We start from the raw sequence: 144,179 nt of genomic DNA on the forward strand, positions 1-144,179 counted from the left end.
TACCTTAGATAAAAAGTACATGCCTTTGATTAAATAAAGAATTAAGAATAAAAAATAAAAATACCAGATACAATGAACTGATAATAATAATAATAATAATAATAATAATAATAATAATAATAATAATACTTTCCTCAATATAACCATTTCTCATATACAGTTGTGCTCAAGAGTTTGCATACCCTTGGAGAATTGGTGATATATGCAGAATTTTTAAAGAGTAGATTTTAACAGAATGGCACAATCATAACACAAAACATGGAAACAAAGAATTTATACATATACACCATTTGGTGTGCTCCACTCTAAATATTGGCAGTGGTCTGTTCATCCAAAAATCTGTTCTTTGAATGTAAGGAGTCAGAAAGCTCTGAACTGAGCTAAACCTAGCAAAATAGAAAGGCTCTCAGCTGATGCTCTCAGCCAATGAGAAGGATCTCTATAGAAGGGCTTAGTGGTTATGCTACTTGGAGTGTAACTTTACAGACAGTGCCTTGTAGAGCGCCTGGTTAATGTATAATTATGTTTTGAATACAAAGTATATATTTGAGGATCAGTAAGACAATAAATACGACTGTCCATATAAAGCACACGATTATGAAAAATGTCATTTTACTCATTTCAGGCATGACAACAAGGTGTATATATAAGCATATACGATCAATTAACACCTAAATGTAATAGGAAAGTGAAAAACAACACTTATCTCAATGGATAGCGATGACAGCTTCCTCCAGGGATATCCCAGCAATAATCCCTTTAAATACCATATGCATACAAACAAAGGATGATACAGCTGCAGATCTACAACATAAATACAAAAAACAATAATAGTGTAACACTGTTAAATAAGTGTAAATGCACTGTGTAGAATATCACTCACAAGAAGGATGACAGAGTCAGACTCAGGATAGTAGAATAAAAAAATCTGCGTTATTTTAAAATAAGTATAAAAAATAAAAGCATAAGCTCCAATAGTACCAGGTCCTACGTGTTTCACCCTTAAAGGACTTCATCAGTGACCTCCTGGTATTAAAAATTTCAAATAGCAACAGCAGTAACAATAACAGAAGAAAGCAGTTTGAGGACGAAACGCGTAGGACCTGGAGCTTATGCTTTTATTGGAGCTATGCTTTTATTTTTTATACTTATTTTAAAATAAAGCTGAAATTTTCTATTCTACTATCCTGAGTCTGACTCCGTCACCTTCGGAAATAGGAGAAGTGTTTTTTACCCCCCCCCCATCTACATCAGGGGAGGCACCCTTGGGCGATATTCTTTCATCCTTCTTGTGAGTGATATTCTACACAGCGCATTTACACTTATTTAACAGTGTTACACTACTATTTGTTTTTTTATTCATGTTGTAAATCTGCAGCTGTATCCTCCTTTGTTTGTATGCATATGACAACAAGGTGGCTTTTTGGCTTGTGTGCTCCACCCAATAATATGTTATTATGTCAATTCATAGACACAGGCTCTTAGATGGGAAAGGCTAGGAACATGTTTTCATTTCCAGGTAGTGTCTAAACATGAGAATTAAAACAAAACAAAAAAGACTATTAGTCCGAACCAAGAGACATACGAGTAATACCACAAATATCTAAAACTACTACTTTAAAACAAACTGAGAAATGTAAAGCATTTTGCCATACAATTAAATAACATATGCATAGAAAAAACAATAATATATAAATATATTTTATAATGAAAAGACAAAGAAACAAAGTCACTTACGGTTAAAATTCATTAAGTTTATCAAAATGCACTCTAAAGCATACGGTAACCTAAATTATCACCAAAAAGAAATAAAAACAGATGTTAAAGTGTGTAACAGCTTCATTCCTCGCTCCAGTGCTTTTTTTTTCTGGTGACAGATCTACTCATCACAGCATGGTATAGATTTCAAAGATCATGCTCCCATTAGGGAATTGATCAGAAGCACTGACACAATGACAGCTATGCTACCAGTTTTTGTGCATCAGCACTGATTTGGATGAGACAGACAGTAAGTGACCCCAAGGTTAACCTTTTTTCACTGCTGCAAGGACATGCAAGGCATGAACCAACATAATCTTTTGCTGAAGAGTTCAATAAAGCTGAAATCTGGGGAAGGAATAGAAAAAAATGATTAGAAGACATACAGACATGTGAGAAAACTCAGTAAGTCATTTTAAAAGAGCATCATGCAGTAAATTATGACTGCTGGAAATGTCACAGAGAAACAGGTTAAAATAGATATATTTTGTTTGCAGACAGTATGAAAAGGGATTAATGTTTCATCACAATCTCATTTAGTGATGGGTTTGGTAGGTTATCATGTAAATACATGAAGCTATTATACTATTTTTAAATGACTTGGACTAAAAGATTTAGAATTTTATTACATAAGCTCCAATAATATTTATCTCCTTTATTACATTCCTAAGCAGCAAAGTATAGTTATTCCTGAAAAAGGATTAAGAAAAATGCGTGGGAACGGCATCAAACCCTTTTCATCCAATCCAGACCCATCAAATTCTATATATGTGGTTTTCATTATTCCACCCTTTTCTTTCTTTGCTGCTTCCTCAGATGAGTATTAGCTGTGCTTTAGTTTTTACAATCTGAACATTTTAAAACTGCCTTTCTTATGACTGCTGTGTTTGCTCTTTATTTTACGTTATTGCTTGGTAACATTTTCTAATTTGTCTTATTATTTTCTTAATATTTACTACTATGTATTGCTGCTGTGGTATTTTAATTTAAGTCACATTTGCTTTACGATTTATCTATTTTATTTATTCATTTCAGTGACATGATGTCTTAGGCGGTTATAGTTTAGCACTTTGTTTCCATTTAATTTTCCAATTATTTCAAATTGCTATATTCCTTGGCAGCTGTCAGCCATCTTTGTTGTTGGCAAGCTCCATACTCCTGCAGATTTTACAAGAGTCAGTGGCACTTTTATGATGTTACCAATAACAAATATATATATATATATAATGGATTAAATAAAAGATACATTTTACTTGAAAACTACTACAAAGACCTTGGAGTGCGGTCCTTTCTGCTATATCTATGTGATTTTGCCAGACCAGCACCGGGCATTAAGAATATTTCCAGGAGTGCAAGCCCTTATTACTTAAATAAATATCTTTGTTGTCACTGCCTTGCGGTGTTCTCCCTGCAGGCTCAGGCACCCCCTCGCAGCTAGAGCCGGATCTCCAGATCCAGACAGAGGCCCTCTGGGTTTTGGAAAAAAACTAATACTGGAATTATGGAAAGAACTGCAGTTTGACTTTACTGCAACTCACTGTAGTACTCGCATACCACAGTTTTACTACGAGACTAATTTCAAACTCGGCAGCCACGGATGCATTTCTTCCAGCTGGTCATGGCAAAGAAATAAGGTAAAAAGCATTTCCCCCTTTTGCATTGATAGCATTGTTTTTATGTTGAGCAATTGGTTCCTCGTTTTTATTTTTCAGCAACTAATATGACTGATTTTGTGGGACCCTGGTTTATCAAAGGAGCTTCTCATAAAATGCTAGAACTAAAAAAAGCTTGTAAACCTGGGACTATAGAGTTTTACATAAATGCTTTGAAACTGTGTGCAAACCAGTGCTTGGAATGGAAGTAGTAATACTCTACTGCAATTCATGAATGCCTTGTTCAAAAAAGAGATCTGAATCTTTATAGATTTCCTATTTCTGCTGGCCATAATCGATATGGTATCAACCCAGTAGGTAAACATCTTATCATATGCCATTTTACCAAGAACTAGGATTTCCAAACCCTTAAACACAGAATTCTATTTATTTAGGTTAATTATGTTTTTAGCTTGATTTCTTCCATATCAGGGTTTTCCGTTATAGCACACAATTTTCTAGGGACACTCCACAGCTTGCTGAAAAGCTTTGTGTGAATAGTGTGCCCTATTTTTCTTTTCTTTTTCATTTTAAAAAAAGAGCAGAGTTCAAGAGAAATTAACACTTTTATAAATTAATCTGGTCACACCTCATAACTATCTAATTAAAGGTCTATTTACTTCCTGGTTTGTTTAGCTCAGTGTAGCTAAACTCAAGAGACAGGCACTTACTCAGAGCACCTGCCTTGCAAAGATGTCTCATTGAGCTGCACTGGAAAGTCTGTGATTGGAAAGATACGGATTGTCTAGGCTGGGTCAGACAGGAGAACTGCAGCTTTTGCAAGCTGTTTTTAGATATACTCCTAATTTAAATAAAATAAATGCAAATTTCTATTTGAGGTATATCCATTAAACAGTGATTTTAAGGTTTTTAATATATGGGCAGTAGTTGATCTCACACTCCTGAAGGAGTAGAAGTTGATATTTCAAAAACTTCCATTAAATAGTTTTCTGCCCAGCATTTGAAACCAGATTTTCTACTAGCTTTATGCTTAATGAAATATGAAAATAGAACAATGAATTTGAAATTGAAGATTATGCTAGCTTTAGTGTACTAATAATCTTAATTTTAATAAGGACAGGAGGCGAATATTTTGCATTAACTCTCTTTACTAAACCACATAGCAGTAAAGAAAAACGTAAAGAGTAACAATAAATCAATGAGCAGCATAGGGTATATAAGGGTCATGCTGCTTGTACACTTCCTCTTTCTTTAAGCAACATCCAAAGTCTTGACCGAACTTGAAAGAACCAGAAACCAAAACGAAAGTAACGGAGATGTCTTCCAAGAAACGCTGAACTTGAGGAAACTCCGAACAGTGGAATCAGGACCAAGAATCAAACAAAATCCTCAGCAAATCAAACGGAGTCGGGAGAAACTTCCCAAACGGTATCCAGTGGAGGTCCTGAAGAGGGTTACACTGAAAGGAGAGTATAAAATAGGTTAGGTACTGAACCGTAACTTGGTAAAGCAGGTGAGCCTTTATCTGCATGCTTTCCAATAAGAAATCAATACAGAGATATGGCAAAAATTAGTACACAATAAAAAACGTTCCCCTGAAACTATGATGTCAGGACCTTATGATGAAAAGCAAGTGTTTACCAGACTAGACCACTACCTAATAAAGTTGGAAACATAGTGACATAAACAGAAATAGCAACCTCCGTCACCTCGAGATACACTCCCCCGAGGTGTCAGGGGAGGGAACAAAAGGGAGGGAAAATACTCGCCTCCTGTCCTTATTAAAATTAAGATTATTAGTACACTAAAGCTAGCATAATCTTCAATTTTATAACATGACAGGAGGCTTCCTATTTTGCACTTTTAACGCTGAATGAGAGAAATCCCAGCAGAAGGAGGAGAGCGGAAGTAGAAGGTGCGAAAGGTAGATTCTCTAGACCAATCCGCCGCCCGAAGGATATCCGACAAAGAAGCCCCCGCTAGGAAGGCGGAGGAGGCTGCCGCCCCGCGTACGGAATGAGCGATGAAGGAGGGGTCTATACCGGCTAGCATGGTGGTTGAGACCGGAGCGTGGGGGCGAACGTAGGACACCAGGAGTTGACCCGACGCCGAGTTACGCAGAGGGGAGGTAACCGTGACATATCTGTGAAGAGTAGATACCACGCAGAGCTGCGGGTCGTCTGGAAAAAAGGGGTAAAAAAACGAAGACGAATCGGATTTGGTACGACGGGAGATACGGAATGTGACCCCATCGGGGGCAACATTGAAGGCGTCGACGTCAAAGGCCCGTACGTCCGACACACGACGGAAGGACACCAGGCAAAGCAGGAATGCAAATTTAGCTGATAATTGTCGAAGAGACAATTGTTCGTTAGGGTGCCAATCTCGGAAAAAACTGAGAACTAGCCCGACGTCCCAGAGGTGGGTGTACTTGGGGGCCGGAGGACGGCGCACCCGCATACCGCAGAGAAGGCGACAGACCAGAGGGTCTTTGCCAACCGGTAGGAGGGACCCGACGAAAACAAAGACGAAAGAAAGTTGAGAATCATGGGAATAGGTGCTGTAAAGGGATCGGAGTCCGGTTCCACGCACGAAGTAGACCAGGAGGCCCAAGCTGAAAGGTAGCAGCGTCTAGTTCCAGGAGCCCAGGAGTCCCATAAGAGGTCCCTAGTAGCCTGCGATAGTCCGCTGACTTGCCAGGAACCCCTGAAAGAGTCCAAGCCACAAGGGGTAGACGGTCTTCCAAGAGTAGAGGGTGAAGATTCCCTTTGGGATCCGTGAGCAGGTCCGGGAAGGAGTGCAATGTTGCGGGGGAGACAAAAGTCGAAGATGTCCTTCGTGATGTCCGACAGGAGGCGGGAGCGTGCACCCCCCAGGCGATTTATATATCGGACTGCGGAGACGTTGTCCATGCGGAGGAGGATGCAGCAGTTGGATTTCTCCCGAGCCAGGCTGCGGATCGCGAAGGATCCCGCCAGGAGTTCTAGGCAGTTTATGTGCATGGAGAGCTCCTGCGATGTCCATGTTCCCCCTGTGGAAGAGGCCTCGCTGGTAGCACCCCAGCCCCACAAGCTGGCGTCGGACTCCAGTATAAAATCCGGGGAATCTCCGAATATGGCCCTGCCGTTCCAGGCCTGCATGCTGTCCAGCCACCATGACAGTTCTTTGCGAACCTCCGCCGTCACTGGGACGGGTTGATCGTATGAGGGCCTGCGGCGCAGGAATCTTGTTTTGAGGCGTTGCATGGCCCTGTAATGGAGGGGGCCCGGGAATATGGCCTGGATGGAGGCGGAGAGGAGTCACACAATTCTGGCCAACTTGCGTAACGGGATGGAGTCGCAACAAAGTACTCTGCGGATTTCCTTGCGAATAGACGAGATCTTTGAGGATGGCAGTCTCAGAGTGCATGATGTGGAGTCGATCTCAAAGCCCAGGAATTGCATCGTCTGAGAGGGAATCAATTCCGACTTTTGTCGATTCACTACGAACCCCAGAGATTCCAGCAGTGTCACTGCGAGATGAGTGTGTTGACGTAGCCTGGTCTTCTCGGAGCAGAAGAGAAGGATGACGTCCAAGTAAATGATGCACCGGATGCCCCTGGACCGCAGATGGGCAACCACTGGTTTCAGGAGTTTGGTGAAACACCATGGGGCCGAGCTGAGCCCGAAAGGGAGGCAGGTGAATTGCCAGGGACAGCCGTGCCAAAGGAATCGAAGAAGAGGTCGGCAGTGTGGATGTACTGGGACTGATAGGTATGCGTCCTTTAGGTCGAGCCTGGTAAACCAATCGTTGCTCTGTAGGAGATCTTGTAGAAGATGGATGCCCTCCATCTTGAAGTAGCGGTACACCACGTAGGCGTTGAGGTCGTGCAGGTTGATGACAGGGCGGAATTCTCCTGTCTTTTTGCGGACCAGAAAGATATTGCTGAAAAAACCTCCAAAGCCGTGGCCGGCTGTATGGCTCCCTTGTCCCGCAGATCGCTCAGTTCCATATCGATGAGCTCGTGGTCGTGAGATGACAGATAGATTGGGCGCGGGGGTTGCGCCTGAATGGGGTTTCCCACCAGGTCTATGATGTAGCCCTGTACTGTTTGTAGAATCCACCTGTCTCACGACAGGGCGGCCCAGTAGGGCCCGCAGAGCGGGTGCATGGTAAGAGAGGAGGAATAAGATTGCCTACCTGTAGCAAATCGGGAACGTCCTCGACCACGTTGTCCACGGCCTCTGTCCGAGCCTCTGGAGTAGGCGGGTGGTTGCCTGTAATCCCTGGTAGGGTAGAATGGTGTCGGTTGGGTGCGGGGGCCTGAAGGCCAGAACCGGCTGGTGGCACGGCCCCGTTGCCGACCAGCCCTTCCAAAAAACCCTCTCACGGGGTTGCCTTGGAAAATTCGGCGCATAGAGGATTGCGCTTTATTAATTGAGGTAAACACATTTACGTGTTTGTTGAGTTCTTTGAGGAAAGGTTCGCCAAACAGTTTCCCTTGTGCCTGGGGCCCAATCTCCTTTGTGCCAAGCTCTGCCAATTTACCGTTAATACGGTATAGCGCTGCTTTTCGTCTCTCAGAAGAGAGCGTAACATTTGTGTTTCCAATGAAACAAAAGCATCATTGTGCCCACTCACGAATGTCATGTGCCCATTCTCTGATATTGTCGGCAGAAAAAGAGTCGGCCTTGGCATAGTCCGCCAGGTACATGATGCAGGCAAGAGGGCCAACGGAATCCAGCAGGTTGTCTTGAGCACCCCATAGTCCTTTTTCCATCCCTCTGCGAGGGTCTCGTCCGCTCCGCATCATGAAGGTCGTCATGACCTTATCAAACTCAGGGGTTTGAGCCACCTTGTCCGGAAGGGAAGGACGTGGGCATTCCGACCTAAGCCGACTGCGTACCTCTTTGTCTAGAGGCTTGCAGAGCCACAGGTGCATGAACCTGGAGAGGTGCTCCGGTGGTGCCCAGTCTCCTGATCTGGGATGGCGTATGTTGCGAGGGTCAAACATAGCCTGACCCGAAGGGTCTAATATGGTGTCTGAGTCCAGTGGGGGATCTGGGTCCGCAGGATCCTCGCCCCTCTCTGTCTGAGTCGCACCCAGGAGGGTCTCTCGCATGAAGGCGGAGATAGACTTCTCGTCCGAACCCCAAGCGTCATAGTCCGAGTTGGAGAGGTCTGCTTGCACTCATCTAGAACTGACATGGAGTGTGACAGTTCTTGGTCTTCGTCTGAAGAGTGATCCTGACGCGGGGCCGGGGTACTGATTTTGGAGGGCTTGTTATGTTTGGCAGGCGCCTTACCCTTAGTTGGCTTGGGAGTAGTGCCCTCGCTTCACCCGTGGCGTTTGCTGGGACGGGAGTCCTCTCTGGCATGGTAGTCCAAGACCTCAGAGTCTGAGTCGTCACGTGGGCGTCTGCGGGAGGACTTGGGCAAGTCAGGAGCCGTAGCTCGCACTTTGGAAAGTGCTTTCTCCACAGAAGCAGCGACAGCTGCATTGATCATAGCCTGGAAGTCCACAGGGGTATTCTGGGAGTCTTCCATGGTATAGGGTAGGCTTGTGAAACACGTCACTGATAGGCACTTATAGTAATGGCACCCAGGTCTTATGTATAAGGTGTAAGGCTGAGGGTCAGTAGATGTAGTGGTTATGGTGGATGACCACTCCTTCCAGATAAAACCCCAGCAGTTAGAGAGAACTGCAAAGGCTAGTCTCCCAATAAGCAGCGCGGTACTTAGGTACTTATAATGGGGGCTCACCCCGGTTGCACAGGGTTGGTACCCTTAAGTGCAGGTCACAAATATACAGGCAGCAGCACTGACCTTACTGACCTAGCCAATTGAATGCAGTAATCTTCTGGTGGAGTAGCAGGTACAGAAGCACAGTATATCCAGGTAAGTAGACATAATTCTAACAGGAACTGAAGGAGCCTTCAATGGCAGGAGCAGGTGCAGGTAGTATAATAGGAAATAGGTATTCTGCACACTGAGGGAGGTAGTTACCACTAACCCACAGGGTATAGGAGGGAATGCAGTCCGATAGAGGCACACACGCGGTAAAACCAAGATGGCCGTATGGATCTCGCGAGATTCGCGATCCAAAATGGCCGCCGCGCGTGTAGGCCGCAAGCCGGGGACTAAATTTAGCCCGGTCACGGGAGAATAAGGCCGGCGCGAGCGGTGCCGCGAGCGGTCGAGGCCGCCCAGGAGGGGCTAAAAGGTACTAGGGCAGGAGGGGGAAGCTGGGGGGGACCACTAGAGGGGAAGTGAGAGTCCCAGGGCCGGTCAGGGGTTGAGTGAGGGGAAGGGAACCCCTCTACAGACCCAGATAAAGCCCCACTGCCCAAAGGAGGAGAAACTAAACAAAGCTACTATCTATAAAGTATATATAAAAAATATAAAGGTATATAACAGAAAAAGTATATAATAGCATAATACAATAAATGTAAAAAAGGGCTCTGGGAGAGCCAAAAGTCTGACCTGACTGCGATGGAGCAGTAAAGAAAGAGGAAGTGTACAAGCAGCATGACCCTTATATACCCTATGCTGCTCATTGATTTATTGTTACTCTTTACGTTTTTCTTTACTGCTATGGAGTTTAGTAAAGAGAGTTAATGCAAAATAGGAAGCCTCCTGTCATGTTATAAAATTAGATTCTTCTGACCATCCATTTATTTCCTTTTGTAAATAATTTAAACCAGAATGTATGACCACTTAGCAAAGGTTAAATTACAGATTAATCAGGCAGGAGTTATTCTTTTTGCTGCTCGTCCTCATGAGGGTGCCTGGTATACTAAACCTTTAGACCAGGCTTCACCAAACTCCGGCCCTCCAGATGTTGCTGAACTACAGCTCCCATGATTCTCAGCCTATCTATTTTATTCATAGAATAAGTTGTAGTTCAGCAACATCTGGAGATCCAGAGTTTGGGGAAGGATGCTTTAGACCTTAAGAACCCATAGAAAGAGTTAAAATGTACCTTATTTCCAGCTCTTTACTGGTCTGCCTGTGCTGGCCCCAGCCTCGATCCACCTTTTTGGCGACATCATCACAGGGAAAGAATTGGATTGGCTGAGATCGCCAAGGATTAAATCAATGCATCGCCAAAGACTGGATCAATGCATCTCTATGAGGAAAGTTCAGGGTCTCCATGCAGAGCATGGAGACGCTGAATGAGTGTGCAGCACTGCCCCAAGAAACACCTCCAGTGGACACTAAAGATGTCCCTAGGCTTTAATGTAAACACTGACTTTTCTCTGAAAAGACAGTGTTTACAACAAAAAGCCTGCAAAGACTGACTATACTGAGAAGAACAACTACATTACGTTGTAGTTGTTCTGGTGACTATAGTGTCCCTCTTAACCGTTTTTGAAGGGTTTAAACCTGCGTAGTGATTTTTGCCAGCCTACACCCTGCCCACCCGTGGAGGTATGGCTTAAGCAGAGATAACTTACTTTACTTAAAGCGACACTGTCATGGCTGCATCAGTTGTTTTTTGAACCCCCCCTCCCAATTCCACTACATTTTATTGTCCTCCTAGTCACCCCTCAAATGCCCATATTCCTTGCAATTTACCTTTATTTAAGGCTTTATTTCATGCCCAGGCCTAGGTCTTAGGTGCCGCCATCTTTGTGTGGGCAAATGAAGGCCCCGAGGGACACGTCATCTGCCCACACTAGATTGAACAGTGAAATTCCTGCGCATTCCCAGTTGAACACTTGGGCATTCTCTATTGTCTGAAATTCGGACACAAATTTTGGCTATTAGTTCATTTGTCAGAAAGACCAATTGATGAATAGAAATTTCAAATAAACAAAGACCGAATTTCGATCTTCGTTCGTTTAGTTTATTACAAGGAGGGAGCAACCGGCTTGCGTCTCCCTCCGGCATCTATTAAAATAATTAACTGAGGGTGACATAGTGTCTTCCCCTAGCCCCCACCCGTGCCCCGCGAGTGGGGGTTATTCAACTAACTGTGGGACCTAGGGTCCTCCCCGGCTCCCAACCCCTGAGCTACGGGTGGGGGCTTTAAATAAAAAAAAGGGGGGACCTACTGCATCCTCCCCATGCTCATACCCCTGAGTAGAGGGTGGGAGCCCTAAGTGACAAAAAGAGGGGGACCTACTGCCTCCCCCCCATGAGCTGCAAGTGGGGTCCCTACGTTCAAGCAGTGAACAAAGCAAAATGAGAACATGAAGGAAAGATGAGTACTGTGGGAAAATGTCTTTGACCACAGAAAATTGAGCTAATTTAAGCTCCTCCATTGGTCAAAGAACGTCATGCATAGCACAAATACATAGGACAAAGTAGTTCCTACTTTGTCTTATGTTTTAAAGAAAACCAGATCAGATAGGAATAAAAGAAGAACAGATTCTGAGAGTGCAAGAGAAGAGGAAACAATAGAAGAAAGGTAAGTTCGGCATGAAAGTTCTGCTTTAATCACACCAATTCATACCAGCAATTAACCTACCAAAACTGCCCATTGCTGATTGGGCTTTTGCTTCCTCCTAATGCTTGAGTGAAGGTTAGCCTGAGCAGCACAGAGAAGCCAGGCTGCCAGCTGCTGAGGTTCTTCATTCATTATTAAACCATTCAGAATTGGCTTAACACTAAACGATAGGACAGCACCAGTAATTTCCAGGCATAGACTGCAGGACTGATGTTGTTTGTCTCCAAACTCTGCATGAAAACACTGAATAATTTGGTTTAGAGAGCTTACCCATGACAAGAAAGACAGAAATGGCCAAGTTAAAGCTAGAAATGTTAATGATTATTCCAACATTCCCAACTGAGCTTGTTCATATGCTGCCATCGCTCTTCTCTGTGTGTATGCTGTCCATCAGCTAGAGAAAACTGCTCCGTCACGACAGGGGTCATGCCCCTGACACCCAGGAAAGCTTGCTGGGATGCATACAGTACAATACTGGGTGTTCAATCATCAATCCTCAGTATCGAGCGAGAGCTCAATCCATTATTGTTCAATGAAAAGTATAAAATGCTAACTGCAATCCTGACTCGAATGAAAGTGAGTTTGATGTGCTTGGAAAGTTACTTAAAGGTTTTCGCCCAACATTGTTGAGTAATTTGGTAGATGAAAATCACAATTATGTATTTGGGTAACTAAAGCTTTTTTTTTTTACAGTAATAGTTTTTGCAATCTGGAATATGACTGAGAAAAAAAAATAGATATAAACTAATAAATATCTTGGGAAACTGGAGCGATGTTGTTGGAAATAATACACATAGTTCGGTTGGAAAAAAATGTTCAGTAGGGGAATCTGTAGAATTTACTTGGTGAAACCACTAATTAGAGTTGGTTACATTTTTTTTAATGCGCTACCCTGAGGCTGCCCACTGTTTATAAGATATACTGTAGTGAGTAAATTCCTAGTTAAAAATAAAACAAAGAAAAAAAAATCAACTTTCCCATAAAGTAGTACTATTCAAGCACTTAGTCACATGACTTGTTCTGAATGTGAGTATAAGTGTTCCAATTTTTGTCTGTTGTAACTTTTGTGTCTTGTTTGTGTTTAGTTTTTGAATGCAATCCATTTCAATCCCCAGTTTAAATTTTTTTAAATTCTTTTTTTTAACTCTATTTTATTTAGGTTTTAGAGTGATATTGTTTTTTATTAGCCATTTTACTTTTAGGAAGCATGGTTACTCTTCTGTTATTCCGATTTCCTTGATCCAACCCCCATATTTCTCCTGCATACGTTTCATTAAACTTAATGTAAGTTGACTATACCTTTTGATAGCAATAGCTCCCATATCTGACGGCATTTTTGTACAGTTCAAGTACAGAAGTACAGTAAAGGAGGAGACTATATTTAAAAGAAGAAAAACTATGACAACAAGAGTCTTAAATTAGAGGGGCAAAGGTTTAAAAATAATATCAAGACGAATTACTTTACTGAGAGGGTAGTGGATGCATTGAATAGCCTTCCAGCTGAACGGGTAGAAGTTAACACAGTGAGGGAGTTTAAGTATGCGTGGGATAGGCATTAACCTATCCTAGATTTAAGACAAGGCCTAGGACTAATTAAAGTATTTAGAAAATTGGGCAGAGTAGATGGGCTGAATGTTTTTTTATCTGTCGTCACATTCTATGTTTCTAAGAATAAGCAGTGGTAATATATAACTTTAAATAATGTATACTGAATTTTTATGCATTGATTGAAAAGTTACACAGCATCAAAACAATCAAAATGAATCTGACCTGCTAAGTTTACATTTACAAAATACACATATTTAATACTTTACATATTCATTGAGTTTAACAGCTTCACTTCTTGAAATCATGACATAACCAGCATTATCTAAAGGACTTTCAAAATTAGAATTTCACATATGTTTTTAAGAAAACACAAGAGATTATTAAACATAAAAGGCTAAACAACAACATATTTACATGGTAATAAGCAAAACATGAAAGCTGTATACATTTAAAATAATATTCAATTTATAGAATACTAATACAATTTAATTAATTGTATTTATACTTGATTTCCATTAAAGTGCTAACAGCAAAATATATAATATATGTGTTGACTAAAACATCAGCATGGTAATGCATTTGCAAAAATCTGGAATTTACCATTTGTTTAAGCTAGTTTGTAGGATTACCTCTACATGTATAGGCAAGTGAGGTGGTGACAATAGTAAATCATAAATATAATAAAAAAAAATATGAGTGGGTGGTAGAATTGAAAACCATTTCTGACTCATGGGCCGATTTAACAAAATTAAAAGTATTTAGAGCAAGATGAAGCTAGGTATGCATTTCACTGACTGTCAATAAAACAAATGTATTTTTGGAGTACATAATTAAAATTGATGGTGTGTACATATACTATATTATCAAGTAATGACCTGTTTCAACCTTATATATAGGATTGCGCTCAATTTTTATATGTTATTAAAACATACAATATAGAATTTGCCATAACAATGTTAGCAATTTGTCTATATTTCTAATGCCCCTATTTTGTTTGTCCCTAACATAGACAATTACCTACGTAGGGCCAAATTGAAAAATGTTTTTTTTAGGAAAGCATATTATTCTATAGTCTTAATCAATAAGACAATACCAATGACTTTACACCTGCTTGAGTGATAAAATCCACATTATATATATAAATATAATATTCCTCACTAAACCTCTCGGATCATACTTTTTAAATATTAACGTACTTAACATGAAGATACACTTCAGCTACGAGGCCAAAGTAGTATTCATACATAGAAGTTCTACTATTGGTTATTAATACCACTCAGTTTCACGGAAAATGAGAAAGAAAAAGCATTCTTTATCCACACTTGTAGGATGAGAATGCATGAAATTAAGGATATGTTGTTTATCATTTGAAGCATGGCTTAACAGAGTCATGCTGCACTTTATGCATGTGTTGAGATTTCACTACTGATACAATTGCCAACCTCACATGGAGTTGATTATTTCTCTATAATTAGATCATTGCTAGTTATGTGATTAGACTGTTACTTTTGCAATATCAAGTAGCCTTTAAAAGATCTTTTCTATAAGTCTAAGTATTCAAATTTCTCGTGTGCGCATATTTACAACTATCTCTTATACTTGAAAGTAATTCAATACGACATGATGTTTGCACTCCCCTTAGCAGAAAAACACAAAATATACATCAATGCAGCTTTGTTTTCATAAATCTGACATGTATATTCCACCGTGTACTTACGGACAATAAAACATTTGCCCAACATAGTTAAATTATGAAAAGAGACTATAGTTTTATAAGAGTGCTAATAATGGAATTATCTAATAAAATATATACCATTGGCCACTATATTTTGAATATGGTAATTATTAATATACAGGACATTTCTAAATACTATTTTTTGATTAAACCTACGTATAAGGAAAATTGTCCATTACATGAACCCAAAATGAAATTAGGGTAGAAGTAAACTGCATATCTGTACATAGGCCATGCAATAGGTGACCTGAATGTTTTCCATAATATATTTTTATACCAGTGATATATTCCACAAAAACTTCTGAATTGTCCTCATGAAATTGTCTTATATTTTCAGCTTGCCATCCACAGAGTGAAAGTGATAAAAAAACTTGGAAGAGTTGTAGAAGGTCCTACGCCCATGTATAGTATTGATGCCATTCCTATAGCAGCGGAAAGCAAAACACTTCTTTGGTCTCGGATAATGTTCTTAATCATCTCGCAGAACTGGAAAAAATAATTATTGTGAATTAATATGAGATTCAGTGTAGACCATGATTACTCAGACTTCCATATTAACTCACAACCAATACAAGCATTTATTTCCAAACATTTTGTAAACGTTTTGTTCAGTGTACATTGTTACAGATTTGGTGATGAACATATTTGAAGTGCAATGTGTTTTTAAACTTTTTAGCTTTCCAAATTGGTGGATGGATCAAGATTACTAATTCTCCAATGCATCAAGCAATACTTAAACACAGATGCTGCCACATTTATGCTATATTTAAAAAAAAAATACAAAAATTCTGCAATGAATCAAGCCTTAAACATACAATACATGAAACTGTACTGTAACTTGTGTTGTCTTTTAAAATAAAGCTAATTGTATCAGTAGCAGACAAGTAATACTTTCAACAATTGCAATGTGAATTAATGTGTTGTATTATTATAGCATTGCATCACATATTATTTTTGCTAATTACTTACTCTTCTATAGAATTTACTCCGAAAGATAATTATGATAGTGATACCAAATTGAAAAACAAAACAAAACAAGAACATTAACATCAATTAACAAGATTTCTGTTGTAAGCAAACGTATTATAACGGAAAATATATAGCTACAAAGCATGTTGAGATGTCTCCACAAAATATTAAGTTAGCACATATTTAAAACTAAAGTGCAAAATGCTGGCCAAAATAGGCGAGTTACAAATATTTACAGATTAAGCTGAGCTGCAAATGTACTACTAGCATTTATTTGTAATTGTGATATCTTAGTCAATATATTTAAAGATTTATTTTTTTTGTCAACACACTCATTCAATTCGTCTGAGTAGGATTTTTTTTTTTTTTTTTAACAAGAACCTTCCTGCCCCTAAACTGTGGTTTTTAACTACATTCCTTTAATAAATCTAATTAAAAAAGACTGGATATGTTTACTCCTGTACCATGTGAAATTGTTTTCTTTTATAAACAAGTTTTGAATAAATTTAGCTATCTAGCCATTTAAGATCATGTGGATTTGTGCAGATTATTAAGCATTTATTAGTCACAAACTATATTTAATTATTAAAAGATGTTTGCACTTTTCTAAATTTTAAAGCAGCATGTCAGCATAAAAAAATATACACAACAGTCCAGGTGAAAAAAATGCATTCTAGATAATTTGGGGAGTGGGGGAGAAGCACAACTCATTCTAAATCAGGGTACTGACTTTATTTTGTAGAAAAAAATAAAGAAAATAAAAATAAATACATTTAAAATAAAGACAATAGAAATGATAGTGCACTTTAGACTCACGCTGCTTCGGCGTTGGTATTCTAAGGGTTAATCGTTTTATGGTATAATTGTGGGGAAGTAACACCTTCGTGGACTTTTAGCAGATATAGCTCAACTCAGACAGAATGTTATGTCTACAGTAACTAGAGGAACTTTAACTGCTAGGGAGGTAAAAGACTCTAGGTTATTTACAATAACATGCATTGTTGAAAGGGAAGTGGTAATATCTGATAGGCTCCACACAAAGCAATAAAGACAAGAAGGGCTGTCTTTGGCTCATAAAAAAAAGCTTTAAAATAACTTAGTTACTTTGAAGATTTTTTGCTATAGAAAACTTTGTGAATGTAATGTTTTATAAAAATCCCGGTATGCACACTTACAGACAGTTTCTATAGCACTTCATTTTCCATGTGTATTATTATTATTATTATTTATATATTATAATCTAATAACCAAAAATACAGTCATGCTCAGCAGACAAATGTCATATTTAAACTAGAAGATATATTCATTTTCTTTTAACATGCACCATTATTATAGGGTTGCGATGGTATTTATGACATGTTAGAATACATTTATGAAAAAAGGAAGAAAAAAAACACAATTTGTGTCAGGTGGAATTATATAGTATTTGCTATAGAAAGGGTAAATGAAAACAGAGAAGGGTAAAAAGTAGAAAAAAACGTCTATACAACATTATTATAGTTCAGCTAGTATAGATTGGTTGGACATTTGTAAATTGCTATTACAAACCCTGGTCTTAAAACACGTTGTTGCTAATGCTGTGCCATACAAAATTATTTAAATTTAAAATAATTAATAAAGCAATTTTGGCTTTGAGACACAATTTACCTTCTCAGTCTGAAAGCTCATAGGGATTCCATATCTGCAGTAAGTTACAAAATGTTCACAGTTGTCCCAAAGCAAGCTGTACGATGTGGCCCCCACCAGTTTTTCAGCTCTCAGGGCCACGTCTTCATTAGAATATGGTTTTGTGTTGTAGCTGTTGTCCATGTGGTTTACTATTATCCTTCTACCATATGCGAAATCCTGCACAGTGTCCACTCTAACACTGGCTACCTTTGCAAGAACTCCCAGAATCAGCCTTTTGTTGGTCACTACTTTCCCAATCAAGCACACATTGTCTGACAGTGCTGGGAGGATATCTGGCATCAAATGAGCTACCTTGTTATTTCCCAAATAGATCCCATAGTGAATAAACAAAGTCCTAGGAACCTCCAACAAGTCTCCTCTCTTGAGATTACAACTGTCATAACAATGAAGAACTCTATTTTTTTTTCTTGTCAAATTAAACATTTTAAAATTTGCAAAAATAAAAAGCTTTTCAAAAAGGAAGACCATCACTCCAAGTAGTAGGCTTTTCATGTTGCACACCTTTAGGGTGGTAATAAAAGCTTTTACAGCAGTGACTTGTCTCATGCTAATCTGTGGTTTTTGTTAGCTTCATAGGGGGGGAATGATGTGACATCATAGAGTAAAGTGAGTAAAGATTGGACAATGCCAGTGTGGGCGGCACACAACTTTCATAGTAAAATAAATTGGAAGTATAAACCAAAGATTTAGTGCTGGAAAAAAGTTAATAATCGGAATAAGATTTTATTTCCACATGCCAAGCTTGCATTTTTGCTAAAAGGATAAACAAGATATTTGTGTGTATTTAATAACTGTGTTTTTAGCTGAATTATTTTTAATTTTTTTCATGCAAGGATTCAACATGGGTATTGTCAAAATAAGATATTCATCAGTAAATATTGTGATATCATTAAAACAACAATGTATGATACCCTGCACAGTTTTAGATAATAAAATAAATATGAAAGGTATACAATGCTTGTGGATTGTATCTGAAGAAAATAACATACACAACTATGTTCCAATTGCAGATTAATGCTTAGAAAGATTAAAAGAGCACAACACTTATGAATTAAGACTGTAGATAAGAAAAAGCTAGAGCAATGTGCACTGGTAGTAGATTTAACAGGTTTAAGGCAGGAACAGAGTAAGTTAGAATGATTAAAGACTGGAGTCTCCTGTATACAATGGCAAGGAATATTAAGTGTACAATGTTCCCAACATGGCCTGGGACTGTTGAAAAAGGGTATTCAGCACTAAACAATAACTGGAACAGTTATGGCCTGGGACTAACCTATACCCAATCTGCAGGGCTGTTGCAACTACACAGCAAAGTCCACCAGGGCCTAAAGTATTCAGGTGCTCAAATAGGTATTAGCTGGTGCCACATAACTTCCAACCCATTATCAGCAACAGGTTGTCGCCTTCTTGTGTAAGAAGCTGTGATTATATCGTAGATCTACAGGCCATTGTCCAGTCCTGCTTTTCTATAGCCACCAACTCAGGAGCATTATATAATCGAATAACTTGTCCGCAGGTGAGTAGTAGCTTGGAGGTGCTGGTAGACCCTTCTGCCTCTTTGCTATGTGGGATAGGAATTCTGCAAAGATGCTTTTCAGCTTATGTAGATTTCAGGGTGGGTGTCTCAGAGGGCCTGCACGCCTTCATCTTGTTGGGGGTAGAGTGCTTCTGCTGGGAAATGTACTGAAGATTATGGAGTTGTTCTCCTTGGACCAGGATAACCTCCATCGGTAGAGTGCTGCTGTTGGGACATGTGTCAAAGATTATGGAGTTGTTCTCTTTGGACCGGGATAAACTCCGTCGGTCCAGGGGGGAACCTGGATCTGAAACCCCATTTTTTAATGACAATGAGAAATCAGATGCCTCTCTGGTCCCAGCCATGCTTGTAGGCTGCGAGATATGCCTAAGCAATTCTGTTTGAATGGTCAGCTTAAGTGGCATAATCATGACCACCAAAAAGTACCCTCTCATATGGTGACAAATATAAGTTGAAAAACAGTATACGTTTACAGTCATTTTAAAATTCCAAGCTTTGCTCATCACATACTTCAGCAGGGTGTCACGACTAGTAATGTGGTCCAGCACGCAGAAACTATGTAAACATATACATAAGTCAGAAAAGGAAAAATAACAGGACAGAGCGTAAACCGGACCTTAGAATGGCCGGACTAATACGCTAGAGACAGAGAATGGTCAAAGGGAAAGCCGAGGTCAAGGAAGCCAGAAAATACTCAATACCGATAAAACAAGCCAAGTCAGGGAAACCAGAGATCAGAATAACCAGGGAAACGCCAAGGATCAGGATACCAGGAAATCAGAAACACGAAAATAGCACTTTCAGGAAACCAGGAAACTGAAACCACGACATGGCAAAGTACTGGGGTAAATTAGGGGTTTAAATACCCCTCTCTAAGCTATGATTGGTCAGAGGGCGACCTCTGACCCCAGAACGTGCGTGTGCGTTGACGTCGTGACGTCACGCACACGTTAGTATAATTCTCGGGGGCGGGGCTATCCATAGACGCGACCACGTGGTCGGCGCCATATTGGATTCGGGCGTGATGCCCGGAAGAACTACGTGCGCGGTTCCTGGCTCGCCGACGAGCAGGTAAGCTCGTGTCGTCGGTGCGGTCGTGCCGGTTGGGCACGACCGTGAGGCTCGGCGGGCCGGTGACCGCAACACAGGGGTGAAAGAGCAGTCTAGCTATTCAAAGACGACAAAAGAACATAAAAAAATACAGACAAACTTGGGAATATATAGCTATATATTTTGTGGTAATATGTTTTTTCTGCATTTTGTACGCATGTATTACATATAATATTTAAGGTGAATCCCAGCTTTCTAAATTTATTCACTAAAGTGAGAATTCCAAATGAATTTAAAATTTAAGATCATAATAGTTAAACTGGAAACATCTCTGGCAGCTATGCCTGCAATTCAGTTACTTTGGCCTTTAATTTTAAATTCTTTTAAAATTCACTTGAAATTCTCATTTTAGTGAAAACCCCTTTCAATGTTTGCATATGTGTGTGTGTGTGTGCGCACATTTTTAGCTGTATACTGTGCATACCCTAATGCCTCACATACTTACAGGGTTATTCACTAAACATCAGCTTTTAGTGAATTAAATCTGAATGACCCAATGAAAGTTAAAATAGCTGAATCGTGACTAGTGGTGAGCTGGATAATTTTTCAAAATCATATATCTCAATTTTACAATTCTGATTTAATTTACTAAAATTCAGTGCTTAGTGAATAAACCTGTAGGGTTTCAATCCTTCTTTGAAAACACATCTGAGTACTTCTCTAGGGAAATTTCAGCATAAAGCTATTTACAATTAATCTCTGCAACTGTTCTTCAAGGGCTACTCTAACCATCAAGCCATGATAGCCAATGCTGTAGTTTTACAATGGTTAGCCCTCTTAACTGGGTGTCTGCCGGGTGCTGATGTCCTTTGTAGCAGGCTTATGACAGCAGGAGCAGGATGCCAATCGTACCTCTCGTTAATTGGAGAGCATTAACTAATCACTCTTACTTCCAATATATGGCCCTCTAAGCATAGAAATATGCACAGAATTGAACTTAGTCAAACCAAAATGATAGAAAGATAGATACTCATTTGTAATAAGCATTCTAAGATATTTAGATTAGTAACGTGACAATTTTTCTGTGCAATAAAAGTTTGTTTTGGTGGGTTTGATACCATTTTGATTACGGCATACCTTTAATTTTTATATTGATGGGGTCGTGGCTGTCTGAGTAGTGGCAAGGTCATGTCTAAATGGAGCCCCGACCGACTTTCGCCACTTTGGCCTAAAAATAAACCCAAAAGCTCAACGGACACCCAGATTTTACCTACCGCCGCCAACTCTTCCCCAGCAACAAACAGGGATATAAAGAGTGCCCTACAAGATGTGAGAAAAGTGTGGAAGGCCGACCTCCTTGAGGCACAAACCAAGATGGGGATTCTCAGTGGAGACAAAGGAGCAAGTCAGAAAGTGCAAGCTTCAGAGTACCCAGAAACAAGTGGACAACCTTAACCAACAAGTTCAGATACTCACCAGGTCGGATTGCTGGAAATCAGACATAGGAGACGCAAAATATGTCTCAGAGGTATCCCAGAACAGATTGGAGGGGAGATATTGCTGCCTTTTGCCCAGAGATTAAGGGCGGCATATACCACACGATGCTCACATCTGCTTTCAGAGGCGGCCGCTCCACCTGGAGCACCCAGAGACACTATAGCGGTGACAGCCGATGTTGTGGTTCCCACCGCCATCATTAACCGATTTAAATAGCTGTGGTGATCTATCATTCAATGTACTAACTGATAGCCGCACAACTGCAGAACGCTGCAATCAAATACCGCTAGGGAGCTGATGGTTCCCTAATTTTGAAAAGGGACACAGCAGTCACCCTGACCTCCCAAGGAGACTCTAATGTATTCTTACAGAGACTACACCTGGCAGAGGGATGATCTGAAGGAGCCCATACATCGGAAGCCCCGACCTGAAAAGTGATACATAAATATGGACTCTAAGACGTAGTCCCAATATCCAGTATATCTTGAATAATGATTTCACTTACCTTCATTTTTATATTGTGCAAATTTCTTGTATACACATACAGTATATTTATGCAATTTTAAGTATATTAAATATATTCATGTTTGTGACTCCTGAGCAAAATGTTGGTGCTGATTTACTCAAGTTTACTTTCAAAATCTAGGAAGAAAACGTAATGCTTACCAGTGACAAATACCTGCAACGTAGCGTATAAACCATTAATAAACTCAATTTTAAGTATGTATTTATTTTCAAAAAATGTTTTATTGAACCCCTTCCCTGTGGAATTCACATAAAAAGCGGGCAAGTGGAAATCTCCAGATATGGCTCTGAATGTGCAAATTTGTAGTCAGCACTGTGATAAGTCACCAACTTATATGAACTTGAAGCTGATTTTTATAAGATACCTTATTGCGCTGAATCGAATAATTAAAATAAACAGAAATCTCTTCCAGATTGCAACTTGGAGCTCAAGTATGTTGAAACTTTTACAATATCAAATTGGATCATAAATACATGCTCATTGTTTAAAAGTACATTTTAAAGTATCTATTTAATCGTTATATTTCCCAGGAGTGCTGAGATATTATTTGCCTAGAATTTACCTAAATCATTATCTTAAATATCCTGAAAAGGTTAAAACTATAAACAAGATGTAATATTATGATTACAATTATTGGCATTGTATAGCACCAACGTATTATGATGTGGTGATTTAATACTTTATTTGAACTTTATCTACATCAATATATCTGTAATAAAATCTGGATCCTAAAATGGTATCTCTGACATATTATAATATGGTAGGATGCATATTAGTTTTCCATTCATTTTATATTATATGTAAAGAAATGTATAGCATGAACGTTTGATGATGGAACAAAATAGCGTGGTTATAGTTAATGTCTACACGCAACTGAGGCTTTTGCTTCATCCAGTTCTAAAATATTTTGTCTATATTTTGCTCAATAAAACAAGCTTAATAAAGCAAAAATAATGTATTTCAATTATAAATCTGCATCTGCAAGGCTGCTTATCTGAAAAGGTATTATATAAGTATAATATGCTAGTTTGCTAGTGTGATGTTATCAAATACTTTTTAATTATTTGTATTTTTTTTTATTAAAACCTTGCTAATGATTCAATTTGGACAAATTTATTTTGAAAATCTTAGAACAGGTTAATACTTACCAGTGACAAATGCCTATGAGAATATTTTAACAGAGTAGTGTAAGGATGACATACTGTAAAGGCTACAAGGATAATGCATCTCTGCAGAATGGTGTCATTAAGTGATAATTGATCTTATATCTTCAGTTTTAGTTTTATATTAAACACGCTTTAATGAGACAAAACCATGATGTAAGCATGTTATTATATTGAAATATATCAAAAGTAGCCAGGATTGACTTTGTGGACAGATCATGTACTTGTTTAAGTCCTTCAACCTGCAAGACAATTAGACAGAGCAATCCATTAATGAGGATTTTGATAAATGCTAATCCATTATGTAAATGAATAAACCCCAGGAACAAAGCTTACAAAAGAGAAGCTCTGTCATGTCAACAAAGCTTCGTATTCGGTAGCTAAAAAAGTCTGCAGCCAAAGAAAATCCACCACTAACCCACAGGGCTTCAACTTCCCAGAGAGTCTTCAAGTAATGACAGATGGAAAGACACATTCATCTTACCTGAAAAATGACTGAGCTATTGAGATGTGGGGAAAAAAAAGAAAACTTGATCCTTTATCTACTAGTACACAGACTGCCTTTCCCTCAGACCCTGCCAGCACAATGTCATCAGCCATTACTGGAAGCTTTTCTCTCTTTTCTTTTAAATTAGCACACTGTTACAAACATTCACCTTATATTGCTCTCTGATAAGGACAGATCCTTTCTCCCAATAAAGAGTAAGTGCAGAAGAGATTATACACCTTTTATTCCACCCTGTGGCTTGTAAAGTGATATATTTAGGATCCAATTTCCTGCATTTCCTTTGACTCCTTGCACTATTACTACACATACTTAAGAAAGATAAAAGATCTTCAGCTGTGGTCCTTCCTTTCATCCAGCATAATGTGCGCACACAATTAACAAACATAGTGCACAATCTTATGCTTTCCTTCACTAAAAAAGCTAAACGAATTGCAATTCCTGCACTGACTAATATAAACATGAACAACACAAATTTGCATCATGTATGAACATGACTAACTCAGGATTCCAGGAATTTAACAAGAGATATAATATAGTAATCTAGAGAAATAATTTAGACGGAATCAACAATAACCCCCTTTTTACATGTATAGCTATAGCAGCTACAATAATGCAAAACAAATTAATAAAATGAAACAAAAATTTTTACTTTTATAAATTTCTAGTGCTATTGACACTTCAACAGCAAATGTCAACAGCACGCAGACTATTCCCACCCCTGATCAAGAACCCCTGTTTAATGGGGCTGTTCTTATTCCAAATATCCTTGTACTTAAAAATTACATCATGTCCCTTATGAAAACATTTTTATTTTATTTATTTTTCTTTTGCTCCATTATACAGATCAAATGTTATCCCATATGAATACCCACGTTGTCTACTGAATAAACCCTAAAACTAAATTGTTATATTAAAGAAACACTCCAGGCACCATAGCCACTACAAAGGAAGGATGGTTCAGGTCAGTGATGGCGAACCTATGGCACGCGTGCCACAGGTGGCTAGCCGGGCCCTTTCTGTTGGCACGCGGCCATAGGTCCGCCATTAATGCAGAGTAGGCACCTGCCTGCCCGAAACGGCAGGCGCCTACTCTGCTTCCGGGTTGGGAGGCAGGGAGAGGGATCTGTGATGCAGCTTCCCTGTCCTCCCGCGCGATGCTGTGTGGAGCGTTGCCGAGCGTTACCATGGCAATGCTCCACACAGCATCGCGCGGGACGACAGGGGAGCTGTCCTCCCCCTGCAGTGCTTACCACCATCGGACCACCAGGGATGGCTGTGCCGCCCGCCCCCCCTACTTCATTAAAGGTAAGAAGGAGGGAAGGGGGGGATACTGACACACAGCACCCCTACCCCCCCAGCAGTACCCCTACCCCCCCAAGCACCCTATCCCCCCAGCAGTACCCCTACTACCTCCAGCAGTACCCCTTCCCCCCCCAAAGCAGTACCCCTACCCCCAAATCCCCCAGCAATAACCCTACCACCACCAGCAGTACCCCTTCCCCCCCAGCAGTACCCCAACCCCTCCACACACAGCACCCCTACCCCCCCACACAGTACCCCTACCCCCAGCAGTACCCCTACCCCCCACTCACAGCACCCCTACCCCCCCCACACAGTACCCCTATCCCCCCAGCAGTACCCCTACCCCACAGCAGTACCCCTACCCCACCACAGCACCCCTACCTTCCCACAGCACCCCCTACCTCCCCCTTACCCCGGCACAGCATCCCTACCCCCCATACAGCACACCTACCCCCCACACAGCACCCCTCTCACACACACATTACCCCTCATACACACACACATACAGCACCCCTCTCAAACACACACACAGCACCCCCCCCACACACAGCACCCCCACACACTTACACAGCACCCCCACACACTTTCACAGCACCCCTCATACACGCACACACAGCACCTCTCATACACACACACACACACACCACACCCCCACACACGCACCCCCCCCACACACGCACCCCCCCCCCACACACGCATTTGCCGTGTTGGCACTTTAAGGAAAAAAAAGTTGGCATGTATTGCGGTTTGGGCACTTGGGCTCAAAAAGGTTCGCCATCACTGGTTTAGGTGCTCACTATCCTGAAAATACATGATCAGAAGAAATTCACCATACAAGGATCCCCACGAGCTTGTAACAATATAAACATGCAAAAAGGAACAACAAAGGGAAAACACATCTTTAACCCCTTAAGGACACATGACATGTGTGAAATGTCATGTTTCCCTTTTATTCCAGAAGTTTGGTCCTTAGGGGTTAAAAAAACACTGTGACTGGGGCGGAGCCTAGCGTCTGAACGAAATGGCCACAACACTTTGAAGCTCCTGAAAAGGGGAATACAATCCAACATATATCTGACTCCAAACGACATCATCGAAGGTGCAAAACTACCCACCTCGATACCTTCGGGGATGAGACACATACCGATGCATTTCCTATTCCCGCAAACTAGCAGAAAAACCCGACAGAGATCTGGGGCCTACCACGAGTTCCGCACCGCATGGACGGACGGAGGCATACACATACTCACTTCCGTTCCAGCCCACGCAACCCCTGCGAGACACGGACACCATGGGCAGACGATCCCAAAAGCCACCACCAGGTGCAAACAAAGACACCCAGGACGTAGGCTCCCTGTTACAGCGCCCAGCCACCACAAAGATGGCGGCTGAGCCAAACCACAATGGAGGTTCAAGCGGCTCTGAGGGACCCACAGGGATGCACCTAGAACCCTCACACACCCGACCACACCAAACAGACTCAGTAAAGGAAAATTACTTGACCCCAGCTACAAAACAAGACATCTCAGATTTACTGCACAAAATGAGGCAGCTGCATGCAGCAGACTTAGGCCTACTCAAAACCAGCATCATGGCAGTCACAGCACGCACACAGGCCTCTGAGGAGGACATCTTTGACTTGAGGCAAGAGGTTCAAGGTCTAAAAGAATCTATTCACCAACTGCAGTCTTCCCAGGCTACTCTAACAACCAGGGTAGACCTGGCAGAGGACTGCCACAGGCATGTGAACTTAAGATCCGGGGCATACCCGACTCCGTCGACATCACAGAACTACCTCACTACCTCAGACGACTCACCTCCTCCCTCATGCCGCACGTCCAAGCAAAAAAACTCACCTTTGTGGGCTTCTTTCGCATATCAAAACTGAGGCAAGCACCGCCGACAGCCTCGCACGATGTCATCATCATATGCCACTCGACCACTGACAAGGCTCGACTAATGGCTGCGGTTCATTTCGAAGCCTCTCAACTCAACTTCTTTCAAGACCTAACGCGCAACACTACTGTGGCGCCGTTCAATGGGGCCTGTGACCAGCCAGCTGCACAACGCAGGCATTGAGTACAGATGGGCTTTGCCACGCACCCTGATAGTAACCAGAGAGGGCATCCCAAAGAGACTATCCACACTAAAGGAAGCAGACTCTTTCCTCCGAGCCCTGGGAATCCCCACCAGAGAGGCGATGACAGCAACTTCATCCAAGTCACATACCTGGGACCCAGAGAGAACTGTGCCCTTTACCCCTGGAGGGAGCAAACATCCAGCAGCTCCGACCTGAAGGGACTGTGCAAGCTTGCAACATAATATACCACACTGTCAAGTCATGTTTTTAAGTTTTTAAGTTTTAGTTATCATGCTTATGTTTTATTCTCTTAATGTCCTAAAGTTCTTTTCAATTGTTATGCATACACCTGGCACGGGATAACCACCCATCACTAACTTCCCCAGTAACCATCTGACAGTAGGTACCCAACCGGCACACCTACCTCTTCCTAGAGAAAAACAACTTCCGCACCCAACAGGGAGCTCCCCTCACTTACTAGGCAGCCACCAAGACTTGTGGCAACACCTCCCCCCCATCCCCCCTTATTCCCCCAAGGATAGGGGACTTACACACAACTTGACACATCACAATACGTTTCCTAGAACCCTTTAGTTACCCGCATCACGGTAGCCCGTAAAACTTGACAACACCTTCACGCCCTACAGACGAGGGTAACGTACTAACTCCCAAGGCACGCCTTTACTCCTTTCAATTAGACTCGGCTTGAGATAGGGCCTTAGCTCTGGCACTCTATACACTCGACACTTAATGGCACAGGCCATATACATGAACTTAACATAACCCAGCTGAAGTCCCGAACAGCCGCACGAGAAGCAATTCACCTGGGCCAAGCAAACTGAACATACCTCTCTAATGTAGGGTCATACGGCTGACTAATAGTACTTACCCTGGCGACCGGCCAAATTTGTCCCAAAACAAATCTCTGTCTTTTCAGTACAGATACTGCTAGGATGCACAATTTATTGGAGGAGGAAACATTGTTTATGTTTATCCTCAACTCTCTATACTCAATACTCTATGTTTAACAACACATACAAAAGAAAAGCTTATACATACCTTCCAACTGTTGCTATTTAGGATGGACAGCCCCTATTTTGGACCCAAAATCTGTCCCCCTTTTCTGTCCCAATACCTCTCTTTATAAATATATTAATAGCAAAATATACTTAAAAAATCACTATAGGGTCAGGAACAAAAACATGTATTCCTGACCCTATAGTGCTAAACCCACCATATAGGTGGCTTGCCCTCCCTTAGCCCCCCTATAAAAGTTTAAAACCTTATTTCCAGCGCCGCGTGGGTCCGCCGGCACTCGCTTTGCCCCCTTTGTGACATCATCAAAAGGGACGATTTTTTTCCATTGGAAAAGCATTGGATTGGCTAAAATCGTCACGGGTGGGAAATGCCATTTTGACCAATCAGGACTTCCTCATAGAGATGCATTAAATCAATGCATCTCTGTGAGGAAAATTCAGAGTCTCCATGGAGAGCATGGGGGCGCTAATGGCAGGGCTGCTTACTGTGCTTACCGAGCCAGGAAGCCCCTCAAGTGACCATCTAAGGAGTGGCCACTTGGAGGTGTCCCTAGAGGCAATGTAAACACGGTAGTGTTTACATGAAAATGCCTGAAGGGAGCTATTATACTCACCAGAACAACTACATTAAGCTGTAGTTGTTCTGGTGACTATAGTGTCCCTTTAAAAAAAGAAATAAAAAAGGAAATATATATTTAAATAAAATTATATTCTTCGTGTTTAGTTAAGTATTATTTTTACATACTTATGTGACTTAGTTAATTATATATTGAGGGACCTCATTATTTTTGAGGAATACCCAATCAGAAAGTCCAGAGAATATAATTCTATTCGGCCCTGTAACTTTCCAAAACCCGATAACAGTTGCACATGGGGGGTACTGTTGTACTCGTGAGCCATTGCTAAACACAAACATGAGTGTTTTAAAGCAGTAAAACATGTAATGATTATGATATCATCATAGAAAAGGCAGTTTTTGTGTGAAAAAAAAAAAAACATTTAAAAACACTAACTTTGCTCAGAGTTTGTGACTAAGTGACTACTAAAAAAACATACCCCATTTTTTTTTTCAATTTGACAATTTTTATTTTGTCAGCGAATGCGGTTTAAGGGGTACAGAAAAAAAAGAGGGAGGGGTAAACAGTACTTCTGTACACAGGTAGGGCGTACGTCCTCCAACAAATTTGCAATATACAATATACAATATATAACGTAGGTGTACAAGTATAGGAGAGACACAATGCACGATAGCTCATTCTTTAACCTGTGTCCACCTGTGCTTGTGTTGGCAGGTATGGTCATGCCTCTATTGTCTACCTGTCAGGGAGGGTATCTAAAAAAAGGGGGAGGGGGAATAACTGTGATAACAAGTTAACTCGTATGTCTTCGTTGGTTTGGTTGTTTTGTCTGTTCGGATCTATTTTGTCCTGTTCGTTGGCCCCTCGTTGCTGGGGTCTCAGCCTTCTGTGTATGTGGCCCAGAGTGCTTTCGCTGTGGCGTTTCCCCTACCCATTTTCATTTGGCTCCACATTATCCCTTCGTATTCTAGTGTAGTCGTAACCATCGTTAATACCTCTGCTGGGGATGGGATCCCTGGAGTTTTCCAGTGTTTCGCTAGTAATGTGGAGGCTGCCGTTAAAACTAGGAATATTAGTTTGGTGATGCATTGTGGCGTGCCTGTGGGTAGGAGTTGGAATAGAAATGTTTCTGCATTAGGGTCTAGTATGCACCCTGTGACCCCCTGAATAAGTCCTGCTATTTTTTTCCAGTATGGCTGGACTAGAGCACATGTCCACCAGATGTGGAGCATAGTCCCTTCCTGTGTCAGACATCTCCAGCATCTGTCACTTGTGTCTGGGTATATGATCCTGAGTCGTGAAGGCACCATGTACCATCTGTATATTAATTTGCGCGAGGCCTCTATGTGAGAGGCACATGTTGTGAGTCCCTTGTGGTTTGTGTGGATGCAGCGCCATTCGTCTTGTGTGAGCGTTCTACCTATGTCCCTGTGCTATTCGGTCTTGTATCTCCACTCCGGCTCTATTTCATTCTCAGTGATTGACTTGTAGCACACAGATAGTGTCTTTTTAGTTGGGATTTGGTGTATACAAATCTTTTCGAAAGGAGTTAGGGTGGTGGGGGATGTGAGCGGGGGGCCTTGTCTTGTAGCTTTGCCTATCATTGCTTTCAGCTGCGTGAGAACGTGAGCTGTGGTGGTGTGTTGTATGTGGCTTGGATAACTGGCAACTGGTGTAGTCCTTGCGGGGAACATATCTGGTGCAGGTGTGTGATGTTGGAGGCCTTCCATGTTCTTTATGGGAATGTGTTGTTGCATAGAGTTATTGAGTGTAGTGGCGTCGCCATAGACCATGGCTCTGCGGAGCATAGCTTGGATCTTTGACTGTCCCATATGCGGTACAGAAGTTTAGTGGTGGGTAGGGTGTTTGGTGGTGTGCGGCATAGTTGTTTGGGTATCCACAGGGCCGCAGGGAGATCTGTGATCTCGCTGCAGCTAGCCTCCATCGCAATCCTTTGGGGGTGTAAGTGGCGGATTGCATGGCGAGGATGTTCGCCGTTTGTGCTGCGTGGTGGTACGCCTTGAGGTTCGGGAAGCCCAGGACTCCTTTGTCTATTGACTTCATGAGCAACGCTCTTGAGACCCTGGTGTGTCTCTCCCCCCCCCCCCCAGCTAAATGTAATCAAGCTAGATTGGAGTCTGTGCAGGAACGGCTGCGGTAAGGGTATTTGTAAAGAGCGGAACAAATAGAGGATTTTCGCAAGATTGTCATTTTGATGGCCGCTATTCGGCCTAGCCAGCATAGAAACTTGTTTTGCCACGAATGCAGTATGTGTTCCACTTCCTTGTTTAGTTTAATGTAATTGGCTACAAAGAGGTCGGTGTGTCTTTTGGTAAGTTTGATGCCTAAGAAAGTCAAGAAGTCGTTCCTCCAGTCATATTGGAATTTGAGTCGGTACCTCTCTTCGTCTGTGTTTGGGGTGTTTATGCATATGGCTTGGGTTTTAGTTAGGTTTAGCTGGTAGTATGATTGTTTACTGTAATCTTGAATTTATCTATGGAGGTTTGGGAGGGAGATTGCTGGATTAGATAGTGTGAGAAGGATATCATCCACAAATAGGTTTAGTTTTATATTCCTTGCCCCCTATGGAGATCCCCTTAATATCTTGATTGTTTCGGATCGCTATGGCTAGTGGTTCTAGGGCCAGCACATAGAGTAGCGGGGAAAGAGGGCAACCCTGCCGGCTGCCATTGGTGATTGTTAGTGGGGTGGAGCTAAACCCTGAATTTAGCACTGTCACTGAAGGGGTGCTGTATAGGGCCTTCACCACGATAAGGAAGGTAGGGGGGAAGCTGTAGCGGCACCCCGGTGTAGTAGGGGTTTACGCCGCTGAGAAGGTGTCCTTTCCCCCAAGAATGAAGTCAGCTAAAGCATAACAGATTCCCAATAATTACGAATCCAAGTAATAGCCATCCCCTCCAAGCACGAGACGAGACTCTGTGTTGAGGGTCAAAGTAGGACTAATGTTTATTCTGCAACTCGGGCTTTTATGCCGTACAACAACTCCTCCCCGTATCCGGAGGAGATAATACATTTACAGTGGGAGTCACTCCCACTGTACCGGGCAGAATATTTCATAAATATTACAGGTTTAATAACACACACAATATATAACGAAAATGCAATGTGCTACGTGTATTAGGGAACGGAGATCTAAGGGAACAATATACGTGAAAATCCCCTAGATCGGTTGGGCCGTTCGCTAGATACACGTTTGCACCATTTACTCAGGAACCATATAACATAAACAAAAACTCTCTCTTGGATCCGGTGTCTCTATTTCGGTACTTTGGATCTGTCGACCAGTATGGGCGTACGTTACCGGTAAGGTTGAAATTCGTCGTGTGGAAAGTTCGGGAGTGTTCGGTCATTAGTTCATGCGGTCAAAATGGCCGCGACCCATTGTTCTTTCCACGTGGCGGTGTGTACCGTACGGATCCACAAGTACCCGAAATCCACAATAATCCAAATACAACGGCAATTCTCCGAGATGGTATCTGTCACTCCAAAAGGGGTCTGTCACACGGCTCCCTCCTAGTGGTACACTCCGGCAGACCTGGCTTGATCCTTTCGGATTAACTTAGGGATGACCGGAATTCACTTGTCCGGAGAATTGTCAAGTTGTCGAGACAGCCCATCGGCGTTGCCATTTAGCTTACCGGGTCGATAGCTGATGGTGAAATTGTACGTTTGCAGGGCCAAGCTCCATCTTAGCAATCGGCCATTGTCTCCTGCGACCCGGTTAAGCCATAATAATGGATTGTGGTCGGTTACCAAGGAAAATTCTTGTCCATACAGATAAGGAGTTAGTTTTTTCAATGCCCATACCAGGGCCAGGCACTCTTTCTCTACGGCCGCATAACTCACTTCCCTCGGTAACAACTTTCGGCTGAGGTATGCGACCGGATGCTCTTTTCCATCTTCCCCGATTTGGCTCAGCACAGCCCCCAGTCCATACATGGAAGCGTCTGTATGTACAAGGAAACGTTTGTTAGGTACTGGGGCAGCCAAGACAGGAGCATTAACAAGAGCATGTTTGAGAGATTGGAATGCGGCTTCGCAAGCGGGAGACCACAGGACCTGTCTAGGTAAATTCTTCTTGGTCAAGTCAGTCAAGGGCTTGGCTACCGTACTATAATCAGGGACAAAGCGCCTATAATACCCGGCGGTCCCTAAGAAGGCCAATACTTGGGTCTTGGTATTAGGTGTGGGCCAGTTCGCTACTGCTTCAACCTTGGCAGGCTCCGGCCTCTGGTTTCCACACCCTACTCGGTGACCCAGGTATTGGACCTCGGCTATTCCTAAATGGCACTTCTCGGGTTTTAGTGTCAGGCCCGCGGCCCGAATCTTATCTAGTACTACTCCTACGTGGACTAAATGTTCTTCCCAAGACTCACTGTAGATCGCAATGTCATCCAGGTATGCACACGCAAACGCCTGGAATCCATCGAGGAGCCGATCCACCATTCGCTGGAACGTAGCCGGGGCATTTTTCATCCCGAATGGCATGACCTTAAATTGGTATAAGCCAAACGGGGTGACAAATGCCGACTTGGGGACGGCATCCTCGGCCAGGGGAATCTGCCAATAACCCTTGCAGAGGTCTATGGTAGAGAGATAGTTACCCCTGGCTATGCGATCTAATAATTTGTCTACCCGGGGCATGGGGTAAGCGTCAGTGGTAGTCTTTTCATTCAGTCGTCTGTAGTCGACGCAGAACCGAGTGGTTCCGTCTTTCTTGGGGACTAGGACTACGGGAGAGGCCCAGGGACTGTCTGATGGCTCAATGACCCCCAGCTGGGTCATTTCCCGTATTTCCTTTAGCATCCCGTCCCGGACGGCTTCTGGAATACGGTAAGGGGGTTGTCGGAGGGGGGTCTGCCCTGGGGTTTCTACCTTGTGCACGGCCAGGGTGGTGTATCCTGGCTCCTGGGAGAAGGTGCTCTGTTTTTCCCATAGGAGCTGTCTAGCTTGCTCCAGCTCAGTAGGGTTCAGTCGCTCTCCCAGCTTCACTAGGCTAACTGGGTCGGGGTGAGTCTCTCTTTCTAGCAGGTCAGGTAGGGGTACATTTTCGGGGTCATCCGTAGCTGGGGCACAAACAGCGTGAATATCTTCCTGCCGTTCTTGGTATTCCTTCAACATGTTCACATGAAAGGATCGTTGGATCCTTTCATCTGCACAGCTGGCAATAAGGTAGGTGGTATCACAGAGTTGGGCTAGAACCTTGTAAGGACCCTGCCACGCAGCTTGCAGTTTGTTGTCCTTCACCGGTTTTAGCACCAATACCTTCTGCCCTATGTGGAATAGTCGTTGCCGGGCACCCCTATCGTACCATCGTTTCTGTCGCCCCTGGGCCGCCTGGAGGTTCTCCCTTACCAATAGGGAGAGTTGCTCCATGCGGTCCCGGAGTTCCAGGACATATGGCACAATAGGCGTCCCTGCCTGTTCGGTTTCCCCTTCCCAGTGGTCCCGAATGAGATCGAGGGGTCCTCGCACCCTCCTCCCATACAATAACTCAAATGGAGAAAAACCCGTAGATTCTTGGGGGACCTCCCTATACGCAAATAACAGGTGGGGTAAGAATCTCTCCCAGTCTCTGCAACCGTCCGTAAAGGTCCTCAACATTTGTTTGAGAGTCCCATTAAAGCGCTCACAGAGACCGTTAGTTTGGGGGTGGTACGGGGAACTGAGCAGGGGTTTAATGTGGCACACTTTCCATAACTGCTGTGTGAGTAAGGCAGTGAACTGGGTTCCCTGGTCGGATAGGATTTCTTTAGGGAACCCCACCCGAGTGAATATCTTAACCAATGCATCGACTACCGTCTCAGCTTCAATATTTGACAGGGGTACTGCCTCGGGGTACCGGGTCCCATAGTCCACCACAGTAAGAATGTACTTCTTACCGGATGGGCTAGGTCGCGCTAGGGGGCCTACAATGTCGACGGCGACCCTATAGAAAGGTTCCCCAATGATCGGCATCGACATTAATTTAGCCTTTGGGCGATCTCCCCTCTTACCCACCCGTTGGCAAGTGTCACAGGTTCTGCAGTATTGTCGCACGTCCCGGTTAAACCCTGGCCAGAAGAAATTCTGGGTAATCCTATGGCCCGTGCGACGTACTCCTAAATGGCCAGCTAAGGGTATATCGTGAGCGATCCTCATGATCTCTTGTCGGTATTTTTTCGGTAGCACTAGTTGCTTCTGCGGGACGGGGTTTTTACCTGTTGCTGGCTCCTGGGGGATCCTATACAGTCTATCCCCCACCCACTCGTAGCTTTCCCCATCTGTCCCCGGTTCCCCTTTATCTGCCTTATCCCTATACTTTCGTAGAGTGACGTCTTCCCGCGTCTCCCTCCCAAAAGTCTCAGGGGTATCCCAGTCTAAGGGGGTCTGTCCTAAGGTCACAGTCGGAGGGTTAGATCTTACCTGGGTCTCCGCGACCGGCGGGCTGATTCCAATAGCACGAGCCTGAGCCCGGGTGGTGACATGGCAGGCTCCAGCAGGGCCTTGAGGGGCAAAAGCGGACAACAGCGGGGCTAAATCATTTCCCAAGAGTACTTCCGCTGGTAGCCCTTTCATCAGGCCCACATTCACTTGGCCAGCTCCCACCCCCCAATCCAAATGCACTCGGGCCGTGGGGAGACGATGCACCGCACCCCCGGCCACTCTAACGGCCACCGTTTGGCCAGTATGTTCTTTTTCTGGGACCAGGTCGTGTTGGATCAATGTTAGGGTGGCCCCAGTGTCTCGTAATCCACTGACAACTTGTCCATTTACTCGGACTGTTTGTCGGTGATGTTGACGGTTGTCTACGGCAGCCGCATATAGGGGGTTGGCCTCGTGCAAAATTTCCCATTGCTCTTCCCCCAGGGGCTGGGCTTCAATGCAATGGGCCCCTGAGGTAAAGGGCCGGGTGTTCCCTTCAGCGGGCTTCCTCCAAGAAGCTTGTCGAGCTGGATCTAGTGGGCATTTGTCTCTCAGGTGGCCCACCTGTTGGCACCTATGGCACCGCCGGCGGTCCGGGACACTGGACTGGGCGAAGCGGGAGGGAGTGTTGTAGCTAGGTTGATTAGCAGGGGTGGTTGGAGTAGGGCCGACGGGGCGGCTTTCTACTCGGGGAGCTGTCTTTTGGACCGAGGGGTCGGGTTTGTGGGCGTCTGCATACTCGTCGGCCAGCCGGGCGGCTTCGGGTAGGGTAAGTGGTCTCCTATCCCGAATCCACTCTCTGAGCTCCTTGTCCACCTTTTAAAAAAAATGCTCCAACAAAAACAATTGTAATACCTCCTCCGCGGTGGTAGCTTGGCACCCATCCATCCAGTGGCCAGCCGTGCGTTGTAGTCGGCAGGCCCATTCGGTGTAGGAGTCACCGGTTTGCTTTCGGGATTCCCGGAAGCGTCTCCGATATGCTTCGGGGGTTACCGCATATCGGGACAATAGAGCTTCCTTGACCAATCGATAATTTCCCACCTCATGGTCCGGGATCGCCCGGAAAGCATCACTGGCTCGTCCGGATAATTTGCCAGACAAAATTTTAACCCACTCCTCGGAGGGTACTTTATGTAAGGCACATTGACGCTCAAAATCCGCTAAGTATTGGTCAATCTCCCCCTCTGTTTCTACAAAATTTTTAAAAGCGGCAAAGTGTACTTTCCTCTTTTCCTCGGGAGTTTGAAAAGTCCCAGCAATTGGACTGGCGCTGGTTGAAGTCTGGCGCCGGTTGGCATCGACCGCCGCAATTACTTGAGTCACGATCCTAGGTGAGGGGTTTGGTCCGTAGTGAGCCAGCCTTACCCTCACCTCGTGGTCGAATCGTTCGTCTTCCGGGGTTCGGACCAATGCGATCTCCGGTTCTGGGTTTGGTTCGACACCCAGTTCGCCATTCTGTGCAGCTAAGTCCAATGCGACCAATTCTGCCAAAATGTCTCTTTTCTTTTTGTTGCTAGCCGAACGACCACGGCTCTCCAACAAGTCTTTTAGGGTAGATCGTTTCAACCTTCCGTAGTAGGCCTCCATCCTGATTGATCTCGGTAGCTGTCCCTCTGGGGTGAAAGAACGATCCCGCCGCTGCCACCAATTGTAGCGGCACCCCGGTGTAGTAGGGGTTTACGCCGCTGAGAAGGTGTCCTTTCCCCCAAGAATGAAGTCAGCTAAAGCATAACAGATTCCCAATAATTACGAATCCAAGTAATAGCCATCCCCTCCAAGCACGAGACGAGACTCTGTGTTGAGGGTCAAAGTAGGACTAATGTTTATTCTGCAACTCGGGCTTTTATGCCGTACAACAACTCCTCCCCGTATCCGGAGGAGACAATACATTTACAGTGGGAGTCACTCCCACTGTACCGGGCAGAATATTTCATAAATATTACAGGTTTAATAACACACAATATATAACGAAAATGCAATGTGCTACGTGTATTAGGGAACGGAGATCTAAGGGAACAATATACGTGAAAATCCCCTAGATCGGTTGGGCCGTTCGCTAGATACACGTTTGCACCATTTACTCAGGAACCATATAACATAAACAAAAACTCTCTCTTGGAAAGTTCGGGAGTGTTCGGTCATTAGTTCATGCGGTCAAAATGGCCGCGACCCATTGTTCTTTCCACGTGGCGGTGTGTACCGTACGGATCCACAAGTACCCGAAATCCACAATAATCCAAATACAACAGCAATTCTCCGAGATGGTATCTGTCACTCCAAAAGGGGTCTGTCACAGAAGCCATACCCATTGAGCACTTCCTGCAAGAATTGCCAGTTAAGCCTGTCGAACGCTTTTTCAGCGTCTAGGGATAGAAGTGTACCTTGTATTTTGGAGCTATTGAGGTAGTGGAGGATGTTTAACACCTTCCTCGAGTTGTCTGGGCCCTGTCTGCCGGACACAAATCCCACTTGGTCCGTTGAGATCAGGTCGGGCAGAATTGTTTTGAGTCTCTCCGCGTATATTTTGGCGTATTGTTTGGCATCTGCACTCAACAGGGAAATGGGTCTGAAATTTGGGCAGGTCGTGGGCGGTTTACCTGGTTTGGGTAGGGTGATGATGTGGGCTGTGAGGAATTCGTTCGGCAAGCTACTCTGTTTCGTAGCCAAGTTAAAGGCTTGTGTTATGTATGGGCTCAGAATGTGTTTGAATGTGTTGTAGTAGAGGTTAGTGAATCCGTCTGGGCCTGGTGCCTTTCCTTTCGGCATTAGTTTTATTGATTGTAAAACTTCTTGGGTTGTGATGGGGTTCGTTAGACGCGCTATTTGTTGTTCATGAAGCTTGGGCAAGTCAAATCTACGTAAATATTCTGTGATCGATTTTTGGGTGGGTTGGTGTACTTGAGGATTGTCTTTCAGGTTGTAGAGGGAACTGTAGTAGGACGCAAATGCATTGCAGATTTGTGTGGGTTGGGTCAATTTTTGTCCTTGTGATGAGAGCAGGTAGGGAATTCTTGTTTGGGCCTGTTTGTCTCTGAGTCTCTGGGCCAAAGCTTTGCTCGCCTGGTTTCCTAGGACAAATGTGTTAGCTTTCAATTTTTTCAGTGCGTAGCTCACTTTTCGAAAGTTTGTTACATTAATTTGATTTTACATGTCTTTTATCTGTTTTTGTGTGATCGTGGAGGGGGTGAGTATGTTATCTCTGTGAAGGTCTTACAGTTTTTTGAGATTTTGGATGTGTGTGTGATTCTGCTGTTTTTTGAGGTAAGAGGCTCGTTTGATAAGAATGCCTCTGATGACCGGTTTATGGGCCATCCATAGTGTGAGGGCGTTTATGTCCTGTGTATCATTAGATTGAAAGTACGTGTGTAGGTCCTGTTCCAGTGTTTGAACAAAGTGGGGGTCATTGAGGAGTTGTTCATTTAACCTCCAGGGTCCTCTGTTCTTGTAGTTGTAGTGGTCTGCTAAGTGGAGTGTAACTGGGTTGTGGTCCGACCAGGAGGATGATCCTATCTCGCACTCTATCATTCTATTCAGGTGTGCGCTCTGTAGCAAAAACCTGTCTATTCTTGAGTACGTGTTATGTACCTGGGAATAGTGTGTATACTCCTTCCCCTGTGGATGCAGTGTTCGCCATGTGTCATATAGTCCATATGTGTTTAACAGTTTGGATAAGGCTTTGCACTGTCTGTGCAGTACCTTTGCTCTACTGGTTGTGTGAGTTGCTGAGGAGTCCAGGGTGGGGTCTTGGAACTGATTGTAGTCCCCACATACGATTGTGGTACCTGTTTGGAGCTGTGTTACGTGTTTTAACAATTTACGGAGGTATGTTCCCTGGTTTACGTTTGGTAGGTATGTGTTGACTATGGTATAGGTGGAGCTATTGATGCAAATCAGTATAATGTACCTGCCTAGCGGGTCCTTCTTCACCAGAATTTCTTCAAAGGCTAAGTGTCGGCTGAGGAGGATAGAGACTTTCGTTTTGTGGGTGCAGTGGGATAGTATTGATGGGGGTACATTGACTTCCCCAGGGTGGGAGTTATATCTGCCAAAAAGGGGGTCTCTTGCAGGCATATCACGTCGGCTTGGGTGCATTTGAGCTCTTTAAGGAGCATGTGCCTTTTTTGTGGGGTATTTAACCCTCTGACATTATGGGTGTATATTTTCATATTGTTAACGGTTTAGATGCGTAGTTTGGATTGTGGCTCCTTGGGTGTTTATGTAGGTTCGGTTGTCCGTGTGTATGGTGGCTGGTGCCGTGTGCAAGGGAGTGTCGGCTAGTCTGCAGGTGAATCGAATATGGCACTGGGGCTTAGGGCCGTGGTTCGTTTGGGGATACCAAGTGGTAGTGGAATGCTGTTATTTGGACATTTTCTTGTGGTATCGGTGCATTGCAATAGTGTAAGTGGTTTGAGGACATACAACAATTAATCAAAACATAGACATTGTAAACCATAAACTGTAGTTGAACACCACTATTGAGGTGTCCAGGGTTTTCTGTTGAAGGTCGTGACTTAGACCTACTTGGTTTGGGGGTAGGTGGTCGGGTCTAACCATATTTGCTCCAGAGTCGGGATCCAATAATACGACTGGGCTCTTTATCTGTAAGCACTTAGTAGCGGTTTAACTCTCATATCCATGGGGGCTGCTTCCCAGGTTGTTGTTTTTTTTTTTTTGTGTTTCCACAAACCGGTTAAGGCTTGGCTTGTTCTATTAATTCTTTGGACCAGTCATCGTCTATAAGGGGGGGGGGGGGGGGGGAAGAGGGGAGGCCGTGTCAGTCTGTGGGTTGTTTCAGGTGGATGCTGCCCCTGCTGTCGGGGCTCCTAGAGCAGGGGTTTAGTGGGATGTCAGGTGTCCCAGGTTGTGCTATTTACCTCTCTATGTTCCCCTTTCACCGTCAGACTCAGATTCGGCGCCATCTTGGAACGTCTGGCCCGCGGGTTTTTGCTTGCGGTGTGCGGGCTGAAAAGAATGCCGATTTGGCTTTGGGTTCCGCCGCTTTTTTCCCCGGTGCTGGGACATCTCTGGGGTAATTTTCTTGCGTTTTAGTGCCTTTTTCTGCTGCTTATTACGCCGTTATTGAGCCCTGTCGACGGAGCTCCCTCAGTCCACGACCATACGGCTCGAGTTCTGGCCACGCCCCCCCATACCCCATTTTTAATACCCCAGGTTGTCTACTTTTGCAAAAGGTATGCCATATTTTCATTCCTGGGCTGCCATACTGTCTCAAATTCAACATTGGCCCAGCAAACCAATCTGAAATGGGCAAGCCCAATATTTGACCCTATAACTTTCCAAAACACCATGAAACCCGTACACGAGGGGCATTGTTGTACTCGTGGGACATCATGGCATGAAAAATATGCATGCTTTATTGCAGTAAACGCTAACAGTATTTTGACATTCACAGTTAAAATGCCATGCAGAAGTTGGAAAATAACCTTTTTTAATTTCTTAAACTTTTTTTTGTTTTTATTTAGATTAAATTATGTTCCATATATAAATATTTGATGTGAAATGAAAGCCATATTTCTCCTGAACAAAATAATATATAAGTGTGGGTGCGGGGAGATAAATTATGGCTAAACAAACATATTGTTCAAATTCTAGGTTTTGTTTTGGTTAGAAATTGTACAATTGCATACCATCCTTGAGGGGTTAAAAACTATAATAAAATGTATTTCGAAATCAGTCTGTGTAAATAAGGTACAATGTTCTTGTTCTAAATTACATTTTAATTGCATAAATTGTTATTAGTACATTATCTAAAATTTCTCAGAACAGACCCACCACTGGCCACACCCCCCTAAAATTAAGGTGTCCTTCTTTGTCCATTTGTAATGTTGGGACGTATAGCTTATAGCAATGATTGACAGGGTGCCTAGTTGAATGATAAAGATGTGTTAATTTCTATATTTAACATTATTTTTCACACTTCACAAATGTGTATTTATTATAGATAAAGGATAAACAAACCTAATGTTGACAATCTTAGGAAGATTCTTCCCTTTAATACATCACTAATGTAAGGGCCTGCTATATTTCCACTCAGTGGCGTACTAAGGGGGGGGGCGGTCCGCCCCGGGTGCCATCCAGTAGGGGGGTGCCACACTCTGTCCCTCCTGCTGGTCGTCCTCTCCCTCGCGGCTCCGGCGCTCAGTGAGTGAGTCAGAGCACAGGGAGGGGATTCCCAGCCTGTGTTCTGAGTCATCACTGAGCACCAGGGATGCTGTTATGGAGTGTGCCAGCAGGGGGCGCAGAGTGTGTATTCGGACAGGTTTCTCCCCTGCGGCCACTCTGCCTGCACCTCCTGCACTGCCTGACCCTGGGCTGGGATGAAGAGAGACAGACCCTGAATCACGGTAAAATAATATTTTTTTTGTAAATTCACCCTCACCCCCTCCCTCAGCCACCCTGTCACCCCCATCAGTCAGCCTGTCACCCCCACCCTCAGTCACCCCCCATCAGTCAGCCTCTTACCCCCTCCCTCAGACACCCTCTCACCCCCTCCCTCAGTCACATTGTCACCCCCTCCCTCAGTCACCCTCTCACCCCCTTCCTCAGCCACCCTCTCACCCCCTTCCCTCAGCCACCTTCTCACCCCCTCCCTCAGCCACCCTCTCACCCCCTTCCCTCAGCCACCTTCTCACCCCCTCCCTCAATCACCCTTTCACCCCCTCCCTCAGTCACCCTGTCACCCCCATCAGTCAGCCTCTCACCCCCTCCCTCAGTCACCCTCTCACCCCTCCCTCAGTCACCCTCTCACCCCCTCCCTCAGTCACCCTCTCATCCCCCCCCTCAGTCACCCTCTCACCCCCCTTCAGTCACCCTCTCACCCCCTCCCTCAGTCACCCTGTCACCCCCTCCCTCAGTCACCCTCTCATCCCCCCCTCAGTCACCCTCTCACCCCCCTTCAGTCACCCTCTCACCCCCTCCCTCAGTCACCCTCTCACCCCCTCCCTCAGTCACCCTCTCACCCCCTCCCTCAGTCACCCTGTCACCCATCCTTAGCCACCCTCTCACCCAACCCTCAGTCACCCTCTCACCCCCCAGTCACCCTCTCACCCCCTCCCTCAGTCACCCTCTCACCCCCTCCCTCAGTCACCCTCTCACCCCCTCCCTCAGTCACCCTGTCACCCACCCTTAGCCACCCTCTCACCCCCACCCTCAGTAACCCTGTCACCCCTTCCCTCAGTCACCCCTTCCCTCAGTCACCCCCTCCCTCAGTCACCCCCCGACACCCCTCCTCAGCCACCCTCTCACCCCCCCACTCAGTCACCCTCTCATCCTTCCTCAGTCACTCTGTCACCAGTCAGCCCCTCCCTCAGTTACTCTGTCAACCCCCTCAGTCACCCTGTCACCCCCCCTCAGTCACTCTGTCACCAGTCACCCCCCTCAGTCACCCTGTCACCTCCCCTTAGTCACTCTGTCACCAGTCACCCCCCTCAGTCACTCTGCCACCAGTCACCCCCTCCCTCAGTCACCCTGTCACCAGTCACACCCTCCCTCAGTCACCCCTCTGTCACCAGTCACCCCCTCCCTTAGTCACTCTGTCACCAGTCAGCCCCTCCCTCAGTCACTCTGTCAACCCCCTCAGTCACCTTGTCACCCCCCCTCAGTCACTCTGTCACCAGTCACCCCCCTCAGTCACTCTGTCATCAGTCACTCTGTCATCAGTCACCCTGTCACCAGTCACACCCTCCCTCAGTCACCCTGTCACCCCATCACTCTGTCATCCCCCCAGTCACCCCCCTCTGTCACCAGTCACCCCCTCCCTCAGTCACCCTCTCACCCTGTCGCCCCCTCCCTCAGTCACTCTGTCACCCCCTCCCTCAGTCACCAGTCACCCCCTCCCTCAGTCACCAGTCACCCCCTCCCTCAGTCACTGTCACCCCCTCCCTCAGTCACCTCCTCCCTAAGTCACCAGTCACCCCCTCCCTCTGTCACCTTCTCTCTCAGTCACCAGTCAGCCCCCTCAGTCAATCTGTCAGTCACCCCCTCCCTCAGTCACCCTGTCACCCCCTCCCTCAGTCACTCTGTCACTAACCACCCCCCTCACTCTGCGACCTGTCATCCCCTCACTCTGCCACCTGTCATCCCCTCACTCTGCCACCTGTCATCCCCTCACTCTGCCACCTGTCATCCCCTCACTCTGCCACCTGTTATCAACTCACTCACTCTGCCACCTGTCATCCCCTCACTCACTCTGCCACCTGTCACTCCCTCCTTCCCTCACTCTGCCACCTGTCACTCCCTCTTTTCCTCACTCTGTCACTCCCTCCCACGCTCTGTCAGCCCCTCCCTCCTACGCTCTGCCACCTGTCCCCGCCTCACTCTGCCATCCCTATCACCCCACACTATGTGTCTTACCCATACTACATCCCTATCACCCCACACTATGTGTCTTACCCATACTACAGCTCTATCCCCCCCACACTATGTGCCCTACACCAGGTCTGTCTCCTAAATTACTATCAATAAAGATTTGTATCAGGACAAGTAGATTGTCACAGCAGACAAGTAGATTGGACAAACACCCCTGCCCTGCCATATACACCCCCGCCTTGTCATAATACCCTCCCTGCCATATACACCCCTGCCTTGTCATAATACCCTCCCTGCTATAAACCCACTACCTGGTCATAATTCACACCCTGGCATATACCACTTTAACATGTCATATAATACCCACATTGTCATAATATCCTCCCTGCTATATACCTCCACCTTATCATAATACACACCCTGCCATACACCTCTTCCTTGACATAATATCCTCTCTTCCATATAACACCCAATCCCATTGTTCCCACCCGTGACATAAAACACCATATACTCACCACCTCACCTGCAGTCACCTCCTTCAATCCACTGTGTGCAATGGCACACACTGTCATAGTATCCACCACACTGTCCCACCCTGCCATATACCTTTCTCCTGCTAGTAATACTCACCCACTTACATATACATCCACGTTGTCACATTCCCCCCAGACAGGTAGGACAGATATATACTGGGAGACAGTGAGATTAAACATTTTTTATGGACCATATAGGAGTTTGTGTACGCCCTGCAGTAAGCCGGCAGCCGGGGTATGACGTCATCCTGGCATCGGTATCACTACCGGTCGTGCAAGTGAGCTGTGAAGGAAGAGCACAGAGATCCCAGCTCAGCAGCAACCGCTAGTCACTCCCAGAGTAAGGTAGGGAGGTTGGTTGGACCTCTTAATAACTAAATGCGTGTGTATATCTGTGGTTGTGTATATGTTTAGTAGATAGCTCCCTAATTTGGTGTCTTTAAATATGTCAATCCCACATAAGGATAACAAATAAGTGAGTTATCTACTAAACAACCTAAAGATTAAAATTAAGAAAAAGGCTTTTAAAATGTTGATCTTTTAGCTGTCTAGTAGAGAATTCCCTAAATTGGTGCCCTTATGTGAGATTCCATATGTAAAAATACCAAATTAGGGTGCTGTTTAGCAGATAGCTCCCTTATTTGGTGTCCTTAAATATGGCAATCCCACATAAGGATAAGAAATAGGGGAGTTATCCGCTAAACAAAGAGCAAAGTTAAGAGGTGTCAGCCATCCCAGAAATCTAGGTGGCTAATGTGAATTCTATGCAAATGTGTTGTCTGATGCCAGCATGCACAACATGCTGTCGTCAGACAGCCAATGGCAGCACGTTACCCCATTACCTAGTGAAAATTATTAATGCTCCCAGCCCCCACTGTTTATGTGCCTCCCCTATATATTGTTCCTAGAGTCACCACTGCTTCAGGGGCCCAGTTGTGCGCTGTGGTGCTTTAATGGTGCGACCAGGCTTCTGTAATAATATAATGGCAGTCCTGGGGGAAGTGAAATTCAGTCACTTCCTCCCAGCTAACACTGAGACACGCAGGATGGAGGGCAGCACTGATTGGGAGAGAACTAGAGCCCAACTCCCAACAGCCTCAGCCAGCAGGTACTAAACAGGAGGATGGCATTGTGTATCTGTATGTGTGTCTGTGTAGTTGCATGTGTGTCTCTGTATCTGTTTGTGACTGTGTGTCGTATCTGCATGTGTGTCAGTGTGTGTATATATCTGCATACATCTCATCATCTTGCCAACACTACACACAAACACATCCCTGCATTCCAGTGTAAACACTACATACACACCTCTGTATTAAAACATCACCATTATATATAACCACACCACTGCATCTCGCCAACACTACACACAAAAGCATGCCTGCATTAAAATGCCAACACTACATACAAACACACCCCTACATTCACTCACACTTACTCCATACAAAAGCATGCTTACATTGAAACATGCAAGCACTGCTCAATGCTACATACATTAAAAAAATTGTGGGTGTATTTTACATTTTAAAGTGCAGGGGGGAGGAGGGGGGGTGCCAAAACTAGGACCCGCCCCGGGTACCATTTGCTCTAGGTACGCCCCTGTTTCCACTTTAACACAATGATGCCCTTCTCCAGACTTCGTCTTGTAATCAATTATAACACATATAGAGACTCTTCTAATTATTGCCTTCACTGATACAATTATCATTTATATGAATTCTATGATTGTGATTACATAACTTGAACATACTGCAAACTTCTTGCAAATTATAGCTTAGCTGTGTGTTGAAAGCAATACGATATGTCTCATCCTGTTATTATGTATTTTAGTTGGGAGGGGGAAACATGATAACCAAATAACTGTACAGAATTGGTGAGCTGTTTATTATGAATGTGGTTGAACTTTTAGGAAACCAAACTTGGTACCATTAATTTATTATTGGTGGAAAATATATTCTGATACATGCTACACTTATCTTAAATTTGCAAAGATCAGTGTAAAATTTATTTTTGGTTAGTTATGTGTACCAATCAAAGGTTGCCTCTTTTTACAGAGGAGTGTGTATAACAAAAGTGCTCAAAAAAGTCAGAAAGTGATTTACAGGCAGCTCAATACACTGGTGTGGAAATATCCTCTATTCCACTGAATAAATTTAGTAGATATTGGTGCGGTGTAAGTGACAAGGACCTACACCTATAAGTGGAGCGCTCAAACACAGATAAATCTTACCAAAACGTAGTCTCATTCAATGGTAAAATATGGGGTACATGTCAAAGTAAAATACAGAAAATACAATATAGTGTAGATGGTACTGAAAAGTGGCTTCACAGTGATTATAATGATATTGTGCTGAATATTACACTCACATTTCAAGGAGCCTGTATATAGAAAACACTGGCTCCGTATCAAGGCTTGTGTGCTGTTATGGTAGCACCACCCTCCTACTTCGGCTTGAAGAATTTCTCAGGAACACGAAAAAAAGGGAAGAAAGCAGACCAATGTGTAGACTTATGGTGATAAATGACACAGGTATGTGTTCAATAAATGGGGTGCTCACCTGGTCCTGAGCCTACGAATCCCGGCTCTAGGTGTGTAGGTTTTGTGCCAATTTGAATGGGGATGGCACTTCCCCTGTGAGGATTCCTTGGAGGCTCCAAAAAGGACTTGGATGAGGTTTTGAATGAAAATGGTGAATTTATTGGTTTAAAATAAACATAAAAACAAAGATGATAAAAGTCCTCAAATAAAAGTCCTTTAAAAATGGCCAATACGCGTTTCACTCTCAAATAGAGCTTCTTCAGTCAGCTGACATTTAGTAAGCCATTCAATATTTGCAAAGCATCTCTAGAACCTCCAAGGAGATTCTCCTCAGTGTTGTACTCACGTGCATGAGAGAGGGAGTACAAAGTTCATTTTAGCTGGCAGCTAAAGCACCAACAGCGTAAGAATAATAATAAAAAGAACATGACTGTGGCCACGAGGGACAGGTTCCGCCAAGCATAACTCACCTTCCCCTGCACTACATGGCCATTGCATTGCTAGCAATGCGGTCACAATCGGGGGTCTTTGCTAATTTTATTTTGCAGACTGGAATGTGCACTAATTTATACTCTAGCCATGATTACCAACCTGTAAAAGAACAAATTGCTCTGCTAGAAGCCACTAGTCACTCATATAATGCATGCAAATTTGCTGAACATGTAAATTCACCCCTGTCACAGTGCGTTCCCATGAGGTTAGCATCAGGATTTGTTAATATGAGGAACACAAATGCAGATTAAATAACTTACTTGTAGCAAAACTTGTTTGGAAGAGTCTTTGGTAGGAGTAGTTTAACTGCAGAGCAGATAATAGTTTAAGTCCAGTTTGAGGTACAAATTTGCTTTGCAGGGGGCAGGGCCGGACCGCCGGGCCGACTGGCAGCCACGAGCATCAGCTCCAGACCTGAACACATAAATGAGGCACTAAAAGTGGGTGCCGAACACCCCAAAGTCGACAATTCCACAATACCGGCGATGAGCATAACCCCAGCATCAGAAAGACACCCGATAACCGCCAACAGCAAACTGGAAGGTGGGTGCGGTTGTCCCTGGCCTACTCACGACTGGGAGCCTCGAGAGGCAATTGAGCAGGGCCGGCAGCGTGAGTGAACCCTATACGCCAACGATGAGAGACAGACATTACGCGGCCGGTGCCTGCTGGCGGCGCGGCCCCGCTCCCCCCCTATGGTCGGCGGGGGTAATCCTGACCTCATGGCGGCGGCCCTCACGGCGGCGGGAATCCCCGGGCTGGTGTTGTGCCGATCGCCTATACTGGCAAAGGCTGCCTGCTGAACAGCCTGTCAGAAGATTGGACTACACTGTTATGGGAACAGTCGCAGCAGAAGATGCCTCACCATCGGCAGTTTAGAACCCATTTAATTGCGCTCCAGACCGCTCTGAGACAGGACACAGCGAAACATACTCACCTACCGTGGGGATCCGGCTTGGACAGAGCATGTGGCCTTCGGTGCTACCAGCCTCCGGATGGATTCTCCGGCAACCAGCCCGCAAGAGGAGTGGGTGCCCTGGCCTCCGGGTCTGAGGGGTCCCTGGAGGAACTTGTCCCTGATGCCGTGAGCCCTGTGGTCCAGGTGGTGGCGGGCTGTCCGGCGGACCGGTGGCCGTGACTGGCGTGCACCATCCCCAAGAGTGTGGCCGGCACCAGGAGAGACATGGGGGCATACGCTCCACAGAGACTTGAGAGGTTCTGGGGAGGTGCAGGAGGCAAGCGGTTCATAGACTCTAGGTGTGGGGGTCATGTGGATGGTTCCTGCCTCTGAGTGCCCACAGAGCCATGGATAGTCCTGCTGGCGGGCTGTGGTCTGCATGGGGGAGACGGATGGAGCCTCGGCGGGCTGGGGGACATATTGCTGCTGTGCCATAGACGGCCCTTGCCCGATTACTATAAAGTCCTGTGCTGCTATAATCCCTAATTGATTATTCTTTCGTAAATGTAATGCTCAGTAGATCTAAAACCGGAGGTTTATACCCCCATCACGTCACCCAATGTTAAGAATCAGCTTGCTCCATGTAATAATGACCTTAACATATGCTGATAATATTATAGCAGGTTATGAGTGCCAGCCTTTAACTAAATCGACTTGGCACATAGCCTTTAGTGAACCAGTATGCATATGGTAGACGAGGATATTGCTTTTGCTTAAGATAGGTATGTGGATAAACGCATCTCTGGTCTGCCGTATAACTCCATGTCTTACTAAAATAGGTGTACCAAAAGACCTTAATTTAGACCTACTTCACCAAAGTCAAAAGGTCTCCATAACCAGATTGCCATTTGCCACACTACATCAAGGATACCAGCATGTCAGCGCCTTAGCTGATACAAATATATGCTACCCGACACCATAATTCCCTCAACACATGCTAAGCAGTTAGGCCAGAGGGCGAATGTAAACCAAGCTTAACATGTGGCCGCAAATTTTTCTTTATTTTCTGGATTGAGTTTTAAGCACGCAGAAGATCTGTATTACTAGTACCGTTAATTAACAGCACCATAAGCTCCCATACTCTGTTGTCACTAGCATTATTGTTATGTGTTAGTAAATAGCCGTTAATCAAACCAGAACAAGATATTTCTGTATAGTGCACTGGGCCGACATTGGTTAAATGCAACTGATCTAATATTGCCTATAAATGTAGCTCTTTGTGCCTCTGCGCAGGCGACCAAATGCAACACTTGCCTACTTTCGGATTTATTATGCCTCTGCGAAGGCAACAGTGCATATGATCTACATCCAATACCATTCTATATGCAAAATAAAGAACAATTTAAAACAAATTTGCTTTGCAGAAATCCAAGGTCAATTTAAACCCGAGTTCAGGGTTGAAGAAGGCGACATAATTGGTAGTACTAGCAAGGTCAGTAAGAATGGAATAAAGAAGACAGAGCTCTGAAAAGCACTGCAGCATTCAGTGGCAACAGAATAACTGAGCAACACACTGTTGCACAAAGCTGTCTTTTAACAAGGAAGTTCTTAGCACATTTTAAGTAGAGGTGTAGCCTCATTAGATGAGGACGTTGGAGCTAGTGAAGTTATTATTGAGCGATCATGGAGTGAGGTCGAGGCGAGTACTGACAGTTTCCACCGCCAAGTGAGAGCTCTCCGAGGGCTCCGAATGGATGGTTTGTTGGGGTATCTTTTATAGAAGGGTGAAATTAATCTGGGGGCATGTACATTTGAAGTGTTTTTCCCAAGAGTCTTTTTCAGGATAATAACCATTCCATAGAAAAAGATATTGCAAATTCCTATAGTGTATACGTGAATTTAGAATGTTATGGACCCCGTATTCTTCTGCCCCATCGATAACAACATTTTCAACATGTGGATTTTACATAGATACATTGAAGACGGTGTGCAAACATATGTGGCTTGGTAGAGAGGTAAAAAATGTAGCATCATTCTTCTTCTTATATATATATACTCTATAATGTATGGACCTATGAACAGAGGACTTATCCTTGATGCCGAAATAAAAAGAGTTGGTAATTTGAATAGAAATTATTTGCTTCTAGATAAAAGGAAGGGTTCTTCTATGAGTTCTGGTTTCGAATTTGCATTTTATACCCGTTTTAATTCAAAATTCATTTGAAGTTCAACGAATTATTAGGAGACATTGGGGGATCCTTCTGGAAGATGATTTTTAAAACAACAACTACCTTATAACCCAAAAGTTATATTTGGAAAAGTAACGAGTTTTAAAGACATTTTGGCATCCAGCACTTTCCATTCTACGAGACCTTTGGTACAAAACCAGACAGAGGGGTTCTTCTCTTGTGGCAGCTGTAAAGGCTGTAACCACAAATATAATGTTACCAAAAGATTCCAAAGCCACCAAACGAAGGAGAAATTTAGAATTAAAAATGTAATTTCCTGCTTCTCTACTCATGTTGTCTACCTACTGGAATGTGGGTGCGGCATGCAGTATGTCGGAAGGACAAGTAGGAAAGTCAAAATTAGATTTTTAGAACATAAAATTAACATTAGGAAAGGGTTGCAGACCCACTTGGTTCCTGTTCATTGTTCTAAATGCCCCAAATTCAATATGAACACTTTAGGATATATTGCCATTGAACAAGTTTCTCTAGACCACAGAGGTGGAAACTTGATGAAGAAACTGAGACAGAGAGACGGTTTTTGGATCCACAGGTTGCAGACTTTGCAACCTAGGGGCCTCAATGTAGATTTTGATTTGGTATGTTTTTTGTAAAAAAAACAAAAAAATTTAATTTATTTTTTAATTTATATGCATTATCAACATTAATATGTTTTCTAATAAGTTTTTTTATATTGTTTAGTTATATTTATTAATTTTTTTAGTATTATTATTTTTGATATATTCTTTCTGCTTAACTTGCTGAACTAGTTATCTAAGCTAATTTGGGAACTAACTTTTTACCCTCCCACTGTGATTATCATTTTCACTGCTAATATTATATACTAGTTCTACTCCCTCTCTCTCAGTCATTTTGGGTGCAGTCTCTTTGAACTCCATTACACCATGTATGGGTGCACTTGATGTTACTACTATGTATCAATTCTCTGTTCTCTCATTGTATATTTTCCCTAGGTTTAACATTTCTGGTCGGACATTTACTTCTGGGATGCGTTTGGAACGCATCCCCGAGCATGGAACGCAAGGCGGAGCAGCTTGATGACGTCAGATATGCGATGGATGGAAATGCGAACATGTAAATGAGGCTTGGTACAAGGAATCAGGACATTATTGAACGCACCTGCAAAAGCTCCTCTCGGATAGGTGGGAGGGAATAAGCGGGAAATGTTTATTGTATTTATATGCTCCATGTTTTGTGTACTGATCAGCTGCATAGGCGTGTGCAGCCTATTGCATTAGGGTGTGCACCCTAAAGCACAAACACACACGCCGCGTGTGTATATGTATATTATATATCCACACATACACGTGCAGTCAGAGAGGGCTGGTAACCTAAATAGTTAGTTTAACCCTATAGTGTCAGGAATACCTGTTTGTGTTCCTGACTCTATAGTGTTTCTTTAAAGATATGCTAATAATCTATTCATTGCAATATTTAGGTGGAATTAAATCCTTTCCTTAATATCTCAGTCAGCAATCAAAATCTTTGTAGAAGTTTTCTTTTGTCTTTGCTGCACATTTTCTATGTATTATAACTTTTAGTAACATCCTATTTATTTCAAGACAATGTCATGCAAACTGCATCCAGTGGTTATGGTGCTTAGTGTCTCTTTCAGTCAGGGTAGGCACCCAAATAATCCCCTCATCTAATGTTGGATGCTGCCAGTTCACAATTATGACCCTTCCCCCCAAATAAATACATTCATAAAATATATTAGGCTACTATTTTGTACCAAGGCATTATTAGAATTTTTATTAATTTACACTTTTTAAAAAAAAACAACAACTTTTTGACAATGATTTTGAGCTTTCTGTGTATTTCTAACATTATATCAATGTAATGACCGGATGATAGGCTTATTATGGCATTTACAGTTTCAAATGTTTATTGTAGTGAGAAATAAATGAAAGTCTTATATTATTATTATATTATTATTATTATAAATGCCATAATAAGCCATGCTGCAGGATAATAGAATCTATTATAGAATAATATAGCCTATAATAGAATAATAATAGAACCTTACTGTGAGCCAGGCTGTATACAAACTGTCTGAGCCAGTGTATTAGTTGATTGAGAAGTCCCAATTATCCTATGTGATGAGTGGAACTGTGGCTGGGGAAAACCTATATTTCTCTTGGTATACAGGGATTTATGGGATTAGAAAAAAGCTTAAATTGAGCCTCTTTTATGTCAGAGAGCAGTCAGTCTGTTCAGAGGGAATTCTTGCCCATTGTGTCCATTGAATGATGCACAGCAACACCAATACATGCATATAGCATGTACAGAGAATCAGTAATTTGGAATTCAGATACAAAATAACACTTGATTTGAGTTCAGTGTTAATGAATTCCACTAAGGAAACCATAATGACCTCATATAGACCTAACCCTGTCATTGCATGTTCATTGATACTAAAAGACCTAGGTAAAAGTGCATGTGTTGAAGGCAAAGTAAGAAGGGGAATGGGCCCAGTATCTTCTAACTTGTAGACCTGCATGAATGATGTATGGACATACCCAAAATAAACATACCTGGTAAAGACGGGAGACACATATTTGCTGTCAATTAATCTCTGTCCCATTCGGAGTAGATAAAAAAACATTTCCTGAACGATTTATAAGCATGACACAATGATATACAGTAAAGTTCATTTTCAAGAAATCTCTCAAGAGCTTCTTTCTTACCCTTACTATGGATAAGTCCTGGAGGGACCAAGCTAACCTCGTAGCTCATAATTTGTAAATATTAGTGAGTAATATTTCTGTAAATGCCAAAATAAGCCATGCTGCAGGATTCGGGAAGGGAGTGGAAATAATCTGTACCTGACGTTCTTGGAGAAGATACCGCTGTGCTGTGATCTGGCCGGGCCTCTCCTCGCCCTAGCGTTGATGTGCCTCCGCCTCCGCGTGACGTCACGGAACGCGCCACGTAAGCTATAGGGGAGGTCTGGAGGAGATCGATCCTACACTATGCAGCGATACCGCTCGCATAGTGAAGGATCGGATGGGAGGGAAAAATTGCGTTAAAGACCGTAAACGGCAGTGCAGCACGGAGGTGATGGAGCCTCAATTTTGAGGCTTGATTAGGGTGTGCCCAGGCACACCCGGCACACGCCTATGATCAGCTGCATATTGGGAAATTTGGTTTTATTGTTTTTTTCCCCTGAAGAAGTTCAGTTTACTGAACGAAACGCGTAGGGCTGGTATCCTAGTGCTAAGAGTTTCTTTTACTTAATTTTTTATCTTTTTTTATTGTATTCAGCTTTTTTGATGCTGCTTGAGGATCCTATCAGTGTATGTCATCTCTGAAGGTGTTCCTGTTTGCTGCTATCGAGATGTCAATTTGTGATGTGCCTATTTAATACCTCTATCTTGTAAGTGCAATATTTTTTAAAGATTTATGCTGTTTTAGAAACTCTGCACTATTATTTTTCAATTTTTCTCTCATATATGCTGGAATACGAATACGAGAATATTCTTATTTTATTAGATACGCCTTCAATCAATTTGGGTTTGTGAGTGTGCATTTCACCCATTTTATATTGTTCTAAAGAACGGCAATATTGCCCTATGTCTTTCTCTTTTTTTGCATTGTAGTTATCAGTTTGTCGGTATTTTGTATTCCGGCTCTGGGATAAGCAGCTTGTGTGTCTCTAAAGGGGAACTTCCCTTCTTTAATACAGGAAACAATTGGAATGGAAGTTGCACAGACTAAATATAATTAAAAATTACTGTACATTTATTGAAACAAAATAAAACATGCAGATAAAATAAATCTTTCAAATTGATATAATACAAAAGTCTAAAGGTGCTCCAATCCTGCCAAAACATGTTTCGCCATGTCCTCTGGCTTTCTCAATTGGTACCTGCTTCCTCTCTTGATCCGTCTTTTAAACCGTAAGTCCTTTTTCCAATTTGTTCCAGAGTCCGTGATTCCTCCAATCACGGGCGTCGTACCCGGGGGGTGTATCCTGCAGCTGACCTTAATCGATGTATCCAAAGAAGTGACGCGGTCGCTGCTTGCGTCACTTCCGTTGCGTCCTATATCGCCAATTTTCACTTCCTGGTTACGATCTATTCATAGCGTCCATGGTGATTAAAGACCCAAGATTCGATCTAAAGTGGGAAAGACTGCGGGCTTGTTTCAAGTAGCCTCCCCCCCCCAAAAAAAAACCACACTAACAGTTGAGGTCTATTTGATATGATATTTAGTCTGTGCAACTTTGATTCCAACAGCTTCCTCTATTAAAGAAGAGAAGTGTCCCCTTTAGAGACACACAAGCTGCATATCCCAGAGCCAGATTTAATTGGCTCTGATAAAGGTGATCAAGGTCCTTACAATTTGAGAGTTGTTTACTTATTTATTTTTGTTTTTATATTTTCCTTTTAGTATACATGAATAAAGACAGAAGAGGGCCTGTGTCCACTAAGAACACACCCACCTGTGAGATCTGAGCCTTTCCTTATCTGGCTCTAATCCATGTGAGTGTATAAAGAACGCATTAATACACACACTGCAATACTTAATATACTACACTATATTGTATTTCTTTTTATCTAGCATATGGCTGTATATTCTTCACTTATTACGTAAGTGGTTTTAAAAGCGCCCCACTGTTGTCACTGGTGGTAATTTGTATCCACTCAGTTCACTTGTGTTTATTCATAGAATTTTGTGTGTAGTTAAGGAGATACTCACACTGTGCGGTAGCTGCTGTTTTATATAGACTAAATAAGAAGCGCCTTTTACACAGAACACCTTTGGTTATGTTTTTGAAGGTTGGATAGTTTTCAAATTCTTTTTGGAGATCCAGATGCGATCTCCTACCTGGAATGAGGGAGGTGGTTTTCACTTTTTGTCTGCAAACTTTTTATGGTAGTCCTGGGCTATCTGTAAATTGGCCTTAAGTTTTTTGAATATTTCCTCAAATCGGTCAAGTTGAAAGTCAACCATAGGAATAGCTGTTTTTTGTAAATCAGAGAGTGCAGAGGTTGGATGGAAACCATAATTAGTATAAAATTTAGTCATTTTCGTGCCGTAGTGGATGGAGTTATAATAGGAGAATTCAGCCATAGGTAACTTTTTTTTAAGTAGCTAGTTTTTTTACGTAGCTAGGTCACATGGTATTCAAACATGTCTAGAGTATATAGCAAAACTTAAGATGTGGTTGATGTGAGTTACATAGACGTGAGTGGGTATGTGAATATGAGGCTTAAAACAAGCTGGTGTGACATGCGGGAAGACAAACAAATAATAAACAAGTAGATTGTTCGGCTAGCAGATGTCATTATGAGATTATTTGGTAACAGGATATCTGAACGGATGCCTAGAAGGTGCTGTAAATGCTAGTTATCAAGATAGAAGATAAATAAAACAAAGATAAAGGGGGCGTGGCTTGGACGCCAAGGCTGATGGCGGCGTAAGCCGGGAGCTCCCCACAGGCTCTGCACAAATCCTCGCCTGACAAGCACCCCAGACAGACAAGATGGGAAAGACCCACCGGACATCGCAGGCTAACCAGCCCTCCAGCACCCCGAAAGGGACACAGCACTCCGCCATGCGGCAGTTTCTTGTGCCGCCGGCCGAACTGACGACCCAGGCCTCCAACGACTCGGAGGCATTGGGCCTTTCCCGCCCGCCCTCACCGCACGCCGACCAACACGGGGGAACCAACTCCCACCACCCTCAGCCAGAATGGATCGAGCTGATCCGAAATCTGCCGACCAAGGCTGACCTGAAGGAGGCTAACGCCGCCCTCCATAAGTCCCTCTCTGAGGAACTGCGCACCATGCGGGAAGACATCCAGGGCACCCAGCAGAAAGTAGCCCAATTGGAAGCCGACTGCGACCACATGGCAGCGGCGCAGACCACGAACACGTGCACGCTCCAGCAACAAGGAGCCCAACTCCGTCAAATGGCGCAGCACATGGAAGACCTAGACAACCGCGGGCGGAGGCAAAACATAAGGATAAGAGGTATGCCAAGCTACCCCGATCAGGGACACACTAACTGAATTATTTAATAACCTCCTCGGCCGGCCGGCAACTGCTCACATAGAATTTATTAGGGCACATAGAGCCCTCAGACCGAAAGGGCCTCCAGATGCCCCCCCCCAGAGACATCATCTGCTGCCTTGCCCACTTTCAAACCAAAGAAGACATCCTGCACAGAGCCAGGGACGCCAAACAGGTGCTCACTAACTGAGTCGAGGTGCAACTGTACCCAGACTTATCGCCAGCGACACTTGCCTACCGGAGAGCGATGCGCCCTCTCACACGGGCACTGCAGGCCAACAAAGTCAGGTACAGGTGGAACTTCCCCACGGGGCTGCAAGCAACCACTCAGAACGGACCTTTCACAGTGAAAAGTGAAGGGGACATGGAAGACCTCTTAAAGGAACTACACCTCACGCCGATCCAAATGACCTGGCCCGACCTGCTGAACTTCTACTCCTTTCCACAGGGGCCGAACCCTCCAGCCCCAATACAACAACGAGTGAGGAGACCCCGACAGCAAGCCACAAGGCCGTCGGGTACAACACGTTAACGGCTCCAAGCGGCTGTTACCAGAGACTGGACACTGAGAAAGACTAGGCCTAACACAGCACGGCCCTCCTGCACTCCCCCAGCCACGTGATTCCCAGAGACATTATCCGAGACGACCCGCATATGGAGCCAAAGATGTGTCGTGGACTAACAGCGCAACGTGACCCCCCTGACGGGCCACGCCAACACACCAGTGGACCCCCCAAGCACTGGGGTGGTCTGGGACTAGTGCCGCCGGAGCCGGCAAACTGGACTAATGAGCGCCCCTACTCGCAAGTACACCAGGGTCAAAAGGGAGGGGGAGGGGGGGAGACCTGGCTCCCTGGCTGGGGCCAGCAACGACCGGCCAGCAACGACCCTCGGCGAGCGACCCGGGGTGGGTGGAGCCGGCGGGACACACCTGGGGAGCGGGACCTGCGGGGGAACCAGAGACGTAAAGAAATGCGGGAGACCGGGTAACCAGAGCACAGGTGCAACACCAACAAGGGGACGGCAATGACCCAGCACTGACAACCCACACGGCGGGGAGATAATAATGGGGGGGACCACACACCCTACACGCACCGTAGCCCAGACTGAGCGACCAGCTCACTAACAGACAGAGAACACACAACACGCACAACCCGCTGACACGGAGGCTGGGAAGACGACCTACGCAGGGCAGAGGGGGACGTGGAGACGTGGGTGGGGGAGACACGGGAGGGATCCGGGATAGCACAACAGACAATAGGCCTCTACAAGCTAACCTCTCAGCAGCCACAGCTATATAACCTGACCACTGTTATTGACTTGATAGACTTGTTGTCTAATGTACGAAATGTTACTGTTTTATTGATGTTCCGATGTTATTGCTAATTACAAACTGCCTTACTCCCATACAGGCCACGAGGCCGCACTAACTCAGGCGAGGATTACGACACCACGCACACACAAGACGCGCATTGGAGCCGCAGGGGAACGACACGGGTCTGTGACGGCGACAGGTGACTAAGGAGAGATCCGACAGTTACGGACCAGACACAGACGTGGACCGCTAGGAGAGCCTAGACCTCCTTTCACTACCCCACGGGACGGGGCGTCAATTCAAGGTGAGCAGACCGCAAGGGTCACAGGTGGAACCGTGCGCTGCAGCTCCCCGACGCCCGCACCCAGACGCCACCACACGGTGACGAGACCTAAAAACCTCCCCCACCCTCATTACACCCCCCACCATCCCGTTCCTCTGTTCCCCCCCACCCTACGCTCCTCCACCACTGACAGAGATCCCACCAGTCCAGACATGGCATTGACCCCCGCCCAACTCACCATCATGACCATTAACGCTAGGGGACTCAACAAGCCCGAGAAACGGGCTGGGGCCCTCAGAGACTTCCACACGCACAGGGCCTCGGTAGTCATGATCCAAGAGACACACTTCAAGAAAGGCGACAGACCAAAACTGACAAACCACCATTACCCACACGGATACTTTAGCGACTTTCATGGGGGCAAATCTAGGGGGACCGCCATCCTAGTAAACAAGCGAGTGCCGTTCCAGGAGGGGGGGTGCCTCACCGATGAGGAGGGCAGGTACCTTTTCCTCAAGGGCAAAATAGCTGGGAAATCTTACACATTTGCAACCATATACGCTCCCAATAGAAAACAGTGCCGCTTTCTCCTCCGGACGCTACGCAAACTACACGCGTTCGTCGAGGGGACATTGGTACTAGGGGGGGACTTTAACATCACACTAGACCCGACCTGGGACTGCTCCTCAGGCACGTCCCACGCCCCGCCACAACAGTTACACTCCCTCAAGTCACTCCTACGGAAATACCGGCTGATAGACTGCTGGAGAGCCCACCACCCAGATGAAAAAGACTTCACATACTTCTCCCACCCACACCAAACGTACACTAGAATAGACCACTTCTACACCACGCAGCATGCTCTCCCCCTGGTAGTGGACGCAACGATAGGAGTGGCAACGTGGTCGGACCACGCACCCGTTACCCTCCACCTAAAATCCCTGCTGTACCGACCCACCATTACTAAATGGAGACTCAACGAGTACCTCCTGACCAGAACGGATCAAACGAACCACATCTGAGAAAAACTCAGGGACTATTTTCTGGACAACCCCCCAACACAGACGACCCCGACGATTAGATGGGAAGCCCACAAATACGCGATACGGGGACATTTTATACAACAGGGAGCCTTACTTAAGAAACATTCTGAAGTCCGCCTAACCCAGATCCTGACGGACATCCAACACGAGGAAGACCTCAACAAACACACGCCACACCACACTCACCAGACGAGACTCCTACAGCTAAGGCGCGAGTTAACCTTGCTGCTTCACTCCAAGTTCCATAGGGACGCGATAAGACACAAAGCATTCTTCTCCCTACACGGGAACAAGAGCGGAAAACTTCTAGCCAACATGCTAGCTAAAAAAAGACAGCTCACATACATTGACAGAATCAGAGACAAAAGCAGCAAACTCCACCTCCTCCCGACCCACATACTAACCGCAATACGGACATACTACGCCGACCTATACTCCCTACCACAACCACACACAGAGACGGCGAAAGCACAACTACAAGACAAAATACGCACATACCTTAACACACACCCGTCCCCGACTATAGATGGCGACACATCATCGCTATTAGATGAACTAATAACGTTAGAAGAGCGGACACTGGCGATAAAACAAACTAAACCGGGTAAGAGCCCAGGCCCTGACGGCCTCCCACTGAAATATTACATGACCTTCGCGGACAGCTTATATCCACCGCTAGTGGAATCATTAAACGCGGTGAGGGAAGGCCAATGCATCCCCAAGCAAGCCCTGACGGCCCACATCCCCATAATCCCCAAAGAGGGCAAAGACGGGGAACACTGTGGGAACTACAGACCAATCACCCTCATCAACTGCAATGTCAAACTCCTTGCAAAGATCCTGGCGACGTGGCTCCAGTCGCACATCCCCAGACTGGTCCATCCAGATCAGGTGGGGTTTGTGGGGGGCCGCGAAGCTAGAGACAACACTACCCGAGCACTCACCCTCATGCACGGCAGGGGGGCGGGAACCGGGGGCCTCCTCTTGCTGTCCACAGACGCAGAGAAGGCCTTCGACAGAGTAGGTTGGACGTATCTCTTCGACACCCTGACACACGCAGGTCTGGGAACACACATGATGAGGTGGATAACTGCCCTATACCAAACACCAAGGGCACACGTCCTTGTAAACGGAGCGCTGATCCCCGAACTTCCTATACACAACGGCACCAGACAGGGTTGCCCCTTATCCCCCCTGCTGTTCGTCCTAGCCCTAGAACCATTCCTGACACACATCAGGCGGCACAGTGACATCACAGGAATCACGACAGGCGTCGTCCACCACAAAGTGGCCGCCTTCGCGGACGACCTGCTGTTCTTCGTCACCAACACAGAAATATCCCTGCCTAACATCCAACAGGCCTTTAAAGAGTTTGGAGAGATCTCTAACCTAAAAATAAACTATTCTAAATCCCATATCCTAAACGTCAGTATCCCCAGCAGACGCGCCGGCCCCCTATGCCAGAGCTTCCCGTTCCAATGGGCTGACCAAAAGATCAGGTACCTGGGAACCTGGCTAACCAAAGACAGCAAAGACCTCTTCCAAGCTAACTTCGCCACCACACTTTCTACCTTTCAAAAAGACATGAGGGACTGGGCACACCCGCACATATCGTGGCTCGGGAGGGTCTAAGTCATCAAGATGAATTTCCTCCCACGCCTACTATACTTATTCCAAACCATCCCCATTAAACTCCCCGGGGCGTTTTTCGCCGCACTAAAAACAGCCATGATCACATACATTTGGTATACGGTAGACGCCCCAGGATGAAAGCCACCATACTAATGAAACCCAAAGACATCAGGGGCCTAGCACTGCCAGACTTCCGCTTTTACCACACGGCCACACATCTCCTGAGGGTGATGGAATGGACGAAGAGCGGGGTCCATAAACTATGGAAAGTGGCAGAAGAATCGGAGGCAAGCATGCCATTAGCAGGGGCAGGAAGGACCCGGACACCCGAGACATGTCCCCATACACCAGATTCACCCTGGAAATATGGCACAAAGCGTCGAGGACACACAACCTAGCGCCCTACCCCTCCCCCCGACACCACTGATACACAACACTGACTTCACGCCGGATCTCGATCCTAAAACATTTCAGGAAATCCTCCAGACCCCGATCCCGAGACTACACCACATAACCACCAACGGCAAGTGCAAACCACTAGCGGAAATGCTGGGTGACGGGACACCCACTTTCATAAAAAGATTTAAACACGCACAACTTTCCGCCTTCGTACACACCCTACCACAGGGGACCGCACTCACCAGAAACCGCACAACATTCGAGACACTCAGCAATAACCCAGACCCACTACCACACGGAGTCTCCCTCTTATACACAATGCTGCAGACAGAGACACCTACTGCTAAACCCCTATTTATGGGGAAATGGGAAACGGCACTGAACAGAACGTTCACAGACGCAGAGTGGGAGCAGATATGCTACCTCACTCACCATTGCTCGACACACAGCAAGACCCAAGAGACGGCATTTAAAATCCTGACGAACTGGTACCGCACCCCACCCCACACCTCCTCCACAACATGGACCCAGAACACACTAACCTCTGCTGGAGGTGCGAGAGGGAAACAGGAACTGCACTACACATTTGGTGGGATTGCGAGGTAATTAGACCGTACTGGGAGGGCGTACACAACATACTAAAGATGTTCTCGGACGCACCCCCTCCCCTGGAACCGGCAGCAATGCTTCTCCACCACACCACAGTACCCAGATCCAGATATAAGAAATCCATGACGGTTAGGATACTGAATGTAGCCAAACAGATACTCCCCCAATACTGGAAGCAAAAGACTGCACCCCCATTAAAGGTATGGTTCGCCCAGATAGAAGAACTTAGGGCAATAGAAGACCTGATCATGACAGCCACAGACAAACCCCAGACTTACGCGGAGATCTGGACAATGTGGCTCCTCGAGACCGCCAAAGACGCCTTTCTAGAGAAGATTAAGGACAGGGACGTGGCCAGACCCCGACCCCCCCTCCCCACTACCACCTAGAACGAACATGACACGAGACTGGTAACCCACGGCTACACCACCCTGAAGCTCCAATACGCAACTACAACCTGACACCACTAACGAACAAAATGTCTTACGCTATTCTAACATGCCGCATATTCCCAACACAACAGATACCTAGACACACTTTAATCCACTTATTGCAGCAGACATGCACAGCAACTCGATACGACACACATAACCAACAGCGCTCGAACAGGAGCGAGACCCACACCCAGGCAACACACCACTCCTCCCCAGGAGGTGAGAACATTGTGGGACACAAACACACAGAAGAGCTGCAATTAACCCACATACAACACATGGGAAGTAAACGTTGTTGCATACACACATATCATACGCATCCGCGCGTCCGACAATACAGCGGGCCTGCAAGCCCAAATATACGTATGACTAATTGACTTCAACAAAATGCATAACGCTCCAATATGGTTTCACATGAATGTCTAGGATTCTGTATATACCTGACAACACACCCGTGAGAGCCTGCGAGCCCGATAACTCCTTTAATTGCAAGATTAACCTGATTACATGTCACGTTAAAAGCAGAGACCTGCGAGTCTCAAAAACCTGAACAAGAAAACCCAAATAAAAATTATATTTACAAAAAAAAAACAAAGATGAAAACATTTGAGATAGAGGCTTGTTAAATAAATCAGAGTATTGCCACCTAGAGGAGGTCTACTCGCTACAGGCTATGCATGCTTAATAGTGGGCTTAGCGTTATGTAAAGAGAAGAGGGAAACAGTGTGAAACCAGGGAGTGTACTGGGCTCTGATTTCTGTGGTCTTACAATGCCTGTTACCAGCAGGCCACACTGAGGCCGGCGGTCAGGTTCCTCAGGACCGTCACAGGCTGTGTATCTCATCGCTATCCACCAGCTCCCACCATTACAGACCCTCCTCATTGCGGTTAGGCTGTGTCTTCGAAGTTCCATAGGGCGCTGAAGCGCCTGGGTGCTTGAGCCGCATGCAGGTAGGCGAGGTCTCCATCTGGCAGGGATTATCCATGTGGGAGCTCTACGAGCAGGCTTTACCACAGGTGCAGGCTGCGTGGGATCCTAGCTCCTTTTTGCTCTCAGTCCAGGAGAGGGACAGGCTGTCTGTACAGAGCTGGGGGCCTCCGTGGTCACGGCTGCAGGGAACGTGGGTTGCTGCTGGCGGGACTCTATTCATGTCCAGAATGCTGCACACAGGGCATCAAAAGCCGCTTGAAACTTTATTTCCCAGTGGAGCATGTGCTCGGTCGGTGTGGCGGCCATTTTAGCTTCGCCCCTCTTCTTTTGTCTATAAGGTTAGTCTAGGTTGTTATGCCTTGTATTTGTAGTTGCGTTCTCTGGTGGGTACCAGGATATCCCCCACCGGTCCAGAAGGGGGGTAGACCAGGCTGCCTAATCAGCCGACCAGGATATCAGGAGAGGCCGCAGAGTCAGGAGTCGGGCGATCTGGTGAGTAGCTTCACAATTTTAATGTTGGCGGGTTCACCAGGATGCCACCGTTCATGCAGTTACGTTTGTGCAGTCTGATCTGCAGATTTGCAGGCATTTAATGCTTAAAATCGGTGCCTGGAGCAGGAGCTCGCAAGACATGCGTCTGCTCTGCTTGGCTGAAAGGCCCCGCCCCCCTCTGTTTGACTGTTTAAGGCTGAAAAGAGTTGGATAATTTTTGGTTGATACATAATGAAATAATAATAAACAATGAAATAATTTCATTGGTGAGGGCTTGTAGCTTCAGGATATTATCTATGAAAAGTTTCAGATGCAGTAGGTAGTTTAGGAGGAGGAATACATTTAGCAGTCTCTGTAAGATGATCAACAGTTACGAAAATGGTGGTCATTTTCTTGGATGGAGGGAGATCAACAAAGAAATCCATGGTTATTAGTTTACAAGGTCTGGAAGGGTTAGAGGAAGAAATAAGAAGACCATATGGTTTATGAAATTCGGGTTTGGACCTGTTACAGATGAGACAGGTCTTTACGTAATCTTGAGGTAACTAATTTCCTTGATCTGGTATGTCAAAAATCCTCGCAATCAATTGAGAAGGAATTTCTATAAATTTGTGATGTGGAATGACAGTAGAAGGTTGTACAGTCATTGTCAGTGTTTAAAAATTCAAGATGAGAAGTAGGCTTTTCTGTTTCTCCTTTTTGCCGATTGGATAATTCTTCTCAGCATCAGACAGGGTTCTGGAATAATAGGCGATTGGATGAATAGGATCTTGTACACTTTTTTGTTGGTGAATCATAGCAACCTTAGTAAGTATTAAGGTCCTTTTGGTGCTTCACAATTCAAGATGCATTGAATTTTGGAGTCATCCATTTTTTTTTATTTGGTGAGGTGTAATTACATAACCAAGAAAACGTATTTGTGATGTTTCAAATTCGCACTTTTCAGGTTTGAGTATAAACAGTGAGTTTACAGTCTCGACAAAACCCACAAAACATGCTTCCTATCTTCCTGGAGATTAGCGGATTATATAAAAAAAATAATCGGCGGGGCCTGACTGCCGAGACAAGCAGACGCACAATCCTCGAGCTCCAAGCGAAAAACGGAAAAAACGAACCTAAATACTACAAATCTCACCCCCAAAGAAAACAATACCAACGTGGGAACACACCTAGCATCATGGGTCGGAAAAATAAAAAAACGACGACGGACAAACCAGCTCCGGGACTGACAATTGGAGACATGTGGCGGCAAGCACGCGGCACGGGCGAATCCAACATGGCGGCTCTCCACGGAGGCTGCTCTGACTTTTACTCGGATGACTGGTCTGGGGATGCAGAGGATGATTACCCCCCAGCTCCAGCCCCTAAGCAAAAGGTGAATCCCACCAAACCAAGGGCTGACACAGATGCCGACCTGGTAACCACCGGGGTATTGAAAACATTACTGGCGGACCTGCAGAAAAACATCCTCACGGACATCACCGCTCTAAGAGGTGAGCTGCAGGGCCTGACAGGCCGCATATCGACACTGGAGGTCTCCTCCCAGGACAACCAACAGCACATATCCTTACTACAGACGGCAGTGCAGGATCTGCAACGGCGGAACCTAATATTTGAACGACACTTTGATGCCCAAGAAGACTCCAGACGGAGACATCATTTAAAGGTCAGAGGGATCCCGGAAGAGATGCCGGAGTCGGAGCTGCCACAAACACTAAAACGAATGCTGACGGCCATTCTACCCCCCGGCCAGGCTAAGTCCATCACACCCATGGACTTTTTCCGGGTCCCCAAACCTCCCAGGGCCCCAGCCACAGCCACAAGGGACACCATAGTCACCTTCAGGAGTGGGAAAGACAAATCGGCGATCCTCACTGCCCTCCACGACAGAGCCCCACTGCGGTTTGAGAACATGCACCTGACCTTTTATGCTGACCTGTCCGGAGGCACCCGAGCCTGGCGCAGGTCGCTCCAGCAACTCACGTCCTTACTCCGGCGACACAATATACCCTACCGCTGGCGACCCTCCCAAACACTCCTAGTACAACATGGAGGAAAAACACACCAGGTCCACGACACAGGACGCAGCCAATCTCCTGCGAATCATGGGCCTACCACAGTACCCTCACACCCAAGAGGGATCCCAAGACCATACTTCCCCAACTCACAGCTGGGACCCGACACGAGTTACCACGTTTGTGCCCAGAAATAATACGCCAGACGCATACGCCTCGATCACCACATAAATGGGGGCTACGAGCTCCTCCACTTACCCTCACGACACCATGATCCGCCCGTAGGGACTTGAAACTCCAGGGGAGCGGCTCAACATGCCGCTGGACTCTTACCCAACTGTTGCTCCCTGGTTATTTGTTTTATTTGTTTTATGGACCGCACAAAATGCCCCTGGCTGTGGCCCCTACTCACCCGACCGCGATGCAGCGTACTCGACGACCGGAGGATCCCTGATCCACGGACACTTCTCAACTGCTCCCTGAAGATGACTAATCTGGAGCACACCGCAACCACAGCTTGATACACCGGAGATTCACCCCAGCATATGGGGCCCTCTTGAATGGGACATAAACCCTGACACCGAGGCCCACATATCCTTACCACAAACATTTACAGAACCGGTTGCGGACATGGAGGACTTCAGCCCTAGCGGCCACCTGTAGGCCCACCACACCCTTGACTATCCCGCCGACGAACGATCCACCTTCGCTGTTCAGATCATAGTGCTTTTGCACATCTATACCGGGACTCAAAAGTCTGTTTATATGTTTTGATTTTCTCCCTCACTTATTTTACTGGATGCTGCATCACAAAGTGGTAACGCCACACTTGCCTCCCTACACTCTAATATCCATCCAAGTAGGCCCTGATACACCCTAGGACGTCCAGTTCTGCCTTACACTACATGCTAACATATAGGCCAAACAAGCCGCCATGCCACAGTCTACACCACGGCGCTTGTCCGGAACAGGGTTGCTGGACTACCAGGGTAGCCCGAAGACCCTTCACCAATAGGTAGGCACTTCCCAGTTTATTAGATAGCGTACTCCACGCTAGCTCCGCAACGGACGAGAAGGGGACACACACCAGGACATACATAACGAACGCAAAAGGGGAATAGGATGCCGAGACATATCCACTCCCCATTCACTATTACCGTACCCCCTCAGCTTCACCTGTTTTACACCATGTATCCACTACTTAAACCCGCATACTCCAGAATTCTGTCATACCGCGACTGTTTTCGCGCCTAGACCAGGTACCTAAGCTGCGCCAGCTAACCTGGCTAGACAACCAAACCGCACACGACACTGGGACACATAGTGGATAATATGCTAATGGTTTACAAACACAGCACATTGACGTGTCGATAGTTCCAATCCTGGTAACTAACTAATATAGGAGCGCAGTTGGCTCGCTCTCCCCCTCCTCCCTCCCCCCCCCCAATTGCTAATCTCAACAACCGTCTGGTATAAGATTTGTCCTACACGAACCACCAATATCATCCCCCACCTAAACAATCATACACTGATCCTAGACCTATACCGCTACTCTCTTAGCTTACACGACGGCAGTGGTCAGGCGGTAGTGCACATCTTAAAGAGCCATGTTTCAGACCACAAATGGAGCACTACTAGCCCTGTGTGCGCCCTCTGGTAACACATGTTTGGTCCAGTCTCTGCTGTTATTAGGTAGTGTTACTAATTGTTCTTTACTATCTTTCATTCTTGTTTTTTTTCATATAACTATGCATAGTGCTGGCTAAATTGTGCATAACCTGCAGTTTATCTTGTTTTTGATTTACCATAAGAAAGGGTAACGTTCTGCCCTACACTGTAGTGAGAATAACCATTTGAATAACCATGGAGAGGCGGTGCAACCCTTCCAGCTATTGTTTAACAATCCACGATTCTACCTTGGTCCAGCCTGCACTAATTACCCCTCCTGCTTGTAGTTCCTAAAAACATACAATGATGTCACCATACCAAAGTAATACTATACTTTTTACCTCGTTAGTTATGGCTGAAGTTAATCTATGTTTAAAAGCAAAGTTTTGAGAGGGCGTCAGTAACAAGCTATCGTGACTGTTACACTCACCCCATAATTTACCTAGCCTGTACTAAAAGTGGGGTCTCACATTGATTTGTGATTTCATTAAGCGACTCCCCAAACGGAATCAACCACACTAGTTTACTCGCATAGTTACCATAACGCTGGATACAGCATCTTACTTACTTATCCCACGAGCAGAAAGTTAAGCGTTGTCAAGTTAGCTTATTTTAGTTTATTTTATGTTATGACTATTCTTAAGTAATGCCAATCGTTACCGGATATCGCATAACTCAATTTTATAAAAATTGTGCAAGTTCAATCCTGTACCTCTATGTATAAATGTTTTATGATGCGCTGGAGGACTGCCTTTGGGGTACCTCCCAAGCGACTGTATAAAGCTTCTGCACTACAAAATAAAGAATAAAAAAAAAATAAAATAAATAATAATAATCTAAATAGATAATCACACGTATATCCAATAATTCTCTGAAGATGCCATTGAAGAAATATTGGAATGTAGCTGGGACATTGCATAACGCAAAAGTCATAACTTTGTATTTAAATAATCTGTATCGTGTCCTGAAAGCAGTAGTCCAAGCATCTCCTGTTCTTATACAAATCAAGTTATATGCACACTGCAAGTCAAGTTTAGTAAACACGGTAGCAGAATGTAATCTTTCAATTAATTCAGGAAGCAAAGGTAAAGGATACTAGGCATGTGCATAGGGAAAATTTTCGGTTCGGTTCGGCATTCCGAAATTCGGGATTTTCGCAATTCGGGACTTCGGCACTTCAAGACTTTGGCACTTCAGCACTTCAGAACTTCGGCACTTCAGAAATTTTGCAACTTCGACACTTCAGAATTGCGGGACTTCTCTTGCAGCCGCTTGGTAGATAACTCCCTAATTCCCACGGTATTAGGGAGTTATCTACCAAAAGGCTGAAAGACCTAAATTGTGGGGGCCCTAAACTAGAATGGGGGGGGACCTTATGTCCTCCCCCTGGCCCCCACCTCTGAGCAGTGGGTGGGGGTCCTAAACAAGAATAAGGGGGGGGGGGCCTCGTGTCCTCCCCCCCACCCCTCAGCGCAGGGTTGGGGCCCTAAATAGTAATAAGCTTAAACCCACCAATCAGAATGCTCTGAGCATAATTGCAGGGCGGGGCAAGGCTTTATAAGCCTTCCCCTGCCCTGCAGAGCTCAGTCTGCGCGGAGCCCTCCATGGGTGAAGAAGGATTCGTTTTTTTTTTGCGCTAGTTTTTTTTTATAATTGCTTCGGTTATTACCGTATGTTTTTTTTATTTGGCCTATTTTGGGGCTGAAAATTTTTTTTTTTGTAGTGCTTTGCAAATTTTACAGTTTAACAGAGACATTGCAATTGGTATCAGCAAATGTTAACTGGTAGCACACATTACATGTCTGATTAACTGCACTTTTTCTGAGCTTAAATTATAACATCAAGATATTCATGCTTGTGAAACGTATGGTAGGTGAAGGTAGGTTGCTAAACACAGGCTAAGCATGCTGAGAGAGTATGAGGCTGGTCAAACATGACTAACTATTTAGGCAGAAAATAAGGCTGAAAGGGCCAACTTGACTTGTAAAGTATAGGTATACATGAGACTTCAAAGTGCAAGTTACAGGCTAATTAAAGGGTGAGACATCATCTGTAATATTACTATATAACTTGCTGGGAAATTACTAAAGAGAGTAGACCACTGGTAATGAGTCTGGACAGTATGGTCGTGCATCTCAGTGTATGAGTGAAGTATGAGGAACATAAATTAAATTAATAAAAATAATGGTTTGCGAAAACATATGAGAAGGAAGTAGTGCGGTTTCGGCCTGTGCAGGGGACTACATTGTGCAAGCGATAGGCCCAATGCCAGGCGCAACATATTCCCGTGGATGTCTAGAGCAGAGTGTCGCTAAGTAAACAGGCAGAGCTGACATATAGCTAAACTAAACGTGCAGGTCTAGGCTAATATTCGAATGGCATGTAAGGGTATTGGCCTGGAAATTAGTTTAGTTTTATAACATCACTATTTTATGCGTGTCCACCTAGAATAAGTATGCTAAGCTTAACAGACAAGTAAAATAAAATAAAATAACGTAAACCAGCTTTAACGAGCTGTTTAGAGTCACTGATTGCTGAGAGCCAGGGTGATGTGTCTCCGTGATAGAGGGTGGCATGCGGCTGCTTTGTGGCGAGTCGTCGGCATGCTTCTCTCCCTTCTCTGGCTGGTGTTTACACAATACCTGTGCTGACAATATGAGTCAAGTATGTATACAGTTCCCGGGCAGTCCCAGCTTGTTCGCTCCGCCGGCCCCAGGCCATCTCAAGAGCCTCAGTGCAGATCCCACTGCTCCGGTTTCCCATGCTACCGTAAGCAAAGACTCGGTAAGGTGCTTTTGCTGCTCGTGCTCGAGGTCGCTCCTTCCGAGGATGTGGGTCATGCTCCCGGGTTGTCCTCCTGTGGGCTCTCGGCCCTGAAAGGCAGTAGCGAATGCTGGGCGACTCGGGATAGGACACTGCTTTAAAGCTGGCCCTCTTCTCCCCCGGCTTCCGTGGTCTGCGGGCTGGTCGATTGCTCTGAGGCCTACTAGCCTCTTGGGGCAGATGGCCGGGAGGCGAGTTCCGTCGCTTCATGGTTTGATTCCGCTTCTCCTTAGCTGGTGCCTCTCTGCTCCACAGCTTCTGCCAGAATTAACTAAAGATTGCATCCAGCAGGTCGAAGTTTTCCAGCAGGCCGTGTGTCGTCTTAGTCGGCACCACAGTCGCCATCTTGGTTTTGACTATGTTACAGTGCGTTATATCTGGAGCGGGTAAGTGGTCTGGTTCCTCTTGGCGTCTCGAGACACAGCCCAGCAGATTATTGAGTGTGCCAGGATATCCCTCACCGGCAGGGGGGGAAACGGGGTTGCAAAGCTCTTCAACGTTTCCCAGCAGGATATTTTTCAGGGAGGTCGGCCGCCTCTCCCACGCTTGCATCCGCTGGTAGGCCGCAACTTGCAGTCGGTTTTAGAGTGCCCATCCGAGCACGGCAATCCACCCACTTGAGTCTCGGGGTAGCACCGAGGCTCTGCTGCTCTAATTTGAGAGGATGTGGCGTGTTATGTCCTGTATATGTCGCTTATTTGTAGGTTCCTGCTTGGAGCTCTCGTTTAGTGCGACCAGTCTGCTCCTTTGTCCCTCTAATTTAAGACTATGTCCTCTTGTTGTGGTAGTTTTTCTTCTTTTAAATATAGTCTCCTCCCTTACTGTGTTGATTCCCTTTATGTATTTAAATGTTTCTATCATATCCCCCCGTCTCGTCTTTCCTCCAAGCATGTTAAGATCCTTTAACCTTTCCTGGTAAGTTTTATCCTGCAATCCATGAACCAGTCTAGTAGCCCTTCTCTGAACTCTCTCTAAGGTATCAATATCCTTCTGAAGATACGGTCTCCAGTACTGTGTACAGTACTCCAAGTGAGGTCTCACCAGTGTTCTGTACAATGGCATGAGCACTTCCCTCTTTCTACTGCTAATACCTCTCCCTATACAACCAAGCATTCTGCTAGCATTTCCTGCTGCTCCAATTGCAAAGTTATACACTTCAGGGTAAAGAATGCACAAGCAACTCACATCCTTAATAGTAGTGAGTTAGGGAAAACAACACATGAGAAGGATTTGGGGATCTTTACAGACAACAAACTAGACAAGTTTCAGGGATATAATATTTAATATGTGAGGTAACAACTTCTTGATGCAAGGAGACGCTGCTGGAGAGAGTCTCACACTGCATCTGACTTCCTCTACTATAAATTTATGCTGCGCTCCTACAGCCTGCCTCTTTTCGCTGCAAAAGTAAATTACTTTAACACCCTCATAAGTACACTGTCCCATCAACACAAACACCTATTTTACACTTTTTTTTTATATATTTGATTTTTTATTAATGCCAAAAAGAATGAAAACAAGCAGTAATCACATTTTGATTTACATATTATTCATAAAAAAAAGAAGTAAAGGAAATCCCTTTCCTTCAACCCACTTACATTAGCAACCTTTATTACATTCATTGTCATTGTAAGCATTCATATTAAAAACATTTCCATGTTGCCTTAATAATACGTCTCAAACTTTTGATGCTCTTCTTCACCATTTTCCCCCTTCTTCTATCACCTTGTCCGCCACAAACCTTGCATCTCACTTCACTGAGAAGCTCTCTACAATCAGAGAAGAGATCGCTAATTTATCTCCTTCCCCTACCAATACATCACCCACCCCCACTCCCTCCACCATTCTATACTAATTCGCACCTGCTACAGCAGGAGAGGTTTCTGCTCTGCTACGGTCCTCCCGCCCCACCACCTGTTCCCTCGATCCTATTCCCTCATATCTCATCCACACCCTGTCTCCCTCTCTTGCTCTTACTCTCACTAAAATTTTCAATCTCTCCCTTTCCTCTGGCACATTTCCCTCACCCTTCAAACATGCAACTGTAGCCCCGATTCTGAAAAAGTCCAGCCTTGACCCCAACTCCCCATCCAACTATCTCGCTACAGCCATTTGCCTCCAAGATCGTCGAGAGAGTTGTGTACATCAGACGGACAGACTTTCTCGAATCCAACTCTCTGCTTGACCCCCTTCAGTCTGGCTTCCGCGCTGGTCATTCTGTCGAAACGGCTGTGACCAAAGTATCTAATTTAATTGCTGCTAAATCTCGAGGCCATTACTCTATCCTAATTCGTAATTTTGGTTTATGCGATACTGCTCTCTACTGGTGCTCCTCCTACCTCTCCCAGCGCTCTTTCAGTGTTTCTTTCTCTGACTCTGCCTCTTCCCCCCCAACCACTCTCTGTCGGCATCCCCCAAGGTTCTGTCCTTGGTCCCCTACTGTTCTCTATCTATACTGCCTCTCTTGGTAAACTCATCAGCTCCTTTGGCTTCCGTTATCATTTCTTTGCGGATGACATGCAAATCTACCTGTCCTCTCCTGATCTCTCTCCGCCCATCTTGACTTGTGTCTCTGACTGCCTCTCTTTGATTTCCAACTGGATGGCTGCTCACTTCCTTAAACTCAACCTATCACAAACAGAACTTCTGGTCTTTCCTCCCTCAAGTGTTCCTACTCCCTTGTCCATCTCCCTCCAAGTCAACGGCGCTACCATCACCTCTACCTCGCAGGCTTGCTGACTGGGTGTTCTTTTTGACTCCAACCTCTCCTACACCCCTCATGTCCAATCAATCGCCAAATCCTGTCGCTTCAAAAACATAGCGCGCATCTGCCCCTTTTTAACCCCGGATGACGCTAAGGTGCTGGTCCATGCTCTTGTTTGCTCTCGCCTTGACTACTGCAATACCCTTCTAAGTGGTCTTACATGTTCCCAGATTGCACCGCTGCAATCTATAATGAATGCGGCGGCGATGCTCATTTTCCTGTGCGCTCACACCTCCCACGCCTCCCCGCTCTGCACTGCATTGGCTTCCAGTTACATATAGGGCTTAATTTAAAATTCTGGTGCTTGCTTACAAGTCCCTACATAATGCTCCTCCAACCTACCTATCCTCCTTAATACACAAGTATGTCCCGTCGAGGCCCCTACGCTCTGCCAAAGACCTACTCTAACATATTCTTCCTCACCTTGCGGCCAGCATCTGCATGAATAACACTTGCGACATGTTAATGGACGCCTGCCACTGCGGATCCACGGGCAATTATACCCCCACGTCTGCTCACGTGAATGACAACGTTGGCGTGCACGTGACGTCACGCACGCAATGCGCGTGCAAGTTTTGGGGTCAAAGAGTGATTCCAATCGGAAAGGTAAAGCAGGTATAAAAACCTAGAATTACCTTTCCTCATTGCCCTGTCGTGGTTTCCCTGGTGGTTGTCTGAGAGTGCGTTCCTGATTCAAGTGTCTTCTGTTTTTTGACTTTGGCTTTGATTTTGACTTCCCTGTATTTCTGGTATCCCTGACTTTCCTTTATCGTTGTGTCCCTTTCTGTGTCCCCTAACCTCGGCTAGCACCCTGACTATTCTTTGGTACGTTAGTCCGGACATTCTAAGGCCCGGTAATAGATTACCTATTAGTCCTCTGTGTAACACAATTCTACGTGCTGGATCATCTAGTAATCCTGACATTACGACATGGCCATAGATCCTGTACAATTGTGTCAGCTGCTTGCGAAAGGAAGTTAGAGGAGAATGATCACCGCATGGATCAATTTGCCCAGGTCTTCCGTACGCTTCTCACCGAACAGCACATCTGCAACCTGCAGCTTCTCCTACTGTATCACCTCTGCCTAGTGTACCTCCACCTATAGTACACAAGGCACCTACTATCTCCCTATGCCCCCCCTCCCCTGCATTTTGATTGTAATATTCAAGAATGCCGGGGATTCCTTAACCAAATAGAGTATCATTTTAAGGCATCACCAGGATCGTTTCCCACAGACAGAGCTAAAATTGATTACCTGATGAACCAACTAAAAGGTAAAGCTTTAGCTTGGGCCAATCCATTATGGGAGAGTAATAAGAGTGTGGCATACAATTACCAGGAATTCCATATGGAATTTAAACTTACGTTTGAACCATTAGGCAGGGAGGGTGACGCCTCTACTGCCCTGATGCACATCAGACTAAGGGTCTATCTCAGAGTATGCCATAGAATTTCGTACCTTGGCTTCCGAGGTAGACTGGACTAACAGTGGGCTAATCTCTGCATTTAAAAAGGGACTATCTGAAACTATTCTAGATAATATTGCCGGCAAAGATCTACCCAAGAACCTTAATGAGTTTATCACATTTGTTATGCAAATTGACAATAGACTAAGAACCAGAGAAGCTACTAGAAACAAGACCAGACGCATGACTATGCCTTTAGCACCCCGTTTCTTTAAACCTGTTTTCCCTGACTATCCTGTACAGCCCGAACCTGAATCCATGCAGTTGGGGGTCACTAGACTGTCGGAGGCCGAGAGACAATATAGGAGAAAAGAAGGCCTATGTCTATACTGCGGTAGAAAAGGACATTTGAGAAGTAATTGTCCCATTCGTCTGGAAAACTACCGCACCTAAGCACATGGGCGTAGGAACCGGGGGGGATGGGGGGGACGCATCCCCCCCAGCAAATCATGCGGGGGGGGACAGGTAATGGGGAAATCCCCCCCAGCTCCGCCGGCCCCCCTTCTGCTGCAGCCGCCCGGGCTGGTGCGTCCATGAGGGCGCACCGCCCGGGCGCAGCCAGAGGAGAGGGGCTGACAGGAGGGAAGCGCTCAGCGCTCCCTCCTGTCACTCCCTCAATGTAGCGTGGCCGAGCCCTGTATAGTCCGCCGGTACAGGGAGAACCTGTCTCCTGTACCCGGCCGGACTAAAAGGAAGTGAACACTGAGTGTGCACTTCCTGTTAGTCCGCCGGATACAGGAAACAAAAGCTCCCTGTACCCGCGGACAGTACACAGCTCGGCCACGCTACAACACAGGTAGGGGAGGGGGGAAGAAAGAAACAAGGAGGGGGGGGGGAGATAAAGAAACAGGGAGGGGGGGATAAAGAAACAGGGAGGGAGGGGGGGGATAAAGAAACAGGGAGGGAGGGGGGGGATAAAGAAACAGGGAGGGAGGGGGGATAAAGAAACAGGGAGGGGGGGTAAAGAAACAGGGAGGGGGGATAAAGAAACGGAGGGGGGATAAAGAAACGGGGGGGGGTAAAGAAACAGGGAGGGAGGGGGGGAATAAACAGGGAGGGGGGGATAAAGAAACAGGGAGGGGGGGATAAAGAAACAGGGAGGGAGGGGGGGATAAAGAAACAGGGAGGGAGGGAGGGGGGATAAAGAAACAGGGAGGGAGGGGGGGATAAAGAAACAGGGAGGGAGGGGGATAAAGGAACAGGGAGGGAGAGGGGGGAAAGAAACAGGGAGGGGGGGAGAAAGAAACAGGGGGGAGAAAGAAACAGGGAGGGAGGGGGGGAGAAAGAAACAGGGAGGGAGGGGGGGAGAAAGAAACAGGGAGGGAGGGGGGGAGAAAGAAACAGGGAGGGAGGGGGGGAGAAAGAAACGGAGGGAGGGGGGGAGAAAGAAACAGGGAGGGAGGGGGGGAGAAAGAAACAGGGAGGGAGGGGGGGAGAAAGAAACAGGGAGGGGGGGGGAGAAAGAAATAGGGAGGGGGAGAAAGAAACAGGGAGGGGGGGAGAAAGAAACAGGGAGGGGGGGGAGAAAGAAACAGGGGGGAGAAAGAAACAGGGAGAGGGGGAGAAAGAAACAGGGAGGGGGGGAGAAAGAAACAGGGAGGGGGGGGAGAAAGAAACAGGGAGGGGGGGGAGAAAGAAACAGGGAGGGGGGGGAGAAAGAAACAGGGAGGGAGGGGGGGAGAAAGAAACAGGGAGGGAGGGGGGGGAGAAAGAAACAGGGAGGGAGGGGGGGAGAAAGAAACAGGGAGGGAGGGGGGAGAAAGAAACAGGGAGGGAGGGGGGGAGAAAGAAACAGGGAGGGAGGGGGGAGAAAGAAACAGGGAGGGAGGGGCGGAGAAAGAAACAGGGAGGGAGGGGGGAGAAAGAAACAGGGAGGGAGGGGCGGAGAAAGAAACAGGGAGGGAGGGGCGGAGACAGAAACAGGGAGGGAGTAGGGGGAGGCAGAAACAGGGAGGGAGTAGAGGGGAGACAGAAACAGGGAGGGGGGGAGACAGAAACAGGGAGGGAGCGGGGGGGGAGAAAGAAACAGGGAGGGAGGGGGGGCACACACACAATCACACAATCATGCAATCCTTACACACACAGAAACACACAATGCATTCCGTACACACACTCAATGCACCCCGTACACACACTCAATGCACCCCTTACAGACGCACACACTGCATCCCGTACATACACAGAATCACACCTTGCAGCCCTTACACATACAAACACAGATTCACACAATGCATTCCTTACACACATATTAGGACATCCCCTACACACTCCACCCCCTGTGAACAAACTCATTGGTGGAACGTGAAGGTGGACCCTGGGACCCAGACCTTGAGCTGTGTAAAGGGCCCCCAAAAATGGAGCCGATTCCCGTTCTCACAGAACATTGATTTTTGGGACCACAGTTACAAACAGCCTCCAGAGAGCCTGTTCTACACCAGACCAGTGGAGCCAGACTGCAGCTAGAGCCCATCATCATCCTCATCTGGTTGTAAGTAGGAAATCTAGCATATTATTCGTGGCACTAATCTCTAATTTACCTCACATTAAAGAAACACTATAGTCCCCAGAACCACTGCAGCTTAATGTAGTGGTTCTGGTGTCTATAGCCTGTCCCTGCAGACTTTTTAATGTAAACACGGCGGCACTCCAGCACTGGCGTTAGTTAACATGGCAGAAAAATAATTGGAAAGGGTTAGGGGGGCTACTAATAAGGATAGGGGGAGAGAGGTAGGTAGAAAAATAATTGGAAGGGTTTAGGGGGGGCTACTAATATGGATGGGAGGAGGGGGGAGGTAGAAAAATTATTGGAAGGGGTTAGGGGAGTACTAATATGAATGGAAGAGGTAGGGTGGGTTATAATATGCATGGAAGGGGTTAGGGAGGTACTAATATGCATGGAAGGGGTAGGTGGGGTTATAATATGCATGGAAGGGGTTAGGGGGTACTAATATGCATGGAAGTGGTTAGGGGGTTACTAATATGCATGGAAGGGGTAGGGGGTTAAAATGCGTGAAAGGGGTAGGTGGGGTTCTTTTGTGCATGGAAGGGGTATGGGTGGTTCTAATATTCATGGGAAGGGTAGGGGTGGTTCTAATCAGGAGGATCCCGGCGCTGTATACGGGTCAGTAAAACCCCTTCCTTGTAGTGACCCTTTAATGTTATTATTTAATAATTTATATAGCGACTGCAAATTCCGTAGCGCTGTACAATGGGATAAACAACTCCTAGTTTACGGAATAAGAATATACCCGGCGAGTAAAAATGCTATCCCCCCCAGATTTTTTTGGGTTCCTACGCCCATGCCTAAGCACCTTAAGGGGACCGGTCTTAGATGTAATGGAGACGTCCTCTGAAAAGAATAAAAATAGATTTCTCCTTGATATTTCGATTAACCTTGACAAAAATAACTTTTCATGCAAAGCCCTGATGGACTCAGGTGCTGCTGGAAATTTCATTGATGTTCAATTTGTTAAAGGTAATGCTATACCTGTCAAGGAGAGACTATCCCCTCTAGCTGTGGAGGCTATAGATGGGAGACCACTCTTACAACCATTAATTACTCACGAAACCTTACCCATTAGTATGTCCATTGGTGCCTTACATAAGGAAGATATAACATTTCAGGTTATTGCATTCCCTTCCTGTCCTATCATATTGGGCTTTCCTTGGCTTAGCAAGCATAACCCTCATATTGACTGGGCTATTGGGGAAATATTGGAATGGGGTAAGGATTGTGATGAAAGGTGCATATTACATATCACCAAGAGACTGGGCACTATTGAATTACCCACTATTACTCCTCAAACCCCCGCAGTTCCCATACAATACCAGGACATTAACCCCTTAAGGACCAAACTTCTGGAATAAAAGGGAATCATGACGTGTCACACATGTCATGTGTCCTTAAGGGGTTAAGGAAGTATTTAGCAAAACCCAGTCTAATGTTTTACCTCCTCACAGACCATATGACTGTTCCATAAACTTACTACCCGGCGCTATGCCACGTAAGGGAGCAGTTTATCTAGACAGTTTGACACTGAGTCTATACAGGAACAGGAAACATCCCCTATCATTCCCCCTGAATGTATCATTGCTTCTATTCTTTCTTTCTTTGTCTTCTCCACTGTTTGGCACCATCATGGAGGCTCAGTCTCAGGCACCCTGCAGTAAACCACAAGACAAACTATTCGTTCAATTGGACGAAAGGGTAAATGTCATGAAAGTGTTCCATAACAATGTGACTGCTGAACACCCAGGAATTAATAAATCCACATCCGCAATCATGAGATCATTTTGGTGGGATTCCCTCAGAAAGGATGTTAAGGAGTATGTGCAGGCCTGTTCTGTTTGTGCGGTTTCTAAAGTACCTCATACACTCCCTTGTGGCTTGTTGCAACCTCTTCCTGTTCCTGAGGTTCCATGGTCCCACTTGTCCATGGATTTCATTGTCGATCTTCCTAGTTCTAATGGTTATAGCACTATTCTCATGGTTGTTGACCGTTTTCCTAAAATGGCTCATTTCGTTCCACTCAAAAAATTGCTGTCATCACAAGACCTGGTGCTGATCTTACGTGAGATTGTCCGTTTGCATGGCATTCCTCACAATATTGTGTCTGACAGAGGTTCTCAGTTTGTGTCCCCGTTCTGGAGGGCTTTCCATAAGCAATTCGGGATTCAATTATCTTTTTCATCCTCTTACCACCGCCAGACTAATGGTACGGCTGAGAGGGCTAACCAGACTTTGGAATTATATTTGCGTTGTTTCGTTAATAGCACTCAACTAGGAACAATGCTGACCATGACTCCTCTGGACATAGCTCGTTTTTTGTTAATAATGGCCGGCATCCTACTGTCCTCCTGGCTGTTTTTTCTGACACGGCTATTCCTGGTTTGGATGACCGTCTTGCTTCTATTCGTGATACCTGTGGTAGTGGTTGTCCGAGAGCGCGTTCCTGATTCAAGTTTCTTCTGGTTATTGACTTTGGCTTTAATTCTGACTTGTCTGTATTTCTGGTATCTCTGACCTCTGGCTTTCCTTTATCGTTGTGTCCCTTTCTTTGTCCCCTGACCTCGGCTAGCACCCTGACTATTCTTTGGTACATTAGTCTGGCCATTCTAAGGCCCAGTAATACTTTACCTATTAGTCATCTGTGTAATACAATTCTACGTGCTGGATCATATAGTAATCCTGACACCTACGTATATCCTCTGCCCGTACTCCCAACTCTAATGCTCGCCTCCAAGACTTCTCCAGGGCTGAACTCCCTTCCCTTCTCTGTAAGACTTTCACCCAGTCTCCACTCATTCCAAAAATCATTGAAAAATCACTTCTTCAAGAAAGCATATCAATTAAACTGTTAGCAGTTTTTTATCCCCCACCCCCCATTACTCCTCTCCTGAAACTGTCAAAAATTACCTACTAAGCCCTCAGTGAATACTTTTCTAACAACCTACTTCGTACCCCTACTTTTACCCTTTGTGTCACTATACCCCACTACCTCTAGAATGTAAGCTCAGTGAGCAGGGCCCTCCATCTCTCTGTTCCTGTACGTCCAGTTTGAATAGAGTAAGGAGCACAACCATAAATCTTTATATATATGAAAAAATCTTTATTAAATGGGTATATACTATAGGACTGTCTCTTTAAATATTATCCACAGAGATACAAAGTCATGCTATTCAAAAGCATTTACCAGAAAAACAATGCTATAGGCAGATATAAACGCTCAATGCGTAATAAATGAATGAAAGAAATATCATGCAAACAGTCCACTATAATACTAGTATAATGAAAACCCAGACATATAAAAAAATGCAACAAACCATACCAAATTCAGTGAGAAGTAGGGACAGAGCCAATCAAAAAAAAAAAAAACAACGTTTCGGCTGAAAAGCCTTTGCCAAGGGAGCATGTTGAGAAACTAAGTTCTCCCATTATATACCCACAAGAAACACCAAAATTAAAAACACCTGAAAGTAATGGGTGGCCACCCATGGTGATTGAGATCCTCACAACCATCAAACACCTGTTTATGGTCACCAAGGAAATCAAGTATATACACACCTATCATACACATATAGCATCAAGAAGAGTTGCAAATAAATATAATAGTACAAATCAAATTAAAGACATCCATATATGCATGCATTAAAGACAGTAACAGATCATCATCAGTGCCATGGTAAGTAATACTGTAAGAAATAAATCCTATTACAAATAACAGCATATTCAATTGAACAGACCAAAGGTCTTCACATGAACAAAAAGTAAAGCATATATTACATACATATAAAAGAAATCAACACACCTAGAACAGAGATCAGCCTGTACGTCCAGTTGTCTGGTTACAATTACATGTCTGTTAGTCCACCCATTGTACAACGCTACGGAATCTGATGGCGCTATATAAATCATAAAATAATAATAATAATTTTGGGGCCGCATCCTACTGACTTGTGCAAAATTGGAAAGTGCTTCAAACTGGACTTTTTGCCTTCTTTTCGAACAATGCCTGGTACTGCCTTGGAGGCCTGATCAAGGATTTGTCTTGATTACCCTTTATGGCCTAGTAGGGTTGGTGAAGCAGCTAATCACCCGTCCTTGAAGTTCAAACAATTTCAGCTGGCCCCCTCCTTCCACCTTTGAACCAGTGGGGGTTATCCTGGTCTCTTACAGCTTTGATTTTGGCCTGGCTATACAGCACAGCCTCCACACTTCAGTCCGTGCAATCCATCTGCTTTGCCTTACCTAGGATGCAGCAACTCATGGAGAACTTGACAGGCCATATTCAATGCATTGCATCACTGTCATCTTCGAAGAAGCTGTAGCATGGTACAGTAACTGCAGTTCTGTTCCAGGATCATATCCATCGCTTGGAACATATGGACTGGACAAAATAGTGTCATTGCTTGTCATTGTTCCTGGAGGCTGGCTGGTAGCTATTTTACCTGCATACTACATCGCAGCACATGGGTGTCTGGCTATGGTTTCTTAGTGACCCTTTTTGTTCACTTTGGTGTCCAGCTCTCAACTGGGTATTGGTTAAATGCAATGGAGAACTCATGGAACATGTTCTTTCCATTCCTACTGTGGCAATTTAGATTAGTTGCTGAGGCTAGATGCAATTTCCAGATTTTTTTTTTTTTGTTTAATTTCTTATTTTATTTTTTATACATTATTATTGATACAAAAAGCAAGGGTGGAACAGCGCTACAATAACTGATCACAAAGGGGCTGCACACCTGAAAAGGAAGGTAACCCTCAAAACCTTCAAGAATGGGGGGGCGGGGCCTGACAGCCAAGATGGCAGGACGTGCTCCATGAGGGCTCTCATACCAACGAGCACAAAAACGCTTAGCCTGACCAATCCAACCATGCTAGAAGCACAGAATGCCCATAACCCGATCCAGGGCCACACAGGGAACAGGATGATATCTGTCCCACATCGACACACAAAACGAGCATCCAAACTAGCCACGAGGTCTACACCGGAGCGGGGCCTGAGGCCTGGGGGAGGCGGCCGATCCCCCGACACGGGACCTGCTCATAAGACTCACTTAGATGCTGCCCCGCTACCTCCCCCTCTGGACCGGCGGGGGATATCCCGGTCCTCGCTGGGAACGATTACCCCCACAATGCGGCACAACCAAGCGACCAAACCCGCAAACGCACGGGACTACAGGGGCCTACACAAGATGGCGGCACAAAACAACTGCATCAGACCACCCAAGCACACCTTAGAATTCTTTGACCAGCTCTGCACTAGCCTCTGGACATTGCTCCACACAAAGGGTTGGCACTTCAAGCTGGTGATGCAAAAGGTGGCAGCATGGATCTGCCCAGCTACCCGACGCCACCTGAGCAGAGGCCCACCCCGAGCCCCCAGAGCAGCCTCCAGACAGTGCCAACCTCGGAGTTCAAAACGGCGGGGAACGGCGAAGTGCCTCCCGGACTCCAGCATCCACCCGCACACATACCAGCGAGAGACCAAGCCTTCACGAACCACATACTGCTCAGCAGCACCGGAATCCTCCAGCCAAAGAAGCACAACCTTGTGCTCATACGCCCGAATAGACGGCCACAAGGCTTACCTTAAAGCAACCTCCGCTTACCTCCGGGACATACAGGCGACAGACTCTTGCTGCTGCACCAACTCCGCAAGTACCCAAGGCCCACCTGTCAAGCCTCCAGAGCCGGCATCGGCTGAATAGGATGACATGCACCGGAGTTGGACTATGCTCCTGCAGGCCCAATAACAGGAACAATACATGGTCCTACTGTACAGGTTGTAACGAACGCTATGCCCTCCTGTATACTGTTGCCGAGACTAGCCACCGCATTGTACATAGTTTGACCACTTTAGTGTACACCTGCTCGTTAGCCATGCTCCTCTTTTTGTTATGTTAGCATGCTATGGAAACTTACATGTTGCACTGGTATATTAAGATTAATGGTATCCTATATGGGTTAAACCATGAACCCCACTCATTGGGCACACACCCAGACAACCAGCCTATAGTTACTAGCATGGTAAAACCTCTGTCTGCTTGCTGACCTATGTGTATACCCATTCTAGGGCCTGTTAAGCCTTAAGTATCGGCTTGCAAGTGTACCCCATACTGATGAATACCATTACTCAATCTGTCGGTACTGCACCTCTTGCAAAATCACTGCCGTTGCTTCATACATTTGATTGCCTCAACCGCTCACACATTTTGTGTCTGGCTATTCTTCACTAACTGGGCAACCCAGGCCTGTTTAAATTTAAAAGTGTTGGTTTATTTTTAGTTTAAAAACGTGCTATCAGTGCCTTAAGCGCACACCTATACTCGTATAGGCTGGTCTCCAGGATACCTACAATACACTACTGCTAGCGTGTACCCAGCCTGTCATACACTACTGCTGGCAAGTCCCCAGCTTGTCATACACTACTGCTGGCAAGTCCCCAGCCTGTCTATCACAAGACACAATCTTGTAATGCACTAATGCTAACAATTACTCAGCCTGTTTAACACAAGACACTAGCTTGCACTTCATTACGGTTTCTCATTTAGATTAGAATACTTAATTGAATGCATCAGTTATATTACGCTTGTTAAAAAAATGTGCAATCACTCATGCCACAGTCTAACCTGTCTACTTCTATGTACACTGTTGCGGAGTTTGACTATGTCTTGTACTCACCTGCACAATAAAAATAAAGAATTAAAAAAAAAAAAAAAAAACCTTCAAGAATGAATCGAACAAACAGAACAAAGGATACAGATAGCGCCAAAATAAAGACAATAGTGTAATAAGTAATTAAAAAGGTACCAAGTAAAAAAGATAAAAAGGTCCTTTTGAGGTCTTAAAAGTCTTCAAATGTTGGATAAGATGTCTACGGAGTGATATCACACATCAACGGCATATGCAAAAGAGAACATCGGAGACCAATAGTGCAGTATTGTGAGTCTATGTACTATAGACAACATAAAAATAAAAATTGCCAACTCACGTTTTTCAGAGCTCTAACCATCTCTCGGTAAAACAGCTTACAGTGGTATTTAAACTTCCCACTTGTAGGATATCCCTTTGCAAACAGCTGTATACATGAGATGGAAGAAGGGCAAGAGCTAACAGAAGATCCCTCCAGTTCCATGTATCCAGTAATGAAGATCCTGCAGTGGTTGATCTATCGGATGACACGGAGTCCAACAATGAATAGTCTGATGAGCTGATACTTCCCTCTGCTGGATGAATTATTCAGTGAGGATGGAGAGTATCTAGAGTCCAAGTTTGCTTTAAATGGCAAGGCACTTCTTGTTACCATCATGCACTGTCTTATACCTATGGTGAAATGCACGGTAACTCCTGTAACCTACAATGGAAAGCATGGCACTTCTTCCTCTTGCCGTGTGTTTTAAAGGTGTGTTAGCTCTAAAGACACGGGGAATCTTGTGAAAAACGATGGCAAGATGAATGCAGCATGCCATCAGAAAATACTGGCAGATAATTTGCATTCTTTTGCACGAAGGCTGCGCATGCAATGCTCTTGGACTTTTCAGCATGACAATGACCCTAAGCGCAAGGCCAAGTTGACCTTCCAGTGGTTACAGCAGAAAAAGGTGAAGGTTCTGGAGTGGCCATCACAGTCTCCTGACCTTAATATCATTGAGCCACTCTGGTAAGATCTCAAATTTGCAGTTAATGAAAGACGACCAAAGACTTTGCATGACCTGGAGGCATTTTGTCAAGATGAATGGGCATACCCTCTGCAAGAATTAGTGGCCTCAGACAACTATTACAAAAGACTGCACGCTGCCATTGATGCTAAAGGGGGCAATACACAGTATTAAGAATGAAGGGTATGCAAACTTTTGAACAGGGGTCAATTCATTTTATTTCTTTGTTGCCATGTTTTGTTTTATGATTGTGCCATTCTGTTATAACCTACAGTTGAATATGAATCCCATATGAAATAAAAGAAATGTGTTTTGCCTGCTCACTTTTGTTTACTTTAAAAATTGTACATATATTACCAATTCCCCAAGGGTAAGCAAACTTTTCAGCACAACTGTAGCTTGTAAAATGGATGAATAGCTGCATAGATTTCTACTGCATTGCATTTGCTGTATGCTCTACATTTATCGTAACAAAATAATCATTGAAAAAATAAATGAAAATGTTGTCTGCAAAGCAACATATACACAGTTATTGTGTTACAGTATGCTTATATGCTAGATAGGCATACCTTGCTTCAAATACATGTTATGCTAATATTTTTTCAATCAAAATGCGCCTGTAGATAAACGGTTACTATTAAATGTCAATACAATATATCTTACAAAATGTATTTTAACAGAGGAAGATCACTTTTGTACATTTTTAAATTTATGTTATTACCGCCTGTTTCCCAACGTGAATTGTTTATCTAAAGTAGATGAGGTTTCTTTAGGATGGATACCATTTTCATTCTATATGATGTCTCACTGCTATAAATTTCATGAAATTAATACATTTAATGCCAATAGCCTTCTTGCTGACAAACAGATAAACAAATTAAAAAACAAACACTAAAGTGAGAAATATTTAAATAAAGAGTGATTTTCAAATATAAGTCCAAAGTAGCCAAACTGGAAAACGTCTTCAATTCAGTTATACTTCTAATTTGGCCACTTTGGCCTTAAATATGAAATTCCCTTTTAATGGATTCTGAAATCCCAATAAATTCCAGTACTAGACAGACCTAAATAAAATTAGATTTCACATAATACTGCATTTATGTTTTCTGTCAGTGTCTGAGCTGGCAACAAAAATTGTCAGTGTAGAGCCACCAACATATGATTTAGCATTGCTAAAACCAAGTACCATCATGTGGACAAACAATCTTACTACAACAGAAAACATTCTAAAAAGATTAGGAGACAGGAGTGAAGTTATTTTCAAGAGGGAAGTGATTTTTAAGGGTCTGTAAGAGTGCAACAAATCAGCACTTATGCATAAGCTGGTACTGGAAATACTGAAAACATAAGTGGCTTAATTTATAAAGCTGAAATTATAGTAAAGTGAAAGTGGAATTTGAAAATGTGGGCAAAATAGCGTATTTAAAAAAAAAAAATTCCAATTCAGCTATGGTCACAGCATTGCTATTTTAGCCCCAATTTTGTAATCTGGCTTTCAATTCACTGCAATTTGTTGTTAAGTAAATAAAACCCAGTCTTGCAATACGTTTTGTTCTGTTCTGTAATATATACCGTATTTATCTGCGTATAACACGCACCGGCGTATAACACGCACCTCATTTTAAGAAGGAAATTTCCCCCCTCCCATAGTATTCCCCCCCTCATCCCATAGTGTTCCCCCCTTTCCATAGTATTCTCCACCCCCTCCCATAGTATTCTCCACCCCCTCATCCCATAGTGTTCCCCCCTTTCCATAGTATTCTCCACCCCCTCCCATAGTATTCTCCACCCCCTCCCATAGTATTCTCCCCCCCCATAGTATTCTCCACCCCCTCCCATAGTGCCCCCCCCTCCCATAGTGTACTTTCCCTCCTCTTGTCCCATAATTACTTACCTGTCTTGAAGCGTAGGCCTGCTTCACAGCGCGCACCGCGGTACTGGAACTTCAATTTCAGGTTCCGGTGGGACTGAAAGGAAGTGTGCACACTTCCTTTCAGTCCCGCCGGAAACCGGAACCTGAAATTGAAGTTCCAGTACCGCGGTGCGCGCTGAACACCGGCCCACGCTTCAAGACAGGTAAGTAAATATGGGAGGAAAAGTGCGTGTTATATGCCGATAAATACGGTATATTCAGATTTTTGCAAAGGGGAAGTAATTGTGATTTTCCACGGCCAATTCAATCTTACAACACCCCTGTGGTCCTAACCTAAATCCTAAATCGAGCAAGAAAAAACACTTTAAGCGTTACTCCCTAAACTGTGAATTATGAGGAAAGACCAAGGAAAGACCAATACATTTTAGGCAAAACTAGTTGAGCTTATGTGATAGGGAAGGTGTATATTTCTTCAATATACCAACTTTATCCTAACATTTTAAATTAGTTGATCAGATCCAAAGAATTAATTTTTTGTAATTAAACTAAACCAATCTTTCAATAGGCTAAAATAAGTAATATACAACTATAAATGTATGTAAATATACTTTTCTGTCTATAGCAGCTGTTGGTTGTTAAAATATGGTTGCTTCAACTAAATTTAATTTGTCAGACTATCAACAAAAATGTTTTTTTCAGCTATTTCAGACAGCAGCATGTGGACAATGAAATTAGCAAGTCAGTGTCACAGAATAGGTTTGCCCTGATTGGAGAAGCATCCCCAAGCAGGGCAAATCAAAGAAGACTGTGAGCTGACTGCGAGCATACCAGAAGTAAGTGTTACTGAAACGTTACACCCACCTTTGTGAGTCATGATAGATTCAATCATAGGAATACTCCAAGCACTTAGTGGGTCTGCAGGGTCCCCACTGCCACATTCTCTCCAGTCGGCAGTTCTCCATACTGTGCTATGCCTGGCAGTGCAGGAGGACACTTATTGGCTAAGAGTGGTCAGCTGTTGACCTCATGCAAATAGCTGGTTCTTAAAGACAGGACTTAGTTCAGTGGGTCTAATGAAAGCTCCTTCCAGGACCTTCTGTCTCTAGGGAAAGGAGGCAATCGGAGTCTGGTAGACCCCACATAAGTTCAAAGGGCAAAATGGTGTTGCACTCAAGGGTAATGGGAAAAACAGCCAGTGCACTACCTGGTACTCTGTGGTAGAGGCCCACAACCTCCAAATAGAAGTATCAAAATATAGAATCCACGGTGCACTTTACTTGTTGAACCCGTGGATTTCATATTTTTATCCCACATAAGGTGTCAAGATGCTGTGCGATAATCATTCTGTCTTATCAGCATCTTGATATGCCACACCTGTGAGGTGGGTGGATTATCTCGGCAAAGGAGAAGTGCTCACTAACACAGATTTAGACAGATTTGTGAACAATATTGGAGAAAATAGCCCATTTGTGTACATAGAAAAAGTCTTAGATCTTTGAGTTCAGCTCATGAAAAATGGGGGCAAAAACAAAATTGTTGCGTTTATAATTATGTTCAATGTACTATGACTACTGCCCTGTGATGGCATCAGGACACTAAATGCACTGGAACCACTACAGTAAGACTCATACTTCAAAGCCCTCATAATCCCAAGCACTACCCCCTAACCCACCCCTAAACCCCCACAAACCATACTCTTACCTTTTTGTCTTATATCAAGGTCTCTTGGCTGCAGTTTAGTTGCATTTCAGATAAAAACATAGTAGGGACCCATTCAAACCAGTGCGGTTTCAATTTAGTGTATAATGGATAATGTAAACCTCTCAGCTGTACTGAAGAGAACGGAGCTTAGCTTGGCATGTAGTGAATAAACTTTTCTATGTATTGCTATAATTTGAATTTATAATATAATGCGCAAGTATGCCTTGTGAACTATAACATAAAATGTAAAAAAAAATACTTATGTCCTACTATATTTAATATAGTATAGTATATATAATATTGAAATGCCTCACGTGTTACATTTTTTTTTTACATAAGGCATAAAGTGAGGCATTTCAACATTTTAATGGAAACAATCTTCTTAATAGTCATTTATTAACCTTATTAGAACTATTTACCTTCTCAGTTTGAATGCTCACAGGGATTCCATATCTGCAGTTAGTCACAAAATGTTCACAGTTGTCCCACAACAAGCTGTATGATGTATCTCCCATCAGTTTTTCAGCTCTCTGAGCAACTTCTTCATTAGAAAGAGGTTTATTTCTCATACTCTGGTCCATTTGATTAACTATAATACTTCCACCATAAGCAAAATCCTGCAGAGCATCCACTCTGACACTAGCCACTTTTGCAATGACGCCCAAGATCAATCTTGTGTTGGTCACCACTTTTTGATATTGAGACTTGTCATTAGAAATAGCTGGAAGAATATCAGGTATCAAATGTGCAACCCGATTGTCTCCCAAGTAGATGCCAAAATGAATGAAAAGAGTTCTTGGAACTTCCAATAGATCACCTCTTTTGTAAAGTGATATATCATAATTGTTGCCATTTTTCTCTATTGCTGATTTACAGTGTGCCTTACGTTTTATAAAGAAAAATATATTGTCCAAAAGAAAAGACAATACATCCAATACTAAATTCTTCATCGTGTATGATTTGATTGAAGTTCCTTTTTTCGCTTTAACAAAGTTGCATTGTAAGGATTAACAAATGCTGTATATTATCTGGACATGTGGGTTGGGACTTGTGTCTTAAAAACTAAATAGGATTGGCTGCAATGTAGGCAGGTCTTGGAAACAAGTTTGAATTCTGCTAAGTATACTTAATGAGCAACACCCTGTTTACAGTGTTATTATAACATTAACCCTTCCACCTACAGAACATAACATCTTCAGCACAGAATGATACTGCAGCTGCACATTGCTTAGTATGTTTCAGGAGATAAGTACAATGTGCTATTATAAGCAATTTTGATTTAAAACAACAACGGTTAGGAGGACATATTGTAAAAAGTATTTGTAATGAGTGACCTTTCCAATTTGTATATTCTGAGATTTGTGACAAGCAAGTTTAGGACAAAATTGCACAGTTGGAAAACCAGAATTGGAGTTTTTTTCCCTAGTTGTTGACTGTGACCAAATCTTAATCTGTATTTTCCTTGTCATTTATTCACAATTTCTAGTGTTGCGAATAACCCAAAATGTGTCACTGACGTCTTAATTATTTTGTCATGTGTATGTGTTGGATAGTAAATACAAAGAAGATGAACTTTACCAAAATCATGAGTAGGAAAACCAGTCCACTATGTAAGACCAAAGGTGGAAGTAGGAATGTGAACTCTTCAGAACAGATAGTATTGTCAACAGGCATACTAAAAGATGAGAAAATATGTCACAAGAGAGGAAGTGAGAAATGCAAGCTAAGAAGTGTTCAAAGAAAAACAGTACATGACAAAGAAATGGGATTAAACAGGGATGGGAAAAGAATTATATAAAACTGATTCCAAAGGAGGAGAATAAAGAGAAAGGGTGGCAGGAATAGGCTGAAAATATAGCATGGGAAAATAGTAAGCCTATAAATCTCAACAGGGGAGTACCTGGAGCATTTGACTCCCCACCCCCCTGCCTAAAAAATGTAAAAAAACACCCGCACATTTTTTTGTGTACAGTGTTTCTCCGAAAATAAGACCGGGTCTTATATTAATTTTAGTCACACAAAACACACTAGGGCTTATTTTCAGGGTAGGGCTTATTTATTTACGGTACCGGTATGTACATTGAACCCCCCCTTTAATTAATCCACCCCCCCCCATTAATCCACCCCCTCTAATTAATCCACCACCCCTTTAATTAATACACCCCCCCTCTTTAATTAATCCACCCCCCCTCTTTAATAAATCCACCCCCTCTAATTAATCCACACACCCCATCTAATTAATCCACACCCCCCTCTAATTAATCCACACCCCCCTCTAATTAATCCACACCCCCCTCTAATTAATCCACACCCCCCCTCTAATTAATCCACACCCTCCATCTAATTAATCCACACCCCCTCTAATTAATCCACACCCCCCTCTAATTAATCCACACCCCCCCTCTAATTAATCCACACCCTCCATCTAATTAATCCACACCCCCTCTAATTAATCCACACCCCCCTCTAATTAATCCACACCCCCCTCTAATTAATCCACACACCCCATCTAATTAATCCACCCCCCCCTCTAATTAATCCACCCCCCCTCTAATTAATGCACACCCCCCCTCTAATTAATCCACCCCCCCTAATTAATCCACCCCCCCTAATTAATCCACCCCCCCTCTAATTAATCCACACCCCCCTCTAATTAATCCACACACCCCTCTAATTAATCCACACCCCCCTCTAATTAATCCACCCCCCCTTTAATTAATCCACCACCCCTTTAATTAATTCACCGCCCCTTAAATTAATTCCCCCCCCCTTTAATTAATTAAGTCCCAGACATAAAATGCCGGTATCTACTCACAGTTCAAAGAGTCCGACCACTGGGTGCTTCACCGCCCGGAATGGATCCTTCCGCTGAAGATCCGTGAAGGCAGACTGACGGCGCTGCGCACGCCGTCATCACACTGCGCACGTCGTCATCACGCTGCGCGATGCCGCGGCCCGCAACGCTCCTCCCCCTCCTCCTCATAGAAGAAGGAAGTCCCGCCGGGCCGCAAAGGTAAAATGCCTAGGTCTTATTTTCGGGGTAGGGCTTATATTGCAGCCCACCCCGAAAATTCGGCTAGGGCTTATTTTCGGGGTAGGTCCTATTTTCGGGGAAACACGGTAGTAGATAATGGTGTGAGGGAGGGGGTAATGGTGAGAGGGAGGGGGTGATGGTGAGAGAGTGGGGGGTGATGATGAGAGAGTGGGGGGTGATGATGAGAGGGGGGTTGATGATGAGAGGGGGGTGTGATGTGAGAGGGAGAGGGGGGTGATGTGAGAGGGAGGGGGGGTGATGTGAGAGGGAGGCTGATGTGAGAGGGAGGGGGTGATGGTGAGAGGGAGGGGGGTAATGATGAGAGGAAGGGGGTGGTGATGATGAGATGGAGTGGGTGATGTGAGGGAGGGGCGGTGATGATGAGAGGAAGGGTGTGATGATGTGAGGGGGGTGGTGATGATGAGAAGAATGGGGATGATTTGAGGGAGGGGGTGATGATGAGAGGAAGGAGTGTGTTGATGAAGGGGGGGTGATGTGAGAGGGAGTGATGGTGAGAGGGGGTGATGTGAGATGGAGAGGGGAGCGATGATGATGAGGGGGGGTGATGTGAGAGGGAGTGATGGTGAGAGGGAGGGGGGTGATGTGAGAGGGAGGGGGGTGATATGTGAGGGGGTGATGTGAGAAGGAGAGGGGGGTGATGATGATGAGAGGGGGATGATGATGATGAGAGGGGGATGATGTGATTGGGAGGGACGGACTAAATACCTTAATTCCATGGTGGTCCGGTGGGCTCCATGGTGGTTGGGTGGCCATAATATCCGGTCTGCAGCTCCGCAGAGCTGCAGACCATGAATCTCGCGAGACACAGTCAGAGCAGTGCCGTGGTAACCCGCGGAAACACTCTGATTGATGAGATCTCGCGAGATACATGGTCTCCAGCTCTTCACATTGTGGAGCTGCAGACCGGTGTCCGCGATGGGCGCAGGAGGGACATCTCACTCAGCAGCATATCGAGCAAGTCGACGGGCCCCCTCCTGGTGTCGGGTCCTCGGTCAGTGACCTAGGACCCGACATAGTCTGCCCCGGGCTACTCGCCTAGCTGCCTGAGCTTGTTCAGTGATATCGCACAACCATCAACCATATACTTGTACCCAAACACTAGACAAGACAGAGTACAGGGACAAGACAATTCTGGTTTACAGGCACGTTAACCCATAAGGTGTCAAGAGAGATTAACCCATTTTTAAAAATAGTTTTTTTACTGTGACCTTGGTGATTAACCTGTTAAAAACACATGCCCACAGTTCAACAACTGTATCTCTTATATTTACTCACAATTTTTCTCCCTTTTGACTAACAGTGTGACCTGCTATGCTAGTCCCTAAAGCAGGTCAACAGCAGTCTCTCTGCCCTAGTCCCTTAGAGTTCACATTTATGATTGCCTGGAAAGCTATTTGCAAAGCAGTGATACTTCCCTGGTCTGTATTTAAATAGTTAAATTATAGGATTGCTAGGCTCCACCAATAAGGATTGCAGAGTTAGGCTCCACAAAGACAGCCTTGTTTTGATACCACCCATGCAATTCATTCATACCAAGGGATTGTGGTCAGTCATAACTATGAAGGATCGTCCAAATTGATATGGCTGCAGCTTCTTGAGGGTCTATACAAGGACATTATTTCTCCACTGTTGCATAAGCCACCTCCCGAGGGAGCAATCTTTGACTGATGAAGGCAGCTGGCTGCTCCTCTCCTTGACCATTCTCTTGGCTCAATACTACTCTCAATCCATAAAGAGGTATTGGTGTGTACAAGAAAATTTATTGAAAAACAAAACAAAAAACAGTGGTCACGAAGACAGGAGCATTGGCTAAGGTAGTTTTGTGTGTCCTCAATGCACAGGACTTGCTGCAGGAGGTTTTCTAGGTGAAAAATGATGTTGGATACCTGTCAGACCTTTAGGTTTTGTTTAGTGGTGGGAGCTAAACCATTGAAAGACACAGGAAGTTGTGAGTAACAGCTCTAAGGGGCTGTTGTGGAATCTGTCACTCGGTTCTCCAATACGGTGATCTGCGCCGGAGGTGGTCTGGGCGGGCCTTTGTAGCATGGCCCCCGATGTCTGTGGTGTTTGGCCTCTGAGAGCGGCATCCCATGGCAGGCATAGGTTCCAGCAGGTCAGACGGTGCTGTCAGAGCTCCCAACGAGCTCCCTGGGGTGGTCCCAGCAAGGAGTGCTTCCAGGCCTAGTCTGGTCAGCTACAGGTAGGCCTAAGGCTTGCGTTTGTGTTTATGCCACTTTGGTGCTTGAAAGAAAGGCATTTATCGATTTTCCCCTTCTTGGAGAGGCAGTATAACGTGCTGAGAAAGCTGGATGGGCACAGGTAAAGGAGATATTCTGTGAGTTTTAGGGTAATTGTGAGGAGCTTCCAGAAATAGCGTCTGACCAGGTTGCCAGAAAGTTCCGCACCCCACAGGTTAATATTTTAACACCTTATATGAAGGGCCGTGCACACTGGGCACATATAAATTCGATTAACCCATTCAGTACCATTCATACGACACAGTCATGCATATGGCACTAAAAAAGGAGTGCCTGAGAGTGTATGCACTCACGTGGCTATATAGAAGATTCAGCGTGCATAAGCTAGTCTGAGGCATTATGTGATGTCAATGTCTCTCACAACACAAGTACATTAGAGATAAGTTACTTTTATACTTACACTGATGCTTTATTCATCCCAGTAAATTCTTCAATAGCATACAGTTAAGGAGCATGGACATATCACTTCCAGAGAGGTGACAATTCTGGTTTAAGTCACTTGTGCCATTACAGATAAATATATACACTGATCAGTCACAACATTAAAACCACCTGCCGAATATTGTGTAGGCCCCCCTCATGTTGCAATAACAGCTTTGATGCAGCATGGCATGGACTCCACAAGACCTCTGAATGTGTCCTATGGTATCTGGCCCCAAGACATTATCAGTAGATCTTTTAAATCCTGTCAGTTGTGAGGTGGGGCCTCCATGCATCGTATTTGTTGTTACAGCTCAACAAGATTGAGATCTGGAGAATTTGGTGGGCAAAGCCTCCAAACGTTAACTCTATGTTCCTCAATTTAAACAAGTTTTGCAGTGTGGCAGGATGCAATACATTGCTGAAATAGGCCACTGCCACCAGGGACCACCATTGCCAGGGGGGTATGTGGTTTACAACAATCTCTAGGTATGTGTCAAACTAACATCCACATGAATGGCAGGACCCAAGACTTCTCATTAGACCATTGCCAAGAGCAGAACACTGCCTTCGCCAGCCTGCCTCCCACAGTGCATCATGCTCACATCTCTTCCCAAGGTAAATGATGCACATGCACCTGGCCACATGATTCATCAGACCAGGCAACCTACTTCCATTGCTCCATGGTCCAGTTCTGATGCTCAGTGAAGGTGCCTTCAGCCTTGGACACGGGTCATAATAGGCACTTTAAAGCGGCACTGTCATGCCAAACTTACCTTTCTATAATCGATTCCTCTTCCATCTCTCAGAATCTGTTCTTCATTTCTTCCTGTCTTGGTATAGTGAGCAGGGCAGAATTTACTAATACTAAGTAATCTTTACTTAGTAGTAGTAAATTTGTCTGAAAGACCAATTTAGGTCTTTCAGCCTTTTGGTAGATAGCTCCCTGATAACATGGGAATTAGGCAGTTATCTACTAAGCGGCTGCAAGATGCAGCCGTGGCATGAATAGGATCAGAGTTTCATTCATATGAATGTAATTCAGATACGAACAAAGCCTGAATTGCGTCCTAAAACGAATGGAGAACTGTTCTCATTCTGTTAGGACGCAATTCAGTAGTTTTACCAGCGGTCTGTCTAAATGACAGGACGTTCGGGAAAAGTGAACGGAGGCTTCACAGGAACACTGAGGAAAAGTGAGAATTGTGGGAAAATTGCTCTGACCATCGGAAATGAAACACACTTTGCTCCTCCGCTGGCCAGGTGTAGGAAACCTCCATAAGACAAGTAGTCCCTACTTTGCCTATGTTTTAAAGAAAACTAGAGCAGACAGGAAGAAATGAAGAACAGATCCTGACAGAGGAAGAGAAGAGGAATCGATGTAAGAAAGGTAAGTTTGGCATGACAGTGCCGCTTTAATACAGGCCCATATGCAGCAAAATGAGATGCACTGTGTGTTCTGACACATTTCTATCATGGCCATCATTAGGTTTTTCAGCAATTTGAGCAACAGTAGTCCTTCAGTATGATTGATCCAGACAGGGTAGCCTTTCCTCTGCACATGCATCAAAGAGCCTTTTGCACTCATGACCCTGGTTCACTGGCTGTCCTTTCTTGCACCACTTTTGTTAGCTACTAACCACTGGATACAGGGATCACCCCACAAGATTTGGGGTCTTGGAGATGCTCTGAACAAGTCGTCTAGCCATCAAAATTCTGCATCAAAGTAATTAGGCTCTTTTTGCTTGTCCATTTTTCCTGTTTCCAATACATGAAATTCAAAAATGTACTCTTCACTTGCTGCCCAATATATCCCATCACCTGACAGGTGCCATTGTAATGATATAATCAATGGTATTCACTTCACCTGTTAATCGTTTTAAAGTTGTGGCTGATCAGTGTAAAACCAGTAGCATCTTAGATGCTCCCCACCCAAACTCAAGAACCAGTTTTTTTCTGCACAAAAGATACAGCTATACAGTTTATTATGAGAGAAGAATAGTTGATAACATCTCTACAGACAGTTAGCTATGTTTCTGGTCTTATACTTATAGATGAACATTTTCACACATGACCGTTACCCGCTTAACCTGTCAGTCTATTAAATTGTGTTTTAAAAAAGGGTCTCACTACAGACACAGTGGACAATTGCTGATTTGATTATCCCGTCTGCTTCAAACAAAGGTATATAACCTTTTATAATAGAAAAAATAGTTTACATTTAAAATGATATTAAATATTTTAGCAGCATTCTAACAATAACTTTTTCTAAATTTATTTGATTTAAGTGTTTTTTTTTTTTTTAAATGGAGCATACTAGGTAAAACTAATGCCAGGAATAGAATAATAAAGGGAGTCTGTCACAGAGCTCTTACGAATACACATTGCTCTGGATCTAATGGGCATGAGCAATTAGCGCACTGTGGTGGGACATACATTATACTCTGTGCATACCCAATGGAATGTTCAAAAACCACACACAGCCCATTCATATAACTTTAGGAAACACGTGGCAAACAAAACCAGGCATTTTAAGTAATTCTCCTACTCCAATTGTAGAGCAGCACATTGATTGATTAATCTCATTTAAATACAGGTGCTTTAAAACAGGCTAATAAGGAACATTTAGAACATTCCAAAACTGCTTAGGATTGTCATGTGCCCCATGTATTAAAAAAAGTCAAGGATTATATAAGGTCATTCTGGGCTAAAGGGTCAGGCAGTAACTCAGAAGGTTATGCAAGACACAATTCAGTAATTATAATTGCAAAACAAATACTAGGCTGATATTTACTAGCAAGTCACACTTATATTGAATAAGCCAATCTCTTTTTCATCTAATTATTATTGTGCTTTAGTTTTGATACAACACACACATTTATGTGTACATAGTGTATGTGTTACATAGTGGGTCATACTGAGTCATATTTACATTTGTATAGCTCCACCATCTAGACCAGTGGTTCCCAACCTTTTTTAACTCGAGTACCCCTTGGCAGCTCATTTCCATAAATTGTACCCCTAACATTAGCAAAATGTTGTAATTAATATATTTGCATTTATTTCAAATTTAAAACATTTTCTCTGTTCAATCTCCCCCTTTCTTCTGCCCTAGTCATCCCCTGCTTCTCCTCCACCCCATGCTCTCCTTGCTTCTTCTCCGCCCGATGCTCTCCCTGCTTCTCCTCTGCCCCATGCTCTCCGTGCCTCCTCTCCGCCCCAGACTCTCCCTGCTTCTCCTCTGCCCCAGACTTGGCCTGCTTCTTCTCCACCCCAGGCTCACCCTGCTTCTCCTCGTCCCCAGACACACAAACTGTCACACATGCAGACACACAGAAACAAACACTGACACACATATAGATACACAGACACACCTGCAGATACGCACACTGACATATACAGATGCACAGACACAATGATACACAAACATACAGATACAAACACTGACACACATACAGATACAGTGAAACACAGATGCATACACTGGCACAAATACAGACAAAGATACCCATACTGACATGCAGATATGAACACTGACACACAGATACAGTGACACACATGCAGATACAGACACTGACACAGATATAGGCACGGACACACATCCAGATACATACCCCGACACACAGATACAGACATAGGGTATGTATCCTTAAGTGTGTCAGTGTCTGACACCCAGATACACACTGACACACAGATACATACCCTGACACAAATGCAGGTACACAGGCACATAGATACATACACTAACACACTTAAGGATACATACCCTGACACATAGATACACACCCTGACACACAGATACATACTCTGATACACATGCAGGTACATAGACACAGAGATACATACCCTGACACTCACACAGATACACACATTGACACACAGACACATTGGCACACAGATAGACACACCGAAACATACCCTGACACACATGCAGATACACAGACACATACATATATACATACACTGACACACTTAAGGATTCATACCCTGCCAAAGATACAGATACACACCATGACACACATGCAGATACACAGAGATACACACACTGACACAGATACACACACAAAAGATACATATCATAACACACAGATACACACCCTGACACTAACACACTTAAGGATACATACCCTGACACACAGATACATACTCTGATACACATGCAAGTACACAGACGCATGGATACATACGCTGTGACACACACAGATACAGACATTGACACACAGACAGATACACATGCAGATACACATATAGATACATATCATGACACACAGATACACACCCTGACACTAACACACTTAAGGATACATACCCATAAACATAGATAGACACCCTGACACACAGATACATACTCTGATACACAGTAGATACACAGACACATAGATACATACACTGACACACTTAAGTATACATACCCTGACAAACAGCAGATACACAGACACATAGATAGATACCATGACACAAATACCGATACACACACTGACACATAGATACATACCCTCACACACATACAGACACACTGACACATACACACATACACACAAATACATACTGACGCACAGATACATAACCTGACACACATGCTGACACACAGATACATGCACTGATACACAGGTACACTAACACACATGCAAATACACCAGGGCTTGACAAATTTGCTTGGAATTTAGCCAGCTAAAAAAGGTAGGAGCCAGTAATGTTTTTAACTAACAAAGCTTAATTTTCAGTAACAAAAATAGAATTCTCGTTAGGGACACTATAGTCACCAGAACCACTGCAGCTTAATATAGAGGTTCTGGTGACTATAGCTTGTCCCTTCAGGCTTTTCAATGTATATACTACCTTTTCAGAGAAAAGACAGTATTTACATTGTCGCTTAGTAACACCTCTATTGGTCATCGCTCAAACCACGATCGGGATGGAGGAGCTGAATGTTCCCCATAGTGATGCATTGATTCAATGCATCTCTTTGAGGAGATGCAGATTGTGCATGCACAATAGTTTCCCAATGCTTTCCTATGGGAAAGCATTGCTTGGCTGAGATCATCAAGATTGATGATCTCAGCCATGGAGACGGTCTCAGCCACGGCAAGACTGTCATGGCGTTGGAAAAAAGGTAAGTTTCCCATGTAATCCGAGGGGGACCGGTCACTTAAACAGACACTCACTAATAGACAGACACACACACACACACAGACAAACATACACAAGCTCACAGATAGACACACACAAAATCTCAGACAGAAACACATACAAACACTCACTCACAGACAAACACACACACACACACACACACACACACACACACACTCACACAGTCAGAAGTTGAATTTTTTAAATTATTTTGATTGAAACCCACCCAGCCTCCCTACCTTTTGGCGAACTGGAGTGGATAGGTTTTCACTGGGGTCCAGTGGGGCTGCTGTCATCTCCCTGCTCTGTTCCCTGTTGCGTACTGTTTAGTTTAGTATGCCGAGGGCCGGAATTACATATTCTGGCTGCTCCCAGCAACCCTGCAGGGCACACAGAGCAGGGAGATGACAACTCCATCCCTCGCCCCCCGGTTCTCTGCCCACCCTCAAGACCGGCCTCTGCTATCGCACGGTTGGCAGGCCGGCCAGATTGGCTCCCCCACGGCTGGCCACCTGCATTCTCTCTTGCCACTCTGGGCCGACATAATCCAGATGCCAGGACAAAATTCCTAGTTGCCATGGCGACCTGGCAGATGGGATTTGTCAAGCCCTGTGATACACATACACACACACAGACCCATACACTGACATACAGATACACGCACAGACACTGACACACAGACACATACACTGACGCATGGACACATACAGATACACCGACACATACACTGACATACAGATACACACATGCAGGTACACCAACACATACAGACTTACAGATACACACACAAACACTCACTACACAGATACACACACAAACACTCACTACACACAGATAAACAAAAACACATACATCCTCCCTTTTGGCTGACTAGGTCTGGTGGGAGTTGGGGTCCTGCTGCTCTTCCGGTCTGCTCTGCCTGCCCTGCCCCACCCCCTCCTGCTGCAGGAACACAGGGATCCAGCAGCGTCATTAAAGCGCTGTATTGTGCGACCAGATCCCTGAAGGCACATGTGTATCGGGTGGCCCAAAGTGTATGGGCCACCCGATAGACTCAGGCAGCGGTTCCCAGCCTGTACGGCGGCCAGCACCACCGCCATTCTCCAAACTTTTTCGCTTACCTCCAGGGGCACTGAATTGTACCCCTTGGGGTATGCGTACCACCGGTTGGGTATGGCTGGTCTAGACACAGGGTCACTTGTTTGAATGTAGTGTCAGTATATGTTAATGTAATTTGATTGTTTTTAGAGTGCAGGTGTGTATTTGTGATTTACACATGTGTGATTCTGAATGCATTTCCCAACTCCCTCAGTTGTGTCCCTCCACAGTCTCTTCCCAACATGTTTCAATCCCCCTTGTGTCTCCCAACTCTGCTCTTCTCCTCCTTTTGTACGTTTCTACCTACTGTATCATTCTTTACCTTATTTTGTCAATCTGTATCTTCCTTCTCTTTCTTTCCCATGCATGTGTTTGCCTTGTCATTGTCCCTAACTTGTGTCTCCAACACCTATCTTGCCTCGTCACCCACCCCTGACTCTCACCGACTTGTATCTCCTCTTCATATCGCCTCATCTGTCTTCCTCATTAGTGTCTCTCTCATACATGTGTCTCCCAGAAGTCATGTGTAAAAACCAAGTACACCCTTACTACTTCCATGAGAAGTAGTAGACAGGTGCTGCTAATTAAATGCCTTTGATTAATTGATCATCAGCAAGTGTGACCACCTCTATAAAATCCAAGGTTTTAGCTGTTTCCTGTTCTGCAGAATTCAGCCAAGGAGGAAAGACACCAAAAATGATCTTAGAGAAGCTGCCCAACAAACTGGGAAGGCCTATAAGGCCATTTCTAAAACAATTTAAAGTCCATCATTCTTTAGTGCGAAAGATTATTCAAAAGAGGAAAACAGTTAAAGACAATTCAAGACAGTTGAATCTTCCCAAGAGTAGATGTCCCAGCAGATTCACCCAAGATCAGACAGTGCAATTTTTAGAGAAATTGCACAAAAAAAAGTGTTACATCTCAGACTCTACAGGCCTCAGTTAGCATGTAAAATGTTAAAGTTCACAACAGTACAATCAGAAAAAGACTGAACAAGTACAGCTTGTTTTAAAGGGTTGCCAGGAGTAAGCCATATCTCTTTAAAAAGAACATGGCATCACTCCTTAGGTTTTCAAAGTTGCATCTGAACAAACCATAAGACTCCTGGAACAAGATCCTTTAGACAAACGAGACCAAAGTAGGTATGTTTAGCCGTTATGCACAGCGCCCAGTTGGCAAAAAACAAACACAGCATATCAGCACAGACAGCTCATACGAACAGTCAAGCCCTGTGGTGGAAGGGTGATGATTTGGGCTTGTTTTGCACCCACAGGATCTGGGAACCTTGCAGTCACTTAGTCGACCAAAAACTCCTCTGTATAGCAAAGTATTCTAGAGTCAAATGTGAGGCCATTTTTCTGACAGCTAAAGCTTGGCTCAAACTGGGTCATGCAACAGGACAATGATCCCAAGCACGCCAATCTACAACAGAGAATGCCTAAAAAAGGTGTTGCAATGGCATAGTCAAGACCTCAACCTGAATGAAATGTTGTGGCGGTACCTTAATAGAGCTGTGCATTAACAAATGCCAGCAATCCTTAATGAATATAGATAAATAATGTAAGTGCACTCAACCATTAGTCAAGGAATCCAGGGTGCTCCGATGGACAAGTCCCAGTACCAAAATGGACCAAATATAGAATGTTAAATGTAGAAAATAATCCAGGCACTCCAACGAATTCCAAAATGTAGGCAATTGTATTTAGAACCAGGAGCTACACAGCAAGCAAGCTGTGTAGCTCCTGGCTCTAAATAAAATTTCCTACATTTTGGAATTCGTTGGAGTGCCTGGATTATTTTCTACATTTAGCAATCCTTAATGAACTGAAAGAATGTGACAAAGAGAGGACCAAACTTCCTCCACAACAATGTGAGAGACAGATCAAGTCATACAAAAAGGGGTCAATAGAAAGTATTGTCTGGAAATCTATTCACAAACAGGACAATAAATAGGACATGAAGTTTTTTTTTACCATAAGAACAGTAAGTTCTACCTGCAGAAGTGGTTTAATCAGAGTCTATACAGATGTTTAAACAGCAACTAGATGCATACTTGCAAAAACATAATATTCAATTATATATACACATACTATTCAATTATACATACTTATTTTACCGGGTATAAGACGCCCCATGTATTTGACGACCCCTATTTTTAAAACCCAAAATAAGAAATAAATATGTTAAAGGGACATTCCAGGCACCCAGACCACTTCTGCCCATTGGATTTGTAACTTCTGCCCATTGTATTTTTTATAAACTGCAATAATTACCTTGCAGGGTTAACTCCACCTCTAGTGGCTGTCTACTAGATAGCCAATAGAGGGCACTTCCTCCTTCTTAGCACAGATAACCTGTGCTAGAGTGTCGCTGGACGTCCTCATGCTGTGTGAGGACCTCCAGCGTTGCTCAATTCCCTATAGGAAAGCATTGAAAAGCATTTTCAATGCTTTCCTATGGGGAGCTCTAATGCGCATGCGCGGCAATGCATTAGGTCTCCCTGGCCGGTGGGCGGGATCAGTCTCGCCCACCGGCCAATGTAATGCAGAGGAGGAGCGGCGGCGGAGGGAGAAGCAGCGACGTGGGACATGTCGCTGCCCCTGGTAAGTGACTGAAGGGGTTTTCACCTCTTCAGCAACCGGATATTGGGGGGTGGGAGGGAGAAGGGACCTGCAGTGCCAGGAAAACTGATTGTTTTCCTGGCACTGTAGTTTCCCTTTAAATATCAAATAAAACAACTTTGCTATTTTAGAGGTGACTTCTAAGGAGAGCAACACACTTCTGATTCTCATGCCTCCCCTGTGCTACGGTACTGTGTGAAGTTAATGGTTCCATAGTGCATGCTGGGAGACTAAAGCTCCCACAATAGAGCAGGGGGTGTGAGGACATTACAGCAGTATTCCCTCTGCTCTCTGAATCCCATTTCCTCCCCATAAATATAAATCAGAAAGCAAGACCTACCTGAGGTACAGCATGCCTTAATATGGCTGCTCCTTTTATGGTGTGGCATGTATTTCGAGCTTCGTTGGTGGTACGTGCTGATATCTGCTGCAGCTCCCATGCATATAGGGACCTCTTCCTCCTTGTCACAGCATTCAGAAGTGGATCAACAATAGGGAGGCCAGGTATGTGTTTGGGCCGTGGCACACTGAAATGCAACAGGCGCACAAGTGTTTCTTTTAACCCCTGCAGCGACATTACGTGTATAAGACCACCCCTAATTCTAGACTAAAATAATTTAGAAAATAACAATCTTATACATGGAAACATAGGGTAATTTTTCAACTGTAGTATAGCAAATTGATCCAATAATGAATCTGAAAAAATATTTCCTATACAGAGATAAAAATAAAACACAACATAGTGTAATCTGTATATATCCTCTGTAGGTAGGTGTCAGAATTCAGAACACTCACAATTTTCTGAGCCCATTAAAGTTGGCTCTGGACTTATAGAGCATGTATGTCTCCTTATGGACACAGGATAGATTTCTCCAATACTTGGGTCCTAAAAAGTGCAAAGTGCTGAAATCAGAAACTCCAAGGAGAGGTAAGTAGCTAAAAACAATTTATTACCATTATATATAAAATAAAATATGCTCAACGCGTTTCAACCCCAGAATGGGTCTTCCTTAGGTGATGTTGAATATTGCACTGATCCAAACATACTTTTTTATGTATACATTGATTGACAATCAATTACACATGTTGTATAAAACACTCCCATCACCAAATATGGTCCGGACCAGATACGTATTTTGCCACCTCCAAAATGGCAATGTTTCAGGTTCGGATACATGTCTCCGTCGTATTGGTAGTCTCTTAGTGCAAATAATAAACTTGAAAATAAAAATAATGAAAGAAACATATATTCAATATGCAAATGTATAAATAGAGCTATTGCTTACTTTCCAGGTCCTTTTTCAATGTCAGCCGCTATCGTATAAGTCCCGTTTCATCACTTCCTGTGACGTCTTCATTCCCAATAGTTCATCATGGACGTGAAGTAATATTGTCCAAAAAGGCTGATGTTAGTAAGGTCCTTAGAGTCTTTCTAGCCTGAAGTCACAGGCGCCATTCTCAAAAAGGTATCAAGTCCAAAACATTATAAGGGGAAAAAAGGCAAAGAGAAACAGTTATAACTTAAACTTGTAAAAAAACAAAATCTAAAAAAAACTTAAATACATATTTAAAAATAGAATGTTTAAAAATCCCAGATAAAAGTAAAGAAATATAAGAAGAAGTGAAGGTGCATAATAAACTTAGATAAAGGGGGAACAGAAGGGAGTTTTTTTAATAAAATCGGATTAATTTCAAATCAATATTTAATCCTTTAGGAGCTAAAGTACGTAGCTCAAAGATCAATTTTGACTCCTGGATACTTAACTTCTTAGCAATATCCCTTCCTCTCCAATGTATATTAACTTTGTCAATAGCACAGAATTCTAGGTGTCTCGGGTCTGACATATGTTTTTCTAAAAAATGTCTACATACACTATGGTTCAAAAAGCCTCTCTTAATGTTCCTATCATGTTCACTCATTCTTATTTTATTGGTCTAGACGTCTTACCTATATATTGTAGTCCGCAAGTGTACCACAGTAGATAGATAACGTTTTGAGAGTGACATATGAGAAGAGATTTAATTTTATCTTCTTTTTTAGTAATAGCAGAATGAAAACTAAAAAGATTTTTATTTGATGCTTTTGTGTTGCAACAGGCATTGCACATCCCACAGTGAAAAAAAACCTTAATGCTTCTGTGACCAATCAGTTAAAAAGTTCCTGGAAACATCATCTGTTACAAAGCTTTTTGTTAGGATTTGTTTCAAATTCTTTGCACCTCTAAAAACAAATTTAGGTTTTTGGCCAATATACTCTTGTATCTCATCTTCTTGTTGAAGGATAAGCCAGTTTTTGTTAATGTTTTTTAACAGTGCCCATATTGCTCGAAAAGTTCAAAATAAATGGAATTTGTTCATTTTTCTTAGTTGTCTTTCTTTCTGTAATAGAGCAAACGGAATCTATCCAAATTAGCCACTGTATTTATATTATTTTGAAGATCTTGGCTGTTATATCCTTTTTGTTCAAACAGTTTTTTTTTTTTTTTTTTAAACCGCGGACTGGGTAATAAATCCTCCCGGTTAGTACAGTTCCTAAGAAATGACGAGAGTGATAAATATGAGGACCTTTTTTTTAAGTCAAAGAGTAAGATGGGGAAACACAAAAGAAACCCAGAGAAAAAGGTACAGAAGATCAGAAGAGGAAAACGAGGAGGGAGAAATTATATCAGAAAGAAGAAGGCAGAGAGTAATGATATTATGCCTCAATTACGCAGAGCGTCCATAGGAAAGCATTGAAAAATGGTTTCCTACGGACACTTTGAATGCGCGCGCGGCAGACAAGGATGCTGACGTCGGCGGGCGAGGAGAGGTAAGGGAGCCCGGCAGGGGAAAAGGGTGAGTGGGACCCTGAGGGTGGGGGCACCCTCAGGGTACTATAGTGTCAGGAAAACCAAGCGGTTGTCCTGACACTATAGTGTCCCTTTAAACAAATGGAGGTTATTTCGTTTCTCCAATGGCCATGAGAGACTTTAGCCCACCTGCCACGTCAAGGTATGGGTATAAAAGTATGTTTGGATCAGTGAAATATTCAACAGCACCCGAGGAAGATCCATTCTGGGGTTGAAACGAATTGAGCATATTTTATATTATATATAATAGTAATAAATCGTTTTTAGCTGCTTTGCACTTTGTAGTACCCAAATATTGGAGGAAGCTATCCTGTGTCCATAAGGAGACATACATGCTCTATAAGTCCAGAGCCTACTTTAATGGGCTCAGAAAATTGTGCTGGCCAGCCTCTTGCCTCAGGACTATGGCCCCTGCAATAGACCTTGGCTAATATAGTTTAGCTCTGTTTCTGCAATTGGGATTATGTGGTTCGGGAACCGAACAGCCGCACGAACCAGAGACCAACCGGGAGCATGTTAAACCCTATTAACACTTAGTAACTTAGTAGATTCTAACTGCAGTGTCTTGTTTGTCTGTGGGGGCGCTGTTTGCATGAACGACCACGAGGTGGTGGTTATTTTGTTTGCATGAACACAGGCAGCGGTGTTAAGTCGGCGATTTCCTGGAACTAAAATCGGACACAGCAACTCCCAAACACCGCTAGACTTCCATCACCACCTGTGGTCGGTTCTACACAACTTAGAAGGGTACTGTTCGGTGGAATCATTCGTCTGGGTGAGGGGAACAAGCTCCAGGGTAAGAGTATTGACTATGTTCAGTAGTTTGTTCGTTTTTTAAACTACCGAACTAGATCGACCGCAAGTCTTGATTCTCTAACACTGTTTTGGGCAGGAGCCTCGTGTGCGGTCTGTCAAATCATGACTTCCATGGAAATTCTGAAAACCTGAACTGATCTGGGTGATTTTTGGATATGTTGGTTCCCCAGTTCGGGGCTATCAGGGGATATGACTTTTGTGGGGTTTCCATGTGTTTGGGGGGCACTTTCAGGGTGTTGTTTAAATGTATGTTTTCTGTGCCTGGAGATAATTGAGTTTAGTACAGTTTCCTGTTTTGTGTGGGAGTGTCCTGGACCTGTATCCAGTGGGGATTGCCCTTGGAATATGTCACAGTAAACCCCTTGCATGGGGACTTGCATATAAACCGTCCAGTTGGGCTAAATAAATACATTTCTGTTGTACCCTTCATCTAGTCTAGGCTGATGTTTAGGTATACGTCGGATTGCTTGCAGGGCCGGTGTAAGGATTTTTGCCGCCCTAGGCAAAAAAATTGTTGCCGCCCCCCATGTGACATCACAATGCCCCGCCCATATGCTCTGCCATATGGGCCAACGCCAGTCTTCACAAAGTGTCATCTGAAAAGACAGTGTGTTTACATTAAAAAGCCTACAGGCACAGGCTATAGACACCAGAACCACTACATTATGCTGTAGTGCTTCTGGTGACTATAGTATCCATTTAATGTGAGGTAAATTAGAGATTAGTGCCACTAATAATATATTGGATTGCCTACTTACCACCAGATAAGGACAAGAGGCTGATGATGGGCTCAGTCTGGCTCCACAGGTCTGGTGTAGAAGAGGCTCTCTGGAGACTGTTTTTAACAGTGCTCACAACAATTAACGAACAGGAAGCAGCTCCATTTTTTAGGGCCCCTTACACAGCTCAAGGTCTGGGCCCCCAGGGGGCATACGCCTACAATGCCCACCCATAAATCCACCTACATGGCCCATCCATGAGTTGGGGATGTTTTATGTGTGCAATTTGTGTAAGGGATGTAGTGTGTTTATAAGGAATGCATTGTATGTTTCTGGGTATGTGTGTGTGTAAGGGGTGCAAGGTTTGTTTCTGTGTATGTAATTGAATGCAGTGTGTGTCTGTAAGGGGTGCATTAATTATGTAAGAGAACGTAAGGGATGAATTGTGTGTTTCGGGTGTGTCTGTGTGTGAGTAGGAATGCATTGTATGTTTCTGTGTGTGTGTGGGGGGGGGATGCATTGTGTATGTGTGTAGTGTAAAAGAGAGGGTTTGTGGGGTAGGATAGGGACTGAGATGGGAACAGCTTTCTTTTTTTAAAAAAAATTGATAGTGCTCTCCCCTCAATTATTGATTTCCCCTTCCCTTCTGTCCCTCCGTGTTCTCCCCTTCTGTCACTTAGTGCTCTCCCTTGGCCCCCTGTCCCTCTGCAGTCCCCCTTGGTGGTCTTCTCACTCCCCCCTCCCCCTTAGTGGTCCTCCCTCTCCCAAACCCCTTAGTGGTCCTCCCTCTCCCAAACCCCTTAGTAGACCTTCCCCTACTCCCCCCACCCCCTTAGTGGTAATCACCCTCCTCCCCTCTCCTTAGTAGTCCTCCCTACTTACCCCCCTTTGGTGGTCCTTCCCCCCCTTAGTGGTCCTTATCCCCCCTCCCATAGTGGTCCTTATCCCCCCACCCTCCCTCCCCTAGTGGTCCTTATCCCCCCACCCTCCCTCCCCTAGTGGTCCTTATCCCCCCTCCCCTAGTGGTCCTTATCCCCCCTCCCCTAGTGGTCCTTATCCCCCCTCCCCTAGTGGTCCTTATCCCCCCTCCCCTAGTGGTCCTTATCCCACCTCCCCTAGTGGTCCTTATCCCCCCTCCCCTAGTGGTCCTTATCCCACCTCCCCTAGTGGTCCTTACCCCCCCCCCCTCCCTCCCATAGTGGTCCTTATCCCCCCCTCCCTCCCATAGTGGTCCTTATGCCCCCACCCTCCCTCCCATAGTGGTCCTTATCCCCCCTCCCTCCCATAGTGCTCCTTATCCCCCCCTCCCATAGTGGTCCTTATCCCCCCCCATCCCTCCCCTAGTGGTCCTTATACCCCCCATCCCTCCCCTAGTGGTCCTTATACCTCCCCCCTCCCCTAGTGGTCCTTATACCTCCCCCCTCCCCTAGTGGTCCTTATACCTCCCCCCTCCCCTAGTGGTCCTTATACCTCCCCCCTCCCCTAGTGGTCCTTATACCTCCCCCCTCCCTTAGTGGTCCTTATAACCCCCCCTCCCTTAGTGGTCCTTATACCCCCCCTCCCTTAGTGGTCCTTATACCCCCCCTTAGTGGTCCTTATACCCCCCCCTCCCCTTAGTGGTCCTTATAACCCCCTTCCCCCCCTTAGTGGTCCTTAAACCCCTCCCCCCCTCCCCCTTAGTGGTCCTTAACCCCTTAAGGACACATGACATGTGTGACATGTCATGATTCCCTTTTATTCCAGAAGTTTGGTCCTTAAGGGGTTAAACCCCCCCCCTCCCCCCCTTAGTGGTCCTTAACCCCCCCTCCCCCCCTTAGTGGTCCTTAAACCCCCCCTCCCCCCCTTAGTGGTCCTTAAACCCCCCCTCCCCCCCTTAGTGGTCCTTAAACCCCCCCTCCCCCCCTTAGTGGTCCTTAAACCCCCCTCCCCCCCCTTAGTGGTCCTTAAACCCCCCCTCCCCCCCTTAGTGGTCCTTAAACCCCCCCTCCCCCCCCTTAGTGGTCCTTAACCCCCCCCCTTAGTGGTCCTTAACCCTCCCCCCCTTAGTGGTCCTTAAACCCCCCTCCCCCCCCCCTTAGTGGTCCTTAACCCCCCCTCCCTTAGTGGTCCTTAAACCCCCCCCCCTCCCCCCTTAGTGGTCCTTAAACCCCCCCCCCTCCCCCCTTAGTGGTCCTTAAACCCCCCCTCCCCCCTTAGTGGTCCTTAACCCCCCCCCCCCCTTAGTGGTCCTTAAACCCCCCCCCAAGTTGTCCTTAAACCCCCCCCCCTCCACCCCCCCCTTAGTGGTCCTTAAACCCCCCCCCATAGTGGTCCTTACCCTCCCCTCCTGCCCATGTAGCGTGGCCGGGCGGCGCGGAACGCGGGACAGGAACCTTTGTTTCCTGTACCCGGCCGCCGGCGGAATGACAGGAAATGCTCACTGAGTGAGCACTTCCTGTCATTCCGCCGGCGGCCGGGTACAGGAAACAAAGGTTCCTGTTCCGCGCCGCCCGGCCATGCTACATGGAGAGACCGGCAGGAGGGAGCGCTCTGCGCTTCCCTCCTGCCGGTCATAAACCCGGCCGCCCTCCATGCAGCAGTGCTGCGCCGCCTGGGGCTTGCTAAAGCGCTCAGGCGGCGCAGCATGAGGAGGCGCAGCGGGGACAGGGATCCGGCGCCCCCTGGTAAGTTGCGCCCTAGGCGGCTGCCTAGGTCGCCTTACAGGTGGCGCCGGCCCTGATTGCTTGGGGAAATGACTTGCATACTGCATTTACTTCTGGAGAATATTCGAATCAACAACCGAACTGCGAGCTATAATCACTCAGCCTTTAGCAGTTTGAGAGGAACCGAAAACTAACAGGTATCTGAAATACCGCATGTTTTTCATCTGAGGTTGTAATTACCTAATTTTAAGACCTGCTAAGGAACATATGATTGTTATTATGTCCTGACATGTAAAACTACAGAATTCAAAGGGGGTGTACTTTCTTATTCCCATTACTGTACATGAATTGTAAGTCTTTGCCTCCCTTGCCCCAATCTGAACATATCACTAACATGAGAGAGAATGAATAAAAGAAAACCGCTACAAATAGACCAATAGCAGCTCATAAATGTAGAGAAAGGTGCTTCTTAGGTATACAACCTAATAGGGAGCCCCAGAGGAAAAAGGGTTATTGGGGTAGAAAAAAGGGCATAACCCTGCATGAAGCACAAACAAGAAAAAGAAATGAAGGATATGATCACCCCGTTAGAAACAGGCTGATCACCTTCAAGCTACCCCAAAGTAGCGTCTCAAACAAAATAATAAACAACTTTATTGGAAAATTAAGGGTAAAAACTCAAGCGGCAGACAAAATGCCTAATTTTATAAATGTATTAGGGTCCCACAGAGCAGAGTGTCTGCCACACTATGCATTATGTTTTTTAAAGAATGTTGGTTATGACATCATGCACTGTGCAGTAGGCAATTTGAAAATATGATCGTTACATAAAATGAAAAGAATATGGGGCGTGGCCTGGACACCGAGAGAAATGGCAGCATAGACGGTGAGCTCCCCACAGGCTCTGCTTTAAACCCTCGCTGAGCAGCGTGTCGATCGCAATAATGGGGAAATCCCACAGGGTAACGCATGCCGCCAAACCCGCCGACACCCCGAGGGGGTCCCCGGCCCCGTCCATAAGGCACTACCTCACCACACCGGCGGACCTAGCCTCACAGGCCTCTAATGACTCTGAGGCCGCGGACCTCACCCAGACGCCTACCTGGGGGGGGGGAGCCGGCCCCGCATGGGGCACCAACGATGCCTCCGGACTGGATGCGGATGATCGGCAACATCCCGACAAAGGCGGACCTGAAGGAGGCAAACCAAGCTCTGCAATGCTCCATCACGGAGGAACTGCACGCCATGAGGGAGGACCTGCAAGGCCTCAACCATAGAGTCTCGCAACTGGAGGCAGACTCCGACCACGTGCAGTCAGTACAAGCGACGACCTCGGACGCCATAGCCAAGCAAGCACAACAGCTTATACAGATGGCCCACCACATCGAAGACCTCTATAACAGAGGCAGAAGACAAAACATTAGAGTCCGGGGCGTCCCTGAGAGCACCGCAAACCCGGAACCGATACGAGAGATCCTGACAGGCCTTTTTAATCAAATCCTTGGAAGGTCAGAGGCCTCTACAATAGAGTTCATAAGAGCTCACAGGGCTCTTCGCCCTAGGGGGACACCAGAAGATCCCCCCAGAGACATTGTCTGCTGCTTAGCTCACTACCCACTAAAAGAGGAGATTCTGCAACGAGCCAGGGAGATGGATCGCATACCGTTGAACGGAACACTGATCCAACTGTTTCCAGACCTCTCCCCAGCAGCACTGGCCTACCGCAGGGCCATGCACCCACTCACGAAGATCCTGCAGTCCAATAAGCATCGCTACCGCTGGACCTTCCCGACCGGCCTGCAAGTTTTCACACCAACGGGCCCCTTCCTGGTACGAGAGGCAGGGAACCTGCCAGAGCTGACCCGGGAGCTACAACTTCCCCAGATCCAGATGACATGGCCGGACCCGCTGGCTTTTTACCTGCCAGCCCCTACGGCCCCGCTACCTCAGCAGAAACCGCAGAGACAACGAAGGGGCCGTCAACAGGCGATGCGCCCGTCCGGGGCCTCCGCATAGCTCACCAGGTACGCCGCCCGAGCCCCGCGGGGGTCCGGGTCCCTCCCTCGACCCACTATAGCGAACCACCCGACCCCGGATAACATCACCCACTAGTACCCGGCCACTGGGCCCCATGCTACCCACAGTACTTTTCTGACACTCCCGATGCTAAGACGGAGAGTCCGGTCTGGCATACCCTTTCCCTACGTTAACCCCCTGAACTGACACCGTTGGCGGATTGTCGGAGCCCCATTTTGCAATCCAGGGGTCAGACCTAGGCCAGTCCACAGAGGGCCGTAGAGACTATGCACCAGGCTTTCCCAGCCGACCGGGACCCCCCCCCCCCAGGCGCGGAAGGCGTACTGATTTTGGGAGGGGACATCAACCTGACACTGGACCCTAAATGGGACTCATCCTCCGGGTTATCCAGGGTCCCGACGCAACACCTAGCCCACATAAAGGCCCTACTACAACGCTCACAGCTGATCGATTGCTGGAGAGCACACCACCCGGACGAGAGGAATTATACATTCCTGTCCCAGCCACATAACACATACTCGCGACTAGACTACTTCTTCACGACACACCATCACCTAGCCCTGGTGAAGACAACGGAGGTGGGCACGGCGACATGGTCTGACCACGCACCGGTATCTCTTACTCTCTCCTCTCCATTGTATAGGCCGAAGGCGACCAAATGGAGACTGAATGACTATCTAATGAGATCCTGCAGGAGTACTTCGCAACTAACACCCCAGACCAAACATCACCCACATACATTTGGGAGGCGCATAAATGCGTGATTAGGGGCCACTTTATACGCAAGGGGTCTGCTTAAGAAACAGAGAGAGGCGCGGATAGCATCACTAGTACACGACATACAAGCAGCTGACGAATGCAACAAAAGGGACAACCTCCCCGCACACCAGGCTAAGTTACTCCAACTAAGAAGGGAATTGTTCACACTCCTGACCGCCACCCACCATAGAGAAGCTGCCAGACAAAAAGCATTTTTTGAGACACATAGCAACAAAAGTGGCACATTGTTGGCGAGAATGCTGGCCAAGCGTAGACAGCTGACATATATTGACAGAATTAAGGACGGGAAGGGAATAACGCACCGCCTCCCTACCGACATACATAGGATCATACGCTCCTACTACAAAGATCTCTATTCCCTACCGAGCCCACAAGACGCACACTCCCGAGCCAACCTCATGACCCGGATAACTGACTTCCTACACACCAACACACACACTAAACTGGACCAAGATATCGCAGACACCTTGGATGAACCCATCGCTATAGAAGAAATAGCGAGGGCAGTCAAGGCCTCCAAACTGGGCAAAAGCCTGGGCCCGGATGGCCTCCCACTACGTTACTACAAATGCTTCGCGGGGACCCTATACGCACCAATGCTGTCCTCTTTCAACGCGATCCGGGAGGGACACCACCTGCCACCGCAGTCCCTACGAGAGCACGTTACGCTCATCCCAAAAGAAGGGAAGGATGGCGACTACTGTAACAACTATAGACCCATTTCCCTCATAAATAGCGACACGAAGCTTTTAGCGAAAATCCTGGCGACCCGCCTACAGCCGCACGTGCCCACCCTGGTACACCCGGACCAGGTGGGGTTCGTGATGGGGCGGGAAGCCAGGGACAATACGATCCGGGCTCTGTCAATAGCCCACGGGGGGACGGGGGGGAGTCGTGGGCCTTCTCCTGCTATCCACAGACGCGGAGAAGGCTTTCGACAGGATTGGGTGGACTTACCTGTTCCAGGCTCTCACACATCTCGGCATGGGAACATATATGCGAGGCTGGATTGAGGCACTTTAAAGGCAACCCACAGCCAAGATACTAGTGAACGGGATTCCCACGGAAGACTTCACAATACAAAACGGCACCAGGCAAGGCTGTCCCCTGTCACCAATCCTTTTCGTCCTAGCACTAGAGCCTTTCCTACAAGCAATCAGAACAAACCAGGACATCACAGGGATAAATAGGGGCACCACACAACACAAGGTCGGGGCCAATGCCGACGACCTTCTCTTCTTTGTTACTAGACCTGAACTCTCCCTCCCAAATATCATTAAATCCTTCCGTTATTACGGAGAGAATTCAAACATGAAAATAAACTTTACTAAATCATATATCCTCAACATATCCATACCCCATCAACGGGAAACACATCTCCGCCAGAGCTTCTCGTTCCAATGGGCAGACTCTAAAATTAGGTACCTGGGCATTTGGCTCACAAGACACAGCATGGACCTTTTCACAGGAAACTTTGCCCAGATGCTGACCGTACTCAAGAGAGATGCTGGGGAATGGTCATACCCCCACATCTCCTGGTTCGGCCGGGTCCAGGTTATTAAAATGAATTTTCTACCAAGGCTGCTATACCTGATGCAGACTATACCCCTACGTATCCCCAGGACATATTTCGCGACCCTACACAGGACCATGAGAGAATATGTGTGGAAAGGGAAGAAGCCTAGGCTAAAATTCTCACAACTCACACAACCCAGGGACAAGGGAGGCATGGCACTACCGGACTTTCATTTATACTACACAGCTTGCCATCTCCTTAGAATAGTGGAATGGTCGAAACCTAACGTCCACAAACAATGGAAGTTGGTGGAGGAAGCAGACCTACAGATCCCCATAGCACTGGCCCCATGGCTACCTAGAGGGAGACGGGATCAGACACCCACATATGTGAGGAACACCCTGCAAGTATGGTACAACATAGCAGACAAAGCGGGCCTGACCCCTTACCCGTCACCCCTACTCCCCTTGACACATAACACAGACTTCCCACCGGGACTTGACCCGCTAACCCTCAGGTGCATCCTCCCAGACCGACTACCTAGGTTCCGCCACATTCATCCGACATCGGGCCGGAAGACCCTAACTGATCTCACGGGAGAGCGGCCCCCGTCCTTCATACAGTCGTTCACATACGCGCAACTGACAAGTTATCTCCAGACCCTACCTCAGGGTGGGGCTCTACGGCGTGCTCCCACGGAGTTCGAGCAACTATGCCTCGATCCAGAACCGCTCCCACACAGGATATCCAAACTATATGGCCTACTGCAAAGACAGATCCCGGTAGAAATACCTAGGTTTAAGGGAAAATGGGAAACGGCCCTGAACCAAAAATTTAGCGATGGGGAATGGGACAAAATCTGTACACTGACTCACCACTGCGCGGTCTTCAGCAGGTACCAGGAGAGTGCATACAAATTGCTTATGCAGTGGTACCGCACCCCGGACACTCTACATGACATATACCCAGAACACGCCGCACAATGCTGGCGTTGCGGGACAGGAACGGGGACACACATGCACATCTGGTGGTCCTGCAAGAAGATACAACCCTTCTGGCGAGGGATATACAAACTAATTCAGAAATTCACAGACAACCCTCCGCCCTTTGAACCGGCAGCCATGCTCCTACACCACACTACGGTGCCTAGCAACACTTACAAACGTTCAATGACCATAAGAATACTAAATATTGCCAACTCATCCCCCTGCACTGGAGGGACACTGAGCCCCCTACCCTTAGGGAATGGTTTGCGAAACTGGAGGACCTCAGGGTGACGGAAGACTTACACCTGACGGCCACGGATAGGGCACAGAGATACCTAGACACCTGGACGCACTGGATCCTGACGACTTCAGGGGATAAATTCCTGGACGCACTAGGGGGTACCCGACAGAACCTGGGACCCCAGACATCCGAAAAGACAGACTAAAAGCCCCTATGAAACCCACATTAGGAACCCACACCTGACCACCGAACCCTGACAGCAGGCCCCCGGGAGGAGAACCCCCCCTTCCCCCCCTCTTTCCTTCCCCCACCCCACACCGACGGACATTTGACTGACCGACAGGCGGAGTCACACAAGAACCTCCGCTCACCTTGGCACTAAACGCATCGAAATATGACAAACAACGGCTAGTGTACTGCAACATAAGGATATCTGTAAAGACATATAGACAGACACAATAGGACCTACAGGCTCAAGGAGGGGCATGACACGCTGAATGCTGGAGATTTGAGGGCCCCCCACAACGGACGAAGGGGCAAAGTAAGGGTGAAAGGGCCACACTACTAGCTGGACGTATGGGTCCTACCTGAACCTATGCCCCGAATTGTCAATAACACCTACAACACGGGGACCTGCGCGCCCTGACACGGCTCCAGGTACCACTCAAGGATGAGACCTGCAGGTCTACCATGTATACCTCTTCAACATGTCGCAATATTACACGTACCTACAGTATCTCGGAGCCCTTGATTATGGCTCTCAAACACTACACAGCCGACTGCACCGCACAAGGCTACATTTTACTGTGTTACTTTTACGTTTTTAAATGCCTTAGACTTGTATAACTTGGCGAAGTTTGTATCTATCTACTGTTCATCAATGTACACTTATCATGCGAATTAGCCTCTGCGTAGGCAATATCATGCTTTTCCACTACAATGTATACGTCTCATATTATTGTGTTAACAAAATAAAAACACCTCAATTTGAAAAAAATGAAAAGAATATACTCACTAAATCGGCTCTCTGCAGGCCAATACATACACCGTCCCCCACCCCCTATATATCCAGATATGCAGACACATTTAGAAACAGGTAAACCGCCTCCTTTTCCCCCCTCTTTCTCTCTCCCTCTTTCCTTTTCCCTTCCCCTGGACTCCCAACGTGTGCGAGCAAGAGTTAAACTGCTTTATTTACCCATGAAATCTGACAGTTTATGTAGCATCACAACCCGTGATGGCCTATTAAAGCTGAGCGTTCTTCTTCCGGTTATGTTTGAGGTAGAGAAGATGTATCACATGCTTTGGCTCACTAATTATATTTCACGCATGGTCTCTAACATAGCTTACTGTATCAACATTGTATTGGAGACCTATATGTCTCACTCTGCCTATCTAGGGATCTGTGTATTCCACCTTTTATATGCATTTACTCACTGACATAGGTACCTGCGTATACCACATTGTTTTATGACTTTGCCAGATTGGCACACACTAGACACATTGAACAAATACTTCTAATAAACAGAAATTTACAAAAAAAATGAAACGAATATGTTTACAACAGCTGTACTACACATCAAGTCATTTATTTTGTGCATTACTTTCTATAATGTTTGGTTCGACTGTCACCATCGAGTTTGGAGGAGCTTACTCTGGTGAAGCAGGGAAAACTGGGAATATCATCAAGTTTTATTCTATAAAAATATTTTCTTTGGCTGCACCTGACTTGAAGCCATCTTCCATTACAAAAGAGGATAACTAGTACTTTGGCATATGAGTTTTCAATGCAACATGAAGCAACTACCAGATTACCTAATTGCAAATGCACTCGCTAAAACTGCAATGATGTCAGAACAATCCAAGGTAACATAACTGCTACACTAAGGTGCACTGGGAATGTTGTTAAGAGTGCAACTTTAAGGGAAGTTGTTGAACTCAGGGGTGTAACACATCTGATCTCCCAGACAAACATAGGCACTGGGCCACTTGATGGCCACAGGTCACATAGAAACATGCACTTTGGGGTTTATTCAATAAATAAGAATGTGTGTGTACTCCGTATATGTTTGTATAAAGGAATGCATTTGTTAGGACCTAGTGGTGAAGTTGCACATAGTTTAAAAATACCTAACTGAATGCAGGAGTATATTTTATGTGGTTTTAGAACGTGTTTATGAATCATGAATGTTTCTCTGAACCATGAATATTGGGGATGCATTTGTAAACAGTGTCAGGGTTTGTGACAGCACTGGTGGTTTTGTGAAGGTGATAGAGGGTTTGTGTGTAGTGTCAGGAAGCAAAACATCAGGCCCACGTTAGTAACAAACATAAACATATCACTAGGTGAAAGGAAGACACTTTAAGAAGAGAATCTGGAGCCTGCAAGGAGAGTGCCACTATACTGTATATGAGAGGATAACCAATCTGTGCACAGAGCGTAAATATTTCATTCGTGGGCAAGGCCAGACATGAGGAGCCCTGTACGGCGGTGGAAAAATATGAGTAAACTACCTTTCTAATCCAAGGTAACGGGGCCGACCACTTAAATCGGGTCAGGAATACACGTGTGTTCCTGACACTATAGTGCCCCTTTAACGTTAACCTGCAATAAAATTCAGATCTTATTAAAACTATGTATTCCAGCAGACCCCTTACAAATACTTACAAACATTAAGTAGTTATTAATTTTACCTATGGATTTCCTATACACAACATTGATATTCTGTCTTATGCAATATACATATCCCTGATTTCAAATGTTATGCTTATTTATTCATTTTTTTTAACCCCTTAAGGACCGCTGACGGTTCAGGACCGTCAGCGGTAAAACGTGCGTTGGACCGCTGACGGTCCTGAACCGTCATAACGGTTTTGGGCAACTTACCTGATCGCCGTCGGTCCCACGGCGGCGATCAGCTCTCCTCCCGGTCCAGGGGGACTGCCTGTCTGCCCGGGCAGTCCCCCCTCGGCAGATCAGGACCCCACGGCCATGTGATCACTTGATCACATGACCGCAATAGGGGTCTTTGTATCTGCCTGCAGGGGGACTGTCTGTGCTGACAGGCAGTCTCCCTGCAAGTGAAAAATCATAAAATAAAGTGTAAAACAAAAAAATCAGTGTAAAAAAAATTATAATATGTGTATATATATATATGATATATATACATGTATTATATCTATATATACCTATATATAATATATATATCATATATATAATGTCACACTAAGTGTATTTTTATATTTATATATACGTACATTAATATAAAAATACACTTATATTTAAATTACACACGAATATATACAATATATATATAATAACTATATATATGGTATATATATATTATTATAAAATACAAATAATATGTAAATAAAAATAAATAACAAAAAATAAAAATAATTTTTAATAATTAAAAAAAAATTATATATATACATTCAATTTTATTCTAACAGTATTTTGATATTGATATATATATATTTATATCAAAATACACTTAGAATGTAATGATATATATATCTATGTATAAATAAATAAAAATAATACGAAATATACATATGTCCACATACAAAATTACATTAATAATTTCATAAATATACACGTAGACGTCAAATATATAAATATGTATATATATTAAAATTCTACGTGCATATTTATGTAATATTTTTACCTAATTAAGTAATTTTAATGATTGCAATTTGAGGGACCTGCCTGCCAACCCAGGCCAAAAGTCCAGATAATTTAATTTGCTAGCACTGTGTTTAACCCTGTAACTTTCTATGACACCCTAAATCCTGTACATGGGGGTACTGTTTTACTCGGGAGACTTCGCTGAACACAAATATTAGTGTTTCAAAACAGTAAAACATATCACAGCGATGATATTGTCAGTGAAAGTGAAGTTTTTTGCATTTTTCACACACAAACAGCTCTTTCACTGAGGATATTATTGCTGTGATATATTTTACTGTTCTGATACACTAATATTTGTGTTCAGCGAAGTCTCCTGAGTATAACAGTACCCCACATGTAGAGGTTTTATAGTGTTTGTGAAAGTTACAGGGTCAAATATAAGGCTTGATTTTACTTTTTTTTTTTTTATTGAAATTTGTCAGATTGGTTAGGTTGCCTTTGAGAGCGTATGGTAGCCAAGGAATGAGAATTAGCCCCATGATGGCATACCATTTGCAAAAGAAGACAACCCAAGGTATTGCAAATGGGGTATGTTCAGCCTTTTTTAGTAGCCACTTAGTCACAAACACCGGCCAAAGTTCGCGTTTTTTGCATTTTTAACACACAAACAAATATAAATGCTAACTTTGGCCAGTGTTTGTGACTAGGTGGCTACTAAAAAAGACTGGACATACCCCATTTTAAATACCCTGGGTTGTCTACTTTAAAAAATATGTACATGTTAGGTGTGTTTCGGGGATTTATGACAGATAACGGTCTAACAATGTCACTATTGATACATTTAAAATATATATATATTGAAACAGCAATTTCCTACTTGTATTTATAGGCCTATAACTTGCAAAAAAAAGCAATAAAGCATGTAAACACTGGGTGTTTTTAAACTCGGGACAAAATTTTGAATCTATTTAGCAGTTTTTTTCATTAGCTTTTGTAGATAAGTAAAAGATTTTTCAAGTAAAAGTCCAAAAACATGTTTTTTTTTTTATTTTTCACCATATTTTATTATTTTTTTTAAATACAATATATGACATAATATAAATACTGGTATGTAAAGAAAGCCCTTCTTGTCGTGAAAAAAACAATATATAACTTGTATGGGAACCGTAAATGAGAGAGCGGAAAATTACAGCTAAACACAAACACCACAAAAGTGTTAAAACTGCTCTGGTCCTTAACGTACAAACATCGCAAAAACAGGCCGGTCCTGAAGGGGTTAAAGAAAATAACTCATCACTGAAGGGGTTAACTGCTATAGGTTGTGTGAAACTCTTTAAACTGTATCTATCTGTATGTGAAATTCATTAGGTTAAATAACGAAAAAAAAATGTTCTCTGATCTACAATATACCGTATTTATCGGCGTATAACACGCACCTCATTTTAAGAAGGAAATTTCCCCCCCTCCCATAGTGTTCCCCTCCTTTCCATAGTATTCTCCCCCCCCCCATAGTGTTGCCCCCTCATCCCCTTGTCCCATAGTGCACTTTCCCTCCCCTTGTCCCATAATTACTTACCTGTCTTGAAGCGTGGGCCGGCTTCACAGCGCGCACCGCGGAACAGGAACATAAATTGAGTGCGCACTTCCTTTCAGTCCCGCCAGAAACCGGAACCTGAAATTGAAGTTCCAGTACCGCGGTGCGCGCTGAACACCGGCCCACGCTTCAAGACAGGTAAGTAAACCTTCACATTCGCTCCATAAGACGCACAGACATTTCCCCTCACTTTTGAGTCTTATGGAGCGAAAAATATGTATATCGGCGTATAACACGCACACATCATTTGCCCCCCATTTTCAGGGAGAAAAAGTGCGTGTTATACGCCGATAAATACGGTACTTATGCAGTACATTTAGTAAGTAACTACATAAACTAAGATAATAGCATTGTTTGTAGGGTGAGTAACAAAGATGATTGGCAAGCTTTTAAAGGTTTCCCAGAAAGAAACATCACTACTCCACCCAGGGCAGGTGCCTGTTACAGTTTGAAGCTTGTTGCAGCTAGTGAAGCAGTACAACTTAAAGCTCTTTATGTACTGTATATCTAAATTGAAAGCATTCCTGTGCCCTTGTGTGCCTTTAATAAGGAAGGCATTTAACATGTTTCAATCATGACGGAGCGTTTACATTTGAGTAAAATGGCACTGTGTCTGTAAAAACGCACCATCATTGTATCCAGTGGCGGAACTAATGTACAGAGAGCCCTGGTGCAAGAAATTTGTTTGGCTCCCCTCTTGCGCAAGGATTGCCAAAAAAGAGACACTAAAGTAAGAATTGTTGGGAATTAAACGTGAATTTCAAATGTAAGGCCAAAGTAGCTGAAATGGAAGCATAGCTAATTGGGAGAAATGTTTTTAGGTATACCCCCAATTAAAAAAACCAAAAAAAAAAACATAATTAAAAGAACACTATATTGTCAGGGAAAACAAACGTGTCTAATGACTGTGTTCTGTTTTACTTTGCATATTCAGCAATCTACATCTTAAACTATCTACTACTTATAATGTAATTAAAGCTCTTGCTCACTTGCTCATTATTTTCTATCTCAGCTACTGCAAACCACTAAACATGTTTCACACATAACTATGTTTCCTATTTACAGTTTGCAACGAATTATATATTTATACTAACCTTAATCACCACTCATCTAACAACTAACTCCTCGTTCAGTCATTGCACTGAAAAATAAGTATTTCATAAAGATGGAATTTATTTATGAAATACTCATTATAGTGGTGTTGGAATTTCACGGAAATCCCAATCCTGTCAAGAGATATTCAGAAACAAACTAAGAACTACTTTCTCCTGTGCTTGACTTTTCTTGACACAAGTCGTATACTAAGTGTCAATCCCTGCAGCCAACATCAGTGACATCTATGGAGGATGCTGTAATCACAGAAACGAGCAGGCTCATTGATGCCACAGCATTAGTGGTGACTACAAGATCAGGCTCAAAGAGAAGCAATGCCCACCATGCAGACTTCGACTGGAAGCCAAGATAAAGACAGCACGGATGGAAGTTAGTAAGCTGGATCAACTTAACAAAGGCGGAAAGATCAAAGATAGATCCTGGCTGCTGTGGAAGTACAAGGATATGCCCATACCTGAGGCGCTGGAAACAGCTAAGCAAAGACTGACAGCACTGGCAACCAGACTGAGCAGATACACCAGAGAAGCAGAGGATCAAACTGAGCAGATACACCAGAGAAGCAGAGGCTAAGAGAACCAATGCCCTCTTGATGCTCAGCTACAGGGTAACCACCACATCTCCTCGCAAGACCCACCCAGAGCTGAGACTGGGAGAAAGAAGCATCTCATAACACCGAGGCCCAGTGGCTACTAGACCTGAAAGCAGACCGCTGCATGCTGCCAAAACAGCAACTAGTCATCATCATAGTTGAAGATATCCAACAGAGAGCAGCACACATGAAGAGCTGGTCAGTCCAGGACCTGACATGATCCACAACTACTGGATAAAGAAGTTAAATAACAGTGCGGCATGAATGCCTAGCAGCACAAATGAAACAGCTACTAGCAACAGGTTCCCACCCTGACTGGCTAACACAAGGCAGAACAATACTGGTCACTTATTGTTCCTTCACAAGGGAACAGCACCATCCAACTACTGACCAATAACCTGCCTCCCCACAACATGGAAACTCCATGAGTCAATATATGAGCAATACTCAGAAGGGGATTGGAAAAAACACCAGAGGACACCAACTACTTGTAGATCAAGCAGTCACAATGGATTCTAAGACCAGACAGGCCAATCTGTGTAAGGCCTGGATTGACTACAAGAATTCTATAACACAATGCCAAAAGACAATAAGAGCCTTTATGAAGATCTCGATGGGCAAGTGGAAAACAACTCTAGAAGCCAATTCCAGAACAATAACTCATGTGAACATTAAATGTGGCATATACCAAGCTGATGTGCTATCCCCAATGCTGTTCTGCATAGGCCTCAACCCCCTTAGCCAGATCATCAAGAAGAGGGGATACGGATACAGGTTCAAGAGTGGAGCTACCATCAGCCAACTACTCTACATGGACGACATCAAGCTGTATGCCAAGAATGAGCGAGACGTTGACTCACTGATCCAACTAGGATATACAGACAGGACATTGGAATGGCGTTCAGACTAGAGAAGTGCGGGCGGATGATAGCAAAAAGAGTGAAGATGTTCAGTACAGAAGGAGTTAAAGTTCCAGAAGGCCAAATAGAAGATGTAGAGAACAGCTACAAGTACCTTGGGGTACCACAAACACATGGCAACCACAAGGAAGAGGCAATGAGGATAGCAACATCCAAGTACCTCAAAAGAGTCAGACAGGTTCTGAAGTCCCAGCTCAATGGCAAGAACAAGATCCAAGCCATTAACACATATGCCTTACCAGTCACCAGGTACCCAGCTGAAATAATAACCTGGCCAAGAGAAGAGCCATGGATGTCAAGACCAGAAAACTACTCACTATGAAGGGAGGATTCCACCCGAAATCCAGCACCCAGAGACTGATCACCTGCCAGAAGGAAGGGTGTCGGGGCCTGATAATTGTAAAGGCTACAGTCCTGGAGGAAACACAGGGCATCCACAAGTACATCACGAAGATGGCTCCCAAAGATTTACTGCTAAGGGAATGCCTTGCACAGATAGAGGATGCAGAAAAAGAGGAGGTTCCTTGGCAAGACAAACCTCTCCATGGGATATACCACCGGCAGATAGTGAATGTGGATCACATGACAAAATCCTACCAGTGGTTGGAAAAGGTAGGACTGAAAGACAGTACTGAGGCACTAATCCTAGCAGCACAGGAGCAGGCACTCAGCACCAGATCAATAGAAGCTGGAGTCTACCACACCAGGCAAGACCCAAGGTGCAGACTGTGGAAAGAGGCCTCGGAGACAGTCCAGCACCTAGTAGCCAGATGCAAGATGTTAGCAGGAACAACATACACAGAGAGACACAACCAAGTTGCTGGGATCATGTACCGAAACATTTGCACAGAATGGGAGATACCACAAAGGGTAGTTGAGAATGACAAGGCTAAGATCCTGTGGGACTTCAAGATCCAGACAGATAAGCAAGTGCTGACCAACCAACCCGAAATCGTGGTGGTAGACAAGGAACAAAAGACTACAGTTGTGGTGGATGTGGCAATACCCAGTGACTATAACATGAGGAAGAAGGAACATGAGAAGGTGGACAAATACCAAGGACTGAAAGAAGAACTAGAAAGGATGTGGAAAGTGAAGCAGTAGTAGTCCCAATTGTGATAGGAGCACTTGGGGCTGTGACTCCCAAGTTGGGGAGTGGCTTCAACAGATTCCAGGTGGGATATCTGAGATCGCTGTCCAGAAGAGTGCAGTTCTAGGAACAACTAAGATACTGCGCAGAACCCTCTAACTCCCAGGCCTCTGGTAGAGGACCAGAGAATGAGGAATAAACATACCACCAAGGAGGGGTAAGAAAAATCTATTTATATTTGTAAAAAACAGATACAATTTGTATCTGGTAATACCTTTTTTATTGGACTAACATAATTTTTTTATGACAAGCTTTTGGGAGAACCTCCCTTTCTCAAGTCTGAAGCATTTCTGAGCAAGTTGACACATAGAATTCAAAGTTGAGATATGATACAGGGGTTAAAGCAACATGAGTGCAGATAAGGTTTCTATTTTCTATCAAACCTTTGTCTTATCTGCACTCATGTCGCTTTAACCCCTGTATCACAACTCAACTTAATATACATACACACACATATATAGGTATATATAAATTAAAAAAAAAAGCTATTTATATACATATATACTTACATTCTAAATATATTTATACATAATTAAGTTATATAATTAATTACAATTTGAGGGACTTGCCTGACAACCCAGACAGAAATCCCAGAGAATTTGGTTTGCAAGCCCTATATTTAACCCTGTAACTTCCCAAGACACTATGGCATACCATTTGCAAAAGTAGACAACTCAAGGTATTACAAATGGGGTATGTTAAGTCTTTTTTAGTAGACACTTAGTCACAAACACTGGCCAAGATTAGCAGTCAATTTAGTTTTTTGCATCTTTCACACACAAACTTATATAAACGCTAACTTTGGCCAGTGTTTGTGATTAAGTGGCTACTAAAAAAGTCTGGAAATGCCCCATTTGTAATACACTGGGTTGTCTACTTTTGCAAATGGTATGCCATCATGGGAGTAATTCTCATTCCTGGGCTACCATATGGTCTCAAAGGCAACATAACAAATCTTGTAAATTTCAATGTGTATATACTGAAAAATGTAACATGCTATATTTGACCCTGTAACTTCCCAAAACACCATAAAACCTGTATATGGGGGTACTATTTTAGTTGTCAGACATTGCTGAATACAAATATGTGTACATTCAGGGCCTGCCACCAGAAATTTTGGGGCCCCTGACAAAGCACAAGGTCTGGGCTCCCCCTGGCCCTCTCCCCCCGCCCACAGGGCTCCTACCTAGTCCGCTGCAAATGATGCAGGACTGAATGTGGTGTGTATAGTGGAAGTGAATTAGAATGTGTGTAATGAATGTAGTGTTTGTGTGTTTTAGATACTGTTTGTGCAGTGAATGCAGAGTGTGTGTTTATGTAGCGGATGCAGTGTGTATAGTGAATGCAGAGTGTGTTTGTGTAGTGGATGTAGTGTTTGTGTGTACTAGATGCAATGTGTTTAGTGGATGCAGTGTCTGTAGTGGATGTAGTGTGTGTATTAGACGCAGTGTCTCTGTATAGTGAATGCTGTGTGTATAGTTAATGCAGAGTGTGTGTCAGTGTAATGAATGCAGCGTGTGTGTCAGTGTAGTGGATGCAGAGTGTGTGTTAGTGTAATGAATGCAGAGTGTGTGTCAGTGTAGTGTATGCAGAGTGTGTGTGTGCTAGTGTAGTGAATGCAGAGTGTGTGTTAGTGTAGTGAATGCAGTGTGTTTGTGTGTGTTAGTGTAGTGTATGCATGTAGTGTAAATAGAGCATTCCAAAAATGTTATTCCCCCTCCCTGGTTCTTACCTGGTCCAGGGAGGGGGGAGATTCCATGGTTCCTGGTGGTCCGGTGGCATTGTGGGGCCCCCCGCTCCCTATACTCGCAGAGGGGGCCCAGCGGACTGCAATTGTACTTACAAGCTTTTCCCTCTCTGTAACTCCCGCGAGCGTGGTGTGCGTGCCGCGCGGAGCGTTGCCATGGTCTCGCGGAAGTTACAGAAATGGAAGAGCTTGTAAGTACACTTGCAGTCTGCTGGGCCCCCTCTGCAAGTATAGGGAGCTGGGGGCCCGCGGATGCACATATATATAGCGATCAGTCTGGGCCCGTGACAAACATCATGGTTGTCACCCCTGATGGCGGCCCTGTGTACATTATTGCAGAAACAGCTTACCGTATTAAAACATTCACAGTTAAAATGACATGCAGAACTAAAATAAATTTTGAAATTCTTAATTTCTCACATTTATTTATATTTTATTCTTATAAAATTATGTTTAATATATAAATATTGGATGTGACATGAAATCCCTATTTCTCCTGAACAAAATAATATATAATAAGTGTGGGTGCATTTAATATAAAGAGTTGAATTATGGTTGAACAGACATATAGAGCAAATTCCAGGTTTTGTTTACGTTTTGTTTTGATCACCACTTGTACAATTAGCTCAGTACTTAAGGGGTTCAATGTAATAAACTTTCAAAAAATGAGAAGTGAAAATTGAAGATTATGCTAGCTTTAGTGTACTAATAATCTTAATTCTAGTAATGACAGGAGGCAAGTATTTTGCATAATCTCTTTACTAGCTCCACACAGCAGCAAAGAAACACATAGAAAAAAAAAAATCCCAGCCTCCGCCCGCCCGCCCACCTCCTACCCTGCTGTCTGCCGCAGGCTGTGTGGAGGGGGCGGGGCTATGACATCATATCCCTGCTCCCTGTGGATCACACAGCGCGGCTGGCGCACAGTGATGGTGCTGGGTTGCAGGACAGGACTCCAAGGAGCCGGACAGCAAGCTCCCCAGGGACACGCTTTAACAGATGTAAGTATGTATGTTTGTATGTCTCTGTATGCATGCATGTATGTAACTGGATGTATGTTTGTATGTCTCTGTATGCATGCATGTATGTAACTGGATGTATGTTTGTCTCTGAATGTCTGTATATATGTCTCTGTATGCATGTATGTAACTGTATGCCTTTATGTCTCTGTATGTACGTATGTGTGTGCCTGTGTGTTTTTGTATGTATGTATGTGTCTGTATGACGGTATGCCTCTGTATGTATGTATGTGTCTGTATGCCTATATGTCTCTGTATGCCTGTATATATGTATGTCTTGTACGTATGTTTCTATATGTCTCTGTATGCATGTATGTAACTGTATGCATGTATGTAACTGTATGCCTTTATGTCTCTGTATGTACGTATGTGTGTGCCTGTATGTTTTTGTATGTATGTATGTATGTATGTGTCTGTATGACGGTATGCCTCTGTATGTATGTATGTGTCTGTATGCCTGTATATATGTATGTGTCTGTATGACGTTATGTCTCTGTCTGCATGCATGTATCTGTATGTGTGTATGTCTTTGTATGCATGTATGTATGTGTCTGCATGCCTGTGTGTCTCTGTATGTATGTTTCTTTATGCCTGTATGTCTGTATGTATGTGCCTGAATGTCTTTGTATGTATGTTTCTGTATGCCTGTCTGTATGTATGTGTCTGTATGACGGTATGCATGTATGTCTTTATATGCCTGCATGTCTCTGTATGCATGTATGTCTCTGCTTGTATGTCTCTGACTGTATGTGTCTTTATGTCTCTGTATGATTATTTCTGTCTTTGTATGACAGTGTACCTGTACGACTTTGACTGTGTGACTGAAAAATTATGCCTGTGTGCCTGTGGCTTGGGAGGAAAGACACACAGGTGAAGATGCATTGTGTTTTTTTTAATGAGGGTTGGGGGTGCCAAAATGCATCCTTGCCTGTGTAACTAAAAATCCTAGCACCGGCCCTGGATGTACATAAGGCATGGTGACCTCATCATTTCCTCATCAGAAAGCGACATCGAACAGAAGTAAACCTATAACAAGCAAAACAATAACTCTTAAGTCCAACATCCGAAGGAGCAAACTTACCTGTGAATTCCACACAAACAACAAAAATGTGTTCAGGGACGAATCAAATCCGAAGGATCAAAATTCCATAGAGTTTCACACGAACAACCAAATGTCTTCAGAGACGAATCATACTGAAAAGAGAATGTATGACAGGTTTAGACACAAATTTTTAGTAGTGTGAGTGGAACTGCACTCACTCCCATATATCTGAGCCAGGGTGCTTGCTGAACCGGAATCAAACACCAGATTTCCAAAAATTAATAAAGGCACTCCTTGGTTCAAGACAGGTACTTTATTAGGAACCACAACAGCAACGTTTCGACCCCAAAAGGTTGACAAAGACCATTTTGGGTCGAAACGTTGCTGCTGTGGTTCCTAATAAAGTACCTGTCTTGAACCAAGGAGTGCCTGGACCTCTACTACTTTATTAAAGGGACACTATAGTCACCTGAACAACTTTAGCTTAATGAAGCCATTTTGGTGTATAGCACATGCCCCTGCAACCTCACTGCTCAATCCTCTACCATTTAGGAGTTAAATCCCTTTGTTTATGAACCCTAGTCACACCTCCCTGCATGTGACTTGCACAGCCTTCCATAAACACTTCCTGTAAAGAGAGCCCTATTTAGGCTTTCTTTATTGCAAGTTCTGTTTAATTAAGATTGTCTTATCCCCTGCTATGTTAATAGCGTGCTAGACCCTGCAAGAGCCTCCTGTATGTGATTAAAGTTCAATTTAGAGATTGAGATACAATTATTTAAGGTAAATTACATCTGTTTGAAAGTGAAACCAGTTTTTTTTCATGCAGGCTGTGTCAATCATAGCCAGGGGAGGTGTGGCTAAGGCTGCATAAACAGAAACAAAGTGATTTAACTCCTAAATGACAGTGAATTGAGCAGTGAAATTGCAGGGGAATGATCTATACACTAAAACTGCTTTATTTAGCTAAAGTAATTTAGGTGACTATAGTGTTCCTTTAAGGTTTAGACACAAAGTCATGAACATGTAAATCCAAGTAACATAGCGTATGCATCATCCCATAGAAGAAAATTGTAAACTACAATCTGATAACTGAATAACTATAATGTAAAACTCCAATGAGAATTCCAGATTAATGGAAATACAATCATCAATGTAAGCACAAAACATTAAGAGCCAAACCTACCTTAGACCCATGATACTGTAGCGGTACTTACCTTACCCGGGGGCCGGCTGAGGTCCTCTGTTCCAGCAACGCGCGGCTCGCTCGAAGTTCAGATGAAGGTGGGCACTGATCGCGAGACGCGGTCACGTGTCCCGCCTAGCTCTAAGAGCGCGCTGCACGTCTCGGGCGCGCTCTTAAAGGGACAGTGGGAGCCGAAATGGGACATTGGCCCCTGTCATTCCACATTACCCATACACTCCCGTTTTGGGGGCGACAGGGGCCAATCAAATTGAATACTAGGGTATTTATACTTACCTCTCCCTTAACTCCCTGCCCTATCATGGTTTCTGATTCAGTTCCCTTTAGCGCTTGATCGTTCAGTTGTGGATTTTTCGTGTTTGACCTTGGCTTTGTATTTGACTCAGTTTTTTTCTTTATCCCTGCTTTGTCTTGTTTGCCGGCTTACTGATTCCTGTATACCAGTCCTTGGCTAGTTCTTGTTTTCGCTGTCTCTCTGTTCCTTTGACTTTGGCTCGTTCCTGTCTCTTCGCTGTTCTACGTTGAGTCTGGCCATTCTAAGGTCCGGTAAGACGTGTCTGCTTTATCTTGTCTATTGTTGGACTAAATCTTGCGTGTTGGGGTACACTACCGTGACAGATACATACAAAGAAAACGAACAGAAAGGGTGGGTAGCGAAGCAGGGAGGGAAAATACTTACCTCCTATCGTTGCTAAAATTAAGATTATTAGTACACTAAAGCTAGCATAATCTTCAATTTTACAACATGACAGGAGGCTTCGTATTTTGCATTTTTTAACGCTGAGAAAGGAATAGAAAATTAATGAAGAAGCCGAAAGTGTGACGGGATACCTAGCCCCCGTCGAATGCCCGGACATCCGGTACCTGGCGGAAAGCCACCAGTTCAAGCATAAAAGTCCATCGGTAGGTGCCACAGTCCAATAGAAAAAATGGAGAACGAACTGCACGTTCCATGAGCTGGAGGTGGATGTCAATGGGTAACTGGTACGTAAGTTTTAGGATCCTTGTCCATTGGGAGTCCCCAGACCAGGACACGGGCCATAGAACTGTCCAAACCACCCCATAATGGATCAAGGCACAGTTCTAAACATCAATCAGGAATGCCCAGATGGAGAGGTATCATTGTTACGTCCCTGGGGCCTAAGAGATTCCTAAGAGGTCCCTAGCAGCCTGTGATAGTTCGCGAATCTGCGAAGAACCCCAGCAAGAGTCACGGCCACCAGGGTCAGCCGACCCTCCAGGAAGAGAAGATGCGGGTTTCCTTCAGATCCGTTAAAAGTAGTAGGATATGAATGTAGGAGGGGGAGAACCTCACCAGTCAGGCCCGTAAGGTCTGGCAAACAAGGTTGACTCCGTCACAGAGGAACGGTCAAGGCAGGGTTATTAGCTGAACAATGAGATGATGGAGATGTTTCGCAATCATTGCAAGGGAGAAAAAAAAAAAAAAAAACATACGCCCCCCGGGGAGGCCCAGGTGGCATTAGTGTGCACCCTTGTGCAATGCGCCAATTCAACAACACCACATTCTGGCAGTCCCTCTCATATGTGTCTCCTCCGGGAGATAGGCCGACCTCGGGGTTCTGCGAGGAAGGCAGGAATCAAAGATGCCTTTCATGATGTCTGAAAGGCAATTGGTATACCTGATTGTCGACGCTCTGTCCATCCGTAGTAGGATGCAACCGGCGGAGTTCTCCTTTACCAGGCAGTGGATAGTGAAGTACTGCACAAAGAATGCTAGGTCTGCAACGTGAAGGGAGAATTGCTGAATTGTGAACCTGTTTATTTCTCTCTCTTTTTTTTAATTCTTTTTTTTTGCAGTGCAAAAAAAATCTTAACAGCAGGCGTGTGGTGCCCCAATAGCATTCCTCACACTGATTATCAACATTTTAACAATGGGGTTTACATAAATCAGTGCACTTTTTTTTTTTAGTTAATTATGTCAAGATTGTCCCCGTCTAAATGTTATGCTGAGTATACAATTAGGTAATCGTATTTTAAGCTAGGTAAAGCATCAACATTAATAGTGAGTTTTCTGTGTAAGCAAACCTAGACAGTTACATCGTTAGGACTCCATCGTGCTTGGTTAATTAAACAAGTGTGTTATTAACTTGCTGAATATATGTGATCATTTACTGTGTTGCTATGGGTTAGACATTAAGGTTATGCTGTAAATGAGACAAAAAATCCGCTTCTTAAACTAACCCTGACATTTGTAGGTTTATTCACCGCTAAACATTGGGTGAGTGTTAAAATACGAGTAAAACGCATTGTAAGCATGGGTTATTGGCTATCTCTAACTGTTACTTAAGAGTGAGTGACACGTGTTTAGTTGAAGCTTGTCACAGCAAATTTAACGTAAGCTAGTCTATTTTCTACTCAAGTAATGCAGTTATCCAGCTCTAGTTTTGTGAACTGGCTAGTGCAAATAGACTCTAGAATAACATTCAAACTAGGACTAGTTATGTCGCTTTGGAAAAGTTATCACCCTGGTTGATCGGGGATGCCCGGGCAGTCTTAGTGGGAGAGAGCAGCTATCTTGGGGGTCCCAAGACCCCCAAGATAGGGGGAGTCCCATAGCTATCCGATACCTGCTCTGCTGTTTCTGGATTGCTGTGAGCAGGCATCAGAGCGTAGTCCTTCCAAGTGTTACGCTGGGTTCCTTTGGGCTACTGCCATGGTTTGTTGAGCTTGCCACTGTTGTGCTTCTGGTGGTTGATATCAGCCCTGGGAGTGTGCTTGGAGTCGTCCGCATGTCCTTGCCGCCGGTGGGTTCGCCGAGGCAGAGTGGGGGGTGAGTGTGAGATCTGTCTTCCCGAAGGAGTGTCCCGCTTGGCAGCTGTCTCGATTATCTGAGGCGGGGGTGGTCGGTGCCCTGCGTTCCCTCCCCTCAGTGCGGTCGCTGTTATCTGCTTGCCCGGGACGCCTGAGCTGGTCGACGTCGGCTTGGATGGCCGCGGGTGCAGGTGCAGGTTGTTCCGCCTCTCTGCGCTGCAGGGTGGGAGGGTTAGAACCACGTTGTGCTCTGTAAGCGTGATGAGGGAGCAGGTCTTTCTCCGGTCCCCTGAGCACATGGCGTCCGCCATCTTGAGTGCAGCGCCCGGGCCCCCTGGCCTCGATTGCGACTTCTCTGTCCAAGCCACAGGGTGAGGACCGGGATCATCCCCCGGGCCCATAGGGGCGGGGAACAGAGCCGGGTCTGCCTGTTTTGGTGCCTCTGGTCGGGGTCCGTGAGGCAGGGTATTGAGGCAGCGGCCGTCCGCCCCCCAATCACCACCGGAGAAGGCCTCAGTCGCGGCAACAAAGGTTTCTCCTCCAGGGGACTGAAGCTCGATGAACCAGCCTCTCCCTGGGTACAACAGTCCCCTTGCTCTGTGCATCATCGCTGTCGGTCTGCTTTTGGGTAAAATACTGTGTTTCAGCAGTTTAATAATTGATTTGTTGCCGGAGCAGCTCTTGCTTGCGACCAACCAACTCGGCAGTCTGGCCCCGCCCCCTGTGAACCTGTTTCTGTGGGTGTGGTCTCGCAGGTTGTCCTCGCAACCCCTTGCCCCACAAGCTGGCATCCGACTTCTGGTGGGTGGGTGGGGGCCCTAAATAAGATTGAGGGGGGACCTACTGTCCTCCCCCCGGCCCCCACCCCTAAGCGGTGGGTGGGGATCTATTGTCCTTCCCCCTAGCCCCCACCCCTGGGCGGTGGGTGGGGGCCCTAAATAAGATTGAGGGGGGGACCTACTGTCCTCCCCCCACCCTGCCCCCACCACTGCGTGGTGGGTGGGGGCCCTAAAAAGGATTGAGGGGGGCGACCTACTGTCCTCCCCCCGGCCCCCACCCCGCCCTACATAACAATGAGAGGGGGGACCTGCTGTCCTCCCCCCCGGCCCCCACCCCTGCGCAGCGGGTGGGGGCCCTAAATAACAATGAGGGGGGGACCTACTGTCCTCCCCCCCAGCCCCCACCCCTGCGCGGTGGGAGGGGCCCTAAATAAGAATGAGGGGAACCTACTGTCCTCCCCCCCAGGCCCCCACCCCTGTACGGCAGGTGGGAGCCCAAAATAACAATGGGGGGGAACCTACTGTCATCCCCCCCGTGCCTCCACCCCTGAGCGGCGGGTGGGGGCCCTAAGTTTAGAATAAGGGGGGGGAACCTATTGTCCTCCTTCCCCCCGGCCCCCAACCCTGCACGGTGGGTGGGGACCCTAAATAAAAATCGACCCCCCCCCCCCCGTCATTCCCCTCCCTCAAAAAAATAACCCCTACCTACCCCCCTCATCCTAAAAATAATGAGGGAGGACCATAAGCTAGATACCTGTAAAAAAAAAAAAAAACAAAAAAAAAAACTTACCATTTGATGTCTTCTTTCTTCTAAAATCTTCTTTTTTTCAGCCCCAAAAAAGACCAAATAAAAACCCATAATAACCGACGCACAAAAAAAAATCCATCTTCACCTGGAGGGCTCCGTGCAGACTGAGCTCTGCAGGGCAGGAGGAGGCTTAAAAAAGCCTTGCCCCGCCCTGCAATTAGGCTCAGAGCACTCTGGTTGGTGGGTTTAAGCCATCCAATCAGAGTGCTCTGACAGGTAAATGAAGAGACTGACAGGTAAGTCTCTACATTTACCTGTCACAGCACTCTGATTGGTTAGCTTAAAATCCACCAATCAGAGTGCTCTGTGTCATTTTACACAGCGCGGGAAAGTTTTTTGGAATTTTCCCACGCTGTGTAATTTGACTCATAACATTACACATAACACTCTGATTAGTGGATTGAAAGTAACCAGAGAGTTATGAGTCAAATTACACAGCGTGGGAAAATTCCAAAGAACTTTCCCACGCTGTGTAAAATGACACAGAGCACTCTGATTGGATGGATTTCAATCTTATTTAGGGCCCCCACCCCCCGCGCAGGGGTGGGGGCCCGTGGGGAGGACAGTAGGTCCCCCTTATTTTACTTTAGGGCCCCCACCCGCCGTTCAGGGGTGGGGGCCAATAGGTTTTTATTTATTTTTTGCAGTGAGCAGGCTACTCACTGTTTACTAGACATGCCCCTACTCGTGGTATAGTAAATGTGGCTGAAAGACCAATTTAGGTCTTTTGACCTTTTGGTAGATAGCTCCCTAATACCGTGGTAATTAGGGAGTTATCTACTAAGCGGCTGCTTATTTTATGTTATTTTAAGTGATTTCCCTATCCACATTTGTTTGCAGGGCACTTGTCCTACTCTTACCCCCATTTTACTTCCTTTTGCAGCCTTCTAGCCCTTTCCAGGACTTTTTTAGAGGCATTTTAGTGCCCAAAAGTTTGTGTCCCCATTGACTTTAATGGGGTTTGGGGTCAAGTTCGAGCCCGAACTCAACCTTTTGACGAAGTTCGGCCGAACTCGGCAAACCCAAACATCCAGGTGTCCGCTCAACTCTATTCATTGGACTTTTTTTCTGAATCATTTGACCAAGGCCACTGTGTCGTTTTTCTGTAAAATATTTTCATGTTGTATTCGTGCAGAAGTGTACAGAGTTGTTGAATATGTTGGCACATGGTAAATAACAATAATAATAGATCGAATACATCTCTGCCTCAGTCTAGTATGCCAGTGGTTCCCAACCTATTTCCCTTGTGTATCCCGGAAGCTGATTTCCATAAAATGTACCCTAGCAAAAGGTTTGTAAGTTATATAGTTGTCAAATGTATGTGTTTTTTTCTGCCCCATCTCCCCTTTTTCTCTGCCCTAGGCTCTCCTGTTTATCCTTTGCTCTTGATCTGCCCCAGGCTCCTCTGCTCCTCTGCTACCCCAGGCTCCTCTGTTCCTCCTCTGCCCCAGACTCATCCTGCTTGTCTAGGCTACCCCTGCTTTTCCTCTGCCCAGGCATATTAGTAAATACAGGTACAAACACTGACACGTATACAAATACATAGTAAAGACAAATAGGAATTGGGGGCACACACGGAACATTTTGCAGGAAAGGTGCTGCCGTAGTGACCAAAATGTATACATAATACAGATTAAAGAATAGCGCACACTTAAAAGTACATCTTTACATTGTATAAGGCTACTTAAAATTACCTATTGTAACAGATCCTTACAAATCTCTGGTGGATGTGAAGCAAACAAGGGAATTACAACTTAATCATCTATTCGTTTCATTCCTCTGTTCGTCTGATTCCGTACGAATTTCGTATGTAAAATATAGGTGGCCGCCATTTCGGGACTTTACACGTGTTCGCGGCCATCTTGTGTACGAACAGCGGTGTTTGCCTGTAACCGCATGGAACTAAAAACGGATACGCAAACAGGCGAACACCGCTGAATCCTCCAGACCTCCATAAGTTCGTATGGAAACTACCGAACGTCCCACCATTCGGTAGTTATACTCAATCATCTATGGGGATTCCAGCGAACCCCGCGATTCGAATGGATGGCAAGATTTTCGTACCTTTTTACCGTGCGAACGGAGACCGACCGCAAGGCCAAAACTCATGGAACTAATTTCGGCTAGTTGGTCTGTGCGGTCGGTCAAAACTTTGGAACATTGTATCTCCCGAACTATACATCCGAATGGGCTGATTTTTGGATATATTGTTCCCCTGAAGGAGAGCTATCCAGCGCTACCGGATTTAAAGCTGTACCCCCTGTTTTTGGGGTACATCCAGAACTTGTGTAAAAATGTGGACATTTTATGTTATGTAGTTATCTGAGGGGAGGAGACGTGGGGGTGTTACCATCTGTATTATTGGTTGTTTTCATCCTCCCCCTGGGAGTGTCCTGTATGTATCTGTTTCTAATAAAAAGCAGGCTGGGTGTTCCAGTCCTCAGTTCATCTTGACCCTTCAAAACGTAGCCTCGTCTCGTTCTTGGAAGGGGATTATTTGGGAATATTACTCTGCTCCTGTTTACAGCTGAACCTGCCTCTCTCTCTGGATATCGTGGATGGGATTACACCAGCTCTACTTCTCCACGGCAGCTTGCAGGAAAAAGGACGTCTCCAACGGCTGATACCCTCTCTCTATCTGGGTAGCCGTTACACCTATCATAAGCAAACAAATATATATAAAACTTAAAAATGTATTTTTATGTGCGCGCTGTTCCTTAATCTGTATTACACGTACAAATACAGACACAGGGGGGCGTGGCTACCCGCGGAGCAAGATGGACGCCTAAAAATCTTGCTCTGGCACCTGGGCTCTAAATCCACTAAAATCTACAAGCTAAACGCTGCATCCAGCACTGAGAGCGCACTATGGCACAACACAAAAGCAAGAAAAGCACGGCAAAGCCGGACAAACTTTATTTTTTTCGGCCCAAAACCAGCATCTACGGTCGGGACTGTACAGGCCGCAAAAAACACGGACGACCTGGAGTCCGACGACGGCACACCAAGCAGCGATCCGGGAACCCCCACAGAAAACACACAGATCACAAAATCAGACCTCACAGAGGCCCTAGACAAACTTTCAAATAAGCTGATCTCTACGTGGCAACATACAGCAGATTCGCTGAGGAAAGACATTCAGGAATTGGGCAGATGAACGTAACACATGGAAGATAAGTGCGACGAACTTGCTACAGCCCATAATGAACTAGCTACACACGTAGAACAGCTGGCAGACAAGATTCCCCCTCATGGAGGGGAAAATGGCAGACTTGGAAGACCGCTCCCGCCGAAACAACTTGTGACTCAGGGGGGTTCCGGAAGATGTAACCAACAAGGACTTACCTGCATATGTTCAAGGCCTCCTACATGCCTATGTCCCTGAGATACCAACAGATATGCTGCTTGTCGATCGTGTCCATCGCATCCCAAAACCACGCCAACTTGCGCAAGCAGTGCCGAGTGACATACTCCTTCGCGCTCATTACCACCATATAAAGGAACACGTATTGAGGAGCAGCAGGATGCGAACCAAACCACCAGAGGACTACCCAACAATAAAGATTTATGCTGACCTCTCTGCTGCAACCCTGCAAAAAAGAAAAGAATTCCAACAGATAACAACAGATAACAAACACACTGAGAGCCCACGGAATACGATATAGATGGGGCTTCCCCACGAAACTTATCATCACAAAGGACAGAGAAACAACAGTGCTGCACTCTACAGAGGAAGGCCTAAAGAAATTACAAGCCTGGGAAATCTTAGAAGGAAATGCAACCTCGACTGAATCACAAACAGGGACTCTTAAAAACCGATTGGAAAAAAACTCAAAAGAGACACTAAAGCCAGGTGAACCACTGGCTCAAAGGTAAATGAGACAGATAACAACATGGGACTGAGACTTATGCACCTAATACTTCCTTCAACTTGAGAAATAGCGCCAACATATGAACCCAACACAATCCCATCCTCTGTTAATTTATGGCTGCGCGGCGCTGGGCCGGGGCCTAGCTACCCCCTGTGACGAAGCGCGAGCAGAGCAGTGGCGGCCTGCGGGGGGCCCAACCCCGCGCGAGCGGTGTGAGTGCAGCCCTGCCGGAGCCCGAGAGGCCACCTGTTTGACCCTGCGGATGCCTTAGACCTCCCCCTAAGACAGGGCATGGGAGCCAAGGATGGAATCACTGCGTGCAAGAAATGCTTACTAAAATGTACAACAGTATAGATATAACAGTCACCGTAAAGCCTGAGCCAACCTTACATATAAATACTAATCACTACAGTGACAAGACTCGAGATATACAAAGCACGAGAAGCGGATATATGAAGAGCAAGGGAATAACCAAAACTCAGTCAATGGACTCCAACTTTTAATACAACAAATGTTGTACGATGGGTGGAGGGGATGGGGGGGGCACGATATGGAAAAGTGCTAACAGTGATATTGTATAATGCATGATATGTAACATACCATTGAGATGAGCTGTGTAGGTGCCCGAGCACCGTGGGTCAAGCAGGGGAAAAACAGCCATGATAGGCACATAACTATGTGGAAAACTATTGCAGTCAAAAGGGGCAGCACTAGTAAAGCAGACAACACAAAATAAGATAGCTCTAACACTAGCTATGGGCAGAGCAGGTCACATGAGACAGAAAGGGAACACTATCGAATTGGGACAAACCAACGGCATGACAAAGAGGTTAGCTAAATGAGGTGCATAACGGTATGACATATGATAAAACAATATAGTGTTAGCTATAATACAGGATGACAAGTACTACAATACAGCGCTATACTACAACTAGGAACACTCACCCGGGGCCTGAGGCATGGAATATGACGGACACACGCAGCAGAGATAAGGGGGGGGGAACAATAGTGCGCATTAGGAAGTAACAGAACATGACAAGGAAAGGACAATCTAGAATTCCTAAACCCCAACATAAGTCTCATAAGTCTCACAACTCTCAAAACTCTCACATCTCAACTAATCCAACCCATAGGTCCCTCACAACGTACGTTAAGAAATGCGGCAAATAAACGCAATCTAAGCCCAACAGCCACGTAATGGAGGAGACAAACTTCTCCAACCCCCACAATGTGGATATCCCACATACAGTCTCTGGAAGACAAAGTGTAGGTGGTACTAAACCAGACATATACCACCACCCAAAAATGAACAATCTATATTGGTCATTCCACCTATACCAAACGAACATTTATGATGAAAAAGAACGTGCAATTGAACAGAACCAACAACAACCCATACAGAATATGAAAATACAAACAATTAAAGCAAAAGGGCTAAACACACCACACAAAAGGCGACTTCTCACCGAAGAAGCAAAGCACACTGGAGTAGATATTCTGTGTGTTCAGGAGACACATTTCACACATAATAGGGTACCTGCCTTCGCAAATAAAGATTTCCCCACACAATATCACTCAACATACTCTTCCAAAGCGAGGGGCGTTTCAATTCTAATACACAAGTAGATGACCTTTGAACTCCTACAGCTTAAGAAAGACATGCAAGGTAGATACTCCATAGTAGGCTTATATGGACCTAATAACAACCAAAGAAATTTCTTACAAAAAGTACTCGCCAGACTTCCCACTGAACGCCACACACATAATAATTTGTGGAGACCTCAACCACATAACACAACCGAGATTGGACACCACGTCATCGACTGACTCCCCAAGGATCAAAACATTACGGAAACAAGCCAGAGCAATAACATTCTTCTCTCCAGTGCATGGTACATACACTAGAATAGATTATATACTCATATCGGGAGACCTTTTACCAAACGTGGAGCAGAGCAAAATAGGGAATATAGTATGGTCGGATCATGCCCCAGTACAAATTATGTTATGTGACAACTTCCAATTTAGAGGGAAAACCCCATGGCGCCTCAATGATACACTCTTATACGACCAAGATTTCCAAACTAAACTCTCAGAAGAAATAGCTCTTACTTCACTGATAATGATACACCAGAGATCTCACCAGCAACCTTGTGGGAGGCACACAAAGCTGTTATAAGAGGCATAATCATTAGTAGAAAATCCTATTTAGATAAGCACGCAAAAAAGGAATAAACTGATCTACTGAAATCACTCAGAGATGAGACAAACAATCAGATCTTAAACCCGTCCCCCACAACACAACTCACAATAAACCGACTGAGGGAGATACTGAATGACATACAACTACAAATCACAGCTAACATAACGCATAAGTTGAAACTAAATACATATACCCAAGGGAATAAAGCAGGGAAGACCCTAGCATCACTTCTACGGCACAAAAGACAAAATGCAAAAATACCATATCTTATAAACGCCCAGGGGAATAAAATGTATAACCCTCAAGACATAAATGACATGATGGCAGACTATTATGACTCCCTATACAATTTACAAAAAGACATACACACGCATCAACCACAAACAACTGAAATTGAAGCCTTTCTAGAGGAAATCCATCTACCCAAACTCTCCCAAATAGACCAACAGCTACTGGAAGAAAACATTACCCAAGAAGAAATAGCACGTACGATAAAAAAACCTACCAAAGGGGAAATCACCAGGACCAGATGGCTACACGAATATATACTACAAGACCTTCTCACACATATTAATACCCAAACTAGAGCAATTATATAATCACATCATCCACACAGGCGACATCCCAAAAGAGATGCTGACAGCGCACATAACACTACCAAAGCCAGGTAAACCGCCCAACAAATGCCAAAATCTACGCCCCATATCACTACTAAGTACAGACCTGAAAATATTAGCAAAAATATATGCAAATAGGTTGGGGAACCTTATGCCAACACTTATACGTGATGATCAGCTAGGCTTCGTCCGAGGAAGACAGGGGTCTGATGGGACTAGGAAATTAATTAATATTCTACATAACATTCAAAAGGAGGGAGGTCCCAGTGTGGTACTGTCACTCGATGCTGAAAAAGCGTTTGACAGGCTACATTGGGGATACCTAAAAGCAGTGCTACAGAAATTTGCATTTCCCAATCGCTTCGTCTCACTAGTTTCAACCTTATATAAAGATCCAACAGCAAAAATAACAAATGGCGGGTTTGTTTCCAAAATGTTTCACATATCAAATGGTTCCAGGCAAGGCTGCCCACTGTCCCCCCTGCTATATATTCTAGCACTGGAGCCACTAGCTCAACAGATTAGAGAAAACCAAAATATATACACGATAGAAGTAGGGGGAAACTCACATAAAATCACTATGTTCGCGGATGACGTGATGCTGACATTGTCAAAACCTGAGATATCTGTACCTACACTGCAAAACATAATCAAAAGATTCAGTGACAGTTCATACTATAAGCTAAACATCACAAAGGCACTAGCTATGGGCCTCAACCTATCTAAAACACAACAAACCCACCTGCAAAACGAATACTAATACGACTGGAGACATGACCATCTAACATTTCTGGGTATAGCCCTTACACGTAAGTTGCACAAGTTATACAAAACAAACTTTAGAAAGCTATTCAAAACAATTCAGCACCAGATACACAATTGGAAAGGGAAGTACATCTCCTGGACAGGCAGAATAGCAGCGGTTAAAATGATACTACCTAAACTGCAATATCTTTTCAGAACACTTCATATTAAAATACCACAACAATATATCAGGGATGTTCAACGTCTGTTGAATAAATTCATCTGGGAGGGGAAGAAGCCTAGAATAGCAGCGGAAATCTTATATAAACCCTTCAGGGAGGGAGCCATGGGAGCACCGGAGATATCACGATATTACACGGCTGCTATGATAAGCCCTATTCTCACATCATTCCACCACACAACACCACCTCCATGGAGCCAAATAGAAACAGATCATACCGACGGATTCCCACTAACTACCTTGGCTTGGTTACCTAAACAAAAAAGACCAAAATTTAAGGATATGTGCCCCACAACGGCAGCGTCCCTCCAAGCGTGGGACAAAGCACTACCCCGCATCCTACATATCCCCAGCATTACAAATTCAGGCATTGGCAATTCTAATTCCAGGGTTCAACTATGGCCCATGGTATACACAAAGAGTCACCTCGCTATCCAAGGTGATAACAGGTCGTATGGATAGCTTTGAGTCCTTGAAAGGGAAATACCATCTTCCTCCACAAACATACTTCTCCTATCTCCAAATAAGCTCTTGGGTAACAAAACATGTAGAACCGAGTAACAAACTTCTACAAAACAATACTATAACTGAGCTGGAAAAAGCTTGTATTACACAAAAACCACCACAACATTTTTGTTATCATTTCTATACAATATACCCATAAAAAGAGATACAATAGTGAAATTGAGCTTTATCAAACCATGGGAAATAGACATGAATTGTACCATACCCGATGAGACATGGTCAAAAGTACTAATGGCACAAAAAAACCTTACACTAAACACGGCCCTCATTGAAACCAGCAGGAAAGTATTATAATCGCTGGTACATGGTGCCCACCAAGCTTCATAAAATTGACCAAACCAAATAGGAATTATGTTGGAGGTGCCTAGAGGAAAAGGGAACAATGATCCACATATGGTGGGCCTGCCCACTACTTAAGAAAATTCTGGGAAGGAATCTCGACCATAATCACAGCATTAATAGGAAAAACGCTCCCATACACTCCTGAAACATACTTACTGCAAATAATGCCACCAACCTGCGATAAGGCAGATCAATACTTAATGTATCATATTATTGTTGCCGCTCTGACAGCCATTAGTAAAAGATGGCTGAATAGAACGCCTCCAGACACACTACAATGTATAAATGCAATACAGATTACTAAGAAATATGAAACAGAAGCAAGGAAATTGAGAGTAACGAAAAAAACACTGGTTGAAAGCGTGGCAAAAATGGGACAAGTGGTATACACGGGATACCAACTCTGAACAGCAATCATAGAGAGGTACATGGAAAGTGACAACTAGATGACCGACCTCCCCCCTGCCCCTGCCCCTCCCCCCATCCTCACTATTCCCCCATACACTGTTATGCAACAATTTTGGTAACAAGACATAAACCTACAGATCCGAACATCAACACAGTTATAACTAGAACATACTAATGAAAATCAACCCTCTTGTTCGTACCGAGGGCAGATGTAATGTTTACAAAATGATAACTTGTGGGATAGCATTATCACACTGTGCTATGTTTGGTAAAAGTATGTAACATATTTGTAACCCATGTAACATGTATGAAGATGGAACGGTTTCATATATGAAAAACCCAATAAAATATTTCAAACAAATACAGACACAGATACAAACATGCAGAGGCACAGACACACAGATTCAAAAATGCCACACAGAGATATACAGACACATGTACAGATATACTGGTACAAACACTGCCACACATGCAGACACACAGATACAAACACTTCCACACAGACACACATCTAGATAGATGCACGCACTGAAAAACACGCAGATACACAAACACACAGGTAAAAACACTGCCACAAATACAATGTGATGCTTAGGGGTTATGGAACAAAAGGAAGTAGGTACTTGAAAAATAAGCAGAAAATAACAAACAAAGTCAAAGGCAAACAGAGTCCGATAAGGGGCAAGGCAAAGACAAGGTCAGGCAATCCAAAGTCAAAATCCAGGCAGCAAGGTTCACAAACGATAGGCAAGCCAAAGGTCGGGTACTTCCAGGAGAGCAGGTAGAATATAGCAAGGTAACAGGGAAGGTAGCACAGAACAACTGAGCAATGAAGGCTCAGCTGTTCTGTGTTTAAATAGGGTGCTAAAACACACCTATTTTGTTAGTGTCCATAACACCCCATTGGTGTTACACTAATGGACTCCAGGCCTCAAGTTCGCTGCTGGAGCATCGACGGGATTGATATACACAGTGGAACAGATGCACATACATACAGATACAAACAATGACACACACAGACATACAAAAACAAACATACATATTAAAACTTTAGCCACCCTCCAATATTCTACTTTTTTTGGGAAAAGGTGGTGGCTTCTGCTGACTTGGGCTGTTGGGAGTTAAGGGCTTGCACTGCCGGTCCCCCACTCTCTGCCTCCTTCTCTCGCTCCCTCGTGGCACTTTGTGTTAGCTGAGAAGAAGTGACAGGCTTTCACTTACTAACAGCGCTGTGATCATTAAAGGGACCCTGTCACGCTGTTAAACTGCTGCAGTGCACGATCAAGCCTCAAAATTGTTATTTGGTTGTCAAATGCAACATGAATTCATACTTCATTCCAATTTTTTATTAACATTGAATATCTTTAAAAAATTAAAATCGTAAAAGCCAGGTTGAAATTTATGTGAATAAAATACACAATTAGTTATTTTCCTTATCTAAAAACATTTAAAAAAACACACAAAAACTACAGAGTATGTACTATGATAAAAGTGTTAAGCTGTCAAATACAACAGTTTATTCTTTGTCATATAATTAGCATCTAAATTGGTTGCAAACAGAGTTTTTATCTAGGTAAAAGCAAT

The 144,179-nt window shown here is 44.7% G+C and overlaps 1 protein-coding gene across 2 annotated transcripts; it reads right to left on the reverse strand.

Annotated features, from left to right (window-relative positions):
- Window positions 1-15,002: 15,002 nt before the first annotated feature.
- LOC134614587 (lecithin retinol acyltransferase-like) lies at window positions 15,003-89,057 on the reverse strand. Of its 2 annotated transcripts, none has more exons than XM_063458553.1 (2): window positions 88,527-89,057; window positions 15,003-15,571 (listed from the first exon to the last, which is right to left on the reverse strand). In XM_063458553.1, the coding sequence occupies exons 1-2, from the start codon at window positions 89,055-89,057 to the stop codon at window positions 15,419-15,421; spliced, it is 684 nt and encodes a 227-aa protein (XP_063314623.1). In that variant the 3' UTR covers window positions 15,003-15,418. The 2 variants fall into 2 exon arrangements, with proteins under 2 accessions (XP_063314623.1, XP_063314622.1); XM_063458552.1 differs by lacking the exon at window positions 88,527-89,057 and adding an exon at window positions 17,702-18,235.
- Window positions 89,058-144,179: the final 55,122 nt, after the last annotated feature.

This window comes from Pelobates fuscus, chromosome 6 (genome assembly GCF_036172605.1).
Source record: "Pelobates fuscus isolate aPelFus1 chromosome 6, aPelFus1.pri, whole genome shotgun sequence".
NCBI classification, from domain to species: domain Eukaryota; kingdom Metazoa; phylum Chordata; class Amphibia; order Anura; family Pelobatidae; genus Pelobates; species Pelobates fuscus.

Coding starts and splice junctions, on each gene's coding strand:
- LOC134614587 (XM_063458552.1), bottom strand. CDS start 18,235: ATGAAAAGCCTACTACTTGGAGTGATGGTCTTCCTTTTTGAAAAGCTT. Junction 15,572..17,701: donor TGAGCTTTCAGACTGAGAAG/GTAAATTGTGTC, acceptor TATTTTTTCCAG/TTCTGCGAGATGATTAAGAA.